Raw genomic sequence first — 138,352 nt, 5'->3', positions numbered from 1 at the left:
AGTATTATATCAATAGGCTCAACTTTGCTAAGTGTGTGCTGGTTAGACCAGTGTGGTTTGATTTAATCACTCATTCATCCATCTGTCCATCCATCCATTCCTTCTTATTTTCATGTCCTATTTCTGCCCTGCCTACCATTGGCACCCACTCTATCCTATATAATATATATATATATATATATTTGTTAGTGTGATTTTATTTTGCCAAGTATATACTCTGTGTGGACATTTTTTCTAACATTCCATTATGAAAATTTTCAAAGTTAAAAGAATTTTACTGTGGACACTATATACCTGCCATTGTTAACATTTAACTATACTTGCTTTAAATCATCTGTCCCTGTATCCATTGCTCTGTGCATCCATCAATCCATCTTATTTTTTGATGCATTTCAAAGTAGGTTGAACACATCAGCACACTTTCACCCAAAATGCTTCATAAAGCATTTTACCAATTAGAGCTCAATAATTATTTATTGTACTTTATTACTTTTCAGGTAAAATTCTATATAATAAAAGGCAAATATGCAAATTAACCGAACAGCAGAATGACCAGTTGCTATGACACACATTGACCAACAGGGTGCAGATGCTAATGGGAATGTCAGGAGCAGAGACCCCTGGTCTTGGTGTGCACTCCCACAGGGGGAGCACTGCTCAGCCAGAAGATGGGCTCATGGAGGATCACAGTGGCAGTAGCGGAGCCTCTCCCACCTCTGTGGCAGAGCTAAGGATGTCCTACTCATGGTTTAAACCCACTCCATCCTCCAAGGGCTCCCAGACTGAGAGGGGGCACAGGCCAGGCTGAGGCCCCCCGCCCCATATCCCCCCCTTCAGTGCAAGAATTTCATGTGCTGGGCCTCTAGTTTCCATATAATGAAATACACAAATTGTAAAGGTACCATTTGATGAGCTTTTTAAAAATATATATATTTTATTGATTTTTTTTACAGAGAGGAAGAGAGAGGGATAGAGAGTTAGAAACATTGATGAGAGAGAAACATCGATCTCCTACTGGGGATGTGCCCGCAACCAAGATACATGCCCTTGACCGGAACCAAACCTGGGACCCTTCAGTCCGCAGGCTGATACTCTATACACTGAGCCAAACTGGTTTCAGCAAGTCATGCATCTTTTTTATGTAAAACAGTAGTCTGTTCCTTTTTTACAGCTGAATAGTATTCCATTGTGTGGCTATACCACAGTTTGTTTATCCATTTCCCTAATAAAATACATTTGGGTTGTTTATATTTATTGGCATTGATAAATTAATCTTTCATACATATGTGCACAATTGTTTGCGTGAACATAAGTTTTGACTTGTGTAAATACCTTGAAGTAGAATTCCTAATAATACAATAAGTACATGTATATTTTTAATTTTTAAGAAACAGCTAACCTGCAATGTATGAGAATTCCAGTTGTTTCACATTCTCTGCAGCACTTGGTATTCTCTCTCTCTTTTTAAGCCATTTTAATAGATGTGGTATAATTGACATTTTGCTAATGAATAATTATGTTGTGTATCTCTTCATAGGCTAATTTGCTATCTCTAGATCTTATTTGGATAGTATGTTTACTAAAGAGAATTTTGTGGTAAATTTTTACTACTTCTATATAATATATCTTTTTTTTTTTTGTATGAGTGACTTCAAGATTTTCTTTTTATCTAGTTTTCCATTATTTTGAATATAATATGCCAAATGGCTTTTCCTTAATTATTTTTTTTACCTGTTTGCTTTGTTCTGTTTTGGTTTCGTCTGAGTAACTGAATTCTTAATTTGGTTCTGTTGTTATTTTTGGAAAATTTCCATTGTTCCTTCAAACATTTCTTCTTCCCATTTACTCTCTCTTCCATTGAATTCCAATTTCATATAAGAAAGACCATTAAATATTGTCCAAGAAGCTTTGGATCTATTCTCTCCCTCTTTTCTCTGTTTCAGTTTCCATAATTTCAATAGATTTTTTTTAATTCACTGACTCCTCTGTACAATCAAATGATAAGCCATTAAAGGCATTTTTTAACTCTGTTGCTATGTTTTCCAACCAATCTTTATCATTTTCTTCTCTCTGCTAGAATGATCTATATGATCTGATATTGTTCACCTTTTCTGTGAGAGCCTTTAACATATTAACCATAGTCATTTTAAATTCTCTGTTGTATAATTTTAATATATTTGCCATATTTGAGTCTAGTTTTGATAATTGACATGTCCTTTGAGAGTGTATTTTCAAATACTTTGTATTTATATTTTGTTAAAAGATGAAAAACTGTATGTGGAAACCTAAAAAATAAAATAAAATAAAATAAAATAAAATAAAATAAAACCAATTTTGAATTATAACTTTGCTGGGTAGTTATATCTTGGTTGTAGGTTTTTGCTGTTCATCACTTTGAATACTTCTTGCCACCCCCGTTTGGCCTTCATAGTTTCTGTTGAGAAATCAGCTGATAATTGTATGGGTGCTCCCTTGTAGGTAACTAACTGTTTTTCTCTGGCTGCTTGTAAGATTCTCTCTTTGTCTTTTGCTCTTGGCATTTTAATTATGATGTGTCTTGATGTGGTCCTCTTTGGATTCCTTTTGTTCGGGGTTCTCTACACTTCCTGGACTTGTAAGTCTATTTCTTTCACCAGGTGGGGTAAGTTATTTCTTCAAATAGGTTTTCAGTATCTTGCTCTCTCTCTTCTTCTGGCACCCCCATAGTTCAGATGTTGGTACACTTGAAGTTGTCCCAGAGGTTTCTTACACTATCTTCAAATTTTTGGATTCTTTTTTCTTTTCCGGTTGAGTGTTTGTTTGTTTGTCTTTTGCTTCTTTGTATTTCAAATCTTTGGCTTGATTTTTGCATTCCTCTAGTTTGCTGTTGGGTCTCTGTATAATATTTTTTATTTCAGTCAGTGTATGTTTAATTTCTAGTTGGTTTAATTCCTTTTTCATATCCTTGAGGGTCTCATTAAATTTATTGGCCTTTTCTAGGAAATTCTTGAAAAGCTTATAACTGTGGATTTGAACTCTATATACAGTCTTTTGTTCTTCTCCATTTCTTTTGTTTGAGATCTCCTTCCTTTTCTCGGCATTTTCGCTGCTTATGAAAAAGCAGCTGTGTGGAGCCTGGGCAGGTTTATAGAATGTACGGTGTGGGGCCTCAGGGGGAGCGGGGCCTCAGGAGAGGCCTCGGGGCAGGTTGGGGGGTCTCAGGATGTCACTAGGCTGGGGTGTGTCAAACAGTAATAGCTGTTGTCAGCCATCTCTGCCTTTCAGCATTTTCAAGTCCCCGCGCTCCAGTGCAGTAAACAATGATTGCTGCTCACACCTCTGCAAAAAAGTCACCCTCACTTTCAGACCCAATAGCCGACAGACCAGCCTCTCCCCATAGGCGTCTGGGTTCCCCATGTGACCCCAGAAACTGGATTTCAAAGTGATAGGGAGCTTGTTTCCCTTCAGGTTGAAAAAAAGCTGCATGCCCAGTTGCTGGCCACCAGCCCAATTTCTGTGCCTCTGTACCTAGGCTCCTCAGCTTTTCAGCACTTGTGTAGTAAATGCATCACATTATTCTAATGTCATGTATTGAGTGATTATGTGCTGGCACTATCCTATTCTTGTTATGTCCAGGTACATCTCACCTAGTAACCAATATTTTTATAATAAATCTTTATTGTTTAGATTATTACAGGTGTTCCTCTTTCTTCCCTCTTCCCCCATAGCTCCCCTCCACCTGATTCCCAACTCCACCCTTTCTTTCTGCCTCTCTGGTTGGGTGATTTTTTCTTTCTTATATTTCTTTCTTATTTTCTTTCTTATATTCTTTGGTGCTCACTGAGTCCATCTCCCTTACCCCTGACCCTATCTTCATCCAATCTCTTCCCTCATCCCTCAGACTCCCTTCCCCCTGAGAATTGTTAGTCCAATCCCTTTCTATGTCCCTGATTCTATTATGTTCACCAGACCATTTTGTTCTTCAAATTTTTTATTCACTTGATTTTTAGATTCACTTTTTGGTAGGTATGTATTTTATGTCTTTTTGTTGTTCGTAATTTTTACCTTTACTTTTTTCTTCTTCTTCCTCTCCTTAAAGAATACTCTTCAGCATTTCATGTAATCCTGGTTTGGTGTTGATGAACTCCTTTAACTTTTTCTTGTCTGTGAAGCTCTTTATCTGACCTTCAACTCTGAATGATAGCTTTGCTGGGAGAGTAATCTTGGTTGTAGGTTCTTGTTATTCATCATTTTGAATATTTCTTACCACTCCCTTCTGGCCTGCATAGTTTCTGTTGAGAAATCAGCTGACAGTCATATGGGCACTCCTTTGTAGGTAACTAGCTGTTTTTCTATTGCTGCTTGTAAGATTCTCTCTTTGTCTTTTGCCCTTGGCATTTTAATTATGATGTGTCTTGGTGTGTTCCTCCTTGGATTCCTCTTGTTTGGGGTTCTTTATGCATCCTGAACTTGTAAGTCTATTTCTTTTACCAGGTAGGGAAAGTTTTCTATCATTATTTGTTCCAATAGTCCTTCAATATCCTGCTCGCTCTCCTCTGGCACCCCAAAAATCCGGATGTTGGTATGTTTTAAGCAGTCCCAGAGGCTCCTTACACTATCCTCACACTTTTGGATTCTTCTTTCTTTCTGCCTCTCTGGTTGGGTGATTTTTTCTTTCTTATATTCCAGATCTTTGGTTTGATTCTTGGGGTACATTGATCTATAGTTGAGTTTCTGTATATTCTTTATTTCAGACATTGTATGCTTAATTTCTGAATGGTCCTTTTCCATTTTTTTGGTATTCTCTTCAAGAACCTTGAAGGTCTCACCAAGTTTCTCAAAGGTTTTTAGAAGATTCTTGAGTAATCTTATAAATGTGATTCTGAACTCTGTGTTGTCCATTAGTTTACTTTCCTCCATCTCTCCCATTTGTGACATGTTTCTGTGTCTCCTCCCTGTGTTCATGGAGTGGCTTTGTGTGGTAGGTGACCTATCAGCTTCCCCAATCACCTGGGGTGGTCGCTTTTGGTATATTTCTTTGTGGGCTGAGTGAAAAGTCTTGGTGTAATTAAGCCTTGTTTGCTGTTGGTACTCTGGGAGGAATTGATCTCCAGGCCAATTGTCTATAAAGGAAGAAGTGCTGTGCTGGAGACACGGTTTGTTTCAGTGGGGCTTTGGTGCTCACTGAGTCCATCTCCCAAATGTGTCACTTATGGCTGTGAAAGGTTGAAATTGACCACTAGGAACACTGGCTTCTGGATCTCCAATGGGATTCAGTTCAGTTACTGTCTGAAGCCACAATGCAGGAACTACAGCGAGAACTAGTTTTCTCCTGTTTGCATGGGACTTGGCGGTTTTGTTGGTGGAGCTGCAGTTTATATATGGTTAAGCTGCTTCAATACAGGCCATCCATATGTAAAAGTAGCTTTGTGGTGCCTAGGCAGGTCTGGAGAATCTGTGGGCGGGGCCTCAGGGCAGGGTCTCAGGGCGGGGCGGGGCCTTAGGGTGAGGCGGAGTTTCAGGACCTCACTAGGTTGGGGCATGGCTAACAGTGATGGCTGCCGTCAGCCATCAGCTGTCCCTGCCCTTCCGTGTTTCCAAGTCCCTGCTTCCCTGCGATCCAGCGCAGTAAACAATGATTGCTGCGTGCACCTCTGCAAGAGTCGCCCTCACTTTGGCCCGGATGGCCGACAGACCAGCTTCTCCCTGTAGGCATCTGGGTCCTCCACGTGACCCCAGCAATTGGATTTCAAAGTGATAGGGAGCTTTTTCCTTTTGGGTTGAAAAGAAAAGCTGCACCTCAGGCCCACTCACCCGCCACCAGCCCGATTTGCCACCAGCCTGATTTTCGTGCCTCCATACCTAGGCTCCTCAGCTTTTCAGCGCTTGTGCTTCTTTCTCTTTCAGCCAGCCTTTCCATGTTTTTGGATGATAGATGTCCTTTGTATTAGTTTTAATTTTTTAAATTGTTGTGCGAGTGGCAGACCAGTTGTTTACCTATGCCGCCATCTTGGTTTCCCTGGTAACTAATTTTTATCCACATAACTTAGTGAGGAAGCTACTATTATTATCTCCATTTTATAGAGGAGAAAACTGAGGCCCTGAGAGGTTATATGACATGCTCAAGGCCAAGCAGCAAAGGTAGAACCAGGATTCAAACTCAGATTCTGGGTTCTTAACCATTGAATTACACTTAAATAAATTATATATATGTGACATAGCAAATTTTAAGATTTCTAAAAATTCTAAACATATTTCCCTTCCTGGTGCGGGTGTGTGTGTGTGTGTGTGTGTGTGTGGATTTATGCCCTGGAAGAAAGTCCTGAGCTGCTCTTGCCTTCTCTACTGCCCTCTCCCAGGATCTCCAGGTCTCCTGCCTCAGCACTGAGCAAAACCAGCATCTCCGGGCCTCTCTGAGCCGCTTGCAGCGGGTAGTACAGGTAATGCCTTTTGCTGTGGCCTGGCTCTGCTGCACCCGCTGGGCACCCCTGGGCTCTAACCATAGGCTTTTTCACCCTCAGCATGCCCAGGCCCAACATGTGAGGCTCCTGGTGGATGCTGAGTACAACTCATTGAATCCTGCTCTCTCTCTGCTGGTGTCTGCTATGACCTTGCGTTGGAACAGATCCAGAGAGAGTGGGCCCTGGGTGTGGAACACTTACCAGGCCTATCTGAAGGTTTGTGATGGGTTCTGGAGAAATTTGGGCCTTGGTTCCAGCATCCTGATCTGAAGATGTCCTTCTGCTCTGCCAGGATACTTACGAGCGGCTGAGGTGGGATGCTGAGGCTGCAGAGAGGGCTGGCCTGGCCTTCGGGGTGAAGTTGGTACGAGGGGCATATCTGGACAAGGAGAGAGATGTGGCCCAGCTTCAAGGGACCAAAGATCCCACTCAGCCTGACTATGAGGCTACCAGTCAGAGGTAGGAATAACATCTAACCTTTAGTGCTCACTACCCATGATGCTGAGCATCCTGTATGTGTCTACACATTTCTCCCTCTTCTTGGTCTAGGATACCATCATTTCCCACTTTTATCCTCCCTTGGATCCCATTGCACTCAGTAAACCCCAGATCCTTGCAGAACCCCACAAGGCCCCACATGATCTGGTCATTGTCATCTCTCTAACTTTTCTTTCCATTCTTTCCCTCACTCACTGCACTCCTTGATGATCCCCAGGGCCTTTGTACTTCCTGTCCCACTGCCTAGAATGCTCTCCCTCCAGATAGCTGCATGGTACAATCCCTCACCTCCTTAGGTCTTTGTGTATTTGGTACCTTCTTCGGTGACCTTCCCTTGACCACTCTCTTCCTGGATTTATTTTTCTCTTTATCACTTACCAGTTTCATACTAAATTGCTCATTGTCTGACTCCCCCACTAGTGTGTGGGCCCGGGAGGGCAGGGTTTTCTGATTTGTTCACTTCTGAACCTTCAGTGCTTAAAATTGTGTCTGATATATGGTGGTGCTCACTCAGTAGAGATCTGCTGAGTGAATAAACAAACTCCAAGCAGTAAGTACTATTATTATCATCCCCATTGCACAGAGGATGAAACTGAGGCACTGAGAAGTGGTAGGCCCAAAACTTGAGCTCAGGCAGACTGGCTATAGAACCCATGTTCTTACCCATCACATATCAACTTGTATATGTGATGGAGCACGATGTGGGTGAGCTCATTGGACCTCCCCCCTCCCCATGGCTGGGAAGGAGGACTTTATTTCTTCAACACATACTTGATGACCACCTGATTTAGATCAGGCCCTGGTCTCAGTAGAAATCAAGGTGATCCTAGGTCCTGTCCTCAAGAAGCTTTCAAAGTCTGAATCCAGTTCACAGTGGATCAAGGAGAAGTTTCTATAACTGCAGGGAATTATGCAAGATTTCAGGGCAAGGGGACAATCCATCCTTGGAACCCAGGGCCAGTGAGTGTTTCTAGGCACGTACCATACAATTCACATATCATAAAACTCACCATTCAAAAGTATACAATTAATTCATTAGACTGTAGTGTATTCACATGCTTGTGCCACCATTGTCACTATCTAATTACAGAACATTTTTATTACATCAAAAAGAAATGCCATTTCCATTCATTAGCAGTCACTCCCCATTCCCTCTTCCCCTCAACCCTGGCAACCACTAGTCTTTTTAAAGTCTCTATGAATTTTCCTATTCTGAACATTTCATATAAATAGTATCATGCAATATGTGACCTTTGTATCTGGCTTATTTCACTCAGCATGTTTTCAGGGCTCAACCATGTTGTAGTATATATCTGTGCTTCATTCCTTTTTATGATTAAGTCATATTCCATTGTATGAATGGACTACATTTCATTTACCCATTCATCAGTTGATGGATGTTTTGTTTCCACCTTTTGACTGTTGTGAATAGTGCTGCTGTGAACATTCATGTACACATTTTTGTGTACACATACATTTTCAACTCTCCCAAAAGTTCAGTTATCTGGAAGCGGATTGCAGGATCACATGGTAACTCTATGTTTAAACCTTTGAGGAACTGCTAGGTGGTGTTCCATAGTCATGTACCATTTTATATTCATACCAGCACCTGTTTCAATTTCTGCACATCTTCGTTAGCATGTTTTAATATAAATTTTGAATAATTAATAAATTCACAAGATTCAAAAATCAAAATGATATGAAAATGAATACACTGACATATCTCATTTTGACACAAATCCACATCTAATCATGGAGTCTCCCTGGCCCCCACAGGTAACCCCTTTAGTTTCTTAGCTGTGTTTCCTAAATTCCTTTATACATATAGAGGCAAACACAAATGTTTTTGTACTGCAAAAAGCATCATGTTACATATTACTCCTGGCTTTTCCACTCAACTGCATGTTAAAGGTAAAATAGTCTAGATTTAAAATGGCAACAAGAGTAAGTGGAAGCTATATTGATGCTCCCCCGGGACCAAACTGGAAATACAACTAAAATACAGAAAAACCATCCTGAAAAATCAACTGAAGACTAGCTGGAGAAAACCCTAATAACCAAGTACAGAAAGTAGAGACCACATAGAGACTAGTAGGAAGTGTGGAGGCACAAAAGAGGTGGCTTGGCTCCCACAGACAGCAGCTGAAGTCCCAGAGGAATATGTCAGCTGTGGGGGGTTCCCACAGAGAACTCTGGGATCTAAACACCAAGCTGGGCTCCCCAGCCCAGAGCACCAGAACTGAGAAAGGTACCACATAACACCTGTCTATGAAAAACAGCAGGGTTGCTGTCTGCCATCAGAGATGGCTGGAAATGGAGGCACCATTTTAAAGGACCAATGACAAATTTTCATTTGCAGCCACTCACCTTGAGCTTCAGCAGAAGGAGGGCAGTGTGGACTGGAGCTGTGTGAGGAAAGTTCAGGGTTGGGGGCTCTGGAGTTGAAGCTCAGTTTCCTATGTTGAGTCATATGCTGAGTCATTATATCGTGCTGTGGAGGACATTTTCTCCAGCGAACCTTTGCTATGAAGGTGATTTTTGAGGGAAAGGCAGTCAACACACTCTGTTGGAAGAACACCTCCACCTGAGGTCAATAGCCTGATGCCAATAAAGGCTGATAACAATCTGACTGCAGTCAGAGGAGGATTTCTAGAGCCTTTGAGTCTTTGCCTGATCTCCTTCTGGGTCTGGGGTTAGGAAACACAGACCCTTGTGCACATTTTGGTCCTTTCTAAAGGCACCCAGCCCAAGCAGAGGGAGCTACAAGCTGGGGACTGCTGACAGCTCCAAACAAGTACTGAGGGACAGTCACAAACAGCGTTTGAGATTGTCTTACACTAGAGATTGGGAGTCTTAGCAGATCTACCTAATACACAGACAAAAACCCAAATAAGCAGCCAAAATGGAGAGACAAAAACAAGCCCCAAATGAAAGAATAAGATTTTCCAGAAGAAGATATAAATGAAATGGTGATTAGAAATTTATCTGAGATAGAGTTCAGAATAATGATGGCAAAGATGCTCAGTAGCATGAGAAAAGATACAGTAACTATGAAAAAAGACCAGTTGAAAATAAAGAATGACATAGCACTACTAAAGAGCACGTAGGAAAGAATACACAGCAGATTGAGGAAGCTGAGGATCGAATCAGTGAATTAGAAGACAGGGTAGAAAAAAAATCACTCAGAGAAACAAAAAGAAAAACCAATTAAAAAACAGAAGGACAATTTAATGGAGATATAGGACAACATAAAATGTAACAATATTCACATTTTGGAATGCCAGAATGCAAAGAAAGTGAGAAAAGGATAGAAAATGTGTTTGAAGAAATAATTGCAGAAAACTTCCCTAATCTGCTGAAAGAAAAAGTCACACAAGTTCAGGATGCACAGGGAGTCCCAAGTAAGAAGAACCCAAACTGGCCCACACTCAGATACTTCATAATTAGAATTAATTAAAGACAAAAATAAAAGACAAACAGAAATTCTTAAAGGCAGCAAAAGAAAAGCAAACTGTTACCTACGAAAGAGCTCTCATCAGAAATTCTACAGGTCAGAAGGAAATGGCATGAAGTACTCAAGATAATAAAAATCAAGAATTTGAACCAAGATTATTATGTCCACCAAGGCTATTATTCAAAATAGAGCTTCCCAGAAAGGGAAAAAAGAAAAAGAAAAGAAAAAAAAAAAGCTAATGGAGTTTATCACCACCAAACCAGCACTGCAAGAAATGCTAAAGGGACTGCTGTAATGAGAAGAATGAGAGAGAGAGAGAGAGAGAGAGAGAGAGAGAGAGAGAGAGAGAGAATATTTCATTCTTAATAGGCATAAAGAATGAAAATGGCAATAAATAAATACTTACCAAAAATAACCTTAAATGTAAATGGATTAAATGCTCCAATCAAAAGACATAGGGTAGCTATGGAATACAAAAACATGACTCAATTATATGCTGTCTACAAGAGACCCACCTCAGAACAAAAGACTCACACAAGATGAGAGTGAAGAGATGGAAATTTTTTTTCCATACAAATGGAAATGAAAAAAATAAAAAGCTGGGATAGCAATACTCATATCTAACAAATAAACTTCAAAATGAAGGCCATCACAAGAGACAACAAAGGTTACTACATATACTAAAGGGATTGATCCAATGAGAGAATATAACCTTATAAACATATATGCACCAATATAGGAGCACCCAAATATATATAAAACTTCTAGAGAAATTTTAAGGGAGAGGTCAATAGCAATACAGACATAGTCGGGAAGTTAAACAGCCCTCTGACTTCATTGGATAGATCTTCCAGAAAATAATTAACAAAGAAATAGTGACTCAAAATGACACACTGGATCAGATGGATTTAATTGACTTTATATAACATTTCACCCCAAAGCTGTAGAATATACAGTCTTCTCAAATGCACATGGGTCATTCTCAAAGGTAGTGTCTACAAGTTCAAGAATATTTAAATCATATCAAGCACCTTCTCAGACCACAATTAAATAAAATTAGAAATAAACTACTGTAAAAACACTCAAAAACATTCAGACACTTGGATGCTAAATATCATGTTATTAAACATGAATGGGTTACCAAAGAGATCAAGAAAGAAAAAAAGAAAACAAACAAACAAACAAAACCAACAAGGCTCCAGGGGACGCTGACACATACGAGGAGAAACTGGACTGTCTGGCATCAGGGTAGGAACTCAGGGATGGCTTTCTTTCAGACAGAGGTGCTTGCAGCTGTCATTGTTTTGTGCTGGGACCTCCCCAATGCAGGACTGACTGGTGGCCATTTCTATTTGCTCTGCCCTGGTGATTCCCTGAAAGCTTGCCTGACCCAATTTACAATCCCACCCAAACAAATTGTCTGCAGCGGCTTTTGCATATGAATGGCCTGTCCTTTCGCAGGCTAAAACCCTGTCAAACAAGCTGTTGCAGGATTAGGGAGCCTCAAACCTATCAATAAAAGGCCCAAGACTTGATACCAGCACCAGCCTGCCTTGCTTCACAGCTAAGCCTCACTTCCAAATCTGATACAAAGAGGAGGAATCTGCAAATCTCTATGTAGCTCCTGCTGGATGGCCCCAGGCAGTGGCTGACTTTGCACCTCCCTGGAGACCCAAGAGCCAGTATACCCAGTGGTCAGTGTGAGACCATACCAGATGACAACTCTTCACATCCATACACAACATACACAAGAGGCATAGCCAATTGGCTTGGAGATCAATGCTTCCCAGTGATACCAACAACAAGCAAGGCTTAACAACAAGACTGCACACACATCTCACAAAGGGCTACACCAAGACTGTCCACCTCAGGTAACTGGGAGGCTGACTCATTGAACCATATAGGACACCTTAGCACACAAATCCACCCTACCAACTCAGGGAAGCTGTGAAAATGCCAAGACAAGGAAATAGATCACAAACAAAAGAAAATGGAGGAAAAGAAGAGACTGGATATAGAGTTCAAAACCACGCTTATAAGGTTTTTCAAGAATTTCCTAGAAAAGGTTGATAAGACCTAGGAGGAGATGAAAAAGGATCAACAAGAACTAATAAGGGATCAACAAGAAATAAAGAATACATGTCTGAAATAAAAAATATTATACAGAGTCCTAAAAACAAAATGGAAGATCGCAAGAATCAAGTCAAAGATTTGGAACATAAAGAGCCAGAAGACACTCCTCGGCAGAAGCGCAAGAAGACAAGAGAATCCAGAAAGTTGAATACAGTGTATAATGTAAGAAACCTCTGGGACAACTTCAAGTGAACCAACATCAGAATTATGGGGGTCCCAGAAGATGAGAGAGAGCAAGATATCAAAAACATACTGAAAGAAATAGTGACAGAAAACTTCCCCCACCTGGTGAAAGAATTAGACTTACAAGTCCAGGAAGCGCACAGAATTCCAAACAAAAGGAATCCAAAGAAGACCACACCAAGACACATCATAATTAAAATGCCAAGAGCAAAAGACAAAGAGAGAATATTAAAAGCAGCAAGAGCAAAGCAGGTAGTTACCTATAAAGGAGCACCTATACGATTGTCAGCTGATTTCTCAACAGAAACCATGCAGGCCAGACGGGAATGGCAAAAAAATATTCAAGGTGATGAATAGCAAGAACCTACAGCCAAAAATAATCTACCCAGCAAAGCTATCACTCAGAATCAAAGGCCAAATAGAGAGCTTCACTAATAAAAAAAAAAGTTAAAGGAGTTCATCACCGCCAATCCAGAATTATATGAATTGCTGAAGGGGGTTCTTTAGGAAGAGAAAGAAAATAAAGATAAAAACTATGAACAACAAATATGTAACTATCAACAAGTGAATCTAAAAACCAAGGAAATTAAAAAAAAATCTGATGAACAATATTAACTGTTGAATATAATAGAATCAGATTTATGGAAGGGGAGTGGTCTGATGATTCTCGCGGAAAAGGGGAGAGGGGGGTGTAGGAAGAGACTGAACATAAACTGAGCACCTATGGATGAGGACAATGGGGGGTGGGGAAAGGGCAGAGGGTGGGGTGGGAACCTGGTGGAGGGGAGCAATGGAGGGGGGGATGAGGAATATTTGTAATAATATGAACAATAAAGATTTATAAATAAATAAATAAATAAATAAATAAATAAATAAATAAATAAATAAAACATACACAAGGGGCAGACTCAATGAGCACCAAAGCCCCACTGAAGCAGGTCCTGTTCCATAAGGGTGTCTCCTGCACAACATCTCTTCCATTTTAGACACAGCGGGTCCTCACTGCCAATTGGCCTGGAGGTCAGTTCCTCCTAGGGACTCCAACAGCAATCAAGGCTCAACTACAAGATTGTGTACACAGCCCACAGAAGGATGCACCTCAGGTGATTGGTGAGGCTGAGCCACTGGGACACCTTCTACACAAGGCCACTCTATCAACTCGAGACTTAGTAGCTACCCAATACATAGAAACAAACACAGGGAAGCAGCCAAAATGCAGAGGCAAAGAAACATGTCACAAATGAAAGGAATGGAAGAAAGCAAACTACTGGATATAGAGTTTAAAACCACAGTTATAAGGTTACTCAAGCATCGTCTGGAAACCTCCAAGAGACTTAGTGAAACTTTCAAGAATATTAGTGAGAATGTAAAAAAAGAAAATAGAAAAGGACAAGTTATAAATTAAGCATACACTGACTGAAATAAATAATATACAGGGATTCAATAGTAGACTAGAGGATCTCAAGAACCAAATTAATTATTTGAAATATAAGGAAGCAGAAAACACCCAACTAGAAAGCAAAAAGAATCCAAAAATATGAAGATTGTGTAAGGGGACTCTGGGACAACTTCAAGCTTACCAAAATCTGAACTATGGGGGTGCCAGAAGAAGAGAGAGAGCAAGATATTCAAACCTATTTAAAGAAATAATGCCAGAAAACGTCCCCCACCTGGTGAAAGAAATAGACTTACAAATCCAGGAAGTGCAGAGAACCCCAAACAAGAGGAACCCAAAGAGGACCACACCAAGACATATCATATTAAAATGCCAAGGGCAAAAGACAAAGAGGGAATCTTAAGAGCAGCAAGAGAAAAGCAGTTAGTTACTTATAAGGGAGTTACCATATGACTTTTAGCTAATTTCTCAACATAAACTATGCATGCTAGAGGGAGCAGCAAGAAATATTCGAAGTGATGAATCGCAAGAACCTACAACCAAGATTACCCAGCAAAGCTATCACTTAGAATTGAAGGTCAGATAAAGAGCTTCACAGACAAGAAAAAGCTAAAGGAGTTTATCAGCACCAAACCAGTACTATATGAAATGCTGAAGGGTATTCTTTAAGAAGAGGAAGAAGAAGAAAAAGGTAAAGATAAAATATGAAAAACCAAGTGGCAACAAATACGTATCTATAACAATTGAATCTAAAAATCAAATTAATAAAAAATCTGATGAACAGAATAAACTGGTGAATGAAATAGAATCATGGACATGGAAATGAAACAGACTGATGATTCTCAGAGGGAAGATGGTGTTGGGGTGCAGGAAGAGATTAGACAATATCTTATATGCATGTATGCATTACCTATGGACACAGACAATAGAGTGGTGAGGGCCTGGGGCAGGGTGAAAACCAGGTGGAGGGGAGCTATAGGGGGGAAAAAAGAGGGACATCTGTAATAATCTCAACAATATAGATTAATTAAAAATCAATAAATTAAATGTGAACAAAAAATTCCTGGAAACAAATGAAAATGAACACACAACTACTCAAAATCTCTGAGACAGATCAAAAGTAGTACTGAGAGGGAAGTTCAAAGCACTACAGGCCTACCTAAAAAATAAATAAATATAATAATAATAATAATAATAATAATAAATTATTGAACCCTATAACTTAAAGAATTAGAAAGAGAACAACAAGAAAAGCCAGAGAAAGCAGAAGGAATGAAATAATAAAGATTAGGACAGAAATAAATGACATAGACTGAAAAAAACAATACCAAAGATAAATGAAATCAAAAGCTGATTCTTTGAAAAGATAAACAAGACTGATGAACCATTAGCCAGATTCATCAAGAAACAAAGAGAGCTGAAACTGGTTTGGCTCAGTGGTAGAGCATCGGTCTGAGGAATGAAAGGTCCCAGGTTCGATTCCAGTCAGGGGCATGTACGTTGGTTGCGGGCACATCCCCGGTAGGGTGTGTGCAGGAGGCAGCTGGTCAGTGTTTCTCTCTCATCAACGTTTTAGCTCTCTATCTCTCTCCTTTCCTCTCTGTAAAAAAATCAATAAAAATATATTTTAAAAAAAGAAAGAAAGAAACAAAGAGAGAGGACCTAAATAAATAAAATCATAAACAAAAGCAGAGAAGTAACAACTGACACCAAAGAAAAACAAAGGATTGTAACAAAATAATATGAACAATTATATAACAACAAGTTTGACAATGTGGGTGAAATGGACAAATTCCTAAAAAAATATATAAAAAAATAATAAAAAAAATACAATCTCCCAAAACTGAATCAGGAGGAATCAGAAAACCTGAACAGGCCAATAACAATGAATAAATAGAAGCAGTAATAAAAAAAAAATTCTAGCAAACAAAAGCTGCGGTCCAGATGGCTTCACAAGAGAGTTTTACCAAACATTCAAAGGAGAACTAACACCTATTCTCCTTAAACTATTCCAAAAAATCCAAGAGGAAGGAACACTTTCAAAATCTTTTTATGAAGCCAGCATTATCCTAATTCCAAAACCAGATAAAGACACCACAAAGAAAGAAAATTACAGGCTAATATCCCTGATGAACATAGATGCTAAAATCCTCAACAAAATATTAGCAAATTGATCCAGCAATATATTAAAAACATCATACACTACAACCAAGTGGAATTTATTTTGGAGATGCAAGGCTGGTACAATATTCATAAATCAATAAATGTGATACATAACATAAATAAATTGAAAGAAAAAATCATATGATCATATCAATAGATGCAGAAAAAGCATCCAACAAAATGCAACAATCCATTTTTGATAAAAACTTTCAGCAAAGTGGGAAAGGATTATATTGCAACTTAATAAAGGCCATATATGACAAATTTACAGGCAACATAATACTCAATGAGCACAAACTAAAACCATTTTCCCTAAGAACAGGAACAAGAAAGAGATGTCTGCTTTCACCACTCTTATGCAACATAGTACTGAAAGTCCTAGCCACGGAGATCAGACAAGAAGAAGAAATAAAAGGCCTCCAAAGTGGAGAAGAGGAAGTAAAACTCTCATTTGCAGATGACATGATATTGTACATGGAAAACCTGAAGACTCCACCAAAAAACTACTAAAGTTAATAAAGGAATTTGGCAATGTAGCAGGACACAAAATTAACACCCAAAAATCTATGGCATTTTAGTATACCAATAATGAATACTTAGAAAGAGTAAATAAATAAATAATCCCGTTTACCGTTGCAATAAAAATATTAAGATACTAGGAATAAACTTAACCAAGGAAGTAAATGATTTATACTTAGAAAACTACAGGACATTGGAAAAAGAGATAGAGGAAGATATAAACAAGTGGAAGAATATACCAGGTTCATGGATTGGTAGAATTAATATTAAAGTGTCCATACTACCCAAACCAATCTACAGATTCAATGCAATCTCTATCAAAATACCAAATGGTATATTTCACAGATCTAGGACAATATTCCAAAAATTTATATGGAACTAAAAAAGACCTCGAATAGCTGCAGCAATCTTGAGGAAAAAGAATAAAGTTGGAGGGATCACAATACTAGATATTAAGTTATACTACAAAGCCACTGTAATCAAAACAGTGTGGTACTGCATAAGAATAGGTATATAGACCAATGGAATAGAACAGAGACTCCAGAAATGGACCCAAGCCATTATACTCAATATTTGACAAAGGAGCCAAGAATATACAGTGGAAACAAGACAGACTCAGTATATAATTTTGGGACAATTAAACAGATATATGCAAAAAGAAATGAAACTCGATCACCAACTTACACCATACACAAGAATAAACTCAAAATGGATAAAAGAAAAATGTAAATCATGAAAACATAAAAATCCTAGAAGAAACCATAAGCAGCAAAATCTCAGACATCTCTTGTAGCAATGTATTTGTGGATACATCTCCTAGGGACCTAGGGCAAAGGAAACTAAGGAAAAAATAAACAAATGGGACTACATCAAAATGAAAAGCTTCTACACAGCAAAGAAACCATCACCAAAATGAAAAGGGAGCCCACTGTATGGGAGAACATATTGTCAAAGATACATTTGATAAAGTTAATATCCAAAATTATAAGGAACTCAACTTAATAACAGGAAGACAAACAATCCAGTTTAAGAAAATAGCATGCCCTAGCCGGTTTGACTTAATTGATAGAGTGTCAGCCTGAGGTCCTGAGTTCACTTTCGGTCAAGGGGACATGCCCAGGCTGTGAGCTCAGTCCCTAGAAGGGAGCATGCAGGAGGCCAATCAGTGATTCCCTCTCATCATTGATGTTTCTATCTCTCTCTCTCCCCTCTTCTCTGAAATCAATCCTATATAATAAAAGGCTAGTATGCAAATCGACCAAAAAGTAGAACGACCAGTCACTATGACACACAATGACCACCAGGGGGCAGATACTTAATGCAGGAGCTTCTCCTGGTGATCAGTGCACTCCCACAGAGGGAGCTCCACTCAGCCAGAGCTCACCACTAGTGAGCACAGCAATGGTGGCAAGAGCCTCCCTCACCTCCACAGGCAGAGCTAAGAATATCTGATTGTCGGACATCCTCTGAGGGCTCCTCAACTGCGAGAGGGCACAGGCCAGGCTGAGGGACACTCCCTCCGCCCCTAAGCACACAAACTTTGTGCACCAGGCCTCTAGTTAAATATATATATATATTATATATTTTATATATATATATATATATATATATATATATATATATATATATATATATATATATTTTTTTTTTTTTTTTTTTTTTTTTTGGCTCAGTGGATAGAGCGTCGGCCTGCGGACTGAAAGGTCCCAGGTTCGATTCTGGTCAAGGGCATGTACCTTGGTTGTGGACACATTCCCAGTAGGGGATATGCAAAAGGCAGCTGATCGATGTTCCTCTCTCATCGATGTTTCTAACTCTAACCCTCTCTCTTCCTCTCTATAAAGAATCAATAAAATAAAAAAATAAAAAATAGGCAAAGGACCTAAATAGACACTTCTCCAAAGCAGACACACAGATGGCCAAGAGACATATAAAAAAAATGCTCAAGTCAATAAAAAAATATTTATTTAAAATGACAATGAGATATTACCTCACACCTGTCAGAATGGCTACTACCAACAAATGACAAGTGCTAGCAAGGATGTGGAGAATAGGGAATGTAGACTGGTGCAGCCATTATGAAAAACAATATGGAATTTCCTCAAATAATTAAATATGTCCTGGCAGCGTGGTTCAGTGGTTGAATGTCGACCTGTGAACCAAGAAGTCATGGTTTGATTCCTGATCAGGGCACATGCCCAGATTGTGGGCTTGATTCCCAGTGTGGGACGTGCAGGAGGCAACTGATTAATTATTCTCTCTCATCACTGATGTTTCTATCTCCCTCTCCCTCTCCCTTCCTTTCTGAAATCAATTAAAAATATATTTTAAAATTAAATATGGGTCCTAGCCAGTTTGGCTCAGTGGATAGAGCATCAGCCTGTGGACCAAAGGGTCCTGTGTTCTATTCCAGTCAAGGGCACATGCCTGGGTTATGGGCTCATCCCAGTAGGGGGAGTACAGGAGACAGTCAATCAATGATTCTTTCTCATTATTTATGTTTTTATCACTCTCTCTTCCTCTTCCTTCCTCTCTGAAATAAATAAAAATATTTTTTAAAAATTAAATATGGAACTGCCATTTGACCCAGTGATCACACTTCTAGGAATATATCCCAAGATACCCAAAACACCAGTCAGAAAGAATGTATGCACCCCTATGTTTATAACACCAATTTACAATAGCTAAGTGCCCATCAGAAGATCTTTGGATAAAAAAGCTGTGGCACATTTACACCATGGAATATTATGCAGGTATAAAAAAAAGAAGGCTCTCTTACCATTTGAGACAGGATGGAGGGACCTGGAGAGTATTATATTAAGTGAAATAAGACAGAGAAAGATAAGTATCACATGAGCTCATTCATATGTGGAATCTAATAAGCAAAATAAACTGATGAACAAAATAGATCCAGAGACTTAGAAGTATGGAATAGTCTGCGGAATCTCAGAGGGAAGGCAGAGAGAGTGGGTGGGTGGGAAGAGATAAACCAAAGATCATGTATGCATAACCCTAGGCACAGACAATAAGGTGGTGAAGACCTGGGGTGGGGGTAGGGCGGGCTAGAAGGGTCAATGGGAGAATAAAGGGAACATATGTAATACTTGCAACAATAAAATTTTAATTTTTTTAAAGGCAAAATAGTCCAGTAATAATGAGCCCAAGACTTAGAGCATCAGACAGCCTGGGTTCCATACTGATTGGGGAGGCTGAGCCACTGGGTCCTACGACACCTACTTGGCCATTTCTAACTGTGTGACCTAGGGACAAGAGACTTAATCTCTTTCCCATTCCATCTCTCTCTCTGTAAAATGGGGGTAATCAGAACATCTGCCTCACAGAGTTGATTTGAGAGTGAGATGAATGAATATGTGTCAGGCAATGAGACTTAGTGAAGAACCTAAACTAATGGAGTGCGGGCAAGGTTGGCAGAACCCACAGGGAATGTTGAAGCACCTAGGAACCCACAAAAGCGAGAAGCCATTATGGCCCCTGTGCTATAGGTGGGGAAGGACAGCCATACTGGAGGAGATGTGGCGAACATAGGACAGTTAGGGTAGAGCAAGGAGGGGGCTAAGGGACAAAACACCTGAGTTCTCTTTCGTCTCACCTTCGATCTTCTGCCCATGACTCCATGGGTGATGCAGGACACAAAGTCAGCCTCCAAAGGGGCAGAGAAAATGAACAGATTTGGAAGGCAATGGAAAATGGCCCACGAAGGCTACAAGGTGGCATCTGGCGTACAGCAGCTCAGAAAGCATTTTCCAGTCCTTTTACCCTTCTGTACCCAGATGCCCCTGTCCTTTCTACAGCTACATGGCCATCCTCTATGCCATCATTCATCCAGCCAGTCCCCTACTTACAGACATTTGGGTTGGTGCTAGTCTCATTCTACAGACAATGCTGCAGTGAATGACCTTAAGGAAACATCATCTTCTGCATGTGATGTGGCCCTTTGTTGCGAGACTGCCATTATGACAAAGACTTTTTGTACACTGTCCTCTCACTCCATCCTCACAGCATCACTGTTAGGTGAACTCACATTGTTACAAGAGAGGAAAATGCTCTGGGAAGGAATGTTCCTTGCAGCCAGTCCAGGTGGAAGTGGGGTATTTTGTGACTCCAGAGTCCTTGCTGTTAGGCACCCCAAGAACAGAAATGCTCAGCCCCTGAGGCCTGACCCTTACCAGGTACCGTAGCTGAAACAACTCTCTTCAGTTACAGACGCTGTCTGGAGCTGATGCTGACTCATGTGTCCCAACGTGGCCCCATGTGCCACCTCATGGTGGCTTCCCACAATGAGGAATCTGTTCACCAGGCAACCAAAAGGTATGAGGTGGGCCCCTCCTTTCCTCTCCCTCACTCAAATGCCAGGGATAGGTAGAGGCCCCTGTGCTATAGGTGAGGAAGGAGAGCCAACGGGAGGAGCAGTGTAGGGACAGTAGGTTCAGAGGAATTCTGGGGAGGGTATTAAAAACATTTAACCCCTGCTATGCCTGTAGGTCTTGTAGGCCCCAGCTGAACAAGGCATCATCTCTTATTTGCTGGGGCATAGGGAGGTCTGAGGGTGTCAGAAAACTCACTAAGAAACTTTCAGGGACTTCAGAGCACTAGTTATTTATCATTAAGTTTAGAAGTATTTTAATATTTAAATAACTGGAATAGCCCTGTGGGTACCTAATGGCTGACTTTCAGCTCAGATTCAGCCACTGTCTGAATTGGTGATGTGACCTTTTCTGTAGCATGTGGGAGCTGGGCATTCCTCCGGATGGGCCAGTCTGCTTTGGACAACTTCTGGGGATGTGTGACCACGTCTCCCTGGCATTGGGTATGTGAACGGCCCATTCCTCGCCACCACCATGCCTCATCCAGCCCCAGGCCTCACTCCTCGGCCAGGTCCCTTCTCACATTTCCAGCCAATGCCTGGTCATCCTCCTCTCTAGAACCTTCAGATGACCCTGTCTCCAGACCCTCCCAGAGAGATCTGTTACTCCATTGTCTAAGGCCTTGCAGGCCTTTGTCTCTGTGCCTGCTGTCTGTTGTTTAGCTGGTTCTTGATCATGCTGTCTTGTTTCCTATGTGCTTTGTTACCTTTACCACTTTGCTCCCCAGTGACTGAGACCAAAAGAATTATGTTTTCCTCTGCCATTGTACCCTAAACTCATAGCTTCAGGTCTCTTGAGGTATCCCAGGTATGCAATTTAGGCTGCATATGTGTAAGGGAACTTATCCATGGCCACAACCTCTCAGAGGTGGATTTCTCTGTTTTCTTCCCTGCTCTTATGGTCAAGGCCACTCCCTGGGAGTGGAGGGAACTCTTACACTGAGGGTGTACATTTTTGTGATCCAGCTGAATGTGGGGGAGTTCTCTACCTCCTGGTCAGACTTCGGCCTCCTTTTCTCTATCCCTTGGGCTCTGTGACATCATCAAGTAGCAGCTCAATTTTGCCTTCAGGACAGAAATGCTTCCTGTGCACCCTTTCCCTCTCTGGTTCTCATTTTCTCTTAATTCTTGGATTAGTAAATTCCTTATTCTCTTGACTTTAAGATTTTTTTTTAATTTTTATTTTTTTAAATATATTTTATTGATTTTCCACAGAGAAGAAGGAAGAGGGATAGAGAGCTAGAAACGTTGATGAGAGAGAAACATTGACCAGCTGCCTCTTACACACCCCCTGCTGGGGATGTGCCCGCAACCAATGTACATGCCCTTCACCGGAATCGAACCTGGGACCTTTCAGTCCGCAGACCGACGCTCTATCCACTGAGACAAACCGGTTTCGGTGACTTTAAGATTTTTTAATGTTAACTCCAGAATTGTTGGTTTTCCAGTAGGAAATGTTGTCTTACTCATTTAGTCTGCCATGTTCTCAGAACTGGAAATCTGTTTCAGATGGGGCCTAGGGGAGCCTTTCTCCAAACATGAGCCCACATCCTGCTTATCCTCTCCCTGCAGGGCAGGCTGGCTATGCCGTGTATAAGTCCATCCCCTATGGCTCCCTGGAGGAGGTGATGCCCTACCTGATCCGGAGGGCCCAGGAGAACCAGAGTGTGCTGCGGGGCGCCCGCAGGGAATGGGAGCTACTCAGTCAAGAACTTCGGCGGAGGCTGCTGGGGCGGGGCCTGAGGGTACCTTCTTAGTTCCCCCAGGGGTTATGTGGTCAATAAAGGTCCTGAGCTACTGCCCAGGCTGCTGCCCTGCACTGAAGCTGCCTCCTTGGAGAGGGGATGATCTTGACGCCAGCCAGCCCAAGAGGGTGTTCTGCAGCTCAAGAGAGAACTTTAGATAACCCTAGAGCATACAAGGGCATTGATCAAAGACTAAAGAAACCTCCCCCGACCCTGAAGCAGTCTATCCTAAGATGGGCCTAGGGTCAGGCTCTCTTCAACCGGTCAGTGACTGAAGCAGGAACTTTCTTCACTCCAGTAGATGCCCAGATGAAGAGGAGACACTGAGGCACTGAAGTCGAGAGTCTGGGCTAGAGCCACACGTGCAAGGAGAGACAGAGAGGAGAGGCAAACTACTCTCATTTAGTAACATTTTCTGAGGTCCCTTCTGACCTAGACTCGGGATGAATAATGCTGGGAACACAACAGTGTCAAAGACAACCCCAAGCCCAGCCTCACAGGGTTCTTAGTCCAGTAGAGGTAGACAGACCCATCTTCAGACAGATAGTCCAGAATGGTCAGGCTGTGATGGGGAAAGCCCATGCAGATATCAGGCCAGAGGAGACACCTCTGTGATCAAGAGAGCTTCCCAAAGTATTCATAAGAATAACCAAGTGAACATGGAGAAGAGCATTCAAAGGCAAGGGCATGTGCATAAACAGAATTGTAAAACAGACTGGGGATGTGGAGACAAGGTTGGAGGATGGGCAGAGCCAGATGATGCAGTTTTAGATACCAGGCTACAGACCGTGGGCCTGGTCCCTAGGGCACTGGGGAGTCAGGAGCGTTTCAAGCCAGGGAGGGACAGTCAGGTTTAGCTTTAGAAGATCCTCTGGCTGCCATGTGGTGGGTGAATTGGAGTGGGGAGACAGGCTGGGAGTGCTGGGGAATCTGGAGTAGGAAATCCCCCAGGGCTAGGCTGTGGGGGAGGGGAGAGAGGTATATCAGGAGACTGTGAGTGGGATGTGGGATTAATAGGCTGGATGGAAGGAGCCTAAGCCTCTGGCTTGAAGTGGGGATAGTGGGGCCAATCCTGAGATAGGGATCAGGAAGGAAATGCAGTTTTGAGGCCAGTGTAGGACTTAGTTGGTATGAAGGCCCCAAGAGATGTCTAGGACATTGTGGGGCCCCAGGTCTGGGGAAAAGAGGAGAAGATAAGGCAGAACAGAGAGATGAAACAGCTCCTGGTAGTGGGTGGGAAGTATGGGACGAAGACCACCAAGCACAGGGATAGGCTGGCCAGCTGCCTCAAACAAGTCCTGAAGTCCCAGGCTGGGGTGGGGCGAGGAAGGAAGGGTGCTATAGGGTGCAGCTGACAGCTCCCGAGCAGACATCAGTGTCTGTTCTCTCTGGTCACCTCAGAGCCCTAGGGGGAGGGTGCCTCTCACTGAAGGGAGCCTATTGTGCAAACTCAAACATGGCAGGAAGCCACTGGTGTACCTGCGCTTAGGATTCCCACCCAAATTGCCAGAGCTAGTGCTCCAGGATCACCTGGCAGACATGGTGATCACTGTTGAAGCCCAAAGCTAGGTGCTAAGCCCCATGAACCCTGGTCTGGGTCCCAGAACCTTCTCAGAGCTTACTGGGCCCTCAGCTTTCCACCAGACCCTGTTCCTCAGGCTGCCCCCTTCCTTTCCACCCCTTCTACAGCCCCAGACCCCACTCCTTTATCATCACCTGGCTCCATTTCACAGACCCTTGCCAAGCATGTCAAAATCGCCACTGGTAGGCCACGAGTTTGACATGCTAGCAACCCCTTTCTGCCATCAGTCTTTCCCCTAATCTGTAGACCCCATTCCAGCACACTGATACTTTCCTAAGCCTCAGCCTGCTCCCTAATGAGATCCTCTCATAGCCCTCAGACCTTGAGCCTTCTCTTCTCCCTCAAGCCCCAGCCACTGCACGCAGGCCAGGGCCCTTTCCCCAGCTCACAGAACCTACCTTCAGACCGTCTTCTTCCCTTGGATCTACTCTCACAGCCATAGACCCCACCGCCTCTTAAGCTCCTCTTCCTCCAGTCCATGGGTAATCTTCAGACCCTCTTGCCAAGCCCCCAGTCTCCTTTCCCAGGTCCAGATCCTATGCCTGTAGGTATGCACCCTCTCAGATTTTATTAGATCCCCTTCAGCTCTCAGACTCCCTTAGATCCCTGATCTTTATGATCTTACAGATATGTAGCTCTCACAAAACCTACCCCTTTTCTCATTCAGACGCCTCCCTCCAAATCAGACCCCTGATCTTCTTCCTTTTCAGACTGCCCAACCCCACCCGCTGCTGCCTCCCCAAGGACTCCCAGCCAGCTGTCTATATATATATATATATATATATATATATATATATATATATATATATATATACTTTTAAAAAAATATATTTTTATTGATTTCTGAGAGGAAGGGAAACATCAATGATGAGAGAATCATTGATCTGCTGCCTCCTGCATACCCCCTACCAGGGATCAAGCCCACAATCCAGACATGAGCCCCACCAGGAATCAAACGAACTATGATCTCCTGGTTCATAAGTTGACACACTACCACTGAGCCATGCTGGCTGGCCCAGCTTTGTCTTTATTGCCCCCTAAGGTCCCATTCATCTCTTCATCCCATCTGCGTGAGACCCCCCAGTTGATCCCTGCCTAGGAGCTGACTGAGTCCAGAGCCCACAGATGCCCTCCCTGAGTGAGCTCTCACTTCCCCATGGAGCTGAGCTCCATCTGGGATCCAGAAACCCTGGTGGGCCATCTGCATCACCTGGCTGTTGCTGGCGGTCCAGGCTGGGGCCTCTTCCCGCTCCTGAGGAGAGGTGAAGGTTTGGCTGCTAGAACCACCTGTGGGGGCAAAATCCAGGGGCAATATGAAGATTCGACTTAAGTTGGTGAGTCAACAGTTTTGTTCCAGACACCTACTACCGTGTTTCCCCGAAAATAAGACATCCTCCAAAAATAAGACCTACTTACAGGTTTCCTTCTGAGTGAAATATAAGGCATCCCCCCCGAAAATAAGCCCCCCTCCTAGGCTAAACATGAGAGATTTGGTCCACTGATTCTGAAAGAAATGGAGTCACAAGAAATTCACCAGGAAATTCAGGAATTGGATTGTTATGATGATGTTCCAGAAGATGATGACATGATTGCCATTGAATAAATGAGTAAATTCTTGATACTGTAGGATTCACAGTTTGTCTGATTTGTGTTGACAACTACCGTACTACCGTACCATATACAGGTAATAAATTTCCTTTATTTTTATTTAACAATAAATGTGTACTGTATTTTTCTTCATGGAAAAATAAGACATCCCCTGAAAATAAGACCTAGCGCATCTTTGGGAGCAAAAATTCATATAAGACACTGTCTTATTTTCGGGGAAACAGGGTATGTACCCAGCTCTATTGTCTGTGATGGAGATTTAGGGGTAAACATGATCTTTTGGGTCGTTGTGAGTGAAATCTATTATGGGAACTTAAGGGAATGATGAGGTTAAGGAAAGGATGGGCTTTTGGGTGCGGTGGTACTTGAGTCTCACAGTATAAGAGCCAATTATACAAAAAGCTGGAGGAAATGCATTTCAGAAAGGTGGAATAACCATTGCAAAGGGCCTGAAGTCAAAACAAACTGGGTATGTGTAAGTAGTGGCAGGGAGCAAGGGCACTCCAGGAGAGGACTGCAGCTGAAGAGGTGGCTGGAACAGACAGGAAGGGCCTCAAAAGGAATATATGGATTTTGTTCTGTGTGTGATGGGACATTATTGGAGTCATGGTAGGAAATTAATATTACCCGGATTGCAATTTCTGTTTTTCATTGATTTTTGTAATTTGATTGTGTATCTGGCCACTTTGTGAACTTGCTTAATAGTTATAATTATTGATTCTGTTACTTTTTCTTATCTGCAGATGGTGTGGTTTGGTCTCAGCCCAGCAGTCTTTTTTTTTTTTTCAGGGAGGAATAGAGAGGGAGATAGAGATATCAATGATGAGAGAATCACTGATTGGCTGCCTTTTGCATGCCCATATTGCAATCAGGCACATGACCTCCTGATTTATAGGCTGACATTCAAACCCTGAGCCACACCAGCTGGGCATCAGCCCTTCAATCTTTAAACTCTAATTTATTTATTTATTTTGTCATAAGGTGTTGGTCAGAACTCCCTACCCTGTTGCCAACAGGCAATTCTTTCTTTGTTCTTGATATTTAAGGGAATAAGTCTATGTTTCTGCATTAAGTACCATGCTTGCTCTTGTTTTTAGTTTATAATTTTTTTATTAACTAAGGAAGTTTTTATTTATTCTTAGTTTTCTGAGGTGTTTTACTTTTTTTTAAGATCATTTTTTATTTATTTTTAATAAACCTTTATTGCTCATATTATTACAAAAGTTTCTCATTTTTCCCCTCCACCAGGTTCCTACCCCACCCTTTTCCCTTTCCCCACCCCCCATTGTCCTCATCCATAGGTGCACAGTTTGTGTTCAGTCTCTTCCCCCCCTCCCCCAACTCCTCTTTTCCCTGAGAATCATCAATCCACTCCCCTTCCATATCTCTGATTCTATTATATTCACTAGTTAATATTGTTCATCAGGTTTTTTAATTCCCTTAAAAAAAAAGAAAAGAAAAACGCTTTGTGTTTTAATATGCCCCTGCAGGGATCAGTCAAGACAAATGCAGAAAATCAGTTAGGATGCCATTGCAAATGATGGTGGGCTACTGAGAAAAATAAGATGCAGTAAGTTTAACGTTCAGAAGTTCCTGAAGGATCTCATTTGGAGAGATTTTGTGGCAGAGACTAAGCTGGGTTTGATCGAGTTCATGGTTTATTAGCCATGTCTGCCAAGGACATAGGAGTTCAAGGACAAGTACCTATGCCGTGTGTGCTGTTCCTGAAATACGGGATAGGGCCTTGAAAAGAGGAACTCGGAGATAATGGGTGCATAGAAATAGGGTTGGGGCTTGATGGATGCAGAGATGAGGGCTTGGGAGGGTGAACTGAGCAGGATGATAGGGGAGGAAATTAGCGAGGGCATAGAGGCAGAGGTGCTAAGGGGGCTGCTTCCTGGATTCTGCCTTACATGTAATGTTCAAAGTAAACTTGAGAGATTTCCTGATAAAACCCAGAGTTTGCTTTCCTTAAAGAATTGGCAGGACCTGCACATGCACTGAATTAGAGCTAGGTGAAGGCTGTGTCCCTGCCCAGCGCATGAGGCTCATGTCCCCACAAAGTCCACTGTCTCCCTGGCCCCTGAGGACCTTTGTGTGATGTTGACACCTCTGTGACGGGGCATAGATGTCTGCATGGGAGGTAAACGTCATCCCTGTTCCAACACTCTGGACTGAATGGTGAGCACTGGGTTGAGACGGATCCTGAGGCTGAAGGGTAGGGGTTCCAGGACATAGGAATGGTACCTGGGATCAAGGTAACCCCGGCAGGGACAGAGAATTGGCAAAAGTGTTGCCTGGAGTGAGGGGCAGGGGCAGTCCTAAGCTTCGCTGCCCCTCAGTTATCTAGGTAGATGGTGAGAACTCTGCTTGGCAAACAGTGCTCTTCCTCTCAGTGCTGTTGGGCCACAGCCCTACCATGCAGCTCCTGCTGGCCCTTGGTGCCAACCCAAACCAATAAGTGGGCAGGTGGTGATGCCCCCATACTCCCAGGGCCGTGAGTCTGAACCCCAGCGCCAGGGACCTCTTTCCCAGAGGCCTCTCACTCCTTGATGACCCTCCCGTCCCCACTGACCCCTCTTGACCTCTCAATTAACCCCTTCTTGTCCTCCAGTGATTATTCCCATTCTCCTGGTGCCTCCCATGCTCATAGTGATCCTCTCATCCTTTCAAAGACCCCACTGTGTCCCCAAGCTATCACTCCTGTCCTGATATCAGCCTTCTATGTTCACAGTGACTCTTCGTCCCTCAGTGCTCCCATTCTGCCACTTGTCTGTTTAGTCCCTTTTCTAATCCATTCATGTTGTTCAGCTGCTGCCTCAATTGCAGCACACTTGTGCACACAGATGTCTTCTTGGGCTACAGCCTGGCGGTATGGCCTGTGCTGCAGGTGGGGGGTGACCTGCAGCTGCATGAATTCCATTCCTTGGGACTGGGCAGAGAAGTTAGGTGCCAAGCAGAGCCAGCAGGTAGGCAGTGGCCCAAGTGGAGTGGGAGCATCAGGGCAGCTCCTTCACCCTATCTTACCTCATGTGCCCCTCACCCAGGAGCTTGAGATATTACAGCCCTGTCATTCCCACGTATTAGCACCAGCGCAGGGCAGTGAGTTGGCATGCACTGTATCACTGGGCCAATTGCAGACTGGCTCTAGACATAGCCTGTGTGGCTCCCTGTCCTTGCTGTGGCTGGTGCAGACAGGTAACTGTCCACACTGTTTAGTCACCACTCCAAACTACCCAGATTTATCCTCAGACTGCCCTTTACCCCAGGGTATTAAGGCCAAAGCAAATCAGGAGACCCCCCCCAAATCCAGCTTTGGGGTTCAGTCAGAAGAGGTTGGGGGAGCAGGGAGCACCACTCTCCTCTTCATGCCGCATAGTCCCGAACCTTTCCTCAGCTGAGCAGCCTGTGGCCACTGGGGCTAATAAGTATACCCCTCATGGGCCCCAAAGGGCAGCTGCCAGCTTAGGCGAGCCCTGCTGCACCAGCTCTCACACACAAATCGTAAAGTGAGAAAGAGCTCTTCCCACACCCCTGTCTAGCAGTTAAGAAGAGCGCTCCGAAGAGTCCAGACCTCCTGGTCGCCTCACAAGGAAAGCCCTTTCGTCTCAGATGTACACTCTGCCCTCCCCATCTCCAGCCTCCTGTGGAGGGGCCATCCAGTCAGAGCGTGGCAACTGAAGCCTCTGGAACCCAGGCTGATGTACTGTTGGCTGACCTTCAGCACTACAGGTATGGCACCCTACCCTTCCCCACAGGCCAACCTAGTCTCCTGCTTGCCTAACTCATGTGTTTATAAACAGACCAGGGAGTATGGCAATGGCCGTGGTTACAGTCTTCACTTCTGGACCAGTACCTGGCATGGAGTCCTCCTACTGGAGTGACCCTTCTCCCATTGAAGAGTGGGTACCCAGTTCTGTGTTGTCTCAGGCTGCAGAGAGGAGGTGTGTCACAAACGGTATAAAGTGGGTGCTTGCTGGCAGCCAGGCTGTTTCTCTTCTGTCCAGTGGCTGGTATAGATCAGCAGCCCCTGCTCATGGTGATCTGTGTCCAGGGGTAGCCTCCACCCCATTCAGATTGGGGCCTCTCTGGCCCACCTAGCACCCTGCACCACCGGACCGGACCTGCTGCTGCTGATGGCGCTGATCCCTACAGCAGGCCTGGTGGGGCTGCACTTTCTCTTCAAGCCCATGTGGCTGAGCTCCCTGCACACGCAGGGACCAGCTAGGGGCAGTCTCATACTAAGCCAGGCCTGCTGCCCGGCCACTGCTACTGCAGGCCAGAGGCTGTGTTGTTTCTGCAGGCCCATTGGCATGCCCATGGCAGCCTCAGTTCGCCTGTGCAGCTGGTGAAGCCAGGCCTGGCCAAAGTGGGCAGCCTGGAGCATGGGCACCCATACACCTGTGCTGATTGCAGCCCAGGTGAGTACATGTCTCACCTGCCTGCCCAGTGTCCAGTAGCTTAGCAGGCCCTTCATTCTCCACAGGCCTACCTCTGGGGAGGCCCAGGCCCAAGGCTACACCACCTCCTTAACTACCCAGGGCTGCCACTTGAACTCATGTGCGGTGATACGCCTGTGGCCACCTCAGACCTCTACAGCTTCTGCACCCAGGCCCAGGAGGCCTTCACTGTTAAGGGAACCGGTTTGGATCCTCCAATCATGCTTCCTCATAAGGGAGGTGGACGGGAAAAGGGCTTGAGGTAAAGGCTAATCTGAAGGCATTCTAGAGCCTGGCCTTGGAACCCCTGGGCCAACCTCCTACCAGGCCTTGGTTCGGGCTGGGCCGGACCGAGCCTGCTGACTGGTGGGCAGTTGCAGAATACCTGATACCTGCTGTAGGAGGCCTCGGCCCAGGTACAGGACAGGTTGGCAGGGGTGGGTAGTGGCCGGGGAACCTTCACAGGGCTCATGTTCCCACACCCAGCAGGATTTGGCTCCTGGGGTGAGCTCTCTGATGGATTGGACCACACTGTGCCCTGCACTCCAGGGTTCCACACCAGTTTAGAGAGCAAAGAGGGGTGGTGGCAGGTGCCATGCACAGCTCGGCTGTACCCCCTAATTCCAACCAACTGGTTTGACCCCCAGTGACACTGTACTATGAGCTGGCTCCCGGAGGTAAGACTACGCTCAGGCCTGTGACATCCCGAGGCCCCTCCCTATTCCAGGCAGGAGCCAGGGCAGGGATGTGGAGAATCAAAGGGAGCTGTGGGGCACCTAAGCCACCAATTCTAGCTCTCTGATGGCCTTGGAGACTCCTGAGGTCACTGGCCACAGACGAGTCCAGAGGAGCCCAGCCTAAGAATCTGGCAGCAGCGCCAGTCCCAGCTCTGACCTTTGCCTAGGCCACAGCCGCACCACCAGGGTGAGCCTGCACCACTGCCTGGAGCCCAGCTCCAGTATGGATATCCCTAAAGATCTATGTGACCATTCAATCCCTAACTTGTGACCCATCTCCCCAGTAGTCATGTTTCTTTGGCTGCCTCTCCTCTGAGCAGGAACCACTTCCTGAGACTCCCAACTGTCCCCTCACTGGCCTGTGAGCCCTGACAAACCCTGCTCCCCCAGGGCTCTGCCCTGCACCCAAGCCTTCAGGACCCAACTTCCCTGCCAGGCAGCCAGGGCTCTGGTGCAGCTCTCAGCCAAAATCCCAGTGCTGTAGGGGTTGTGGCAGCACAGAGCTGCCTTGCTGGACCCCAGCCCTCAGAGCCTGCTGACCTACAGAGGCTTCCATACCCTGGAGGTTGCTGACAGAGGCCACCAGGGCAGGTGAAGCAGAAGACCCTGAGATCATGCCCTGGACCAGACTCCTCACCTCCCCTCCCCGCCAAACACCGCCAGGTCTATCCTGAGCCTCATGTCTACTGGTGGCAGCTACTGCCTTTTCCGCGACAGCCAGCCCTGAGCAGAGAGGAGGTCCCTTCTTCAGCATGTACCAGTGAGAAATGGGCCCTGGTAGGAGGGCCCAGGGGCCCCTTCCTCATACTTAAGGTAACCCTTAGTCCATCCCTTCCCCACTCCTCCCCAGGATGGATCTGCTAGAGATTATGGCAGAGCTGCAAGGTAGATGCTAACTCAGAGACAGGCCCAGCCTGAACCCCACTCCTAACACAGATTCTTAAGATATCCACAGCCCCTCTGCAGTTACCAATCCCTAAGAGTATCTCAGGAGGGACTCCCCACTCAGCACCTGCTAAAGTGATAAAATGATAAAGCAGCCCAGCCAGTTTGGCTCAGAGGTTGAGCGCTGATCCATGAACCAAGAGATTACCAGTTCCATTCCCAGTCAGGGTATATGCCCAGGTTGCAGGTTTGATTCCCAGAAGGGTGTATTCAGGAGGCAACCAACTGATAATGTTTCTATCTCATCGATGTTTCTATCTCTCTAAAATCAATAAATACATATTTAAATAAAAATGATAAAGCAGCCCTGACTGGTTTGGCTCTGTGGATAAAGCGATGGCCTGCATACTGAAGGGTCCCAGGTTCGATTCCGGTCAAGGACATGTACCTTGGTTGCAGGCACATCCCCAGTAGGGGGTGTGCAGGAGGCAGCTGATCAATGTTTCTCTTTCATCAGTGTTTCTAACTATCCTTCTCCTCTGTAAAAAATCAGTAAAATATATTTTTAAAAATGATAAAGCAACCTATTGCCTCTTTGTTCACTGAGCCTAGTCCCAGCATGACACTAACAGCCACATTTTCACCATTTTTATTCATTAATTTTGTCAGATGGTTTAGTGGGGCATGTGGGTGACGGGCAGGAGCTGCCCCCAACCCCTGTGTGAAGGTCAAGACATGCTGGGGCTCCTGGAGGCAGAGGAAGGACAGTGTGTCAGCCTAGCCCTCAGATTTGTGTGAGAGCCCCATGATAGAGGTTGGTGGGGGGTAGGGTGCCTTTAGTCCAGGGTAGGGAAGCCATACAGGTTAGGGATCCACATCAGAAGCAAGTTACAAAGTTAGAAACCTGGAATAGGGGTCAGGAGCTCAAGAAAATACAAAACAAGGAATTGGGTTGGGCCAAGATCAGTGAGAAGGAAAGGGAGGAAGGTCTCTGCTCTGATTCAGCAGTAACTTCGGGTCTGGCCCTCAGAGTGAAGGGACCAGCTGGGAGTGGGGTAAGGGGGTGGGGGACCAGCCCCCTCCCTTCCTTGGCCTCCATTCCTGTACAAGGACCCTCGGTGGTGCTTGCCCTGCCCCCCATAGGCTGGTGGAGCTGCCCTGCAGTACAGGAGAGGCTCAGGAGAGCCCCAGGCCCCAGGCACCCTGTGAGGGGTGTGGGGTTCCCAGGGAGCCCTCTCTTTCTGAGGAAGGTGGGGGGCTGTGGAGCCTGAATCTGAATGGCTATGGGGATGAGGAGCTGGAGGGGAAGAGGAGCTGGAAGAGGTGGATGAGGGACCCCTGGGCCCTAGAGCTAGGTTGACATAGAGGGGCTCAGGCCGAGTGGGGCACCGGGCAGGGTGCTGAAGGGCTGAATAGCCCAGGTGGTTATGGGGAAAGCAGGAGGGGGGTGGCGGGTAGCTGAGTAGGAAGTCAGGGGACCTATGAAATGGTGGTGATTGGTCAAGCATGCCATATGAGGCATTAAGCCTATCTGGTGGCATGGAGCGAAAGGGACTCCAGGACTGGGTGGTGCCAGAGTAGGGGGACCCCTCACCTGCCTCAATCTCATAGTACAGGTTCTCTCCCCTGTCAAGTGGTGTAGGGGGACCTAAAGGGCTCCTCCAGACTGGGGTTGGGGAACTTGGCTGGAAGGAGGTGGAGGTCAGGGGGTACAAGCCTGGTTTTGGGACCCCAAGAAAAGGTGGCAGGCACTCCTGGGGAGCTGAGGAGAAGCAGCCAGGGGTTCTCACAGAAGAAAGAACCTGTGAGGAGACACAACATAGGAAATGGCCCAATGTCCCTGGCATAGCCCTGAAGCCCCCACCCTTCCTGAGCTGGGCACTGACCTGGGCAGAGTTTCTGTGTCCCCTCCTTGAGATCCCCATGGGCCGCTGGCTCCTCACCAGGCTCCCAACACTTCGTTGTCGTGGTAGGGAGGGTGGGGGTCCTGGAGCCCAGGCATCAGGGTGGGGTAGGGAGGGGGCGGGTGGCCCACTCCCTGAGGTCCCAAGGGGCTCACCGCCCACCTCCAGGGACAGTGAGCAGTAGAAAGGGGAGCGAGAAGCAGATGGGGTACTCCCATGCTCCTGTTGGCTCTGTCTCTGGGCCACCTGCTGAGCCTGCTCAGCCAGGGCCAGGGCCATGAGACGTGCTGGGTTCTTGGGGGGCGGAGGTGGGGCCCCCCCAGGGCGCAGGAGGGATAGGGGTGGGAGCAGCAGTGGTGAATCCATGACAGGCCCTATACAGAGAAGAATGGGAAGGGGCATCAGCCAGGTCTTGGATGCAGCCTCAGGGTCTGTGAGGGTGTTGGATGGGTTGAGGACTCACCATGCTGTCGTTGGGCTTCCCCGGGACCGGGTAGTGCTAGGTTGCTGCAGATCTCCTGTGGACAGGTGTCACTCAGCTGGGTTTCAGCTCCGTGTGGTAGCAGGGGGATGGCATGGGGGCACAGGCCTAGGCTGGGGCTGAGTGCTGGTTTTGGGGCGAGTGAGGCAGGTGTTCCCCCAGCCCCTAGCAGCTCCAAAACAGCAGGTGGCACTGATACAGCCAGGGGCTCTGAGATGTCCAGGGCAGTGGGTGAAGCAGAGCTGGTGGGCCCATGGGGCAAAAGGGCCTGGGGAGTTGCCCTGGGTTGGAAGGCAGAAGCAGGGGCTGGGGGGGCCGGGCTGGCAGGAGGTGCAGGGTCCCCTGGGGTAGGGCTACTGCAGCGAAAGGTAAGGGGATCAAAGTCGAGCCCCCGGAGCCCCTCCAGGCAGTGAGGTGGGCTGAAGTCCAGATCATCACCATCATCTAGCCAGGCTGAAGTTCGGTGAGAGGGGGAGCCGGAAAGTGCCCCAAGCCCAGCTGCTGAGGAGGACGCAGAGGAGGAGGAGGACGCAGAGGAGGAGGAAGACAGGCTTTCACAGGAGCCCGCGGGTGCTGGGCCCACGGGAAAAGCATCACTGCTCGAGTGGGGTCGCCGTAGCCTGCTCAGCCTCTGGAGGCCTGGGGGGGAGGGGGCAGTTAGGGTCAGGGCTCAAAAGTTTACATACCCACACATTAGTGAGAACAGAGCACACAACCCAGGAGGCTGGGAAAATAGCATGCAGAGGCACTTCCGTGGGTAGGGTCACATGGCTGTGAATCCAGGGAGAGCTGTTCAGACTCACAGTGACAAAGGAAATGAATGGCAAGGCCCTCGGGAAAACCATTCCAGACCCAAGGGCCAGAATAGTCTGGCAACCCCATGGCTGTGAGCATGAGACCAACAGGATCCCAACCAAGGCTACTGGGAGTACAGACTGGGGCGACCACGTTTAGAAAACAATTGGACATTTTCTTGTTCAGTTGAACATGAGTATACCCTAGGTAGAGCTCTCTCAGGAGTGTGGGCATGGCAGGGAGCACCCATAGAGCCCCAAATCCATCAGGAGTGGGATGGACAAGCAACTCCCAATGAAATATCCACATGGAACACTAAAGATCAGCAGGCAGGAGTGAGTCTGAGCTACACCTGGCAATACGATGGTATCTGTAATGCAGTGGTGAATGAAGTCAAGTTTCACATACAGCACTACCCTTTCTTATACCTTTAATTGACATTTTAAAATGACTAGAACGGCTCAATATGTTTATGTATATATCTACACATGATAAAACCTTAAATCCAAGGATGACAGCCCTGACCAGTGTTGCTAAGTGGTTAGAGCTAAGCCCACTCACTAGAGTCCTGGGTTCAATTTCCAGTCAAGGGCATGTACCTTGGTTGCAGGTTTGATCCCTGGCCCTAGTCAGGACACATGCATGCAGGAGGCAACCAATCGATGTGTCTCTCACATAGCTGTTCCTCTATCTCCTTTTTCTCACCCACTCTCCTCCCTCTCTTCTACTTGCTCTTAAAAGAAAAAAAAGGTCGAAACTGGTTTGGCTCGGTGGATAAAGCATTGACCTGGGGACTGAAAGGTCCAAGGTTCGATTCTGGTCAAGAGCATGTACATTGGTTGCGGGCACATCCCCAGTGGGGGGTGTGCAGGAGGCAGCTGATCAATGTTTCTCTCTCATCAATGTTTCTGGCTCTCTATCCCTCTCTCTTCCTCTCTGTAAAAAATCAATAAAATATATTTTTTAAAAAGAAGGAAAAAAAGGAAACAATGGAAAAAATATCCTCCAGTGAGGATTAACAAACAAATTAAAAAAATCAATGAAGATGATGACATTTAATCAAGAGGATGCCTCTGGTGGATAGGCAGCAGGTATGAGAGGGGAGGAGCTTGAAGATAAGATAGTGGGGGTTCTTTTAGCTCTGGCCAATGGGTGCATGGGTATTCATTATATTATTTACATTTTTTTTCAAAAGGAATGAATAAGACTGTTTGAAAGGACCCTGTATGAACCATTTATCATAGTGTGTCATGAACTAAGGGTGATGCTTTATCCAATTCATTATACCCAATGTCCAAATTAAAAACTGAAAAACCACCCAAACCCCCAAATTTGAAGTACAGCATTTGAAGGCTCCACCCCGCCACAGGCCAGGCCACCCCGAGCTCACCAGCCCCGCTGGCCTGAGATGACAGAGACTCCTCACTCTTGGCAGATCTCAGTGTGACTGTGTCAGGTCGGCTGCCTGCAAGGAGACTAGAAGGGTCACAGAGGCACTCCAGAGTGCCTCCCCCCACCACGCTGACTGCCCGACCTCTGACCTGAGGGCTGTGGTGGGGCACGCATCCCCCCCAGCCAGGGAAGAGGCTTCTTCCGGGGAATGCTGGGGCCGCGGCCCAGTGCAAAGAAAGTCTTCCAGCTGCTACCGCCTGGCTTCCGCTGTTTCTGGCCTCTCTCCCCCTTCCTCCTGGGGTTTGGGTGAGACACAGGAGGCAGTCTGAGGAGCTGGGACCTCAAGGCTAGTTCCACCTCTCCCCTGTATCCTATTTACCTTTCCACAGGAGAGTCTGAAGCCTTGGGAGCTGTGGATTCATTGGGTGTCCCCAGTCGGCCCTGGGTGCGAGCCTGGGCTTCCTCCAGTGTCAACAGGCGAGTGGAGGGGCAACTGCCCACAAGGGACTTGGGCCTGGGAAGGAGGCAGCGGCCTGGGGAGTTGGGAAAGTGGGCAGCTGTCAGCCCAGGGAACATTCAAGGCAACAACAGGTAAAGCTAAGCGCTACTGCCCAAGCTCCGGCCCCAAAGCATAACCCCCACCCTGGCTGGCAAGGCAGGGAACCAGAGAGGATCAGGTGGGAATGAGTGGGCAGCAGGCAGGTGAGCAGGAATGAGGCAGAACCAGCTGATGAGGCAGCTCCCAGCAGCCAGCAAAGGCAGTGGCTCTGGCTTCAGTTACCTCGGGCCAGAGGGCCCTCCGATGTGCTGAATCCTGATTGGGCTGGGGTCCGGGGCAGGGTGGGGAGTCTGGGTGGGGCCTGGGCAGGGTCAAGTCTGGGGACCTCCCACCTCCTCCCAGGAGGACCTCTGGCCCCAAGCACCCCCAGGAGCTACAAGGGGTGGAGGAAGAACGATGTCCAGGCCAAGAAGTAGGGATCCTGAGCGTAGGAGCTGAAATGAGAAGGGTGGGGAGGGGAGGGAGAGGCCGGGGCGGGGTCCTCAAGGAGCCAGGAAGGAGGTATAGCTTCAGTGGGTAGGGACAGGGCTGGGAGCCCCCTGCCCTCCCACTGCAGTCCTGACAATGAGGAGGCAGTAGCCAGGACATCAGGAGACTGGACGAGCATACCTGCAGGGTCGAGGCCAGCAGAGGTGAAGGTGTCACTGAACAGGACATCCACATGGGTGAGCAGGAATTCCACCACCACTGACTGCACCCGCACCTCACGGAAGGCTGCTGCCCCACCCAGCCCCACTGACTCCAGCTCCATGGACCTGAATGGGAGAGGGAGAGAGAGGTCAGGTGCCTTGAGCCACAGCTGGAGGAGGGGGAGGGTTGTGACTAGGTTAGGTAGGGAGCTAATAGAAGCAAAGACTGTCAACAGCAGCTCTGATTTTATCAAATTGAGAACCAAACAACTTGGTTCTCAACTTTTCCCCAACTTGCTCCCTCACCACCTTCCCCATCTCAGTCAATGCAGTCCTTTAGTGGTTCAGGCAAGACACCTTGGTATTGTCCTTTACTTCTCTTTCCCTCACACCCACATCCAATCTGCCTAAAAACCTTGTGGGCTCCTCCCACAAAATCTGTCCAGAATCTAAACTGTTCTCCCCCTCTACTGCCCTACCCTCCATCCTCTCCCTTCTGGCTACCACAGCCACCTCCTCTCTGGTCTTCTGGTCCCATCCCCCCCTCCCCCACCCCCAGTCTGCTGCTCATGCAGAGGTGGAGGAAGCTGGGAACACCTCCTGGGGAAAGCAGTCCTCACATGACTCACAACGTATAAGTCATTCCTCCTCTATCCCGGTCCCCATCACCTACCTGACCTCATCATCTCCTCCCTGTCAGCCCCTTACTCACTCACTCACTCACTCAGTTCCAGCCACAATGGCCTCCCCACTGTTCCTCCTGACCCAGCCTCAGGACCATTGCAACTCATTGTTCCTTCGGTCTGGTTTACTCCTCCCCAGATCTCACTTGCTACAGTTCTTAACTCAAATGTTAATCTCAGTGGAGTCTTCCCCATCTACCTTATTTAAAATTGTAAACTTTCTGATTCCAGGTCTATCTTTGTCTCCCCACCCTCCACCCCCCTGTAATAGTTCTTATACCCACCACATATTTTATTTAGGACAGAGAGCTTGCCTGGCTTTCTGTGCTGCTGGCTATCAAAAACTTTTTACTGAAGCCTTCCCTACCACCTACACATCCCAAAATGCCATAACCCTGTGCATGCCCCTTCCCTGCTTTGTAATCTTTATGCTTGCCACTCACTACTATCAGACCATTCTCTGTGTTTCCTTATTACTAGTTTATTGTCCACCTTCCTGTGAGAATATGAGCCCAGGAGTCCAGGATCTTGCTCACTACTCCATCCCCAATGCTGAAGTACATGGTGAATGAAATGAACAAGAGAAACAAAAGTTGGGCGAGTCCCTAGGGTATCTGTAGAAGTAGGGGGAGACTGGGGCTCAGCCCATGGGAGGGAACTGCAGGTGACAGGCTGGCCAGCTTACCGTAGCAGGTTGGGTGCCCAGACAATGGCCAGATTGCGGGCATGCATGCTGGTATTGGCACTGTGTCTTGCCATGCGGGCCAAGTGCCTCAGCAGGTACTCCAGGGTCCTGGGATGAGAGTGGAAGGGGACACCTGAGCCTCAACTCCCTTGTGAGCCCACCACAGCCCTTCCCTACCCCTCCTGGTTTACCTATAGTGTGGCGGGGGCAGCTGTTGGATGACATCATGGACACGCACCAGGCGTTCATCCTCCCCAGGCACTGACATGGCCTCCTGAGATTGTGCACAGGCATGATGGGGACTGGCCTGATGCATCCCAGCACCCTCCAACCTCACTATCTCCTTTACTCACACTGAACTTCCCGTAGAGCTGATATGTGAGCAGGGGGTTGGGCAGCTCTCGGAAGTAGAGCTTGCAGAGAGAAGACACACTGTGAATGTCCTGTAGGAAGGTGGGGCCAGACAGTTCAGGGATCCTCTCACTGTCAAACTCATGCCTGAGGCCACCAGGTCGAAGAGAAGAAAGACTCGTGTCAGAGCTGGTCCGCCTAGCTGTGCACCCCATACCCACTGTCCACAGATGGATGCGACCCTCTTCCTGCACTGTGCTCCTCAAAAGACAGGCTTACTTCCTCTGCAATAACCCTGTCTGCCAAAGGCAGGGGCGCTCTTTCATAGAGGAAGACACTGAAGCTCAGGTGGGAGGTGTCCCTCCTACAGCTGCCCAAGGCTACCTGATTCCAGAGCACAGCCCTGCTACTTCCAGCACATAATGCCATTCTACTGACTTCAAGAAGTCACTGGAAAACTGGCTGAAATCCCAGTAGTCCCTCCTCACAATTGTCTGGTTGTGTCTCACTGCTCGAGGGGAAATGCTCAATGCACATGAACTCATGCTACATCTCTCACACCTCTGGGCTCTCTACTCTCACTTCAGGACCTCCTGTCAGTCTCAACACTTGTGCCCCACTCCTTCCCACCTCTTAGACTGGCATGTCTCAGAACCCTCCAGTGTAAAAGCCAAAATCCAAACAGTTGTTAAAAAGGCTTTGCACAGCCCTAGCTGGTCTGGCTCAGTGGATAAGAGCGTTGGCCTACAGGCTGAAGGGTCCCAGGTTCGATTCCAGCCAAGGGCACATACTCAGGTTGTGGACACGACCCCCAGTAGGGGGCGTGCAGGAGGCAGCCAATCAATGATTCTCATCATTGATGCTTCTATCTCTCTATCCCTCTCCCTTCCTCTTTAAAATCAATAAAAATATATTTTTTTAAAAAAAGGTCTTGCACACACTGCCCCTAATTACTTCTTAGACATCATGTCCTGCTACTTTGCCTTTTGGACTGCCATGAATGCTTTTCCCAGAATATCCACATGGCTCGCTCACTCCCTCCCCTCCTCCAAAAGGAGCTCCCCTCCAAGAGGCCTTCACTGCCCACCCTATTTAACGCTGCACTATCCCTCCCAGATTTACTATTATGATTCTCCTTACCGCCCATCTCTTTTTCTCCATAGCCCTTGTCATCTTCTAGTAAACTCTCTCATTTCCTTATTTGTCTCTACCTCTAGCATGTGAGGGTGGGAATCTCTGGTCCCCAGTGCCCAGTGTTTGGCAGGTAGCAAGTACTCAGTGAAGGTTATCTCTCTACTTGCAACACTCATTCTGCTCTCACCTTTCAGGCCTCAGCTGGAGTCCCTGCCTCAAAGAAGCCCTCCCTGTCCACAGCCCTGATCCAACCCTGTTAGATGCCCTCCCAACTCCCAAGAACCCTTGTCACCAGCACATGGCATGGGGCCTAGACTAGAAATGATGTTCAATAAATGTTTGTGGAGGGAAGAGGTTGGTGGAGGGCCCTCACCGGAGCCTCTGGATATTGGATGACACGCCTGAGAGTCGGTAGATTCCATCCACTACCCCATGGGCCTCAATAAACTCAGAGCAACAGCGAAGCACCTGGGGCACTGGGAGAGAGCAGTGGGGTCAGGAATGGGCGGGTCAAATCCTGGGTGGGAGGGTGGGCTAGGCAGGTGGGCTCGGACCTCACCGTCCTGGCCTGAGTTACTGAGGTGCTCTCCAAGGTCGCAGCCAAACACCCTCTGCCGCAGGATACCCCGTTGTCGCAGCCGCTGCCGAGAAGGGCGGGAGCGCATGAAGGTACGAAGGAGGCCAGCCAGCTTCCCACGTGACCGGGGCACAGCTGTGAGAGTAAAAGCAGGTCACACAGGGTCAGTGCAGTTATCAGTCCGCTAGGGAGGAGGCAGGGACATAGCCTCTTATTTCCATTACCTGAGGTCAAAGAGGAGACACCCTGGGGAGCCGGAACACCACACAGGAGACCATCGGCATCTGTGGGGTGAACTATGGGTGGAAAGGATGGACAGCAGGCAAAGGATGCAGGAAGGATTCCCCACTTTGCTGCTGGCACTTACCCCCCTTGAGTCCCGGACTGGGCCGCTCTGTGAATAGCTCCACACACTCGCTGGGGAAGAAACCAACCTGCAGAGGGGTCAGGGTCAGTGCCTGGGCCACCCTAGCTAGCACAGCGCCCTAGCCCCACCAACCCAGGCTCACCTGGAAGCCTCGCTTGCCTCGCCACCAGCTCCGATCCTCTGTGGGCGGCATGTCGATCACGGAGACAATGTCTCCCACCTAGGAGTGGGCAGATGAGATGACGGAGGGTCAGAAGTGGCCGGAAGAGGGGAGTCCAGATGGAGTGTGCCCCGCCCCCCACAGCCTCACCTCGAAGGACAGCTCGTCTGGTGCCTGAGCTGTGTACCGTTTCACCACATGGGCAGCAGCCACTGCAGGGATATTGAGGGAGGCCTCCTCACTGAGGAGCAGTCGCCTGCCATGGTTGTCCAACTGAGGTGGAGGGTGAATGTGGCAGGGAGAGGCAGAAGGTAATACATAATTAAGGCAGAGAAGGCTCTTCCAGGCCCAGTGCAGGCCACTACTTGCTCCACATCTAAGAGCCCCAACCACTCAGAGCTATTGATCAAACATCTAAATTCATGCCCCTTCCAAAACAAGGCCCCTTCCTTCCTCTTACATGCCTCAGGATTCCTCTACCCTGAAGTCCTCCTGATACACCCCTGCACCCTCACCATCCATAGCAGACACTGCACATCTGCTATCTAAAAACTGCTGGTTTAAGTCACTCTTAGCCAGGCATTCTTCTGTGAGTTACAGCCAAAACCATTTGGTATACCTTGAAATTCTCCCCATAGCCCAACACCTGCTAACACACACACACACACACACACACACACACTCATTCTAACAGACATACACCTAAACAGACACTGAAATACCAGTGACTCCTCCTGTCCGGCTCATTTCCTTCCTGTGCCCACACACACTCCCAGGCTGGTTCTCACTCTTCCAACATCCCTCCCTCCCTCCCAACTTCGAGCCCCGTTGCCCAGGCCCACCTCCATCCAGGTGAGCACGGGCCCACAGTTGAGGTTACTGTCCACCAGTCCTGACAGGGTCTCCAGGTACTGCAGCAGCAGCGGCATCAACATCTGTGGTTAGATTGTCAGGGGGGGCCCTTGTGAGGAGACCCCTGAGAGAGCCCATTGCCCTTCTATACTGCCTTAGCCTGTCTCCAAGCAGGACAGAAATTCAACCCTCAATGCATGTGTGCCACTCTACTGTTAAGTACTAAATATTGTCATAGTAGTTGGTAACAGACTACATCAAGCTCCTGTGTGCTTCCATTGGTCTGGCCATATTGATCCTCCCATGGAACTCCCTGGAAGTCTTTATGATCCTAAAGCTAAAGAGGGGCTCCAGAACCTTGCTGCAGTCCTATGGTCTCTCCACTCTGATAGGTTGGGAGTCAGGCCATACTCCTGATTAAATATTTATCAATCCCTCCTGCCTTGATGGTTTCACACATCGAAGATGAGGACACATCATGGCTGAGGCAGGGATGAGATAACCAGCAGTTTACCTGGGCAGCCTTGGCGCCCTCTGGAGGTGGGGGAAGCTCTGGGAGGCAGGAAAATCTCCGGTCAAATATGCACCGGTGGAGGTGGGTATCCAGGGAACGGAAGTCATCGTAACTGCGAAGAACTGGCCAAGAACGGCCCTGTGGGAGGGTGAGGGACAAAAAGGGGCAGTGGTCCTATTTCACTGAGCTGAGGACCATGGCAACCAGTCCGACAGGCCAGATGAGAGGCAGAGTGGCCTTACCTGACAGGTCACCTGCACCCCAAACACCAGCTCATTCTCCCCAGAGAAGCTAGAGCCATCACGCTCTGGAGACAGCAGGAGCTGTAGAAGGAAAGAAAAGCCCAGGGGAGGGTCTCACTTTTGTTCCTGTCCTAACCTCTCCAAGTTGGCACTATCTAGGGATGGGGCTGTGCTCTCCAAGGGCAGGGCCTAGTGATGCCACAGAGCACACACCTAACAAAAAGTTGTTGCAAAATGAATAAAGGAACAAATGATGAATGATGAACAGCTCTTCCTTCCCGCCCTGCAACTCCTGCCACCGACTTCTCAGACGGGTAGAGCAGCCAGTCCCAGGGACAGATCTCAGGGGTAGGGTGGGATCCCATCTTCCCACCTGGGTGAAAACCCTCATACCTGAATGTGGCCAAAGTCAACATTCTCATAATGGAAATGGGCACAGTCAGCCAGCCGGGGAAAGGGACCTCGAGGAGCCGAGAGCCTGGAAGACAGGGGACACATCACTGGTGGCTCCTATGCTTGGCCCCCTCCTAAGCTGGGCCTCTCCCTCACCTCTCACCTCTTCCCAGGCTTCTCCTTCACACTGGGACCCCCAGTGGGGGGCAGGGGCTGCACTGAGCCCTCTCCTGGGCCATCCAGGCTGTCAGTGCTACGGGCCTGTAGAGCAAAAAGAAGAATCAGAGGCCCCCAGGGATGGGAGCAGAGACAGCAGGAGCATTGTTATCTGCCACCTTGAGCCTAGAGGCCTGAATCACTCCATACACTGCCCTGAGCATGGAGGAGCAGAGGCTAGGGGGAGGTGAAGACCAGATGAGGACAGCTCTTCATCTTCCTGTGTGGTCTGGGGTGAGGGGCTAGAAGAGGAGGGGCCAAGGGTGAGGCAGGAAGAAAGAAGGCTGGTACCATCTCTCTGGATTATACTCCTCCTGTAGCCCCTGCAGAATATAGTCATCTTCCAGTTGCGCCTCTCCACGCCTCTCATCACTGTCTGGACAACCACAGCTCCCAGTTTATCAGTCTTCCTGCTTCCAACCTCTCCCCTCCTACCAGCATCTCGACAGCAAGCACTAGTATAATTTTCACACAACACAAATCTGCCTGTCTCATGGACCTTCAATGGCTCCCTGTTGTCTTCAAGATAATTCTCTGGTCTCTGTTTCTCTCTCCACCCTTATCTCTTCCCATTGCCTCCACTCTCAGAGCTCTCAAATTTTTAAGAGCCCAACAAAAGCACATCTTCTCATTTCCTTCTAGGCCTTTGCAGAGGCTGTCCCCTTTGCATGGAACACCCTTCCCCATTCTTTCACTAGATGCTCTCTTCCGCATCTCCCCCATCTCAACCCTTCGCGTTTCCTCCTCTCAGTTCTCCCTGACACTTCAGGCTGTATCAGTCACCTCTTCTGGACTCTCCCATCCCCTCAAGTTCCTCCATTCTAGCTTGATGACTCTGCTTGGGTTTTTCCCATAGCCCTGAGCACTCTGAGACGTCACCATCTGGCATCAAGTCCATCTCCCACATTGGACTGTGACCTCCCAGCATCACAGCCTGGAGCTAAGCCCCCAGCTCCCCAGCATTGCCCACCCAGCACAGGGGGAGTGGGGGGACACAGAATTGGTGCTCCTCCCAGGTAGGGTTGTGCCTGATTCCTCGATGGGTCTCATGCCCAACTTCAGCAGCCCAGTTGCCAGCAGGGACCGGATAAAATCTGAGGAATTAACCAGCTGCCAGATGGGGATTTCCCGGACTGGCTCTAGCTTCTCCCTCCTTCATATCCCTGCAACCCCAAGTTCATTCTTGGGTCTCCCCCTCGGATCTGTCCCTTTCCAACCCATGAAACTCCCCAAAGCAGGATGGGTTCTAACTTTCTCTGTGTCTAGAGCATGGGCTTGCATAAGTCTCAGTGAATATCTGTTAAGGGAGGGAATGAGGGAATGGATGAATGAGCAGGAGCAGCATGGTGGAAGAGGGAGCCGGTAGGGGAGGGAGGATGAGGACAAGATGGAGAGGACCCAAGGATCAGTGCTGGGGTTGGAGTGGAGTACGTAGGAGGGGAGCAGCTGGAAAGCATGAGGTAAAGGTTCAGGCTGATGGGAGTAGGGGAGGTTTGGTTGAGTGGGCCTGGGCTGGGTGAAAATGATGAGAAAGAGAAGAAAAGGGTTAGGCTGAGGATGGAGCTGAGTGGGGTGAGGCTCGAGAATGAAAAAGTGTCTGGTGGGAGGAGGCGGAGGGGGCTAGGCCCGGAAGGGTGGAGGTTGAGGACAATGAAGATGGCTCGCGTATGGGGCAGTGAGGAGTCAGGGGAGCTTCCGCAGGCCCCTGTGGGGGTGGGGAGATGCCGGATCCTTCCCGAGACCTGCCCCTCCTCCTCCAAGTCCAAGCCTTCGGCCACGAACACCCCGCGGGGCGGTGGAAGGAGACGCACGCTGAGAGGGCGGGGCCGGGGTGAGGGCTCGGACCCGGCCGGGCTGCGGGACCAGAGGACCCGGACGAGGGGTGAGGGGAGGCGCAGGCCCCGGGCTCGGGCGGGGCCGGGGGCGGGGCGCGCGGGGCCGGGCCTTGCACGGACAGACTGCCACGCGGATGGTCTGACGGCCGCGTAGGCCCCTCACCACCATGGTCGCGAGGCCTCCTCAGGCGCTGGCCGCGCTAGACCCCTCCATCGTCGTCCTCATCGCCGAAGCCGCCGCCATGGCGACACAAAGGGGAGGGCGCGAGCCGCGCGCGGGCAACTGTAGTCTCCGCCTCCGGCCGCTCCGCCGCTCACCTCGGGGCGGGGACAGCGGGCGCGGCGCCGCTCCTCATTGGCCCCGCCCTCGGCCTAGGACGCCCCGCCCACCCGGCGGCTTTCCATTGGCTTCGGCTTGAACGCGTTCCCGGCTGGGTCTCTTCGGTCCCGCCCCAAGAGTTTGACAGCGCCGCGCCCAGGACCTTTCATCGGCCGTCTTTCTTCTCCTGAGACCCGCCCCCCCCCGCCCCCCAGGTTCTTTAAGCTTTGCTTTTTCTAACACCAAGCAATGGCCCTCCCCTTAGTCCATTCTTAGGTACCACTCCTCCGACACTCCTACCGGGATTCTCCCGTGGGCTCAGGGCTTTTGTCCATCCCCAAGCAGCTTTTCAGTTTCAGTCCTTTTTTAAAAATATTTACATGAAGATAGTTTTTTTAAATATATTTTTTATTGATTTTTTACAGAGAGGAAGAGAGAGGGATAGAAAGCTAGAAACATCGATGAGAGAGAAACATAGATCAGCTGCCTCCTGCACACCTCCTACTGGGGATGTGCCCACAACCAAGGTACATGCCCTTGACTGGAATCGAACCCAGGACCTTTCAGTCCGCAAACCGACGCTCTATCCCAGTGTTTCCCAACCTTCTCTCATGATGAGAATCACCTGGTGGAGTTGTTAAAACACAGATTCCTGAATCCCAACTAAGAAGTGCTAAACTAGAATTTTTAGGAACATATAGGTAAAATTGTATACTTAACTAGTGCTCTAACACAGATGTTATATACAGAGCACTAAGTTAGGTATGCAATTTTACCTATATGTTCTCAAAAATTCTAGTTTAGCACTTCTTAGTTGGGATTCAGGAATCTGTGTTTTAACAACTCCACCAGGTGATTCTCATCATGAGAGAAGGTTGGGAAACACTGCTCTATCCACTGAGCCAAACTGGTTTTGTCTAAGCCATACCTTGAATGTCAGAATACTGAGCACATTGGCCAATGGACATTTTCCACTGACTCAAATGCCCTGCCTGGAACATAATTCTAGGCACTCTGTGTCTTGGCTCTACCCACTGGATACTTTATTTGCTTTCTCTACTGCTTATTACAGGTCAGCCTCCAGCCTTGAATCCTTTTTCCTAGGAATAAGTTTAGCTCAAAATGCCAGAACATGACCATGCCTCCCAAAAAGCCAATCTCAATCTTTTCTGCTGCTGACTGAGCCAGATTCAGAAAACACTAACAATACCCTTTCCAAGAGAACTCTCATTGCTCATGCCTTCAACAAGGCTTTCACCTCAGAAGGCTCACCCTTGACCCACCTACTCATTCATTAAAAAAAACTCTTACTGCCAATACCAGTTTGGCTCAGTGGATAGAGTGTCGGCCTGCGGACTGAAAGGTCCTGAGTTCGATTCTGGTCAAGGGCATTTACCTTGGTTGTGGGCACATCCCCAGTGGGGTGTGTGCAAGAGGCAGCTGATCAATGATTCTCTCTCATCGATGTTGCTAACTCTCTATCCCTCTCTGTAAAAAAAAAATCAATAAAATATATTTTAAAAAAAAACACACCACTTACTTAATTTGTGGACACATCAGTAAACAAAACAGGAAAATGTACCCTGCCCTAAAAAACTAAAATGGAACTAAAAAACTAGTGGGAGAAAACAGTGAACAAAACAAATATTTAAAAATATAGAATATTATAAGGTGATAAATTAGGGCCCAACTAGTGTGTTTAATTCCTGGCCAGGGCACATGCCTGGGTTGTGATTCCCAGTATAGGGCATACAGGAGGCAATCGATCAATGATTCACTCTCATTATTGATGTTTCTATATCTCTCTCCCTCTCTCTTACTCTATGAAATCAATAAAAAAAAAAACCCACATTTTTTAAATTAAGCATGGATGGGGGGGAGTACTGGAGGGGCCAATTTACAGTTACTCACTTCAACTTAATAAATTTGCAGACCTCACTCCCATTGCAGATACCTTCCGTGTGATGTTCCCTCTACCTGTAGTCCTCTTTTCCCACTCAACCTCTATGGTGGTTGCAAATCCTTTGACACTTCCCTCATGAAAAGGTAGAAAGTACATCCCTTCCCTTTGAATCTGGAAAGATTTGTGACAACTTCAACTAATAGAGAATGTGACTTCCACTCTGGCCAGCAATGTTAAGTGGTTAAGCATCAGCCCACTTACCAGAAGGTTACCAGTTCAATTCCTAGTCAAGGGCACATACCTGAATTGCAGGTCCCATCCATGCCCCTAGTCCATGGATGTTTCTCTCTCTCCCCCTCTACGCCCTCCCTTCACTCTCTAAAATTAATGGGGGGAAATCCTCACTCCTGGGGTAATGATTTAAAAAAAAATAGAAAGATAATGTGACTTCCAAGGTTAGGTATTAAGAGGCAATGCAGCTTCCTCCTTGTCTATTGGAATGACTAGCTCTAGATGTGTTGAGGCATGTGAGAAACATGGTTATGCTGAGGTAGTCGTGTTTTGAGGAAGCCCAAGCCACATGGAAATCATGTGTAGTTACTATAGTCTATAGTTCCAATTCATCATGTGAGCCCTGGTGCATGACTGTTTTATGCCACTAAGTTTTGGGGGTGATTTGTAACCCAGCAATAGTAATTAAAATAGCCCTCTGTCAACTAGTTAATTTCTACCTGTCACAGCTTAAATCTAACTTCTCAGGAATCCTTCTAGGCTTTACTCACCCTCCAACTAGATCAGGTTCTTCTACTAAAAACATCTTTTATTTTTTTTATTTTTTATTTTATTTTTTTTTTAAATATATTTTATTGATTTTATACAGAGAGGAAGGGAGAGAGATAGAGAGTTAGAAACATCAATGAGAGAGAGTCATCGATCAGCTGCCTCTTGCACACCCCCTACTGGGGATATGCCTGCAACCAAGGTACATACCCTTGACCGGAATCGAACTCGGGACCCTTTAGTCCCCAAGCCGACGCTCTATCCATTGAGCCAAACCGGTTTTGGGGGTGATTTGTAACCCAGCAATAGTAATTAAAATAGCCCTCTGTCAACTAGTTAATTTCTACCTGTCACAGCTTAAATCTAACTTCTCAGGAATCCTTCTAGGCTTTACTCACCCTCCAACTAGATCAGGTTCTTCTACTAAAAACATCTTTTATTTTTTTTATATCTAAACATATATTTCCTTCTTGTTGGTTTAATTTAAATGTGTGGATTGTTTAAAAAAGCTGAAAACAAATATATACCATGTCTGTGATATACAGAAACTACTTCTTTACAAAAATCTATTTCATCCTCCTTTTTCAAAATAGTTATCAAATAATCCTGATCATATATTCTTCAATGTTTTATTATGAAGTTTCTAACATACAGCACAGTTGAACAATCTACAATATATCCACCACTTAGATCTTATAATTAACATTTTACTGTTTGCTTTATTCACATCCACCTATTACTCTATTCATCCATTAATCTAATTTTTAATATATTTCAAAATAGACATTGGTATGCTGTCCCCTAAATAATTCAGCATACATATCTTTAATTACAGTTCAACATTTCTTTTTTTTGAGGTAAACTTTATATACAATGAAATTCAAAAATTTCACGGTATGTTGACAAGTGCACACACCTGTGTAACAAACACCCCTTCCCAACATGGTAACTGGACTTTTTATATAGTAGCCCAGGGCTTGAGAGAGCAAGAAAGAGAGAGCGAAAGGAGCCACATGGAAATTGTATTATCTTTTCTAATCCAGTTTAAAATTTTAAAACAGTATCACTTCCTCTGCATTCCGTTTATGGAGGCGGTCACAAAGTTCTATCCAGTTTTAAGGAGAAGAAACTTAGATTTTTTTATAAGAAATGTTTCAACGAACTTGCTGATAAAACAAACAGGTTTTTAATATTCCAAACAGATAATGATAGCTTAGACTAAGGTGTGGGCCATAGAAAGGAAGAAGGGGTTAAATTCTGGATAGATTTTAAAGGTAGACCTGACAGGACTTACTGGTCAACTGACTGTGGGTATGAGGAAAAAGAGAGGAATCAAGGACGAGTATGAGGCTTTTGGACTGAGCAGGAAGGACAAAGCTGAGGAAAGTTTGGGAGGAGCAGGTTTGGGGGAGGTTGGGAGCTCAGTTTAAGACCTGTGCAGTTTGGGACATCTCTTAGACCTTTGAGTGAGGATGATGAGCAGGTAGCAGGACATAGAAGCTTGAGGTATAGTGGGCAATCTAGACTGAAGATAGGAATTTAGGGACTATCAGAACAGAGATAGGATGTAGAGCCAGGAAGCTACAACAGCACATGGGAATGAGTTTAGATAGAGAAGTCAAGGCCCAACCCTGGAACACACCAAAGTGACATGTTAGTGATGCTAGAAGCAGGGGAAGGAAATGCTTCAAGGAGGATGGGATCAATGAACCAAATACTGTGCTGGTTCAAGCAGGATGTGGGTTGAGGTCTAACCATTGTCCAACACTGTGATAGCTTCATACCAAGAGGAAGTTCCTTCTGTCTCATCTGAGACAGGAGCACCCACTCCTGAGTTAAGATGAGTCCCAGTCCTGCCTGAAGCTTTGCCTGGAACCCCTCCCCTGTCTTGCCCTCAAAGAGGATGAAACCAGAAGAGATTCTGTACCACAGTCAGTAATTAGGGTAGGGGTGGGCAGGACAGGGGAGACGGGGGGGGGGGGGGGGGTGTGTATTTCCCTAAATTAGCATGGTTTTTGGCCTTTTCAGAACTCTTTTCTCAGAGACAACCTGTAACCCAAAAAGAGCATTTCATTGGGAAAAATAGAATTTGTACAATTCAAAATCTTCTGGCCTCAAGTGAGGCTATTTCCTCCTCAGCCACATCCTTGGGGACCTGGGGGTCGACCTGGCAGGAGGAACCAAGACCCTGAGTCTTCAGTGTGACCCAGTAGGAGGGATAATTGGGCGTCCACTTTCCTGGAAAAAAGCCAGGTTGTAGAGGCTGAGGTATGTGCTCAGGAGGATCTGGAGCTCTGGATAGTTCTGGGAAAGGGGTTCAAGAGAGGGGGACACTTGACGGGAATCTCAGAAGATTAAGGGAGATAGTCACCTTTTCTGCCGCCGCAGCTCAGCCCTCTGAACCCTTAGCACCTGCAGCACAGGGTCCTCCTGGAACTCGCTGCTGTCGGAATCTGGAGGAAAAAGAGCGAGCTCCAGGGGGGTGGACTCACCGCATGCTCCACAGCCATCCAGATCCCAGCAGCCACACGCATCAGTTACCTTCAGCAGCCTGCAGAAGCCTGGCGGCCTGGGAGAGCAGGTCCTCTGGGGGAGCGTGGTCAGCAGCGGGCGAGGAGGTGACCGCAGCCTCTAGAGACCCCGCCTCGAACAAAGCGGGCGGGGCTCCAGCCCCGGTGGAAGCCTCTTCGGCTGGAAGGGGCGGGGCCTTGGGCTGAGGATTCCTGAGTTCACTGCAAAGCACCCACCCCTCCTCGGGGGGCGTGGCTTTGGCATTTCGAGACTCAGCCTTAGGCCGACCAGGTGGGGTCCCCTGAGGAAACCGTGAATCAGATAGAGGGGAGGTAACTTCTGAGCACGGGGGCATAACCTTAGTTTTGGGTTGTGCGTTCTTGATTTTCCGAGATTCAGCCAGAGGTGGAGGCAGGCTCTTGAGGAGAGGAGGCGTGTCCTCCAAGCTGTCGGGGAAGAGCCGAGCTGTCACTACCTGGCCCAGAGGGCCACGAAGCTGTGGGCTAGGCTCCTGGTCAGCCACCATGACTCGCCCAGCAGGTTCCGGGCACCAGGCTCTACCCTTCCGAGGTTTGGGGTCCTGCCTCTCCAGCTGGGCAGAGGTACATGGCGCAGGGGTGGGTGGGCCCTGGGTGGTGATAGGGGGCCCAGGAGTAGAGGCACAGGGCATGGGGGGGACGCCCCCAAAAGATACCCAGGAACCGGGCTGTGGGGTCCAGAAAAACCCATGGGGGTAAGGGCCCCGAAAGATGTGTGGAGAGAACTCTGGGGGAATAGGACGCCTCTCGACATAGGCTTCCTGGGGAGCAGGCCTGGCCACACTGCCCCAGAGTGGGATGCAGTTAGGCTGTGTTCCCAGGGAACTAAGGGTCTCCTCAGGGGCAGGCGAGGTATGCAGACAGATGGGGACAGGGACCTGAGGAGAGAGAAAGAATAGGGTGTCCTCAGTTCCACTCAGGCCTCCCTCCCTCCAACCACCCTTAGAATCCCCCTTCAGTGCCTCCCTCCCCCATCTCACCGGAGTAGTGAGGGCAGAGGTCCCTGGCAGCACCCAGGTTCCATCACCCTGACCCCCTTGAGCTTGTTCAAGCTTCCGCCGCTGTCGCCACTGGTACAGAATGTCATCCTCTGGCCGCAGGGGTGCCTGGGAGGAGACCAGGGCTGGAGCAGGGCTGGGGGCTGGTGCCGGAGTTGCTATGGGGTAAGTAGAGGGAAGAAGGATAAGACACGAGGTTGGGGGGATGAGCAACCTGATGACAGCCAGTGCACACAACCTTCGACTGTACCAATATTCAGACAGGCTCTCCCAACTCCTCTCCAGAGTGGCAAGTAGAGAAGGGGCAGAGTCAGAGGAGAGAGAACTCATGGATTTCCCAACTTGCCATCATTTAATCCTTCCTTCACTAACAAATGTTTATTTAGCTCTTACTATTGAGCCAGGCACTGTTCTGGCTCAGTACAACAGTCTGTCCTCAGTCCAGTAGGGCAAAAGAACGTTTTCCCATCACCCAGAGCATCATTTCAACAGCAATGCTCAGTAGGGCTATCATTGTCTCTCAGAAGCCTGACCATCTGATGCTGCAGAAAGGGGGGACATCATCTCAGACCTGTCTCCTCCCCTACCCTCTATACCCCCAAAAAAAGATGTGTGGAGAGAATCCTGTGATTCTACTTCCAAACCTGGCCACTGCCCTCTACTCTGCTCCTCAGGCTCTGGCCCTGCATCTCGGCACCAGCATCTCTCACTGGGTACCGAGAGCAGCCAGGGGGAGTGTGTTAACACTCAAGGAAAATCATGTACCCTCCCAGCTCAGAACCCTCTCATGGCTGCCCGGTACTAAGATAATGACCAAATGCCTCCCCAAGCCTACCTGGCCCAATGTAATCTGACCTCTGCCAATCTGTCCTTATCACCTAGCACTCTCACCATTGGCTCTTGCCTTTTCTAGTTCATTGTCTGCACCATGGTTCCTCCCACTTCAGGTCCTCTGAACCCGTTAGAAGGCGCTTGTCCCCACCTTCATCATTCAGGTCTCCACCTAGATAGCATCTCTTCTAGGAAGGCCTTCTCTGACTTCTCAGCCTCACAGTCCTCTCTTCAATAGCCCTCGTTTCTGCTTACATTTCACATTTGTTTGTGGGGTTATGTAGCTACTCTATTCTACACTCACTGTGCTGTGAGAACCCTGAAGATAAAAGTATTCATGATTAGTTCACTGTGGAATATCTAATCCTGCTCTCAGGGCCTCATACACAGCAGAAATTTAATTTTTGTTAGATGAATGAATGAAAAAACATGAAATAGGTACTAGGTTTATTCCTATTTTAAAAAGAGAAAATTGAGGCTCAGAAAAGAAAGAAAGAATCAGACAGGTGAGTTTGAGCAGGATCACACACAACCAGGAAAACCTCTGGTTGTCTGTGCTTGCCTGTCCCCACTCGTGGGAGCCCCGTGAGATTGCAGAGCACCTGTCCTGTGCTCCACTGTATCCCAGGACATGGGCAGACTAAAAGTAACCACAACGATGGCAGCAACACTAACCCAGGTCCCTAATCTCATTTCTGAAATCTTGCATGTTTTAGCGAAGTCGTATGGCATATACAGTGTAGCCAGGGGTCTGATGCAGTACACCAGACTCAAACACATTGGTGTTTGGTTGAACAATATGCAATTGGCAATATTTAACCATTTTTTACTTACAAAGGCAAAAATTTCATGTTTCGATGTAATAAATTCATAGCAAAAAGTATAAAGTTGTCCTAAATGAGAGATAATAAATATCCTTCTTATTGTTGAGATCAGATTTTGCTGTCAAATCAAGTGTAGCGTCAAATTTGCAAAAAGCCTTCTGATTTTGGAGCTCTGTGTTTAGAGGCAGATAGGATACAGAGAGAGAACCGGTCCGACTAATGATAGCTACTATTAACAGACTGGTGCTAAGTACTCCATATTCACCAACTAATTTAATCTTCACCACACCAACAGAAGAGTACAATTATTATCCCCGTTTTGAGGAAACAAGGAAGGCACAGAGAGGCCCAAGGTCACATAGCTGATTACTGGCAAATGTGGGGTTCACACCAATCCTTGCTCTCCAGAACTCACCATGTGCCTTGGGGTCAGAGCCCTTGCTGGAGTCAGGGGTGAAGGCCACAGAGGAAGGAGATAGACCATCAGAGCTGACAGGGAGTACGGAATTGGTGGGGCTGCAGGAGGAGATGGAGGCCTTGCTGTGGGAAAAATACAGAAGTGAGGCATTAAGAGTCCCACAGGCAATGGGTGGGCCTTAAGTTGTAGGAGTGAAGAGGATGATGGGGGCAGGGAAAGCACCTGTGTTTCAGCAGCCTGGCAGCTCTGCTTTGCAGGCTCAGCATCTCCAGGTCCAGCAGGGATGAGTTCCATGTGTTGAGGTTCTGTGAGGTGAGATGGTCAGAGGCCAGCCCAGAGTCCAAAGGCTGCTCAGACAAAGGATACTCCACCTGGTACCCTCACACGCTGGCTTAGCATATGTTCTTCCTCTTCAGGGAAGAGTGACCCAGATTTCTTGTGTGGATCCACACCCTCAGTGAAATTATTGTTGTAGAAGTGTTGACCCTGCCTTCCTGGCCAGGCCTGGCTAATCACAACATTCTGTCCTCTGGTTCACAGTGATTGTGAGCTGATGAGAGTAACAAGGGCTTTGGATGGAGCTACTGGAAAAGGCTCCTCTTTCCTGTGGATAAATACGTTAAAAGGCTAGAACTACTGAGGCCATCCTAGCTATGTTGAGAGGAAAGCCTGCCTGAGACTGAGCCCAACAAAGATGACAGAAAGCCAAACCAGTCAAGTTCTTCCCAATAGTGTTCAAACACCTGGATCCAGCCATGCCTGAAAGAAGTTACTTTTGGACTTTTTAATTAAATTAGCAAACAAATCTTTTGTTTGTTTATGCTTCCTTGAATGGACTGACTCTAATTCTATCCCAGGGCTGGTACTATCAGTTCAGGGAACATAGGGGGAGGAATAAATGGGGATGTCACCTGCTTTATTTCCTGAAGGGGGGCCATAGCCTTAGCCTGCGATGCACTGGCAACCTTGGCAAGAGTTGGGATTTCTGTGGTGAGTCTTCCTTCTGGTTTATTGGCTCCTGCTGAGAAACCCCAATTGATTTAGGAAGGCCAGGAGGAGTGGCTGCTGAGAGCACTGGACAAGAAAGATTTTGGAACAGCATGGAGGGACGTGGAGAGTATTATGCTAAGCAAAATAAACCAATCAGAGAAAGACAAGTACCACATGATCTCACTTACATGTGGAATCTATGAACAAAATAAACTGATGAACAAAAATGATAGAGACATTGAAGCATGCAACACACTAATGTATTTCAGAGGGAAGAAGGAGGGGGTGAGAGATTAAATAATGAGCTTATTTGCACATATGCATAGCCCATTGATAAGCAATAGTGAGGGAAAGGCCTGGTGAAGGGACAGGAGTTGAGTGGAGGGGTCGATGGAGGGAAGACATCTGTAATACTTTCAACAATAAAGATAAGTTAAAAAAAAAAAAGGTTTTGGGCCAGGAGTGGATGGGACTGAAACAAGTACCTGCTGCAAGTTGACGACTAGGGTCTGGAGATTCAGGCCGCAACCACCAAAAGTCAGCTGGGGTTGGGCCTGCAGGCTGGCGTTCCTCTCGGCTTGTGGGCTGAGCCTGCCGGAACCGGTTTATGAACCTTTGGGCATCAGAGAATGGGAGGAGGTTAGGGTAAGGAGAGCCAAATAATAATAGTAATAATCACAATAGTCAATTTTTATTGAACATTATGAAAGCACCTGGTAGTTGTGCCTCAATATCCATTTTTTTTCTTATATAGTAATACAATATTATGTAAGACTAGTACTGGACACATACCCATTCTTCTATACATACATTTACCAGGTGCCCTTGTAACTTAATGGCCATGTAACTGGGTTCTTGACTAACAGGGTGTGAAGAGATGTGATTCTGAGTAATGGATGTTGTTGGGAGCCATTTTGGTCCATGAAGGAAAGTGCAACAGTCTAGAGGAGGAGTAAGGGGAAGGGGAACGAGATAGAAGGAAACTGTGTCTCTGACACCTCAACTAGGGTGTCATATTGACCCTGGTTGCTTCTGCCTGTACTGTTAGGTGAGGGAGAAATAAACTATTTTGTTTAAGCCACAATTAATCTGGGGCTCTTCGTTGTAACAGTGAACTTGTGTCCTATAAATCCAAAAGCTCACTATGTGACAAGCATTGTTATAGAAGCTTTACAGACAGTAAGTAACTCATTGAAAGCTTTAACAGCCCTAGGGGATTTGTTATTCATATCCCCAACTTATAGAAAAAACTTAGAAGATCATACAAAGAGTAAGTGACAGAGCAGGGATTTGAACCCAGGCAGCCTAACTCCAGAGCTCTTAACACACATGAAGTGTAGTCCTGAAAGTGCTACCTAAACAGCACTGGCTGTGGTAATAACAGGATGCCTTCCCCCCGCCCCCCCAATCTTTCTTGCCTTCAGGGCTGATGGTACTTACTTGGCCACCACGGAGTCACCACTGTCAATCAGAGTGGGTGGTGAAGAGGTACCCATCTGTTCCTCAGTGGTGCTGGGTGGGGAAGGGGTCCTTGACCTGGATGGCCAGGACTTCTCAAACAGCTCAGGGGAGTTGGGATCTATGGCCAGAGCCTTGGGAGTTTCTGGGATCCTGGATCTCTGGGACCTGGATGGGCTCAGAGTCTAAGATAGAGGAGGTGGGGAGAAGAAAAAGTGATATCCCTGAAGAAACAAAGACACATGTAAAGTCTTAGTCCAGAGGGGAGGAAACACATCTCACGGTGGTAACAACTCAGAGAAAACTCGGCTGTGATGGTGGAGAGGACTAGATAAAGGAAGGGCCATGGGGAGGGGAGGAGGGACTGTGTTTAATCTCTCACCGGCATCTCTTCACAGGTCTTCACTCCCTTGCTACTAGGCTGTCACACAGCACTCTCTGTGGGTGAGGTGTTCTCACCTTGGGGTGCCAGGTCTAGTTTTGACCCAGGGGAAAATCCCCAAAGGGGCTGTCTTGAGTGTTGAAAACTGGCAGGCTGCAAAGAGAGGGTAAAGTTGGTAGGCAGAGCATGGTCACTGCAGCGCAAAAGGAATGGGAGTGGGGAGTGTAGAGGGCAGGAGGATGGGAAGAGAAGTACAGAAAGACTACAATTCCCATGGATTCCTGTAAAAGATGGAGTATAATTCCCACGATGCACCACTGCACATTCAAGATGATACTGGAGGCGCCAGCCCTTGGAGCAGTCTCAAAAGAGAAAGAACCCAGGAACTGCTAATGGTGGTTCTCAACACTGGGTGCAGCCTAGGGGTTGTCTTTAAAACAACAACAGACGTGTGGTCCTCACCCCAGACTTAAAAGAATAAGAATTATCTGGAAGCAAGTGTTAGGCATCTGTATCTTTTTCCTAGGGACTTTTTCAAAAGTCCCGGAATTCTGAAGTGGACCTCCGGTTAAAAACCATGGCTAGGAGAATCCAAGATGGCTGCTCAGGTAGACACCTAGCCGCAGCCGCACACAACAATTTCAATAAAATACAACTAAAATATAAAATGGACATTACCCAGAACTACAGGAAAGTCGACTGACTGGAAATTCTACAACGAGAAGCAAGGAGAAAACCAGAAGGAAGCGCGGAGGAGCTGTAAAAGCCTGAGGTACGGAGACACACGGCGCGCGCGGAGAGGACGGAGCTGGAGAGGAGGGCGGCTGAGTGCCTGGCTGGCGTTCCCTAGCGGGAAGGAGATAAACGCTCTGACTGTGCTCGGCCCCAGTTCTGACTGCTCTGAACCCCAGTTCTAGGCCACACCCCGGGGACCCAGGCTCATCCACAGGGAGCTGGGCTGTAAGGCAGAACGGCAAAAGGAGGTCCCGAAGGCGCGCACATTGCGCGCAGAGAGGGGACGGTTGGCTGTGCCGCAGGACTGCCCTGGCAGGAAGGAGACAAGGGCTCCAGACTGCTCTGAGCGCCACCTCCAATCCCACTTCCAACTGAATTGAACCCAATACCGGGCTCATTGGGGGAGAGCATCCAGGGGTCCTCAAACTTTTTAAAGTGGGGGCCAGATCACGGTCCCTCAGAGAGCTGGAGGACCGGACTATATGAACTACTAATTCCTACTGTAACACCTCGGCTGCGCTCACTGCCCAAAAAACCTGGCGGGCCGGATCAGACTCCTCTGCGGGCCGCAAGTGGCCCGCCGGCCGTAGTTTGAAGACCCCTGAAAAATCGAGGGCACCTATCTCTCAGAGGCGCTTGCAACAAGTACTGAAGGACCCTGAGACGCAGGACCCGCATAGGGCGGGGCTGACGGAAGCCAAAGGTGTAGGCTCCACCCTGAAACCCCGCCCCATCTGTAGCTGCGAAATGCGACAATGAAATAGATCACAAACGAAAGAAATGGAGGACAAAAAGCGACTGGATATAGAGTTCAAATCTATGTTTATAAAGTTTTTCAAGAATTTCCTAGAAAAGATCAATAAGACCTATGAGGATATGAAAAGAGATCAACTAGAATTAATAAGGAATCAACAAGAAATGATAAGGTATCAACAAGAAATGATAAGGGATCAACAAGAAATAAAGAATACATTGTCTGAAATAAAAAATATACAGAGTCCTAAAAACAGAATGGAAGATAGCAAGAATCAAGTCAAAGATTTGGAACATAAAGAGCCAGAAGACACTCCTCCACAGAAACTAGAAGGCAAGAGAATCCAGAAAATTGAAGATAATGTAAGAAACCTCTGGGACAACTTCAAGTGAACCAACATCAGAATTATGGGGGTCCCAGAAGATGAGAGAGAGCAAGATATCAAAAACATACTGAAAGAAATAGTGACAGAAAACTTCCCCCACCTGGTGAAAGAATTAGACTTACAAGTCCAGGAAGCGCACAGAACTCCAAACAAAAGGAATCCAAAGAGGACCACACCAAGACAAATCATAATTAAAATTCCAGGAGCAAAAGACGAAGAGAGAATATTAAAAGCAGCAAGAGCAAAGAAGATAGTTACCTATAAAGGAGCACCTATACGATTGTCAGCTGATTTCTCAACAGAAACCATGCAGGCCAGACGGGAATGGCAAGAAATATTCAAGGTGATGAATAGTAAGAACCTACAGCCAAAGATAATCTATCCAGCAAAGCTATCACTCAGAATCGAAGGTCAGATAAAGAGCTTCACTAATAAAAAAAAAGCTAAAGGAGTTCATCACCACCAAACCAGAATTATATGAATTGCTGAAGGGGGTTCTTTCAGAAGAGAAAGTAAACAAAGATAAAAATTATGAACAACAAATACATAACTATCAACAAGTGAATCTAAAAACCAAGGAAATTTAAAAAAAAATCTGATGAACAATATTAACTGTTGAATATAATAGAATCAGAGGTATGGAAGGGGAGTGAACTGATGATTCCTGGGGAAAAGGGGAGAGGGGGATGTGGGAAGAGACTGAACATAAACTGTGCACCTATGGATGAGGACAATGGGGGGTGGGGAAAGGGCAGAGGGTGGGGTGGGAACCTGGTGGAGGAGAGCAATGATGGGGGGGGGGAGAGGAACATTTGTAATAATATGAACAATAAAAATGTATTAAAAAAAAAAAAGAAAAAGAAAGAACCATGGCTAAACGCTATGGCAGTACATTTCCCACAGATCTTGGGAAGTCTAAGGAAAAAGGGGCAGATGGACTACAATCCCCATCAGTCAATGGGCTCTTCCTAAGCAAGAAAGATAAACAAACAAAAAACAACACCTGTGGGAGTCTGGGGGCAATTTCAAAATTAAGAAACTTAATTCCCAAGATTCCTCTGGAAACTTAATTCCCAAGATTCCTCTGGACACTCTTAGAAGAAGGGAAAAAAAGATCTTGGGATCACTAACAGCGGAACGCAAGACACTATGGGACCCCCGGGGATGGTGAAGTCCAAGACTGGAGCAGCAAAGCCGTGGAACAACTTGGGAGTTTTAGTTCCCTACGACTGAAGGAGACTCCGGACCCCAGCCATCAGGACCCCAGGTGGTGATTCTCTCACCCTGTTCTTCAGGCATCCTGTGGTCCCCGGAAGAGGGAAGGCCTCACCTACGGTTCATCCGGTGGCTACTTCCGCCTGCAACTCCCGAGCACCGATTGACCCAGCGCGCCTCTCGGTCGCTTAGCAATGCCCTGTCCGCCCCGCCCCTCTCCCGGGGTGCCCTCGCGGGATCACAGCGCCTCCAAGGCGACCAATGATGAAAAGTAATTGCAAAGTGGCCGCAGGCAGGTGTCTCACAACTGGCTGTGGAGTCAGCCTGACTGAGAGAGCGTGTGTGACTGGAGAACCATAACGTGCAGCAGTGACTGGCAAGTCTGTGGACCAATGGAAAGAATGTGAAACTGCTCAAGGTTAGGAGGGGTTCTAAAGTACGCGCGCTTCCCTGCAGCCTTGTTTTACAACCTGCTTGTTGCGGGAATCTCGTCCAGAATCTATTCCAACAGACGTTTTCCCGTTGTAGGGCAATCGGGGAGACTGTCCCCTTTCTAACGGACATCCCTCCGTCAGTCGGACCTGCAGGACCGTCCCGCCCGGTCACCTGCTTCTGTCTTGCTGCAGGAGCAGCTGGTTGCGCCAAGTGCCAGGCCTGGGCTCCTGGCCAGGTGGCGGGATCAAAACAAGCTATTTCGGGCCAGGCGCGCGCTCCCCCGGGGGCCAACCTGGACTCTTGCCCACAATCCCTGGCCGCTGTTCACCTGGCAGACCCCGCTACTCTGTGCAGCCGAGACTGAGTCAGAGGCACAGAATTAGGCCCGGCTTGCCCGGACTGGGCTGATGGAAATGGTCTGTCCTGTGTCCTTCTGACAGTTTGGCTGGTCCACCGCATTCTCTGTACCCACGATTCTGCTCTTAAGACTGCCATCTGCGTCATCCCCAGAGCTGCCTGCGGGGCGGGGGTGGAATAAAGGGACTGGGAGCTCTGCAGAGGGCTTCTCAAGCCCTGGGCCCCAAATTCCGGCAAGGCTCCGCCTCCTCGGCCTTAGTTTCCCTTCGGGAAACTGGAGAATCTTGATACCTCTCTGGCATCCAGCAGGAGCTTAATAAATGGCCAAGTCATTGTTGGCTTTCTAAATAAGGCTCTGTTAGTGGCTGGGTTTGGCCGCAGTCCGGGTGTCCCCGGGCGGCCCGCCGAGGGGCGGACGCAGGGCGGACTATAAAGCAGCGGGGACGCCCCGGGGACACCGCAGCGCAGCAGGAGCAGGATGGAGATCCCCGTGCCCGTGCAGCCGTCGTGGCTGCGCCGCGCCTCCGCCCCGTTGCCTGGGCTTTCGGCTCCTGGGCGCCTCTTCGACCAGCGCTTCGGCGAGGGGCTGCTGGAGGCTGAGCTCGCTGCGCTCTGCCCCACCACGCTGGCGCCCTACTACCTGCGCGCACCCAGCGTGGCGCTGCCTGCCGCCCAGGTGCCAGGCCTGGGGAGGGTGCTGGTCATCCTGAGGGGGATGAGGGAATGACCCCTGACTTTGAGAGGGACGAAGAATCCGGCCACTCAGAGGGGCTTCCGGAGTTCCCCAAGTATGGCATTTTAGAGGTCAGGTTAATGGAGGGGGTCGGAGGTCCCCGTCGATCTGAGGAGAATCTCAGTTCTAAGGGGACTGAGAGCGTGAGGTGGTCACTCTGAGGGGGGATCCCGATGACTTTGACGGAGGCTAATAACCCAGGGGATCTGAGGGTGGGGGATGGGAGGTCAGTCATGCTGAAGGGCATAGGGGTTCCAGTGACTCTTGCAGGGAGGGAATGTTTGTTATTCCTGGGAAAGAGTTTGTAGATTATATGAAGTGACCCTGTGTATCCCAGAGAGGCAGAGAGGAGGGTCTTGTGACTTGAGAATGGGGAGGGGGCTGGCTCCTGAGGATGCAAGTGGTCCCTTGGGGGAGGGAGATGGCAGTAAGGGCCCCAGGACTCAGAGGAAAGGCCTGGGGAGGCAGTGTCCAGGAGGACACATTGACTATGGGGTCATTGGCTGGTCCACCGTATACTCTGTACCCACGATTCTGCTCTTAAGACTGCCATCTGCGCCATCCCCAGAGCTGGGGGGGGGGGGGGGGGGTGAAGGGTTCTCACTCTGTGAGGCCTGAGGTCTCTGACCTGGCAAGGAAAGGGGGCTTCCCTCCCGGTGAGAGGAGGAGATTAGTTCTTCAGGATGAGGAGGCCATCCATGGTTACGAGCAGGAAAAGGGATGCCTTTTTCGGAAGCAAAAGGCATCCCCCCTCTAGTCACTTGCACTAGAACCTACGAGGGAGGCCTGGCTTGGGTCCTGGGAGCCCTGCCTCGCCAAATGACCACGGGACTGTGCACAGGTGCCCACCGATCCCGGGCATTTCTCGGTGCTGCTGGATGTGAAGCACTTCTCTCCAGAGGAAATCACCGTCAAGGTGGTTGGTGAACATGTGGAGGTGCACGCTCGCCATGAGGAGCGCCCGGTGAGCCGCTGGTGGGGCAGCCCCGTGAGCCCGCTGGGGGCTGGCCTACGGGAACGGGCAGCGTCAGGGAAGGGCGGGGCCTCTCAAGCCTCTCCGTTTCCAGGATGAGCATGGATACGTGGCTCGAGAGTTCCACCGCCGCTATCGTTTGCCACCCGGTGTGGACCCTGCCGCCGTGACATCAGCATTGTCCCCTGAGGGCGTTTTGTCCATCCAGGCCGTGCCTGTGCTGGCCCAGGCCCCACTGCGGCAACCACAGGCTGCTGCCAACTTGGGGTCTGGGCACACCTGAAGCCTGGGAACCGCCTCAGGCCACCTCTTAAAGCCGACCTGACTCCGCCCAGCCAGATGTACCGAGCTCGCCATGCCACCACCCCTACACCGATCTGGGATCCAGCCCAGACCCTTCCAACCTAGACTCAGCCCTGATCTCACCCTCACACACCCTCGTTTCCAAACCCGAACACCTTCCTGGCTTCCAGACCCTACAAGCCCATCCCCACTAGCCCATTTCTTGGCCTGCAAACCCACTCAAAACCTATTTCCTTCTCAATATAAAAGAATCACTGACACCAGATTATGATATAGACAGCCCCGTTCCCATAGGCCAATCAAGCATAAACCCTCATCCCCTCTCCACAAAGTCCCAGACTCTGCAGACTTCCCACACTAGATCACCCAAGCCTGGTCTTCCCCTCATTCTCCCCTATTCTCATCTTCTGACTTGAAATTCTCAACCAGTCACCTTCAGACTCTTAAATCCCTTTTCTGACCCCCCGCCCTTGGAAAACTTATTCTAGGCCAACCAGGACCCTCAAAATATAGCTATCTTGCTCATTTCCCCAGGCTCTGCATAATATCCTAACCCTCATCTCCAAGGGCACCCTTGTCACTTTGTCTTGACCCCTAAGTCTCTAACCACAGGCAATCCACTTTCCAGACTCCACCCTTATTCTCCAAGACCCAGCCTGCAGCCACCTTCTTTGATTTCGGTGCTGCTGGATGTGAAGCACTTCTCTCCAGAATTTTTCTCCCTCCCTGAATTCCCTGCTGCCCTATCCCCTCACTCCTCAATAAATGTGCTAGAGCTGTGCTATCTGCTTTATGTCTGGGCTGGGAAGGACAGGCTGGAGCAATCAGAGGCAGTGTACAGAGGGGAAATGTTTATTGGGGTCAGGGGAACATCACTGTCGTTCATACATCTCCCGTAGGATCTTCATGCTTTCTGAGTAACGAAGCTGGTTCCGATGAGATGCCTCCTTCCACCTGCAGTGGGAGAGAGAAAGCAGAGGGAGGGCTCAGCAGTTGGGGCAGAAGCCATAGAGGAGCAAGCAGGTTGGGGATGCTTACCTCTGGCGGATGCGTTTCCAGCGCTGCATGTTGCGATAGATGAGTGTGGAAGGTGAGGGTGAGGGTTCAGAGGGCTGTGTGGATAGAGAAGCCAGGCTGGATGGCCATGTCCACGCTCCACAATATATGTCCCATAGCCCCAGGCAAGTTTTGCAGACCCACCTCATCCTCAGGGGTACCCTGTGTCTCAGGCTGCAGTGGGGATGGAATTCGGGATCTGCAGGCATCTCCAGATGGCCCAGGGGCTGTGGGAGGAGGCAACTTGTACACATCCCGACTCTTGCTGATGGTGACCTCTGAACCCTGGAGACACAGAAGCCCCATAAAAGGTCCAAGAGTCAGAAATGAGGGCCAGGGGTACACATTTTACCCCTTCTTCCTTACACAGTGACAACAAACATGAGGGTCTCCTCTGGGACCTGTACTTGGGAGTCATGTCTGAAGGATGGGGACCTTACCCAGCCAGTCGAGAGATTCCCATCGATGCCTGTGCACCCTCGGGCATCCCCATCTGCTCCTTTAGTTCAGGTGGCTATGCCTATTTACATTAAGGACCCCTTTCCAGCCCCCCAGCTCTTGGGGATCCCAATCTTAGAGGTCACATATATTTGCCCAGGTGAACCCTGTTCCCTCGTTCTCCCAGAATAGGTAGCCATGTGTGTCTGCTCTGGAGAGCTACATCCATACTCCCAATCTAAGGGTTCATATCTGTGTGCCTCAATGGATCCAGGAGACATTTAAGGTACACAGAAAACTGCCTGTCTATCCCAACAGCTTGTGAGGAGGGTACCGTGTAACCATCTACCCACTCCCTCCCTGGCTGTTGGGCAGGACCTTCCACCCATCCCACCTCCTCATCCTCAGGCAGTGGGGGCAACGGTGAGCTGGGTGAGCGTTCGTGCTCACGCACTGAGGGGCTGTTGCGCATCCAGGCACGGCAGATTGGATATAGCGGTGTGCTCTCACTGAACTGAGCCAAGTCCACACTCCGGTCAAACAGCTTAATCACATACGCATCTAGGGAAGTGGGAGCGGGAGGTATGTGAACATGCTTACATAGCCCCTATCACTGACTGCCCTCTAGGGCTACCACCTACTCACTAGATCGCTGTGGCCCTCCTTCGGCTAGCCCATCATCCATCTCCCTTCTCTTCTTCCTCCGCTGGTGGGGGAAGCGGGCAGATGGCCTGTGTGAGTTGAGAGAACATCAGGACCAGCGCTGGGGACTTCTTTTCACCTGGCTGAAACCCCTGCCACCTTACCGTTTGCCAGTGGCCACAATGGAGCAATCCCTGTGGGAAGAGACAGGGCATGAGCAGGCTCACTCTTGAACAAATGCCTGCTCAAAATCTCCCAAAAGACACCTATGGATACTGAGATCAAGCCTGAGATGCCCACATGTTCCCCACTAGCCCTGTAGGCTTTGTGTCCCACCCAAGCCCCTGGGCTCTAGTGCCAAGTACAAGGGGACCTAAGCTTCTGCTGCCCCAGGGTCTTTGTACACACAGAGTGGTTAAAATTGTGGTGGAGGAAGCAGGGGACAGAGTGGTCAGGGCTTGGGTGAGAAAAGTCATTCACCACAAACCCTCAGTTGCAGATCCCACCAGGAAAACTTACTTGTTGTGGGTGTCTGAGGGGGTCTTCCTGGCTTCCTCATCCAGACGCTCCCTGGTAGCAGAAGATAACTGTGGACTCAGGGTTCCAAGGGCCCACAGTGGTAAGGCAATGAGTGGCCTCTCCATTGGGCCCCTGCCTCCCTGAGTCAGGTTCTGGGGGGCCATCTAAATCCACCCAGGACTAGAGGGCCCAACCCCCTCTGACCTCAGGCTGGCCCAGCTCCCAACCTGTCCATGTGACTCTTCTCCAGCAGACACTGTAGAACAGCATCCAATTGGTTCCGGGCCTTGGCCATCTCCAACTCTGGGGAAGAGGGTACCAAGAAAGAGTCAGCTTCCAGGCTCAAGGCAGGTGGGAAGTCAACTGGCTGGGGAAGGACATGCGTAGTCAAACTATCAGGCCCAGGTGTGCTGGGAGGGTGTAGAGGGCAGACTACTTAAGTGATGAGTAAGAGCTCTGGGTTCCTGGGCTGTCCCACCTAAGACAAATCATCTTACCTCACTGAGTCTTGTTTCCTCTTGAAAATAGGTCTCCAAATGATACTTATTTGTTATGACTGTTCTGAGACTTAAATAGGCCTATGTTGTATATGAATCTCTTAGCAGAATGCAATAATAAGTAATATATACAGAGTGCTTATCATGTGCCAAGCATTATTCCAAGCATATCATAAATATTAACCCATTGAATTCTCACAATAACCGTGGTAGGTACATATGATTTTTACCCACTTTACAGATCATGAAACTGAGGCACACAGATGTTTGATAGTTGCCCAAAATCACACAGCTAGGGGCTAAGGATTTGCATGTAGGCCATCTGGCTCCAAAGCTAAAATTATATGGCAGGGACTCAAATGGGACGTGGTATCTAGTCCCCAGATAAACTTTGTTTGGATAAGGCAGTGGAGTTATATTAAATCTGAACTGAATCTGAATGAGCTCACATTTAATTGGGAGATTTCACCCAAAAGACCCCCCACCCCACCCCATTGCCATACACATAATGGAAATGAGATCTGGGCCCACCTTCCTGCATTATCACAGGCCTTGCCTGGCTCTGCAGCCTGTTTTTGCCTCTGTTCATCACAGAACTTAAGGAGGTAATGATGTTATAAATATTCTCTTCTCACCCTGTGAGGTGTTTGCTCTCCTCTTCCAGCTAGTAGGTGCTTTGGCACAGTGCTCAGAGCCTGGAAGGACACTTGGGGATATGCTCTGGCCAGCCCTGGGACTTCCTGAGGAGACCAGAAGATGCACGAATTCCTGACATCACGCAGAGACAGGATAGGGTGTGGATTGGGGCAGCTGAGATTCTAGTGAAAAGCCTTGTTCAGGAGACAAGGTATGGATTATGCCCACATCCCTAGCCCCCACTTCTCTCCTGAACCTCAGATTTTGGGATCTCATGGACTCCAGGACACCTTCTCCTGGTTCTTCTACATATTGGCTCCCACATTATCATTGGCCTCAATGTTTCTCTAAACTTATCCTCTTTCCTGGGCCCCCATCTCAAGGATAGCCCTGCTGTCCCCTAATACCTCCTTGGGCCTCAACAGGGACACCTCTCTCTCTCCTCCATCCCAAATCACCAACTCCTGTCCACTTGGCCTCCTTTTCTACCACTTATCCCAACCCTTCCCTGCTCAACCTGGTCCTTTTCGTTCCTTCCATTGGGTTCCCAACCTCAATCTCCCCTTCTGATCCACCCTCCACAAGGTGGCCAGGGAAGTCTTCCTAGAATCAATCCTGACCCCGATACTCCCCTTAGAACCCTCCACCACTCTGCAGTGCCTCAGGGCAGAGCCTGAGCTCCTAAGCCTGGTGGTCACAGGCCTCCATGATCCTACCTACCCACATCATCATTCCTTCCACAATTTTTTCTGGCATTTGAAAGGCATCTTTATTAACTTATTCAATTCAAAACCCTCCATTGGTTCCCCATTTCCCTCACAGCAAAACCTAAGTCCTAACCTGGGTCCACAAGATTGGTTCCTCTCCCCTCCCTCTTTGGCCTCCATCACCTCACACTCTCTACCTCACTCACTCTGTTCCAACCACCTGGCCTCCCGGCTGGTCCTTGAACAGGCCAGACAAGGCCTTTTCAAAGCTATTTCCTTTGTCTTATTTGATGTTCACTCACATATCCTCATGGCTCTCTCCCTCACCTTGCCTCACTTTTGATCTCACATTTTTTCTGTTTCATTTTATTTCATGTATACCATTTAACATCCTACATCATTTTACTATTATATTTTATTTGGATTCTGTGCCTTTCCCACCGGCCAGTCCTGGGTTCCCATAAGCTTGGTCCCAACCCAAAATGAATTCTTCTCTCTCAGCTTGTTTTCCCATCTACTGCATTTCCGACTTCTGGAATTATTGGGATACAGTGACTTCAAGGGTTAAAAATCTCCTTGTACTCCAGGCACTCAGTACAATGTTTGATTCATAACTATTGCTAGAAATGGAAAAACTGAGACACAGCCAAGTAGTCTTTCTCAGGGTCACGGGGCTGGGAATCCCATGTCTTGCGGCACCACACTGCCCGAGCCAGCACCACTCAATCGCAAAGCAATCTCGAGCAGAGACTGGTAAGCTATGAAGGCGGCAGGAATCGCTCAAAGCCTGACATAGCGATGGGCAGAAGGGCTGCAGGGAGAAGTCTCAGTCTACCTTATCGCGATGACCCTGTCTATCCGGACTCGCATACCCTGGTCAGTCCCGTGCTCTTCTACAGGCCCCCGATCTCAAAACCTCACCTGATTTCTCCACTTTCACCTTCACCGGGAACATGGTTTGGGTCTGGTGTCTGGCTAGTTGGGTCAGAGGAGCCCAAAAGGGCCTAGTGTCACAAGTCAAGGGCAGAGGCAGTCGGAGATCGTCAAAGATAAGCTTCGTGTGCGAGAGGTCTTCCGCCCAGAGCAGCGTCGGTCTACGACAGCCGCCGCCGCCAGCACCTCCAGCTCCCCTCTGGTGTGGCCCCACCGGCAGTCGCTTGTTCCCATTAGTCACTACAACCGTCGATCTCGTACCCTGACCAATTGGCAGCTCTCAGCTCTAAGTCCCACCTTACTGGGGACTCACTTCCGGAAACAAACTAACGACATTCCGGCACGCTTTCTGGGAGGTGTAGTTCTGGCTCAGCCGTAGTAACAGCGCCTGCGCCGCGCGATGCACGGTGGGAGATAAAGGACCAGAGCTACGCGAGTTTTTTGGAACTTATAGTGCTAATAGCTTTTAATAAAAGCCATTATCCGTGCCCTTCTTGCCTCTAATTGGAAGACAAATCTGGCGTTAGGCTTTGTTCCCTTTAACTGAGCACTCATTAGTGCCAACTACCTATTAATCTCTTTTCAGGTACAACCGTATTCACTTAGCAAATATTATTACTGTGGGAGTCAGTCTTCTAGGCACAAGCAGAGTACAAAGCAAACAAAAATATCTGTCCTAATAGACCTTATATTTTGAGGATGGGGATACACAATAAACAAGTAAAACACTGAAATTTGAAATAGTTTGGTTAAGGAAGCTTTCTCTAATAAAGCAGACATCTTCAGAAAATGGGGAACTTCATTTTACCACATATGCCTTGACCCAGATAAATTCCAAAAGGTAGTATTGTGGTCCACACTTTAGATGAGAATACTAAGGCCAAATGGAAAAGCAATGTTTTCAAACTCACATAATACCAGTAACAGAACAGCCCCTAGTAATAGAATCATATTCCTTTCTTGGTTCTGCATCTGTAAAATAGGTTTCTGGAGCAGGACAGTTCCTATTTCAGAAGGGTTATGAATAGTATTCAGTGAAAAGATGCACATAATGCATAAAACATTAACCCTGGAACAAAGTAAGCATTTAATGAATGTTTCTGAATAGTAATAATAATTTTGTTTCAATGTTCAAAAGATCCCAGGAAGTCAACATAGAGAATTAAGGTCATTTATTGGTGTATGTCAACAGAGGACACAGAGATGGGAATAGTATTAGGGGTACTTGAAAGTGGGCTCAAAGTACAGGAGCCCATCCTGGGAGAATGATCAGGTCCCAGGCCTGTGCTGAAGAATTTGTCAGGGGGTACCCAGAGGTATGGTGAAGGAGAGGTAGTCCCCAAGGGCGCCCCAACGGGGCCGGTAGATCTGGAAGATGGTGATCCAGGTGGTGAGTATAATCACCCAAAAAAGGAAGCCCACAGCAGAGCGCCAGACATCTGTAAAAGGTAACAGGAGTGGGTAAGGTTGGCTTCCGCCTGCTCTGTGGTCACTTCCAGACCAGTTCTCTCTTTTCTTCCACAGAGCCCTAGAATTCTGGAACTCCTTTCATCCCATCCCACCAGAGCTCCTCCACCCCTCCACCTCCCAATGGCCTTCTTTCAACTGTACCCTGGACTCACAGCCTTTGATTTGGCTCTGCTCTGTGTATGGGGGGACAAGGAAGGCCTCTCGGAAGAACCAGAAGATGTTGACCAACCAGAGAAAAGGCAGGAAAGCAAACCCACCTAAAGAGAAAAAAGCCAAAATTGGACATAAGACAATTAGTATCTTCCCCAACGCCCACTTAGATGACTTATTTGGAAAGTTCTCCCACACCCAAGTTCAAGTCAAGATCTCTGCAATTAAGGACTCTGATATCAAGGTTCCTCCCTGGGATCCAGGAATCTGGATTCCTCAGCCATCTCTTTGTCAGAACCCAGGAGTCCAGCCCCCAATTCCCCTCTTGGGACCAAGAAGCTCTTGAGGCCCAGCTTCTCCCTCCTCAGGACCCAGTTCCTTCCCTCAGAGCTCGCGCTCCCAACCCAGCGGCTTCATCCCTTAGATCCAAAAATCCAGCCCTACAGACCTCATTCCGTCCCATCTCTTCTCCTGAGACTCTAGGATACTGGTCCTTACCCAGGTAGTACTTGCGGCACAAGTTCAACTTCTCTTCGTTGGACACCCGCTCCAAGTTCATAGTTGCGCTACGGCCACGTCGTTCCGAGGGTCTGAGGGGCAAGACACTGAGATGCAAGAATCGCGAAAATCCACGCCCCTTGTGTGACAAAACAGAGAGAAATTGAAGGAAGGGTTTGCTGAAAGTAGGGCACCCCCGCGCCCACCAGTAAGTGATAGGGTTGAGACGCTCTTGATGTTTACTGGGGTGCGCGAAAAGACCCCCATCTCACCAGTGGAGTTTACTTCCTCCGGGTAGATGCCTTTGCCACTTTCAACTTACGGACGTTTGCGTGTGATGCCGCAAGGATCTCTGGAGTTTGTAGTCTTTTTTTTTTTTTTTTTTTTTTTTTTATAGGCAGCGCTGCACGCATGCGCTCTCAGGGAATTTCTGTCGGATTGTGTGAAGGGCGCAGGCTTCCTACACGTAAGCGCATTAGGGAGTTTGTGAGCGCGTGCTAAGCAAGACGAGGCAGCGAAGAACTACACTTCCCAATGTTCTGAAGCAACGGAAGTGACTTTGAGCCGATCGAGTTGGAGAGTTCTGGTAAAAATGCCTGAATTTTTCAATATTCGGGACTGAGGACAAGTGGAAACGGGCGCAGGCAATAGCCTGTCGGGGTTGCTGGGCGGCGTGGGGTACTTCTGGGGTCTTCAGCCTTCGGTTTACCTCTGTCGTTACACCTCTTCCAGGGTTAACTGCTCCTTTTACTTTAGGATCGGGGCCTGCCGAAATGGGGATCAGTGCTCCTGGCTTCACGACAAACTTTCATGCTGGTGAGACGGCACGCAGCCTGGAGGGTTAACGCCTCCCGGCTATCGCCTTCCTGCTGTCCATCATCCGAGGTCCCGCCTTTTCCGGATTTCTTAGGCCCACCCTACCGCCCTGCTTTTTTCTAGTCGGACCTCTGCCAGTTCCTTCCTTAACCTACACACCTCGGTTGTCTCTCACTTCTTGGTCCTCCCTCTGCTGGTTTCCTTAGGGACATGCATCGCTGATGCACTCAAGATGCTTAGGCTTCTTCCCAACACCTTTGCACATAACCCTGCTTTCTCTGCTCAGGCCCTCCCTTCTTAAATCTATTCAGACAATGGTGCTGCTCAACCTGTACGGGAATCCACAGAACACCGCCCGAACCGCAGACGGATCACACTGGAGGGACCATTTCTTGGGGGCAGGATGGACTGTCCTCTGCAGGCCACCTCCTGATTCCAAGTCACGTGTGCGATGTAGAGGTGCAAGAACATTATGATAACTTATTTGAGGTGAGGATTGCCAGAAATGGGGTGAATTGTGGGCCAAGAGTTCAGCTGAACACCTACTAGTCTCCGCAGGAGTGATCATGGAACTGCAGGAGAAGTACAGGGAGACTGAAGAGATGAATGTGTGTGACAACTTGGGGGACCACCTTATGGGCAATGTCTGTGTCAATGTGCCTGCTTTCCCCCCATTAGAGACCAGAGTTGGAGACATTTGAGTGCCTAAAGGTCACCATTTAAGCCTCCTAGTTTGAGGTCCATCAATAAATGCAGTCCAGCCCCAGAGCTGCTTACAAATCCCCTGGAGGTTTCTGAGTTTGACTACCAAACCTGACCTACTTCCGGCATGAAGAGGATGCTGAGTGGGCAGTAGCTGAACTCAGTAACCGCTGGTTCAGTGGGCAGACTCTGCATGCTGATGTCTCCTGTCACCGACTTCCTGGAGTCATGCTGTCAGCAGTATGAGATGGGGTATGGCAGTAAGAGGGTGGGATGGGCACCTGGAGTTCCAGACTCCTGTGTGTGTGTGTTGGTAGGGCTGTCAATGACAGCGTCCTTTTCCATCCATCCATCCATCCATCCATCCTCAACCCAGAGGTAGCTTTTGCAACTTCATGCATCTGTGACCTGCCCCCTGGAACTTCTGGCAGCAGCTCTATTGGTGGGACCCAGGCTCAGGTATCTCAGGACCAGCTTGCCAAGACTTCTCATACTCTAAAGCTCCTATAACCTGAGATGAACCTGATCCTATGTCTTGATAACAATATCTCAAGTCTTTGGTATCCTAGGACTAGTACTGAGCCCATTCTAAGATCAGCACCTAAGTCCCAACCCCAAACCATCCTGAATCCCAAACCCAAGACCAGCTTGGATCTCTAATCCTGAGGTCAGCTCCTGAGCACCTATCCTAGACCACTCTTAGGAACACTAGTTACTTCATCACCTGCTCTGCCCCATGCTTCTAAAACCCCCCCCCACCCCACCCCTCCTGTCCCCAGGTCACCCCAAGGTCCCAAAGAAAGACATTCCCCAGACCACCAGCAGGGCCACTTCTGAGATCCTGACCCTCTTGCCTTTCACCTCTAACAGGTAGAGATGCTCCTGGCCAGGACCCCTCAAAGCTCCCTTAACTCCCCAGAGCCATCTTTCCCAGCCTCTAGGGTCTGCCACTCCTCCCTGAATAAAGTTCTGTATTTTGAGCTTGAGTCAAGTCTAGCTGCGGGCTGGAGTTTCCTTCCACCCCCACATCCGATGAAAAGGGGAAGTAGGTTGGGCTCTAGCCACAACTGCAGCTGAAGAACTTCAAACAAGTGGAAATTGGACTCAGAGCTCAACACCCTAGAAACCCCCAAGTGGGACTGGTGGAGCGCCTTCGAGCTGGAAACCACCACATCCATCTGAGGCTTTTCAGAGGGAAGACGCCTAGTTGTGGCAGATTGGAGGATTCCCAACTCAGAGGAGATTGGGGTTGGGATCTAAGGTAAGGTCACTTGGAATTGAGTGGGAGTCTTCAGTAGATGAGGACTGGGTCCTCCATCCTTGATTCCCTGAAATGGGAGTCAGTAATGCCTAATATTTAAGCTTACCATCTACCAGGTGCTACCCTAAGAGCTTTATTTCTAATAAGGGTGTTGTTTCTTTTTTTAAAATCACTTGTTATTTTTCAATTATAGTTTAATCTAGTAAGTTTTAATTCTCCACAATACTCCTATGAGACAGATGGAACATGGCAGACGTGGGATATGAATCCACAAGGTCTGGCTTCAGAGCCCTTGCTCTAGCAATCCTGAGGCCTTGTGGCTTCTAATAATGGGTCAGGAGCTGGACTGAGGACTGGGAGCTGGGTGTATATAGATTCTCATCCTATGCCTCCACATCCACTGTTTTCTTCTTCTCCATGGTTTCCTGGGAAATTGGCAAAGGCGCTGTGGCCGGAAGTCCTGCACTCTGCAAGCGCCGCTGGGATGAGGCCCCAGCACCTCTTCTTGTCTGCTGCGCTATTCCTGGCCCAGGCAGTGCCGCATGAAGCCTCTCAACACTGTAGCCGCCTTGAGTACTGGAACCCCGACAACCAGTGCTGTGGCAGCTGCCTACAGCGCTTTGGGCCTCCCCCGTGCCCCGGTGAGGAGCAGAGACGGTGTATACCTACATACACCTATGCAAATATGTTCAGGCTGACTGAGGGGGTGATGGAAATCCTGTGAAGGAATAAGGTTTGGGGGCTTGCTTCTAGGTAGGGGCAGTGCGCCTTAATCAGATAAGGCAGTTATGGGAGTTAAGCCTGTGAGAAAGGTTAGAAGCAGGATCCAGGCAGTGAGAAAGGGGTGAGCTCTACAGATCAATCCCAGCATGGGCAGAGCTTGATGTGGAAGCAGGAGGGGCATGAAGAGTAAGGAGCCTTTTGAGTCTAGCAGGGCTAGTTTGGGGAAGGGAGAATGGAAGGGGTGAGCATGTCTGCTGATGGGCAGATAAAGTCCAACGGGCGAGGCCTGCTAGGATAGGACAAAAAGGAAAGGATCTTTTAGAGGTGGGGCTTGGAAGCCACTTACGAGATCCTGTCTCCCACTAGACTATGAGTTTTCAGAAAACTGCGGGCTCAATGACTTTGGTGATCACGTAATGCATCCCTTCAAAAAGTGTCCTTCTGGGCAGTGCAATCTGGACTTCGCAGAGCTATGTGGCTTCTGTGGCAGCAGAACCAGGGCCTCCACTCCCGAGAGAAGCCGGCAGCGCTGTGAAGAGGTGCTGGTCTGGCTCAGACTGCATGGGCAAAGGTGTAGCCTGCCAGAAGTGGGGTGGGATGTAGAGGGCGTGGTTTGGGATTGGGTGGGTGGGGTCTGGATCAAAGGTGGTGGTGTACCTAGCCCCACTGAAGAGGATAGGGGTGGGGACATTGTATCTGGGGGTGACCAGCTACAGTTAAAGTACAGGGGGTCTGGGTCAGGTGGGGATGTGGCTTACAAGGATGAAAGATTTGGGCTGAGGGGACAGGAGCAGGGTTTACCTCCAGCTCTACTCCTATTCTCAGAAGCCTGCCCCTCCCAAGGAGCCCTGTCCCCTGAAGTTTGAAACACCCAGCGTCCCAAGCTCCCAGGAGACCAGCTCACCGGCCATTTCCAGCCCCTCTCGAACATCTGAATACACCGTCCCTCAGCAGGCCCTGCTGACTTTTGCCCTGCCCCTGGTGCTGGTTCTGCTTGTGACCTCAGCAGCCATCCTCCTGTTTACCCTGCAAAGGCACAGTCCCTATTACCTCTGTCCTGGCTCCAACACCTCTCAAGGCTCTCTGGTGGCATCGGAGGCAGGTGATCATGGGTTTCTGTGCTCCCATTCCTGGTGCGGGGGTTAGTCCCAGACATGTCGAGGGGAATATGGGCTGCAAGCCCAACCTTCCTCCCCCTTATCCCTCCCTCTGTTTCCCAGAGTTGCCAAATCTGGCATCACAGCCCCTATCTCGCCTTCTGGATGAGTTGGAGGTGCTGGAGGAGCTGATTGTGCTGCTGGACCCTGAGCCTGGGCCTGGTGGGGCTTTGGCCTGTGGTACCACTCGACACCTGGCTGCAAAATATGGACTGCCTGCCTCCTGGTCCACCTTTGCCTACTCACTGCGACCTAGTCACTCGCCTCTGCGTGCCCTGATTGAGATGGTGGTGGCAAGGGAGCCCTCCGCTTCTCTGGACCAGCTTGGCACATATCTGGCCCAGCTAGGGCGGGCAGATGCTCTGCAGGTGCTGTCCAAACTTGCCTGATCTGGGGCTCACCCAGCCTAGTACTCAATAAAGTTTCCCTTGAAATTAAGTGCCTGCTGTCTCCTGGACTCATTAGGAGTCCTCTTGAAATAGTCTTAATTGGGCCAAGACCCAGCAGACATTCTCATCTCGCACCCAGAAAAGGGCCCATCCTATCACAAGACCAGATGTGGGAGAGCTGGCCTCGGTGCTTTTGGGCAACCAGGGATCCCTCTTGAGGAGAACTGCTACCCAAGAAAGATCCACAGGCATCCAGCTGGGTTCTAACTTACAATATGTAAGACATTTGTTGCTCTGAAGCCCTGACAGACCCAATTTACTACCGTTTCCCCGAAAATAAAATATATTAACCCTTTGCACTCCGCTGTCCCCTCTCAGGGGACATCGGAATTCTAGCATATCACTCCGATGTCCCCTCTCGGGGGACATTGCAGTTTATTAGTGATTACGGGGAATTGAGTTATTTCAACGCATGTTTCCGCCGCAAAGTAGCGTCGAGTAGCTGGTAGCCAATGTCCAGAATGGTTCGGAGTGCAAAGGGTTAATTTTTGCTCCCAAAGATGCGCTATGTCTTATTTTCAGGGGATGTCTTATTTTTCCAGGCGCTAGGTCTTATTTTCGGGGAAACACGGTACTAATTCTGAACCATTGCCTGTTGAGGCTGATGCGCTTCCTTGGTTCAGAATAGGCGTGGGGCACAGTGAAAAGGGAGCTTCTACATGCCTCCAGCACTATACAAACTAAGACCACCTCTCCAAACATTGACAGACTTTATTGGGGAGGTTCCCACCTGGGATCCCACCTCTTAAATAAAAAAGTGCATAGAAAAGAAGGGATTTAGAAACCTTTGTACAATATCTACATTCTGGGCCCCCAGGGCAAGAAGGGGGCAATTGCTGAGTGGGCTGGAGGGGTCGGGGCAGGGCCCTTGCCACCTGCATGCCCACATTCACCTTGGACATGAGGGTGGGGGTGAGATGCTCTGGGGGGACTAGGGAGCCCCCAGACCAGGGGGAAGATGGCAGCGGGAGGTGTGGGCAACCACAGCTTCAGTTAAGGAACCGACGGCAGCGCTTGGCGCCACAGTTGCAGGGCAGCTTGTTGCTGGCATCCTCAATGGGGAACTTGTAGTCATAGGTGAGTTCCTCACCACGCAGGATGCGGCGCAGGGCAAAGATGACGATGTGCTTCTGGCCCTCCACGTGGATGACTCGAGAGAAGCAGTTGGGCTCACAGGAGTGGTTGATGAAGCGGGCGGCATTGCCATGCATTGTGGCATCCACCACGTCAAAGTCATCCATGCGGAACATGTAGCACCCAATACCCTACAGGGACAAGGTAGGGGCAGTTAGATGCTCTGTTCCCATGGAAGACCCTGCTTCTCCCACCTCATTCCCATGACCTGGCAGAGCCCACCTTCCCATCGTAGAACTTCTCCCGCTTGTCAGTCAGCACAGAGCGAATGACAATACCAGAGTACTCAATGACCATCTCGCCAGCATCGATGTTGCGCTTACAGAACAGGCCCCGCCCATGGATGGCAGATCTGCAGGGTAGGATGGGCAAGGGGAGCTCAGGGGGCAGGGGGATAAAATCAGGGCAGCCCCACACCAGGGCACCTGTCATCCACCCAAGGGGCATCCTCCCCCCAACCCCACTAACCTGTAGACACCTACAGCCTCTTTGGATGTCTTTTTGAGGTGGCGAAAGCGCATGGCCATGGGCAGCTCCAGGCTGGTGGCACGTCTAGTGGGGGACAATAGTATCACCCAGAAATGATATGTTTTGCCCCTGGTCATCCTCTGTAGGACCCTTCCAGACCACCCCAGCATCCTGGCCTGCCCTCCATACCTGGTTGACCTGAGCTGTACCTCATCCTCTTCCTCATCACAAGTGGCTCCCTCAGGGAGCACTCTGTGCTGGGAAGCCAGGAAGTTGAACATGTCAAAGGTGCATTTCCTATAGGTAGAAGAGAAAAATGGAGGGAGGTACAGAGCCATTCCTTCTAGATGCTACCCTCCAATTCCTGGCCTGTACCGCTGCTGGCAGAGTAAGAGTAATACAACTATTATTGAAGACAAAGCAAAAGGGGAATGAATGAGTTCATTCTAATACGACCCCTAGAAATAATTCCTGGAATTATTGCCTAGTGTCTTCTGCCAGGCCTCAGTTTCCAATGTGAACAGACTTAATTCCCACCCTCAAGACTGCCCATAGGGTTCCCCCAACCCACACATCACACCCCAGACCTCTCACCGGAGATAGACCTCGGCACGGGCTGCCCCATGGGGATTCAGGGGTGGCTCCTCCTGGCCTTCTCCCTGCTGGTGGTAGCGGAACTTATAGTGCTGGCAGTGCTGGGCCCCAGGCAGCTGCTCTGCCAGGAAGATGACAGCATCATGATGGATACCAAGGAGCCTTGCTCCACTCATTCCTGAGGGAAGTCAAAGGTGAGGATGCACAAGTCATGTCAGTGAACCATCTTGCTCTCAGGACGTGATCCCAGCCCTCAGAGTCCCTGTGGATCCCCACTTACCACTAAAGGAGAGATGTCTTAGCCGGGCATGCCCTCGGGCCTCTTGCACCTTCTCAATCAGAGTTCTCCACGCCCCTGAGAGGGCAGGGCCACAGCAGAGTCAGGATGGTATTCTATGGCACATTCTCCCTCCCTGTCACCATTCATTCTAACTCACCCTCCAAGCTCTCTGCCTCCACGCTGAACCCATCCTCACTGCTGATCTCGAAGCGTAGATGTGGACCAGTCCGTTTTGGGGCCTGGTTTTCTTTATCCTCTGGAAATGGAGGCTCTTCCTCAGAGCTTGAAGCCTCACCTGGTCCCAAATAGCAGAGTAAGTAAGGATCACCCCTTCTGGAGTCAAAACCTTCCCACTGCTCTCCCTCCCTCCCTGGGCACAAGCACAGACTCTGGATTTAAATGCCTGGTGAACCCTATAGACCAAACATTTTTTCTAAAGGGTCTGCGGTTCCTTTTCTGCAGGACTTGTTGGCTACAGGAGCAGTTCCAAGGAAGCTTATGGAGTGTTTTGGCTCTGCAGGTTATACTGTGGCTTACTCAAACCCAATCTATCATAAACACCCACCCCTCATTCTTTTGTCTCACATAAAATTAAAAATACTGGAGAATTATATTTTGCACAAGTATATTTTTATATACAGTATATTGATACGAATATTACACATTATTTCACCGGACCATTCAGAATCAAATACATGTATTTTATGAGTTATTTAATGGATTTCTCATGGGCTAAAGGTTTTAAAGGTAGTGCAGACAGGACTTACTGACGTAGGAGATGTAGATGTAAGAGAAAGAGGTGTGTGTGTGTGTGTGTGTTGGGGGGAGAGGGGGTGTCAAGGAAAACTCTGAGGTTTGGAGCCTGAGTAACTGGAAGGACAGTGATAGTGAGGCTGGAAGAGAAACAAATTTTGGGTAAAGGTTGAGAACTCAGTTTGGAATATGTTGAGTCTGACATTTCTCTTAGAAAAACTTTCCTGGCAACTTTCTGGTAGAGATGGCAAGTAGGTACAAGGAGTGACTAGCAACTTGGGGACTATCAGAATTAGAAATGGGATTTAGGACCATGAAATTAGATGAGAGCACCCTGGACATGCCAAAGTTAACAGGCTGGGGCAATGATGAGGCACAACCGGAGAGGAGGGGAGGGGAGGGGAGAGAAGGGGAGAGGTGGGGAAGGGAGGGAAGGGGATCAGCACTCTGAAGGTTCCTGGTTGAAGCCAGATGCGGAATGAGGACTGACCACTGTATTTGGTTGGAGTGGGGGTAACGAGTTTGAGTGAGCACACCCAAGAGAGGCAGAACCCACATGGTTGCTCTTTTCTCCATATCACTTCTCTGGGCCAACATGATGACTTCACAGCCCCACACAAGACTCTAAACCTTGTTGTTGTGTGACTCACATCATCTCTAGGCCTCAGTGCCCCTGGGCCCACCTCTGACAACTCTACCATTTCTTAGCCCTCTCCCATCCTCACTCCACTCTGTTCTTTGAAAACAACTCTCTCATTGCCTTCTTTCTCAGTGCTCATTCTAAGCTGCAGTGCACTAATAATGTACACGTCTGCTTCCTCTACCAAAATGTGATATGCTCCTAAAGGCAGTCGGGACTGTCTCATCATGGTCACTGCCATATCCTCGTGCCCTCTCTGACCCCATAAGCAGTCTTTCAGTTAAGCAGTTTCACTCTACCTCACTCCACTTCCATGCTCAGCAGCTGTGTTCTAAACAATGACAAAATCCACATATCAGAACAGGACTGGGGCCACTAGAAATTCCACACCCCGGGCTGCTAATTACTACTTTCATGGTTCCCACAGCTCTATCTGCCCTCCCTGACTAACAGAGTACTTCTCCTCTGGCTTCACTGAGATTATCAGCCAAATGATTCCAAGTGCCCTCATCCTGTATACCAATGTCTCTGCAGATACACCTAACCTCACCTTTCTCCCATCTCAGGGTCTCCTATTCTATTGTACCTGACCACCATGCCTCCTCTCTCACCTCCTTTGCCTTCCTCCATGGCTTTGCTGTCTCAGCCCTCACACCAAACCCCTATAAGCTGTTGGCCAGACTCTTAGCTGAGCTTTTTGGCAAAGCATCTGGGTGTTGTTTTGACTTCCTCATTAACCACCATCTTTGATTCTGTACTCTGGCTAACATGATACGTATCAATCCTTGACATCGCAACCCTAGGGTCCTCTGTAGCAGTTGGGACTGCTGACTACTCTCTTCCCTGGTCTCTGGGACTCCACTCTCCTCTGATCTTCTTCCTACTGGTCCTGCCCCCATCTCTGGGTTCTAGGTGGGATCCATCTTCTCTGGATAATCCACAGAACTTCATCTTTGGTTTCACCAGGTAACTCTGACTCTGGCAGACTAGGCGCTGAAGCCTTCCCTGGGGCTCCTGGGCATATGGGCAAGGCCCTTTCAGAGACCCTTTCACATCAAGCAGACACTTCATGTCTGTTTGTCACAGGCCATAAGCTCCTCCAGGGCATCTCTACATAACGCCCTGCCTCAGGCCTATTCCCAGGTACGTGTACAACGTGTTCCCACATGTTTTTTTTGAAAGGTACCAATTCTCCACTGTCAGTCATTCATCTGAGCAAGTACAGGGAAGAAGGCAGCGAGAAGAAAAGGTTGATCCTACCTGAGTAGTGGTGCCACTGGGATTCAAGGTCAAAGAGACCATCGGGAGCCTGGGCAAGACCACCTTCTGCAAGTGGCAGCAGAGAGGACTGGTCCTGGAGGGGCCTGTGAGGAGAGACCTGTCAGAAGAGGGAAGGGAGAGATCCTAGAGCTTCCAGGGAAAAGGGACTGGCCACTCACCTCAGACTTTCCTCCTCAGGATCATCCAGGTTGAGAATTCCACGCACAGTAGGCGTTTTCATCCTCACTCGGCTAAACCTGGTAGGGAGTGGCGGGACCACAAGAAGCCTGAGCTGCCTTCTCTTGCCCAGCTCCCTTGCCCACCTCCACAGCCTCAGTATGCTGACTCACCCGCTGCCACTAAGCCCTGGGCCCTGTGGGGAGTCCTCCAGGGCCTCTCCATCTTCCTCCATCCGGGGAGTCTTGCTCGGGGGAGGTGCTGGTGGGGAACGGCCAGAGAAGGTGGACACCCTTTTGACACGGATGGCCTGACGGGGTGGGCTGGAGGGCCCACTGCTCAACACTAATGTCAGTGGAGGGGGGGGTGGAGGAGGGGTAGGGCGGACCACTCCCACCACTGGCAACACACCCAGCAGAGATCCCGAGGGCAGAGTCCAGGAAGTGGGGGCTGTGGGGGGAATGGGAGGGGGAAGAGGCAGCTGCTTCACTGCAGGGGAGACAGGTTCACCCTCCCCAGCCATCTTCACAAACACTTGCCCCAACTTGTTGACAAGGATGATTTTGGATGTGGCAGGTTTGGGGGGCTCTGGGGCAGGGCCCAGGCTCAATACTCGAACCCCTGGAGCTCCGGGGAGCCAGGCAAACGTCCGAGTGGTGTCAGCGGGACTAGGGGGCAGGCCCTGGGGAGGTTGGCTACCATTGGCCAGTGGAGGTGCTCGAGGGAGTGGCTCCTCTCTGGGCCCAGCAACCCCCTCCCCAGGTCCCCCTAAGTTCTTCAAAACGAAATCCACAATTTCTGACGGTAAGTCTTCAGGAGGTCGGACCCTGTCCCCTGCAGCCCCAGTGACCCCAGCCCGGCCTGCTCCTGGCCCTGAAGGAGTCTCATGGCCCCGAGGCTGCTGGACTGCCTCAGCCTCGCTGTCTGTGCCATCATCCACTCCGTCCAGCTGTTCGATGCGAGGGGCTCCGGAGAGAGTGCCAGGGGGCAGGGGCGGGCCTGACACCACAGTCACGGGGAAGTGGGTGTAGTGGGGGACAGGGCCGGCCTCCTCCTCGGAACTGTCTCCGGGGCCCCCGTGGCCGCTCCCCGTCGCCCCCGCGGCCACAACCTCCTCCTGGAAGGGCTCGGCACCCAGCAGGCTGGCCGCAAAGTCCAGGTCGGCAGCACTCAGTCCCGACACCACCTCCATGTCCTCTAGGTCGGGGCCCAGGTCTTCAGGGGGAAGTGGGGATGAGGCCGGGCCGGGGGGAGCCAGCTCCCCTGAGGTAGGTGTACAGGCTCTAAGGGATGAGGTAGGAGGGGGCACCCTGAGCTGAGGAGAGGTTCTGAGAGGTGGGGAGGCCCGGCGTGACAGTGGTAGCCTGGGGGCCAGGGGGCTGGGACGACGGGAGCGTCTGGGGGGAGCTGGAAAGTCCAAGTCTCCCACTGTAGGGATGTGGTGGGCCAGAGAAGATGGACTTCCTGTGGGGGGAAGGGTCATTGTCAGCCAGGTGCTCCTGCCTCACCTGCCCCTTCCCTCCCCTGAATACTCCCAAGTACTCACCAGGGGAGGGCAGGGGTCCAAAGGAGACACCCCCCAAGGGCCTCCGGGATGGTGAGTAGTTGGGCACTTTGATTCGAGCCCCCGAAAAAGAGCGGGGAGCTGGAGGAGGGGCGCTGCTTGGATCTGGCTGCAGAGTGGGGTCCAGGTTCTGAATAGGTGAGTGGTGCTCAGGAGCTCCAGGGATAAGGACATCTGTATTTGGTGGCGAGTTGACATGATCTGGGGGCTCTAGAGGCAATAAAATGACATCAGGGGTGGCAGGAGCTCTTTATCAAAGCCCTTTTTCACATACCATGTCTTTTAAGCCAAATGCATCCTCTCCACCCTTACCCCAGACCCAGACACAATGGGCACTGGTCCTAGTCATCAGCCCCTGCATGGCTTCTGCAAAACCTCCACACACACCTGGGGTCACTTTGTGAACTTCCTCAGCCATCCTTTGCCACCTCCCCACTTCCTGGCTACCTACTGCTTTGATTTAGGCCCTATATGCCCTAAGGAACACTGCCCTCTCCAGCCAGGCCAGTCCTACCACTTTCTTACCTGCTCTGTGCATCCCTGCCACATCAAACACATCCGCCCCATCCTGGCGCTTTTGGCTCCCCATTACTTGCTCCACCCAACCTGTGCCAGCTAATCTCTGCCAGCTCCTCCCGACATTTCCTAATTCCACCCAAGGCAGCTGCACCCCCCGCCCCTCGCCATTTCACGTCAGACTCTAACCTGAAACAGATTCCTTACCTGCAAACACAATCCCAATCTTTCTCCTCCCATTCAGCCCCCAATGGCCTCTCCCTTTACCAATCTCCAAGCCCATTCTTTGCTCTGTGCCATCCAGTCCTCATCTACATCCCTCAGTGCCAATGTGGCTGTGAAGGTGCCAGATTGGGAACTAAGCAGATCAGGTTAGAATCCTGGCTCCACCACTATGTTATATGGAGAATGACTACCATTTCGAGTGATGGTACAATGGAGCTGTGCCTTCCTCAGAGCTGTGGGGAGCATTACAGAAGCATGGAGCCCTGAGTCAGGTGGCCCTAAAGGCTCCTACATTTGTACAGTTGTTACCACCTCCCCCCACCCTAAAGCAGGTAGCATGGTGCTGTCCCCTCACTTTCTGTGAAATGTTTAAAATAGCATAGTCATTAAGTTATGTTACTGCCATCACAATGAGGGAAAGAATGCAAGCACCCTGTAGTTTCTTTAGGGAAGAGGAAAGTAAGAATTGAGAGGGTGGCATTCAGGGAAGAAAATGAAGTAGTTCTAAGGCCATACCAATGGAAGGGGTGGGGCTGTGCACAATGGTCTGGTTCTCCTCCGCTGCCTCCAGATGAACTGGCTCTTCCCTCGGCCCCCATGGCCGATACTCAAGAATTCGGCACCGATACCAGCAGCGCCGCCGAGCATCCACTGTGCTCCAGTACAGACGGGAGCATCTGTTGGGTGGGCATGTGGGACATATAGTCAGGACAATTTGGGAAATGAGATCTAGTCCTGGAGTCCCGAACCCCACCAATTCCCCGGGGCTGCTCACTGGTAGCCAATGGGGAAGAGCCGTCCCTCGCAGTCCGAGAGATCAGACAGAGTACCCAAGGAGTCAATTCGAATGGAGCCTGAGGGCAGAGGAGAGTTCAGGAGGGTGGGTCCAGGTAGGGTCAGGAAGAACACGGTAGAGAGCAAGCAGCTTACCAATGAGCACATTGATGGCATCAGGCTCGAGCCCTGTCAAGAACTTTCGCTTGAAGTTGATGCCCTCAAAGTCTACATACACTCGGCGAAGAACATCAAACCCATCGGGGGTTACGATCTCCTGGGAAGTGGGTGGCAAATGGATTGCTGGATTGGTAGGGTGTGAGGGAATGGAAGGAGAGGCTCTGAAGGTAGTGACTTGTGGGCAGGGCTTGGCTTAAGGGCTCAAGGAGAACAAGGACACACTGAGGCAGCAGGGCCAAGCCTGAGCGGCTATGGGGATCCCTAAGTGGAAGGGGGAAAGAGCAGTGGGGAGCTACCTCCCCCATAGTAATGGCCCACCTTGCCATCTAGCAGATCTGTGTGTTTCTGACAGAAAACTTTCTTGTCGTCCTGGAAGATGCAGTAGCTGGCCCGGGCACACATGAAGTGGAAGTTGCTGAGGCAGGAGGAAAGGCAGCAGCCCACCGTTGCTCCAGGCTTTAGGCAGAGCTCACAGCGCTGCAGGTGGAAGGGGCTGCTGAGGGGAGAAGCCAGTGACCTGGGCCAGGGCCAGGGCCTGACACTCAGCATCACTGTCCTTGAGATTCTGCTTGTGCTCTGTCTAGCCTAGCACTTCACAAAGGGCACTCGCCAAACATAACCTCTCACCTAGTGCCATCCAGGGTCAAGTTCAGTGTTACAGGGGAAAGAAAAATAACAACAGCTAATATTTGATAGTGCTGGCACTTACCATCTTTCTCACATGATTCTAATGTAGAACCTGTACTATTTCACTTAATCCTCAACCTGCCCCCTGTAGTGGGCACCTCTATTATCCCATTTTCTGACAGTGAGCTTGAGCATTCTACAGGTCCCACACTAGTGAGGGAGATTCTAATCCAGGCCAACACAGGCATGTAGTAAGAGGTAAGTGCCAAACTATATGGAAAGCATCCAGGACAGGATCAAACCTAGGTCTCCCAGGTCAGAGAGCTCAAAAAGGGGAAAAAAGCCACTATGTCTTCTGCACCAGAGTCCTGAGACAACCAAAAAAGTTACGTAGGACCAGCAGTGAAAGGACACACTGTGGTAGACTGTGGAACAAGAGCTGTCTCCACTGAAGGAGGCGCCCCCAAGACCCCAAAGGCTGCCCACCCTCTCCAGGCCCGTGCCCTCACCATCTGCCTCCCTCGAGCCACAGCAGCGTGCACATTCTTGAGGGAACCATCATTTTCCTCAAATACTTCAGCTGACCAAATGGCACAGTTAACGTGTGTCCACTCATTCTGCCCGATGTACAGGAGCCGCCCCGCCTCCTGAGGGTAGAGGAGTGATGTGAGGAGAGGCCCCAGGGACCGGACACCACAACTTGGGGCTTCACGCAGCAGCCCTCACCTTAGAATCCGCATCACCATACTTGAGGCAGAGTGCACACTGACGAGGGTCCTCCAGGTGCGAAAAGGCAACTGGATCCTTGCCCTGAAAACCTGGAAGGAGTGTGGGAAGGGAGGTCTAAGATACAGGACCCAGATCACCAATTCAGGGGCTCTAGTTTCCAGCTCCCACTTCCCAGTACCTGCTGAGGGGTCCCCTGGAGGCTGCCCTGATTCTGGCATCTCTGGTTCCTGCTGCCTCCACTGAGCGTAGACATGGTCCAAGGATGGGGGCAACACAGCATTGGGAAGGACTCCACTGTGGATAGGCTGGGTCAGCATCTGACATGTCTAACAAGGATGGCTGGACTAGACCCACCCAAAATCTCAGCCTAAACATGCCATGACACCCTTTTTGTCCTCTCTCCATGTAGCATTTCTCTCATTCTCCCAAACAAGCTAGGCCCTCTCATGCCACCTTTAGCACATGAAATGCTTGTTGTTTCTCATGCCTGGAATATTCTTCCTTCACATCTCACTTCATCACACGTCATCACTTCTAGGAAGTCTTAGGCCCTAGGCTCCGGTAGGCACCTCCCTTGGGCTTCCTCATCAGGATCCTGGACTGTCCAACCCCCAAAACACAGCTCACCCACTGCTGTCCCCAATAATTCCTTGCACAAGGTAGAAACTGAGAGCCAACTCCACTGTCTGAATCTTTGCTAGTCTACAACCACTAGGGACTGTCATTCTAGTCCTACTATTCTCCAGACCCGAACTCTGCTCCTTATCCCCTAAGGTGCCCTTGGCCTTTGCACTCACTCTGATTCCCCTCCTGCCACCCAGCCTTGCTCACTTTGGCAGCCGGGTACTCCGTCGCCAGTACTTGGGGTCGTGGGCGTCGAACCAGCCGAACGTAGACTCTAGCAGCTGAGGAGTGGGTAATAGGATGAGAAGAACTGGCTTCCCCAGGAGAATTGGCACGTAAAGGATCTGTGAAGGACCCACTTTCTCCCCACTGCCACTGAAGCCACCCTATAAACATCTCCCAAGAGCTCACCTTCAATAGGAGCCCCTTCATCTGGCCTCCAGCCCGATGCTCTGAGGGTTCTCCTTCTTCCGAGTGCCCCATCAGGATGCTCACCACATCCTCCATGAAGCTGTGCTGTAAGGGGGCTTGTCAGAATCCAAGACCCTGCCCAACCCCAGCCCTCTCTCCTCCTGGCATCCACTTGGTTCCTCTGTGTCCCACTCACCACAGACTTGTAGTAGCCTTCCTCAAAGCGCTGACTCACAGCTTGCAGATTGCAGGGCCCAGGGTGCAGCTGCTTTCCATCTTGCCCACACTGCAAAGAGGGGAAGTCAGCAGAGCTGGTGCTAGGCCTGGCCCCACCCAGTCCTACCACCTGAGCCCTCCAGACCTGGGTGCACAGCAGCAGTGGGACTGCCACTTTGGAGCTCAATAGACCCTGGAGCACCTGTCGCAAGCCACTCTGCAAGGCTCCACTCAGGGCCTCTCGCCAGCGAGGGTGCGTGGCCCCAGCACATGGTCCACAGGTGTACAACACTGAGTCTGGCAGCCCTGAAAGGATCTCATAGTCTTCATCTAGAACAGCCAGGGTGAGAAAGGAGAAAATGTTTTGGGGCTCTCAGCAGCACCTAGTTCACTAAAGACATTTAGCCCACCTCTCCACCGAGGGCCTGTAGTGGGAGACAGGACAGGGATCCCCACAGGGTTGAGGTCACACCCCTGGTACACCCCCAACTCACCTGAGAGCCCCTCACACTTGGCATGCACCCAGTGGTCACACTGTGCACACTGCATCATCTTGCTCTCGTAGTCGTTGTCTTCATAGCAGCGTGTACAGATTGGGCAGTAGTTTCCTAAAGGAAGAGGGAAGAGGGCAAGTCAGAGTTTCTGCCCCGGGGGTGGGAGCATCATCCCTAGACTACTACGTGGGCTGCCTCCATTATGCTACATCTTGGGTCCCTAACTCTCCCAAAAATCTGGCTGAGGATAAAACCTCTCTTCTAACCCTGTAGCCCCAATGCTTCACGAGGAATAGGGCCTGCTAAACATGGTGCCTGAATAAATGAGATGTGTGCAGTGCTCAGTAAAAACTTGAGGTTCTGGGCCGAAACCGGTTTGGCTCAGTGATAGAGCATTGGTCTGCGGACTGAAAAGTCCCAGGTTCAATTCCAGTCAGGGGCATGTACATTGGTTGCAGGCACATCCCCAGTAGGGGGCATGCAGGAGGCAGCTGGTCGATGTTTCTCTCTCATTGACGTTTCTAGCTCTCTATCTCTCTCCCTTCCTCTCTGTAAAAAATCAATAAAATATATTTAAAAAAAAAACAAAACAAAAAAAACTTGAGGTTCTGGGAAGCATCTCAGGGCCACCATGAGGGTGGGTTCCCAGGCCCTCCACTTGCATTGACCTCAGAGAGACTATGTCTCTGTTTTATGTACTGGAAGAGCCTCTGTTGAAGAGTACCCTGAAGCCGAAACCGGTTTGGCCCAGTGGTAGAGCTTTGGTCTGCGGACTGAAAGATCCCAGGTTCAATTCCGGTCAAGGGCATGTACCTTGGTTGCGGGCACATCCCCGGTAGGGGGTGTGCAAGAGGCAACTGGTTGATGTTTCTCTCTCATCGATGTTTCTATCTCTCTCTCTCTCTCTCTCTCTCTCTCTCTCTCTCTCTCTCTCTCTCTCTCTGCCTCTCTGTAAAATATCAATAAAATATATTTTTAAAAAAGAAAAAAGAAAAAAAAGAGTACGCTGAACAGAAGGAGAGAGTCCATGGCGAAAGAGGGTGAAAAGCAACTAGAAAGGAGCATCTGTTCTAACTGCCTGTGCAGGAGCCTGGCCCACTCCCCAGTGGACCCCCAGGACCCAGGGCCCCTGCCAAATCCCCACCTTTCTCATAGAGCTGGGTGCACCTGGGGCAGAGGCTGTAATCTCCAGACCACTCGACGTCCCAGTTCTTGCCTGGAGTTGCCCCACAGCTTTTACAGCGCACACAGGCTGAGCAGATCTGGAGAAGCAGGGCAATATTAGGGGCAGAGCCAGATACCTGGCTAGAGCAGTGCAAGGGGAGGATGAGCAAAGAGACGTGGATGGTAGGCAGTAGATAGGTAAGGAAGGAAGTGTAAGAGGAGAACAGGAGAGAAATGAAGCAGGGAGACTAGTGAGGGACAAACTGGAAGGAGTGGAGGTTAGGCTAGAGTGGGAGATTGAGCCTGGGATTGCGGAATCCATGAACCCCTGAAAAATAGTACATCTAATTTCTTGTCTATGTGAAATTCCCGAAGAAATGTTGTTTATCAAACTCTCAAAAGAACCTCCAACCTTCCCCTCAAGAGTCCTGGCCTGCAGTGGCGGGGGGGGGAGGGGAGGGAAGCATTAACGAGAACTCCAAAGCAAGGGGTGTGGGCCTCGTCTCTCACCCAGTGGTGTCTTTTGCGTGTGGCCCGGGTTGGGTAGCTGGGCCCCAGGCAGGCTGGGTGGTAAGCATGGCGGCAGCGCTCACACTCCAGGAGGTGCTGTTGGATGTTGGAGAAAGACAACAATGGCAGGACCTATTGGCATAGGGATACCCCTCTCCTCCATTCCTCCATCCCCCCATGGCTCCAGTGCCTAAACCTTGGATGCCCGGCCTTTGCGCCCACAAACGTGGCAGAACTTGCAGCGGCGGCAGCACCAGGTGTCATGATGTTGGGGCAGGGGCCGTTCAGCTTCCTCCAGGCAGAATGGGTGGAAAGGGTCACAGCAGACTTGGCAGAACACCAACTGGGGGTGGGAGAGTGAACAGTGAATGATGAGCACAGTGAGGCCAGGGCATGCGACCCTGTTGAGAGAGCCCAAGAAATCAGACAATAAGGGCTAATGGAGACTTGAGGGGTTGTGAAAAAAGGCGAGGAACCAACCTCATGCAGGCCTTTGCTGGCACACAGCAAGCACACCATAGGTGGCCCTCCTGGCACGGAGGTAAGCACACTCAGTCCTCCCATCAGCCACACATTCTCCAGGTCACAATCCTCCTGAGGGAAGAGAGGACAGGATCAGAGAGCAGTCAGGAACATAAGTCAGATCTTAAAGCACAGGCTTCTCAGACACAATAACTTTCTTCCAATCACAGTTCTTGCCATCCTCCCCTCAAAGCCATACCTTAAAATCCACACGGACCCGATGCACACCGTCAGGGGACTTCTGTTTTCCAGTCCAGCCATTGGGAAAAGAAGGAAAGGCACCAGGGGCCAAAGCATCCTAGGGAGGGATGGTGATGGTCAGAAGGCGACCACCCCATCTTTAGATGCTTCTTTCCTTGCTGCCCTCTCGCCCAGCCTTCCAGACCCGGTCTTTTGCCCAGATCCTCTGCTTTCCAGGACAGGCTGTCTCATCCACCAGGGCCGGTTTTCTGGTGTGGACACACCACAGAAACTCCTGGAAGGAAGGAGCCATGCCTTCCACGGGGCTCAGGGTTCTTGGGGTGGGGCCGTGCTAACCTTGTCTAGCCGCCTTCGGGCCTTGAGCTGCAACACAGGCTGCAGGGTGGGTTTGCGGGGCCGGCTCTGCTCCTCAGGTTCTGGCACTGGTAGCTCTAGGCAGGACACATGAGCAGTGAGATTCCCTCTCCTACTTGCCGCACTGTCCCTCTTTTACAACCCCAAAATGTCACCTGGATCCCCAGAGACTTCTTCATACAAACAAGGTCTGTTAGGATGATCCTTAAGCCTTGCTCAATAAGCTACTAAACACCTAACATGCTAGTTCCCCATCCACCTAAGACTACCTCCTTCTCTACACTCAGCTCCCCTATCACACAGATAGAACCCTGGGGTCAGAGCCCCATCACTTCCACACAAAAAAACATAGGACTGACCGACAGAGGAAGAAACAAACAATTCGCACCATTCTCTCGGGGAGTCCGACGCCGGGGAGCAGGGGGACTCCCGGGCTCTGAGTCATCCGAGTCCTCGAAGATATCATAGGAGGGTCGCTGTTTGACGCAGCGCCTGGCTGACTTGCGCTGCAGTAGGAGGGAGTCCTGCTCCTCGGGCCCCGGCGGGGCCACCACCTCCTCCCGGGGCCCCCCAGCTCCCGCCCCCCGGCGTGGGCCTGGAGGACCAGGGGAGGCCTCAGGAGATTCATCGGAATCCCAGGGCAACAGCGTCTTCACTATCGTCCGGCCTGTGGGAACAGGGGACTTAGTAGGATCTGACTTCAGCCAGGGACATGGGACATTTGGATGAGAAAAGCCAGAAACAAGTGGGGCAGAAGAGGACAAGTGCAGGAGAGATACAAAAGCACATGATGGAAAAAAAGACAAAGGTGGTGGACTGCAAAGGGGACAAGAGCAAATAAAACATGGTTTTCTCTATACAACAATCTAAATAAGGTTGTGTAAAGAAATGCTCCTCAAAACTCGTTACCTTTTTTAGCCAGCCGCTCCATCTTCCGAGCCTCTATCTTGTCGCACTTCCGGTATCTGGGGAGGGGAGCAGCACGTCACCAGGGTAGGGGACTGGTGGTCTGGGGGGAAGAGAGGAAGCTCTCCACAAGGATGCCAATCCCACTGCTCTGGTGGGGCAGAGGCCTTGGTGATAAGACAACCATGGGTGGGAATGGAGGCTGAATCCCAGCTACTCACACACAGCACTGCTTCTTGGTGTTAGGGCCACCAAACTTGGGCTTGTCCAGGCAGTTGACACAGGAGCCACAGTCCTGCACACGCAGGCAGCCCCGACAGTGTCCACACCGTGCCATCCGCATCTTCTTGCCATGATGGGAGGGCAGTGAGCGCTGGGGTGTATGGGCTAAGGGTCCTCCTGACCCTGCAGGCTCTGAGTCTCCCCCTGGCCCTGCTGAATCCACCTTTCCCTGTTGTGACCGTGATGGGACACTCTCAGTCTCAGATGCTGATGATGTATCTAGAAAAGTGGAGAAGGGGATGGAGCTACAAAGCCACCAGGCCTTCTACTTCATCTCCCTTAAACCTCTTTCAACTGGCCCTCAGGGTATTTCTGCAGTGCTCAGGTCCCTCGTCCCCAAACCCGCTTTGTCTAAGACCTAGCATGTGCGCCAACCCCCTTGCCACCTAGCCTTAAGCACCCAACTCAATTCCTCTCTCCCAGGCTCTTGGTGCATTCGCTCATTCCGACTTAAGGCCGTCAAATTTCCCCACAAGACACCCATCCCTACCCTCTGTGGCAAGGTCCTGCCGATCGCGGAGAGGGAGAGCACTGAGGCGGGGGACGTCTTCAGGCACCATGGCCCGAGCCTGACCGAGGGCCACAGCAGCATGACGGCAGACGTGTTTGATTCGGGGGCCTTGCACAGGGGACTCAGGGCCCTGGGAGAGGAGACAGCAGGAATACATGTAGACAGTTGTTACTTGCACTCCTGTAACCACCCTCCTTCACAGGGCCCTCTACCCACTCCATACCGATGGTCTCTCTCTCTTAGACTCCATCGATTCATCTTCAGACCTGACAGGACCTCTATCTGAGATTTGCTTGACAGTCCCCACGACCTCCTCCATCTGCCCTCCTGGACTTGGCTGATAGGGAAATAATAAGCAGGGTTAGAGGCTGGAAAGTGAGCGAAAAAAAGGAATATAGGGAATTGTGGGACAGGCTCAAAAGGTTCCCTGCAATGTTTGAGACTGGATGCTAAGGGACTGCAGGGAATTAAAGCTGGATGACTGGGGGCAAGGGCCTGGCCAAAGCACCATGCTTACCGGCATCAAAGATGCCACCTTTTGCTGCTGCTGCTGCTGTTGGTCAATCTTGAATAGCTGCACCTTGGCTCTCTTGAGAAGGCTGAACATTTTCTCTTCTACACCAGACAGTGGCAAGGAACCAAGGCCTGCAATCCGGGCCTTTTCCAGTGCTGGTGGCTGCAGTTGTAACTGTGGCTGCAGTGGTGGTAGTGCCTGGGGCAGCAGCTGAGTTTGCAAGGCCTGTAGAGACTGCTGTGCCTGAGCCTGAGGCTGCCGCCCATTGCTCAGAGGTGGACTCCCAGATGGGGGCACCTCAACCTTAACAGGGGTGGTGACCACAGGGGCAAATCGAGGCAGGCTGAGATGGTTGGTGCGGCCCACTGCCCGTGGCTCAGGCTCAGCTGGAGATTCATCAACAGGAGGTGGCTCTGGCTCAGGGGCTTCAGAGGCCCCAAGTGGAGCAGTAGTAAGCACCGATTCATAGATCTTCAAGTGGGCTTCACTTGGGGTAAACTGAGGGGCCCGAAGGAGCAGGGGCCTCCGGGATGGATTCACAGGTGCAGGAGGTGGGGGTGGGGCTGGCGGAGGAGCAGGGGGAGGAGGGGGTAGTTCCCGGGTCAGTGAGGTCCAGCGAAATGTGGGTTCCCTTAGGATGGACCGTCTCTTTTCAGGGAGTGGGACTGGGATAGACAGGGGAGTTGGGGCACATGGTGGAGAGGGGGCTGGTGCTGGTTCCTGGGGGGCGAGTGGGGAGATGGCAACAGGAGGCCGCAGAGTTGAGACTTCCACCTTTGGGGGCTTGGGGGAATCTTCATCCATAAATCGCCGGGGTGTCTTGATGACACGGGAGGACCGGGCACTCACCACAGGCATAATAAACTGCCGGATATTCTTCAGGAAGGTGGTGCTTTTGGGGGCCACAGTGGGGCTGTCTTCCAGAGGGCTTCCTATGATGGTGCTAGGGGTTGGAGTGGTAGGAGAGGTGCCCTCCGGCCCCGCCCGAGCAGCTTCCCGCTCTGCCCGTTGGCTAGGAGTCAGGGGAGGCCGGCCCCTCTTCCTGGAGCATGTGGCTAGGGCTACAGGAGGGGATTCTTCCTGCTCCTCTGGGGCAGGTGGTGGTGGAGGGGATGGTGGGGTTACAGAGGGTGGTGAAGGGCAAAGTGGGGATGGAGGAAATGTTGAGGGAGATGGAAGAGGTGGGGGAGGAGGAGGGACTGGAGGAGTCAGGGGTGGTGAGGGCAGCTTTGCCTCTTCCTTTTCCACAGCTAACATCATCTCTTCCTCAGTTAAAGCTCTCTCTTCCTTTTCTTCCCCTTCTTCCTTATCTTTCTCCTCCTCTCCATCCTCCTCCAACTTCTGCTCCTTGCTCCAGCAAGGGCCCTCTCCCTGTCCAGATTCAGCTCTTCCTGGGGGAGCATCCTGCCAGCTTTCCTCATGTTGATCATGACCCTGACCTGATTCAAGTCCCAAGGACAATCGTCCCATCTTCACTCTTTTGGCCTTTGAAACAAACTTGATCACGAGGGGGAGTCCACCTCGGCCCCGGCCCCTGCCTCCACGGCCTCCTCGCCCAGACTGCCCTCCATACTTGGGGGTCCCAGGTCCTGGGCCAGGTCCCTCCTTGCACTTCCAGCTGCCAGTGCGATGTTTTACTGGAACCATGGGAGGTGGGGGCTCAGATTTCGGGATTGTCACAGCTGCTTCTGCCACCATTACTGCTTGTTGCTTCTTCCTGCACGGGCCTGCTGGCCGTCCTGGAGGCCGCCCTCGAGACCGACGGGGGGTGGAGGGCTCACATGCCCGGCTCCGGGGGGCTGGGGGTGCCTGGGCCCGCCGGAGAAGTTCAGTCAGTGCTTGCACCATCCGTTCTGTACCCTCCTCACCCCGTTTCCGGGCAGGAGTCTTTGGGGGAGTAGGAGTCACATCTGCTAGGCGAGGAGGCAGAAGGGGGATCGTCTTATGCTTGTAGCCGCGACCTCGAGGGGCTCGACCTAAAAGGAGAATAGGGGTGGGGAGATGGGTCAAGCTAGCCCTTTGGACTAAGGCAGGAAGGCCAGAACTAGTCTTATTTGTCTGTTTCCCCCCCATTGGGCTTTGAACACAGAACACATTTGGTAACTGATGGAGACTCTAGTTGAACAGGGAAAAGCTGATACAAAGAGTGAGGAGTAACATTTCTTTAAAACTATAGAAGTACAGTTTCCCCATCACTCACCTCGTTGTGACCGGAGCGCAGAGCGCAGGGAACTGGGGGCCACATCGTCATCTGAATGAAAACCCTGAAATTCCTGATTTAGGGGACCAGAGGTGGAGGGAGAAACAGCAGTCAGTGCCAAAGCCCTGGTTCCACCTGAGACTCATGTATTGAGGAATATGCCCAGCTTCCCCCTTAACAAACCCCTGACTACTTGCAAAAGAACTAAAAAGACTAGAATGTGAGGGCAGTAGAAAACAGGGTCTCTCCTTGGGCAGGAAGACACAGGGTATTATGAACCTCCACCTCCTATGCCAGACCATACCAGCTCAGAAGAAAACAAAACAGGGTCCTCTCAGGCCAGGCAGCAGGCACTACCCTGATTCCCTTAGACTCCAACAAAGAAAAAAGCGGGGCCTCTGTGTACACCCCACTAGATTCTTTCCGAACGAAGATGGGAACAGGACCACCCAAGCGTGGTGTGTGTGTATGTACATCAAATGGTTTATCACATTTGGATCCCCACACCTTCCTGCCTTTTCTGAGAGGCTGAGGGTACATCGTGAGCTGAACTCAGACCTGCTAGAGTGCCCAGTCTCGGCTTTCATTCCATTTCTCTTCAACCTGTGCCCCTAAGGGGAAGCCCTCCTCCCTTCGAGCCTCTCCCCACTTTGGGTCAGAAGAGAAAATGGGGCACTAGTGAAACCAGGGCTGTGTCAGAGGTTAGGGGCTGGGCGGGGCAGCTGCAGGTGAGCGCCCAGAGAGCCCCAGCCCGGGTCCACCAAAGCCTAGCTGCTGCTGTCAACCACCCCTGGGCGGGCCTGCGCTCGCCGCGGTCCCCTCGCCCAGACCTCGGCTGCCCCAGCTTTGCCGACTGCCAAGAAGGACCAGGGCACTTCAGGGAGACCCGCCAGGGGCCGGAGCCCAGCTGCAGCTCGGCTTCTCTATGCATTTGGAAAGGCCCCTTTCGCCTTCAGCTCCGTGCAGCCCACCTTCTCCCGTGCCCGTTTCCAGGGCCCTTTCTCCCCGCAGGGCCCCGAGGACCCCGCTGCCCGGACCTCTAGAAGCCCCGGCCTCCGCCCCGCCCGGCGCTGGGACGCCTCCGACCGCCTCACCTCATCGTCGGATTCCCCGTCACTGCTCTCCTCCTCCGGCATGCAGTCCCGGCTCGGACCCCAGCCCCGGCCCCGGCCCCGGCCCCGCTGAACGCGCGGGCCGGCCCACAGGCGGCGGAGCCGGCGCAGGCCCCGGCGGAGCCCCAGCAAACGGAGCAGGGCCGTGTCCTCCCCGGGCTCGGCTGCGCCCGGCCCCGCCGCGCCGCCGCCGCGCCGCAGAGCTACCCGCACTCTCTCCGCCCCGCTGCCCCGTCCGCCGCGGCCCCCTCCCCCGCCGGAGCCCCGCGGCCGACCCGGGAAGCGGCCCCGCGCGGAGGCAGGCCCCGGGCAACTGCCGCCGCCCGCCGCCGCCGCCATCTTGGCACCGTGAGAGGGGCCGGGGAGGCGGGGGAGGGGCGGCCGAGCGCAGGCGGGGGGAGGGGAGGGCGGGGCGGCGCGGCCGCGGCTCACGACAACTACCGGCGCCGCCGCGGGGCTGGCGGGAGCCGGGGGCTGGGCCGGCCGCGCGCGGGGCACCACGGGAGCGGGAGTCCGCGGCCGGCGGGCCGGCACCTCAGGCCGCGGCCGGGAGCGGAGGCCCCGCGTCGCGGCCGGAGCGGGGTGAGGCGCGGAGGCCTCAGGGAAATGTAGTCCAGGCGTCGCGCTCCTTCCGCCGAGAGCTAGGGCCGCGAGAGCTGGGTCTGCAGGGGTCCCGACCCGACCCAGAGGGAAAGCGAGCCCCCGAGCCGCCGGGAGGCGTGGCTTCCGCCCAGACTCCGCCCATCGTCCTGCTGCAGGCCGGCGGCCGGCGCGAACTACCACTCCCAGGGTGCGGCGGCTTCCTCGCTGGGAGCCCGAAGACTCCGGGAAACGAAGTTCGCGTCTGCAGGAGCTAGGGCTGGGGAAGGGGCGGCGGCCAAGGGTCGTCTCAGTTCCAGGGACGACCCGGCCAGCGTGGAGGAAAGATGCCGCAGAAGCCGGGGCCCTGTCCTCCAGGCTAGGAGGCGGGTGGTTGAAAGCAGAGTGGAGTACGCGGCTCCTCGAGCCCGGGCCAGGGACCACCCAGACTCCGACTCCGTGCGCCTTTGCTTGCCGTGGAAAGGGCAGGAACTTGGGTTCTTACAGCTTCCCCCCCGCCCCCGCAGGGCTTGCTGCTAAGTCAGCCCGAACATCGGGCCCTCCGACCCCCTGCCTCCGGGCGGACGGGGGACCGAGGAGGTGCCGCCGCGCCGAACAGCGGACGTGCGGCCACGAGGGGCCGCCACAGGACCAGGGGCCGGGCTGCGCGCGCCCCAACCCGCGCAGACTAAATTCTGGACTCGGCTTTCTTGTCCGGAGAGTAAGGCACAGAAAACGCTTTATTTTAGTAATGAAATCAACAGTCCCCACACAGTTAAGATTCACTTGTGCATATTTCACTGCCCTCGCCCCACACGGGATCGCTAGTTCAGGCTTGTGCTGTCCTTGGTCATCTGGGAGAGGGCTCTCGGCGCCCTTCCTGCGATGCTTCTTGGAGCCGAATTTGCTAGACTGACAAAGCCAGGTGCCAGATCAGAAGCTTAGCCAGCCCGCTGGCCTGTCTTTATATCTTTCATTCTTTAGCTGCAGCCAAAGACGCTATTGGCATCCCGTCAGGTGGAGGAGACAGGGGACCTACTTGGAGGTGGAGTCCCAGGACGGCCTCGAGGAGGGAGAGGCGGAGGAGGAGTAGAGGAAGGTGGAGCGAATGGTCCATCCCGGCGGGAGCTGGCTGGGCGAGTGGCCCCGCATGTGTGCCTGCATGGAGGCCAGGCTGGGGCAGCCAGCTCCGCACAGAGAGCAGCGGTAGGGTGCAGCCCCGTGTGTCCGCAGGTGCTTGGTCATGGCCGAGAAGTCCCGGGAGCGCTGGGGACAGAGGCCACAGGAAAAGGGCTTCTCTCCTAGGGCGGGTAGAGGGGAGGGGCGATGAAGATAAGAAAGGGGCGAAGCACTAGCCTGTTTGACTCAATGGATAGAGCGTGGGCCTGCGGACTCAAGGGTCACAGGTTGGCGGCCTAAGGGTAGATCAGGGGCAACTGGACAAGGGAGTTGTGTGGGAGCTAGGCAGCAGAGAGGGACTTAGGGGCAGGCAAATCAATGCTTGGGCAGGGTGCCCATACCTGTGTGAACTCGGTAGTGTGTCTCCATCTGATGCTTGAGTGAAAACCTCTTTCCACAGACAGAACAAGAATAGGGCCTGGACCGAGCAGGAGGAGGCCTGAAAGGCTGTTGGCGAGATGGACAGTCTGCTTTGCCCCCATGTCCCATACAGGTTGGAAGTTCACCTGTGGGAACAAAGGAAGGCAGAGTTGGGAATCCCAGAGCGGGATCACTGGAACACCCAGGCAAGATGTCAGGGGCTACAATGAGACAGAAGCAAAAGCATCCTCACTCTACTCACCTGAGTGCCTCTGATCAGGCTCTTCCATCTCCCCAGGGCTGAGCTTTGTGGGGCCCTGGGGGAGGGAACCTGGAGAGAACAGAGGGAAGTAGGGGCCCTACTCAAGCTGGACTCCTGCAGCCACCACCCCAGCAGAGAGACCATATTACAGGGTTCATGCAGACAGTGAAGGGCTTACCTGAGGTAGAGCTAGAGGAGGCCAACTGATTCTGGCTCCAGAGCCCTTTGTGGAGGTTCAGGGACAGTGGGATCCTTGGGGTGGGGTGGGAAAGAGTAACAGAGTTGGCAAAACCTGGGATCCTGACTAACCCCATCATGGAGAGGACGGTGATGTACATTCTCAGGTGCTGGGCTTTGGTTTCCCCTGTGGTGGGAGCTTTTTGTCTTATCTCCAGCTCAGGAATGTACAATAGAGATAAAAGATGTGATGCCCTTTCACCAATCACCACTGCCTTGCCTGAGCCACTCCCTCCCAGATAGGCTTCCATTGGACCCCTTCACTCACCTCTGATCCTGAGGCCAGACCTCTTGCCAGGCTGCGGTGATGGAAGTACTATGGGAGAAAGGAGTGCCATATCTGGGCGCAAATAGCAGGAGGCTCCACAGGGCAGGCTGGCTCTCCCTCAACCAAGGGGCCTCAGCCCACCAGGGCCTAGAGGTGATGCTGGTTTGGAGGAAACCTGGTGGGGGTGGGGGGCCAGGCAACTCCCCTAAATTTTCCTCAGCGCCCCCTGGACTCTCCTTCACCCACGTGATCACTTCTTGTTTCCCACCGTGGTCAAAAAGGGATTGGTCGAGTTTCTCCTCTGATCTCATAAGCTCTCTCTGATCCTCCTGCATTGTCTCTGCTACCTCAGAGCTCTCTCTCAGTGGCCTGTGCTCCTGCACCGTCTCCTGTTCTCTCCCACCAGCTCTAATAAACTTCTCTGGTCTCTGCTCTCCAAGGTCCCCCACTCCACTCTCAGAATCCCTTGTGGGTTTCTCTGGCTTCTGATGTTCCTTCAGCCCTTGACTAAACTCTACTCTAGCCCTGTCTCTTCGAGCCTTTCTGCATGCCTCTTCCAGGGATTGCACCCCCAAGGCCCTGGCAGCCTCCTCAAGGGGCCCTAGTTCCCCAGGTTGCAGCTCAACACTCTCTCCATAAACAAAGTACAGAAGCTGTGCAAAAGTGGAAGGGCTGATTCCTTTCACCAGAGTCCAGTGGCCCCTGCGGCCTAGCTGCTGGCTCACACCTGCCAGCACCAAGCTGTGTGCAGGGAATTCCTGGCTCCCCACGGTGATAATGGTATCACATAGTGCTGGCCTGAGCCTGGCTGCTAGCCGTACCAGCCGATCAGAGCCATAGGGGCTAGGCAGTCTTGTTGAGGACAGGGGCATTTTTTCCTTGCCTGGGTACCAATCTCAGAGGTTCTGAGACAAAGGCCACAGTTCGAGGTCCATGGTGGAAAGGGGAGGAAGGAACAGCATATTCTCAAGCCTGTGGAGATGAAGGAAGGAAGAATGAGTTGTTTGTTCTGGATCAGAGCAGTCTGTCCTGAATGGAGCAAATAAACTAACCCAAGAGAAGACTTGAGCTTATCCAAATCCATAACAGGCCAGGGGCCTAGAGTTAAGTGGCAAGAGAACAGAAATTAGATCAATGTCAGGACTTAAAAGCAAGGATCAGGTAGTTAACACTATATTAAGCAGTGGGTTTAAGACTGTGTAAATGGATTCTGCCAGTTAGCAATCTCTGATTTAAATGCTGCTTCTCTGAGCCCCTCTGAGCAGGCCAGGCTTCCTTCATTCGATCTCCTCCAGACCCAGTCATCCCTGGCAGTTAGGGATGGGGCAAGACACAGCTTCATGGGAGAGTTTAGAGAGCTAGAAAGTAGAGGCTGGTCTGAATATTTTGGGGTCCTGGGGCCAAAGGAAGAAACAGGAGTTTAGAGACATAATATTTGAGTCTAGGAGAGGACCCAGAACCCTCAGCTCCCTTCACAAGTCTATCACGTGGAGCTGAGGGTTCTGAGAAGCAGAAAATGAGCAATAGATAGGGTCATAGTTGCAGGAGGGCAGGCTCCAAGGCATCAATCGTCTTGAGGCTGAAGCATCTAGAATACATCCTTAGAGAAGGAACTGGAAGAGACTGAAGAAGCCTGTCTAGTGAGTTAAGAGCAGATATAGAAGTCACTGGAAAGAAGGCTCTTGATCCGAGGATAGAGAGAGGTTTGGAAGAAGACCTAGACCCGTGAGGACGTGAGAGAAAGGGAAATGAGAACTATAGAGGAGAGGCTATTTCCTTTCAAGTTAAGAAGATGGTTTAATTTTGTTTTTCATAAGCCAAAGGTGAAGAATATAAAGAACCCAACAGGACAGGAATTTCTCACACATCAAAATCATCACTTTTGCTTTTAAGAAGAGAACTGGAAACACAGATACAAAGAGATAGACCCAAGTGACTCAATACCCAGCAGGCATATTCCTAGATGTGGTGAGGACTCTTGTGGGAGGCAGGATTATTACTTGGTCACCTCAGGGAGAGGGCTATAGGTTTGCAGGAAGTGGACAGAAAGGGATATAATGGGAAGAAAGTCTCAGCTGGGGAGAAGAAACCACTCACCAGTTGTAGCTTCCTCCTGAACACCGCATGTTCTGAACTTCTGTTGGGCTCCTGCCCACCCCCTACCCCAATAACTCCGCCCCTGACCTCACAATCTTCCATTGGATGTCCCAAGTATCAGCCTGCCACAGTTCCCCCACAGGGTGTGGTTTTATACTCCTCGCTCTGCTTCATCGCTCCAGAAGAGACCACCCCTTTTATTCTAGAATCCGGGCATTCTGTCTCCTAACCTGTCTCCTTATTTCATTTGTGAACTTCTAGAGTCAAAGAAGTGTATCGGAGGCAAATAAAAAACTCTGAACTAATCAGATCCGCATTTGAGTCTCGTCTCTGCCATTTACTAGTTGAGTCACCTTGGGCAAATCATCTCTCAGAGCCTCTCTTACCTCATCCATGAAATAGGGTAAACCTCTGCTTATCTCATTTGGAGATGGGGGTGAAGATGAAATGATGAGTGTGAAAAAGGTTTGTCAGTACATAGTATCACTCAAATAGTATTAATTCTGTTTCTTAGAGGTGTCGGCAGAGCTCCAGTAGATGAAAGCGGTTTCTGCTATCTCAGAGGCAAAAAGGACTGAAATGTCTGGATTCCAAAGAGAGAGTGAAGGAGAACCAAAAGCATGCCTGACTTGATACTAGGAAGCTTTGACTGCTTTGTGGAAATGACCTCTGTCATTTGAGCCATCACTGAGGACTGGATGTGTGAGTGACTCAGATCCTCCCATCAAACTCTGACGGGGGTAACCCCGAAAGGGTCTGTAGTGGTCTTCGAAGAGAAAAACTCCTTTTCTTGGGTTGATGACAAATTACATTTCTCTGAAATCAGAACTCTGGGGTTTCTTTCACTTCCTGCCCAAAAAGTCAAGGTCCTTGGAGATTTCCTCTCTTTTCACTTTAGCACTTGTTAACTTGGGGAAAGGATGAGGTCTGAGAAACTCAAATTTCTTTTTCATATTATTCCATGATCTCTCACCCTATGACAAATTTTCATTGATTTGACAAATGATAAATCAGTTATATGAGCCTGGCATATCATATATGCCCAATAAATAACAAAGATAAACAAGTCAGGCATTGGAAGGCTTCTCTGGTTTTCCCCCACTCTCCAGCCTTCTCCCTTAGATTCTGGGTCCTCTCCTGGACTCAAATATTATGTCTCTAAACTCCTGTTTCTCCCTTTGGCCCCAAGACCCCAAAATATTCAGACCAGCCTCTACTTTCTCCCTCTAGACCTAATAGTCTTCCCTCTACCTCTCGTTCTAGCTTGGGTGCAGGCAGATGTTAACCCTTCCTACATCAGACAGGGTGTGCCATTGGGTGGGGCTGGTAGATGGGCAATAATAGGGTGGGGAGAGGGGAAGATGAGTCAGAGTGAAAGGGAAAATGCAAATGGGCAAGCTGTATTCATTTGCTACTCTGAACATTAAATGTTTTTCATGTCTGAGTTTTCTAACTCCTCACACCACCACACCCAGGGACTCATTAAACATCCATATAAAAGACACTTGGGCCCTAACCAGTTTGGCTCAGTGGATAGAGCGTTTGCCTGTGGACTCAAGGGTCCCAGGTTTGATTCCGGTCAAGGGCATGTACCTTGGATGCAGGTACATCCCCAGTAGGGAGTGTGCAGGAGGCAGCTGATCGATGATTCTCTCTCATCGATGTTTCTAGCTCTCTATCCCTCTCCCTTCCTCTCTGTAAAAAATCAATAAAATATATATTTAAAAAGAGACACTTGGCCTAGACACATTAAAGCTCTGATGCCTGACATTTCTACAGATTGTGAATACAGAGGAACACACAATCCCTGAAGATATGGAATACGTGGGGAAAGCCATGAGGGAGAAGCCCTAAGTGTATAAGGAAAGGTAGAGTGGTCTGAAAGACCCAGTGGTATGTGGTCCCCCTTACCTCCCAGCCCCTTATCATGTGTCTGTGAGTCAATATCTCCACTGGTATGGTTTTCCCGTTGATGATCAAGAGATTGGAGACAGCTCAAAAGGCAGTGTCCTCTGTAAGCCACCAAATGTAGTTGGCAGGCAGTAGTCACAGGCTTTTTAGAAAGTCTAAAAGGGAGCAGAAAAGGCAAGGGATCTCCCATTCAGCGAATAAAACCCCCCCAAGAATGGGAAACTTAAAAAAAACATACATTTTATTGATTTTCTACAGAGAAGAAGGGAGAGGGATAGAGAATTAGAAACATCGATCAGCTGCCTCCTGCACTTCCCCCACTAGGGGTATGCCTGTGATCAAAGTACCATATTTTTCGGACCATAAGACGCACTTTTTTCCCCCCAGAAGTGGGGGGAAAAAGTCCCTGCGTCTTATGGTCCAAATATAGCCTATACATATACTGTAAAAAAAAAAAGTTTTTTTACTTGCCCGGCTCTGTGTGGTCTCTGTGTGCTTGCCCGGCTCTAAAATGGTTCTAAATGCTGCTGTTTACTTTACAGGGTTGATTACATGTGTTTATGACTGTGATGTTGAGTTTTAATGCACATAAAATATTTTAGGACACTATTTGTTTCAGAATCTTTTTTTCTTCATTTCCCTTCTCTAAAAACTGGTGCGTCTTATGGTCCGGTGCGTCTTATGGTCCGAAAAATACGGTACATGCCCTTGACCAGAATCAAACCTGGAACCCTTCAGTCTGCAGGAGGACACTCTATCCACTGAGCCAAACTGGTTAGGGCAAGAATGGGAAACATTATCTTGCCTCCCACTTGGTGTCTACTTCATCTAAGGATATCCCTTTTAAGACTTCCTCCCTCCTTAGGGGTATCTCTAGAGCTCTCTACACCTCAGCCCTTAGGCTGGTAACACTCTAGGCCAGGGGTGGAGAAACTTTTTTTGGTCAAGGGCCATTTGAATATTTATATTTGTTAGGCATACAAAATTGTTAACTTAAAAATTAGCCTACTATATTTGGTCAAAACATTTAATTAACGCAGCCCCAATGCTTCAAAATTATTTCATGGGTTTTAAATGGCCTGAGGGGGTCAGACGTTCCCCACCTCTGCTCTAGGCCTCTCTCTCTCTCCATATACAATACATATGATTTCTAAATTGATTTTGAGAGAAGAGGAAGGGAGAGAGAGAAACATTGATTGATTGCCTCCTGCATACCCCTGCCAGGGATTGAGCCCACAACCTGGACATATCCGTGACTGGGAATCAAACCAGCAATCTTTTCTGTGCACATGCCCAACCAACTGAGCCACATCGGCCAAGGCTCCCTTTTTACATTTTTACTGCACAGCCCAAGCCATCTTGCATAGAGTGAGAAGTGACACCAGAGCAATGAAAGGTCAGAGACACTGCCTTTTTTATTTTTGAAAGGTCTCTTCTCCCCAGTCTTAGAAAGCTTGCTCACCTTCCACTTTCCAAGCTGACTCAGTAGGAATCACCTGCAGTTTTCTCCCTGAGAACCACAGGTTATGAGGACACAAGCCTGGACCCTGGAAGAGGGTACAGTGGGTAGAAGAGATTAGGTAGGACATAATTGAAAGATAAGTATATGGGAAAAGAAGGTATGATGTTGGCTTTTAGCCTTTTATAAGACTCATATTACTAAGGAAAGTTTGAAATCTGGCATTTTTTATTCTCACTGATAAGCTTAACCAAGAACCTCTTCAGGCACAATCCATCTTGATATAAATATAGGGTGTTTCCCCCACCCCCCCAAAAATGTATACACTACTAGAAGTTGATAGCTCAATTTGTTTCATTCTTTTACTCAAAGTGTGTATACATTTTTGGGACATCTGATATTATAATTAATATTAATCAGAATAGAGGGATGGTTATTTTATGAAAAACATTCTTCCTTTATCTCAGGTATTTTAAATGTTGAGTAATTCCAAAGCTATGGTAAGTTTTAACAAAATTCTATTCAGAAAAATTCTATGAACTTTCAACTCTTCCCAGGAACACATTTCTTTACCCAAATTAAGTAACTCCTCCCCATATGCACAGAGATTTTTAAAAAGATATATTTTATTGATTTTTTACAGAGAGTAGGAGAGAGTGATAGAGAGCTAGAAATGTCGATGAGAGAGAAACATCTACCAGCTGCCTCTTGCACACCCCCTACCGGGGATGTGCCCGCAACCAAGGTACATGCCCTTGACCAGAATCGAACCTAGGACCTTTCAGTCCGCAGACCAACGCTTTACCACTGAGCCAAACCGGTTTCGGCTGCACACAGCTTTTTTATTGCTAATTCTCACCCAAGGATATTTTTTCCCTTGATTTTTTTTTTTCAGAGAGAGAGGGAGATATAGAAGTGTGAGAGAGACACATGGATTGGTTATCTTCTGCTTGCACCCTGCCCAGGGCCAGGGATCATGCCTGCAACTCAGATATGTGCCCTTGACCAGAATCAAACCGAAACCCTTCAGTCCTCTGGCCGATGCTCTATCTACTGAGTCAAACCGGCTTGGGCACACACAGTATTTTTTTTTTTTTTTATAGATTAAGGCCAATTATCCAAATCTTACATAAACTTTTAAATGTTCAATCATTCTGGTTAAATACATCCAACACATACCAGAGAAGAGACACCACAGAGCAAATTCCTTTTTCTTCCCTTAAATCTATAGTCTACATAACTCAAAAGCCAGATATAGGCATAGCCAGGTTAGCTAAATCCAGGTCATAGAGAACTGATCATAGGACATCTTAGTTATTTTTTATTTTTATTTTTGTTAATTCTCACTGGAGGATATCTTTCCATTGATTTTTAAAGAGAGTGGATGAAAGGGCAAGAGACAGAGAGAAACATCAATATGAGAGACACACATCAACTGGTTGACTCCTGCACCAAGGCCAAGGATCCTGCCTGTAACCAAGGTATGTGCCCTTGGCCAGAATTGAACCTAGGACCCTTCAGTCCAAAGGCCAATACTCTATCCACTGTGCAAAACTGGCTACGACTCATAGCACACCTTTTGAGAATTAAGTGGAAAAAGAACTAGACTAGATGTAAAACAAAATACAAAAACTTAGGTTTCACAGCATCCTCACATCCTTTTTCTTCAGCCCTAATATGGGCCTAAGTCTTCCAAAACCCTCAACTTCCTCACAGGGCCTGTTTTCAAGAACAGTACTAAATACCAGTATTACCTAAAGCCAGGGAGAAGGCCCTACTCTGACATCTGGCTGTGTCCCTCCCATGGGCTGAGAAGCCCAAGGGAATCCAGAAGTGCCCATCTAGAACCTGTGACCATCCCTCAATTCTAGACATGCTCTGGGAACTCAGAACTCTGGACCTCCTAGCCTAAATGGCCCAATTCCAGGGCCTACATGTACCTCATCCCCAGATCTATACTCATGAAAGTAGACTTCAGAACTGATGTAACCTTAGACTCTGACTGTGTGAGAGAGAGGCAGGTAGACTGAGCTTGGACATGCAGGCTAGTATGTGAGATACCTTAACATGTATGCCAACAGCAGGTCTGGGAAGAAAAAGGGGAATCTTCATTTCTAGTCATGTCTAGGCCCTATAAATAATATGGAAGCCTGTTTTAATCCAATAATCCTTAACCTCTTAGGTCAGTTATCATTCCTTTGAGAATATAAACTATGGAGTCAACTCTTTACATCAGAAAACTGTAGTCTCATATCATTTTGCATATAATTGATAAGGAATTCACAATCTGCTCTAAAGTCCATTCTGGAACAGTTCACCTACTCCTCACTTATCCCTGTGACCACTTTTGCTCCCTCTCTACCAAAAATCCAACCTGCATAGTTTTCTTATGGTTTCCAAGAGTTCACAGACTCTTGAAATCCACTCATAGACTACCACTCCCTTGTATCCCCCACCCTTGGTTTAAGAACTCTGGGTGTGCCCGGCCGGTGTGGCTCAGTGGCTGAGCATCAACCTAGGAACCAAGAGGTCACCAGTTCAATTCCTGGTCAGGGCACATGCCTGGGTTGCGGGCTCAATCCCCAGAAGGGGGTGTGCAGGGGGCAGCCGATCAATGATGTTTCTTCCTTGTTAATGTTTCTATCTAAAAACATATTTAAAAAGAAAAAAAGAGAACCATGGGTGTACATGAAAGCACCCTGAAAGCTTTAATACTAAGTAATGCTGGAAAAGCTGAGTGAAAGTAGATATCAACACTGTCCCATAAATATAAAAAATCCACATAAAGACACTTGGGTGATTTCCTAAAGAGCAGGATCTTTCACAGACCGCTTCCTGTGCCCCAGTACATCCCATCTTTCCCATGCACCTGCCCCATGATTACAGCCTGATATCTTCTGGGAGTGACCACAAAGGATTTGGGGAAGAGATAGGGACAGGTACTAAAATGCCCCAGACATTGCCGAGACCAGTTTGGCTCAGTGGATAGAGTGTCAGCCTGCGGACTGAAAGGTCCCAGGTTCGATTCTGGTCAAAGGCATGTACCTTGGTTGCAGGCACATCCCCAGTGGGGGTGGTGCAGGAGGCAGCTGATCAATGATTCTCTCTTCGATGTTTCCAACTCTCTATCCCTCTCTCTTCCTCTCTGTAAAAAATCAATAAAATATATTAAAATAAATAAATAAATAAATAAATAAATAAATAAATAAATAAAATGCCCCAGACATGACCCAATCTGGGCTTTATCTCAAGTCACCACAAGTCAATGATACTTCATATGGACAACTTGGCTGGGGTTTGGAGACACCTCTTCATTCCCCAGAACCCTCATAAGACTATGGGCCTAATCTCCTAGCCACACTGTCCAACCTGGACACAATACTGTAAGATCTGCCAAGAGCACCTCAACCCCGAATCCAGAGACCTCTAAAAGCCTGCATAGCCTGGATGCAGTGACTCTTGGCAACTTCCCATGGGGCTTTTGACTGCAACAATGCTCACTCTTCAACCCAGGCTGGATCCAAAGACCCAAGAAACCTCTCAACTGCACACTAGTTTCATCTCTCAGCCAGTGAATACCAATAACCTATGGACAGTCACAAGCCTCTTCCACTAGTCACCAGGTCCAGACTCAGTCCAGAGACCCCAGAAAACCTCTCACAGTTCAAAGGCCATACCTCATGGCCAATGATGCCACACACGGCTCCAAGGGCCTCCAACTGCCCCACAACATACTTCCAAATCAGGCTGGCATCAGGAGCCATAGACCAAATCACAGGGCAAACCAGCCTGGCCTCTACCCAGCCAGGGCCCTAAGGTGCCCAAGAGGCCCCATTTCCAGCCTCTCCAAGGAGTTCCAATGGCCTAAAGTCTTCAGCCCTCACTTCCTGAACCTCATGGTAACCATTCAATCACCCATATTCCAGTTGTGCCTGGGCCAGGCCCAACCTTAAGCTCAAAGAAGAGTAAGAAAAACATGCCACTTACCAGCTCAAAGCCTGTTCCACTCGGACTCACATGCACTTTGGGCGGCGCAAGCCTGGGTGACCGTTAGAAAGTGGGGATCGTTGCTAGGCCAGGAATGGAAGACTGGGGCGCGAGCTTTTTGCACCTGGATCCCAAGGCGAATGCTGATTGGTTGCAGCGCTGGCTGCAACCTCTTTCCCGGCCCCCACCTAAGGAGCGTGCCTAGCAGCTGGGAGGCACCGAGGACAGCTCCAGGATCTCGAGCCGCCTAACACCCGCCACAGATGGGCTGTGAGGCTCGAGCTCGCTAAGGCTCTGAGGAAGGTCTGCGGACTGATGCTTCAGGCTCTTGGGCTAAGATCTAAACCTCCAGCCTGTGCCCAATTTTGATTGACTGCGGTATTTGCTCTCTCCCACACTTTTATATAAACAGACTGAGACCTGAACCTCCTTCACCTTGGAGGCTGCCTTCGCAAGAGTTCAGGGAAACCACCGCTTTCTTGCTTCTGTCTTGACAAGCTGAGTAGCTCTAGTTGCAAACCCTTTCACCGTTTTCTCAACTCCTTGCAATCTATGGAGAAGTGTGTGTGTGATTGGCTGGGAGGCCTCAAGAGCCAGACAGACTTCAGGTGACTGTGGGCAGCTCCCCTTTCCTGCCTCCTGCCGGTCCCATCACGGACTGGCTTGCAGAGCGCACCCTGCCTCAACAGGAAGTATGCGGGGACAAAGAAGACAAGAGGTGCAGCCTCAACCCGTAAATGGCCTGGGCCTAGATACTCAATCTTCAAATGCTCAGGGACAGCTCGACTGTCAGCTGACGCAGGATTACCTGCGTACTGTGTGTACCAGACCCCACCGCACTGTAGAGAAAATGTGCCATTGCACTGCCGTGCCATTAGTTCGCCTGGTCTTAGGGCCCGGCCAGCGGACTTTCTGCCTAAGCAGGGTCTTGGTGCTGACGGACTGCAAGCTCGCGACAGGACAGTGCAAGGGCCAACTGCCTCCTTTCTCCCACCAGCATTTCTGCGGTTGCTTCGCTGATTGGCTGGCTCTGATCTCTTCTAAGAGACTTAGCCTGGATTCTGACTCATCCAATGAAATACAAGGGCGCTCTGAGGAGGCGAGCATTGCTCAACTGCTTCCAATTCTGATTGGTCCCAAGGCTTGCTCCTTTGCCTTTAATCAGTGAGAGGGCCCTGAGGCAGAGCCCAGCCCAGTGGTTTCAGGCGGTTAAGGTTCTGTTCCAGTTCCTCGGCTCAGCTCCAGGGCTCCATGGGAGCAAACCCCTTAAAAAATAGGGGGAAAGACAGTCTTTGTGAATAAAAAACCAAAATACCCTAATTTATAGATGTGATAAACCAGGATCAACTGTGATCACATCAGACCCCATCCCACATTACAAAATCAATTCTACTTAATCGTTAAAGTTTTAAGAGGCCTTGACTGCTGGCCTCTCAACAGAACAAGGTCGAAGGCTCAGCAATGCCCATACTTGCTGTGGGTCAAGTGACTGCTTCTGACAGAAAGGTTAACTGGCATAGCAATCGGGTTATTTAGGAGTCAATGAGATGCCACAGAAAGCATGGTACAAATCAAGGGCTCAGTAAGCAGAAGCTGCTATCACTATGATTTGGGCTTGAATCTGGTCCTGTAGCCCCCAGCACTTGGCATATATTTGCAACTCCTCAAACAGTTGGACAAATGCATTTGAATTCTAGAAAGGAAACTTTAAAAATCAACCTCATATCTTTGCCACTTACACTGTACCAGGCCAGTTTTAAATGCTTTATGAGCATCACTTGATTGAATCCTTTTAACAAGTTCTATCAGATATTCACTGTTATATTTCTCACTTCACAGATAAGCAAATTGAGGCTGAGAAGAAAAAAATTATTTTCCCTAAGTTTTCAACAGAAATAATTGCCAGAGCTGGAATTTGAATTAGGTCTGTTGCACTCTGACTCAGAGCCTAAGCTCCTAATCATTGTTATACATTGCTCACCATCCTAACAGCTACAGTGCCCACAGTGTGGGCATACATGGTCCCGGGCAATCCTCAGTCAGCCTAGGAAGAGGAATGATGACAAAACCCATTGAAACAGACAACTAAGGTACAAGGAGGTGAAGACACTCGGCTTATATAGCTGGTCCTTGGCAGAGCAAGGAATAGAATGATACATAACCATCTGAATTCAAACCCACATTATTTTTTAATGTATTTTATTGATTTTTTTACAGAGAGGAAGGGAGAGGCATAGAGAGTTAGAAACGTTGGTGAGAGAGAAACATCAATCAGCTGTCTCCTGCACACTTCCTACTGGGGATGTGCCTGCAATCAAGGTACATGCCCTTGACCGGAATCGAACCTGGGACCTTTCAGTCTGCAGGTCGACACTTTATCCATTGAGCCAAACCGGTCAGGGCCAAACCCACATTCTTAATAACTCCTTGCACTGCTCCTTTCCCACTTGACAGATGAAGATAATGAGGCTCTCAGGAAAAATCAAAACTGAAATTCAGACTTACATCTATCAGACCCAAGAGATCGTGCCCTGAATCACACTGCCTCCAGGAAGTACTTGTCTGGTAGATAGATCCTGGGTTGGATAAGGTGAGAGGTCTTTTCAATCCAGCCAATCTTGTCTGCAAACAATGGGTTCATCTGGTCCCAACTTTGACCCAGATGGTTGGGAGTGTATTTTACAACCTTAGGACCCTTGGAGGCTTCTCATTGTGAAGCCCTACTCATAATTGCTACCATTTACCAAACTTCTTATGGGCCAGACAAAGTAGAAAGCATTTGCACTTTACAAGTGAGGAAACTGTGACCCAGGGAGGGATATAACATTTCTTTGTTTATAGTACTAGTGAATGGTAGAAACTATGGATGAGAACCTAGAGAGCCTTACTCTAGAACTCTGAAATCCAGCTACCCAGTATGCATATGCATGAGAAGATGAAGTGAGGGATCCTGGACTCTGGCAAGGTGGAGTGGGAAGGGCTGTTGACTTCATTCTGAGGGTTGGACTGTAAGTAAGATAAGGAGAGTCAAATGTTTGAGATAAGCATAGAAATAACTATTGCTTACTGTGTAACTACCTTGTGCCAGACCCTATGTTAAATAAGTTTAAAAATTAAAAAAAATTTTTTTTATTGATTTCAGGGAAGAAGGGAGAGGGAGAGAGAGATGGAAACATCATGATGAGAGAGAATCATTGATCGACTGCCTCCTGCACGCCCCCTACTGAGGACTGACCCTGCAACCCGGGCATGTGCCCTTGACTGGAATCGAACCAGGGACCCCCAGTCTGCAGGCCAGTGCTCTATCCATGGAGCCAAACCAGCTAGGGATAAATAAGTTTTAATATACATCGAGAAGCAAAAAGCCTTGTAGTTAAGAAGCTGTACACTAGATGCCTGGATTCATATCCTATTCCTGGTACTTAATAGTTGTGAGACCTGCCCTTCTAGTGTTGCTCAGTGGTTGAGCATAGACCTAGGAACAAGGAGATCAGGATACATGCCTGAGTTGTGGGCTTAATCCCCAGTGGGGGACATACAAGAGGCAGCCAATCAATGATTCTCATTATTGATGTCTCTCTCTCTCTCTCTCTCTCTCTCTCTCTTTCTCTATCACTAAAAATATTTTTAAAAATATAGTTGTGAGACCTTTGGCAAGTTACTTAACTTCTCTTGGCCTCAATTTTTTTCTGTAAAATGGGGATAATGATAGTAAATACCTACCAAGGCTATTGAGAAGTTTATGAACCAATAGAAGTGTTGCATCTCTGCCCTGAAACTGAGTTGCTTCCTCACAGTCACCATCACCTGATTTGACTCTGGTGAAGACACTGAAAATTAAGGCCATGTATTTGCCATAGAAAAGTCTGGAGGAAGTGTGCTCCTAGAAGAGGTAGCAAGTTCAAAGGCCCTGAGACAGGTGTGAACTAAGTATGTTTGAAGTACAGCAAGAAGTCTGACTGGAGCCAGGCTCAGGAGTTCAGCTCAACTGCACAAGTATTCCTAACAGACATAAAAATAACCCTTTACTTTTTGAAATATAAGGAAAGCTTTGATTTCCTGATAAACCCGCGGTCATAATTACTTTTGAGGCTCATGAAGCTTAGAACTCAAGTCTTCTTACTCCCTACCCAGCAGCGCTCATGTGTAAGGGTCAGCAGACTTGCATTCACTCAAATATTAAACTCTGTCAGCATTTGCCATCTATGCTGAGCCCTGGAGAAGACTAGCCCAGTGGTTGGCAAACTGCAGCTTGCGGGCCAAGCCGTGGTTTGCCTCTCTGTTGACTAATGAGTTTGCAGGCCACTGATAGGGACTTAATCACAAGGAACAACAGCCTGTAATTATTGGAATTAGAGTCTAGGTCAGTGGTCAGCAAACTCATTAGTCAACAGAGCCGCAATTTGCTGACCACTGGATTTGAAATCTTTAAATTCAAAGATATAACCTTTTAAAAAATATATGTTTTTACTGACGAGAGAGAGAGAGAGAGAGAGAGAGAGAGAGAGAGAGAGAGAGAGAGAGAGAGAGGGAGAGAGAGAGATTGAGGAAAGGAAGGGAAGGGAGAGATAGAAATATCAATGAGAGAAAAACATGGTTGGCTTGGTTGGCTGCCTCCTGCATGCCTGCAACCTGGGCATATGCTCTAGCTGGGAATTGAACTGGTGACCTCCTGATTCATGAGTCAATGCTCAACCACTAAATCACACCAGCTGGGCTACCTAAACTTTTAAAAAATTCTTATTGATTTTAGAGAGAGAGGAAGGGAGAGAGGGAGAGAGTGAAAAAAATCAATTTGTTGTTCCACTTATTTATGCATTCATTGGCTGACTACTGTAATACCCTGACTAGGGATCGAACCTGCAACCTTGGCATATAGGAATGATGCTCTAACCAAATGAGGTACCTGGCCAGCGCCAAAGATTACCTTTTAAAGAGAAATTATCCTTCCAGAACCAAATGAAAAATATAGCACCTGAAACCCAGAAGGGGCACTTAAGCCAGGGAAGGAGTGGGAGAAGGGTGAGGGAAGACTTTTCAGAAAAAGTGGTGACACAGAAGTATATATTTTTGGAGTACTTACTATATGTTAGACATGGTACTTAGTACAAAATATATAATGGCAAGCAAAAAGAGGCAATGTATTAGTCTGCTATGGCTGACCTAACAAAAATACCACAGACTGTGTGGCTTAAACAATAGAAATTAATTAACAACAGTTCTGGAAGCTGGAAGTCCAAGATCAAGGTGCTGGCAGGGTTGTTTTCTCTTGAGGCTTCTTTCCTTGGCTTGCAGATGGCTGCCTTCTCATTTTGTCCTCACATGGCCTTTCCTCTGTGCATGCACACTCCTGATATCTCTTCCTCTTCCTATAAGATGCTAGCCCCCCGCCCCGCCGCCCCCCAATTATATGTTAAAATCCTCATGCCCAATGTGCTGGTATTAGGAAATGGAACCTTTGGGAGGTGATTAGATCACAAGGGTGGAGTATTCATGAATGGATTAGTACCCTGATAAAAGAAGACAGCCTTATGCCATGTGTTACAGTGAGAAGACAGCTTTCTATGAACCAGAAAGCAGATCCTCATCAGATCCCAAATCTGCTAGAGATTTTATCATGGACTTCTCCATTTCCAGAACTGTGTGCAATAAAATTCTGTTGTTTATAAGTATCCAGCATGTGGTGTTCTATATAGCACCCCAAAAGGGCTAAGACGTAAGGACACCAATTCTATTGGATTAGGGTCCTACCCTTACAACTTCACTTCAACCTTAATTTTCTTCTTAAAGGCTCTATCTCCAAATGCATTCACAGTGAAGGTTAGAACTTCAACATCTGATTTGATGGTGGAGGGGGTCACAATTCAGTTCATAACAGTAAATATCTGCCATTGAGGGGATCATATCTTGGTAGGGGAAATTCATATTATTACTTCAGAGGTAGGGAGAAGAGCAAGAATGGTTAAGATGTCAGCTTTAATAGGGTTTGGGTCCGACCTGTACCACTTACCAGCTGTGTAACCTTGAGCAACGTTATTTTCTGTGCCTTGAGAAAATCAAATGAGTAGGCACCCATGAAGTACTTAGAACAGCTCCAGCACAGAGTACGTGCTAATTAAATGTTGGCTATTTTTATTAATTGCAAGTAATTCTGCACTAAGTGCTGCTTGGAAATAAACCACAAGATAGATCTGGTCAGGGATTTTAAGGATGACTTCCTGGAGGAAGCAATGCTGGCATTGAGATCTGAAAGATGAATATTCACTAATTAGATGAGTGATTAGAGTCTTCCAGGCAGTAGAAAAGTAGGTTCTAGAGCTCTGGGGCAGAAGGAAGCATGGCCTGGAAGTTTAATGTTGAGTAAAGCAAGGGGAAGCAGGGGAGAGTGAGGCTGAGGTAGTTGGCAGGATGTGGCCTAGTAGGCCATGCTCAGGATTGTTGGTATTCTTCTAAGAGCCATGCAAAGTCACTGAAGGTGTTTATTTATTCAGAGGATGGTTAAATGAATCCCTGGGTAACTATCGCACAGTTGCTACAGTTACCAACATTTTTTCTTTTTTTATTTCATCAATAGTCCCTCAATTTTAGAAAAAAATTATTTTTCTCCTTGAACATATTCTAGTAATGAAAGCTATTAGGATGAAATTTTCTTGAGAAGAATAAATAATAAATATACATGACTTCATTATTAGGCAGTGATATGATCAATAGATACAACACTTGAACTTGTCATTTGATCTGTTGTATATTAACCTTCTATCCAACCTTGCTATTATTGCTTATTAGTTTCAAAAGGTTTTTTAAAATGATTTTTTGGATTTTCTAAATAAACAATCATGTTACCTATGAGAAAAGAGAGTTTTATTTATTCCTTTTATATCTGTATACCTTTTTTATTTTCTTCTCTTATTGCATAGCTAAGACTTCCAGCATGGTATTGAAAATGAGTGGTGAGATGGAACATCCTTGGCAATTTGATCTTAAGTATTCTTTTTGTACAGCAAGAAGCACTTGAACATTAAGGACCTTCCTTTATCTATGTGTCCAACAATACTAAAGTAGAACTCCAAAGAGACCATTTTATTAATCATTAATCTTTTCTATTTTATTTCTTTCCATTCCACTGCCCATGGCATTTGAGAAGGCATCTAAGAGACATATCAGGGATTCTTCACATCTTTAATGTCTCTTACTTGGGTTTTGAAATATGAATTTAGTGAAAGCACTGTCTCCTTAATTTTCTGTGATTATGAAATTTGGAAAAAGGCACCTATTCATAGGACAACTTTTTAGTTACTGGAGGAATGGCCCAAGGTCTAGAACGCTGTTAGCATTAATTATCTCCAATCTGGCTTCATGCTGGAAACAAAGGCCATTTGAGAAGATCACAACTGTAGAACACTCTCAAATAGAGGCATTTTACTACTTCTCTTAGGGACTGCTGGCATCTTTGTATTATCCTGGATCCCATGTTTGGTAGATTGCTTGTTAAAATGGCCTCCATAGGAGAAGTACCAGCCAAGCCCAGGTTGGAGGAAACACCTGACCATGTGGAATCCCAGTGCCGGGCAGCCAGGGCCAAATCTATATCCCTCTAATGTTGGGTACTCTGGAGGTTCCAATCCTGCCCATACACCGCCTGTCAATCCTGCCTTTCCTCCAGCCCCCTTTCCTCCTCCCCCAGGAGCTCCCCAGGGGAATCCAGTTTACCCCTCCCCCCCAGTTGGGCCTCCTTATCCTGTGCCACCACCAGGGTATCCAGGATACCGACCACCAGGCCCCTATCCCCCTCCATATTCACCACCGGACCCTGGCATGCCTCCTATTAATCCCTTGGCTTCTGGCATGGTAGCACCAGGAATGGTGAGTGAGAAGAAGATGCAGAAAAAAATGAAGAAAGTTCAAAAAAAATCTCAGGCGCACCATAAGCCTGGCAAGCACTCCTCCTCCTCCTCTTCCAGCAGTGACTCTGATTGAATACAGGGTCTGGACCCTAACATCAAGTCTCTCCAGTTCTGCTCTCCCATCAAGTTTCAATGCAATCTTGCACTGGGAAAAATTAGCCATTGTGTCCCTCTACCCCTGTACCCAAATCTGAGCCTCACTCTTGCTGGTTAGCCTCACTCTAGCTGCTTAGGGGAAATGGGAAAAGAATTGCCATGAGCTGAAACTGGTTTGGCTCAGTGGATAGAGCGTCAGCCTGTGGTCAAGGGCATGTACCTTGGTTGTGGACACATCCCCAGTATGCAGGAGGCAACTGATCGATGTTTCTCTCTCATCGATGTTTCTAACTCTCTATCCCTCTCCCTTTCTCTCTGTAAAAAAAAAAAAAAAAAAAAAAAAAAAAAAAAATCAATAAAATATATATTTTTTAAATTAAAAGCTTTAAAAAAAAAAAAAAAAAGAATTGCCATGGGTTATGTTAGCAAAGGCCGTCTTCAGTGCTTGGATAGAGCTTTTAGCTGATGAGTTTTAAGGAGAACCATTTTTTGAAGTCAGTGAAACATTTGAGCTAAATGCTGACGATAAGTCTAAGATCTAGAAAATGTGGTTTTTAACTTTCTTTTGTAATAATTGTAGTTGGGGAGGTGTTGTGGAAACTTAATTGTGGGAGAAGAACAAACTACTTTTTTTTTTTTTTTTTTTTTTTTTTTAATTATGGCATGCTTGGCCAATTTAATGGCAAATACATTTCCCTGAAGACCTTTAATTGATTGCACTAACTGCAAGACTGCTGGGAAGTGGAGTCCATTTGTTGATGAGTCCTGACGGCCATTTTTGAATCTAATCTTTATTCTTCAGTATGCTATTTCAGATCCTCCCCACATTCTCCAACTCTCAGTCCAAATAAAGCTGCTTGTCCTGGTTTAAAAAAAAAAAAAAAAAAGCCTCCATAATCCTCCTCTTGTTTGCTCACCTTACACATTAGTCCTAGCCATTGACTTGTTTTGACAAATTGGACAATAGCAAGTGTGATTAAAAGCAGAGACCTAAAATTGTTTGTTCATTTTGATACTTGTCCTCTCTCATGGGTCTTGAGAACTCCAAGCACCACCATGTGAATAAGCTTGGGCTGGCCTGCTGTCAACACGTGGTCCAATCAAAACCATCATCCCAGCCATCTATACCAATTGCCATCCATCCATAAATGTGAGGATGGCCATCCTAGACCAACCATCCCCCAGGCACCCCACTATGTGACTGCACTTGCATCCTTCATGGGAGTGAGTCCAGATGAGACTAAGAGAAGAACTGCCCAGCTCACCTCAGCCCAAATGATCCCACAGAATCAGGAGCTTAAAAGAATCAGTATTTTGCCGAAACCGGTTTGGCTCAATGGATAGAGCGTCGGCTTGGGGACTGAAGGGTCCCGGGTTCGATTCCGGTCAAGGGCATGTACTTTGGTTGCGGGCATATCCCCAGTAGGGGGTATGCAAGAGGCAGCTGATCGATGACTCTCTCTCATCGATGTTTCTAACTCTCTATCTCTCTCCCTTCTTCTCTGTACAAAATCAATAAAATATATTAAAAAAAAAAAAAGAAAAAAGAATCAGTATTTTAATGCCCTGGTCAGTGTGGCTCAGTTGGTTGGGTATAGTTTGGTGCACCAAAAGATTGCTGGTTCATGAACAGACAGATGAATTTCAGAGGGAAGGTGGAGGTGAGAGGGGTGTGGGAAAAGATAAATCAGTGAATTTATATGCATACTAGAGGCCTGGTATGATGAATTCATGCACTAGTGGGGTCCCTCAGCCTGGTCTGTGGGATCGGGCCAAAATCAGCTCTCTGACACCCCCTAAGATGTCTCAGATTGCGAGAGGGCGCAGGTCAGACTGAGAGACCCCACCAGTGCATGATTGATTGGGGCTGGGGAGAGACAGGGGAAGTTGGCCATCGAGGAGGAACAGTGGGAGGGTTCCAAGGCATGTCCAGCCCATCTTGCTCAGTCCTGCTCAGCCAGACCCCAGCAGCAAGCTAACCTGCCTGTCAGAGGGCCTGTCCCCTGGTGGTCAGTGCACATGATAGCGAACCTTTGAGTGGCCTTAGCATATCATTAGCGTATTATGCTTTGATTGGTTGAATGGCTGACCAGACAATTGTACACTTAGCATATTAGGCTTCTATTATATAGGATATACATAGCCCGTGGACACAGACAATAGTGTGGCAAAGGCTTGGGAGGGGCAAGAGAGGGAAGGAGGGGGTAAATGGGGAAAATAACATACACAAAAACCCACAAAGGGGACAAGAAACAAAATGGCAGTGTAGGTAAATGTCTGTGCTTGCTGTCTCCCACAAACACATCAAACTTACAACTAAAATTCAGAACAACCATCACTCAGAACTGCCTGAACGCTGGATGAATGGAAGTGCTACACTTAGAGAAGTAAAAAAGAAAGCACACTGAGACTGGTAGGAGGGGTGGAGGTGCAGAATGGTCTGGTCTGACACCCATGTGTGCCATTTTCTTTAATCAGGAGAGAGATGTCTCTTTGAAGGTCACCCATGTGGAGCAAAGGTACCCAGTTCCACACCAGATATCTAGCCTAGGGTTCCAGAGCTGAAAAGAGAAGTCTCCTCAACTAAGGGTTGTAAAAACCAGTGGAAATTGTGGCTGGGCGACACGAGGATGTTGGGGACCCAGATGTTTTATTCAAAGGGCTCATGCATTATGTGATACCTTAATCAATAAAGAAATTAAAAAAAAAATAAAGGGCTCTTGCTAAAATAAAATAAATAAATAAATAAATAAATAAATAAATAAATAAATAAATAAATAAAATAAAGGGCTCATGCATGAACTTGCTCAGACTTCCAAGCACTGGGCTTTGGGGGACCCAGACACATATGGGGAGGAACTGTCTGGCATTGGGGCAGGAACTTGGGAGCAGCTTTCTCTAAGAGAAAGGTGCTGGCAGGGGTCATTGTTCCTATGCTGGGACCTTCCCTATTGCAGGGATGACTGGAAGCCATATATGAGTCTCCATCAACCTGAAGCACACTATTCTCTCTGCACTGGGACTCCATCCCATCCAATTTACAACCCCACCCACGTTATTGGCAGCAGTTTTTCATATGAATGGCCTGTCCTGGCTTAAGCTTCAGACTTTGGTAAATCTCTCAAATAAGCTGCAGTTGGTGACAATGTGTCACAAACCTATCAATAAAAGGCCTAAGACCTGACAATAGCACCAGCCTGCCTTGCTTCACAGGTGGGCCTCACTTGGGCACCTCTAAGCCCAATACAAATAGCAAATAGCTGTCTGCAGTTCCCTCTGTAGCTCCTGCCAGTTGGCCCCAGGCAGTGGCTGACTTTGCACCTCCCAGGAGGTCCTAAAGCCAGTGCACCCAATGAATAGCTTCAAGCCATACCAGATTACAACTCTACACATCCATTAGTGACACACTCAAGAGGCACTCATGAACACCAAAGCCCCACTAAAACAAGTCCTGCTCCATAGGGTGCTTCCTGCTCAGCAGCTCTTCCACTGTAGTTGTAGCTGGTCCTCACTGTCAATTGTCCTGGAGGTCAACTCCTCCTAGTGATTCCAATAGCAATCAAGGCTCAACTATCAGATTGTATACATAGCCACACAGGGGCACACCTAGAATGCCTAGCTCAGGTGACCGGGGAGGCTGAGCCACTGAACCCTATAGGACACCTACTACATTGGGCCACTCTACCAATTCCAAAAGACATAGCAGCTCTATCTAATACATAGAAACAAACACAGGGAAGCAGCCAAAATATGAAGATAAAGAAACATGTCACAAATTAAAGAAATGGAAGCAAGCAAACTACTGGATACAGAGTTCAAACCATGGTTATAAGATTACTCAAAGATCTTGATGAAACTTTCAAGGATCTTAGTGAGAATGTCAAAGACCTGAAAAAGGACCAGTCAGAAATTAAGCATATACTAACAACTGAAATAAAGAATAATTTACAGGGATTCAACAGTAGAGTAGAAGATTCTGAGAATCAAGTCAACAATTTGACTTTTTACAGAGAGGAAGGGAGAGGAATAAAGAGTTAGAAACATCGATGAGAGAGAAACATCGATCAGCCACCTCCTGCACAACCCCTACTGGGGATGTGCCCACAACCAAGGTACATGCCCTTGACCAGAATCGAACCCGGGACCCTTCAGTCTGCAGGCTGATGCTCTATCCACCGAGCCAAACAGGTCAAGGCTCAAGTCAACAATTTGAAATATCCTCATAGTATAAGGAGCCTCTGGGACAACTTCAAGCATACCAATATTTGCATTATAGGGGTGCCTGAAGGAGATGAGAGAGAGAGCAAGATATTGAAAACCTATTTGAAGAAATAATGACAAAAAACTTCCCCTACCTGATGAAAGAAATAGATATACAAATCCAGGAAGCACAGAGAATCCCAAATAAGAGGAACTCAAAGAGGCCCACACAAAGACATATCATGATTAAAATGCCAAGACAAAGAAAATCTTAAAAGCAGCAAGAGAAAAGCAGTTAACTGCCTATAAGGGAGTGCCCATAATACTGTCAGCTGATTTCTCAACAGAAACTTTGCAGGCCAGAGGGAGTAGCAAGAAATATTCAAAGCGATGAATAGCAAGAACTTACAACCAAGATTACTCTACCCAGCAAAGCTATCATTTAGAATTGAAGGTCAAAAGAAAGTTTGACAAATGAGAAAAAACAAAAGGAGTTAATCACCATTGAACCAGAATTACATGGAAGGTTGAACGTTATTCTTTAAGAAGAGGAAGAGGAAGAGGAAGAACAAGAAGAAAAGAAGAAAAAGAGAAGAATATGAACATTAAAAAGGCAATAAATACATACCTATCAACAATTGAATCTATAAATCAAAATAAATGAATAAGAAATCTAATGAATAAACTAAACTGGTGAATAAAATAGAATTAGACAAATGGAAGCATAGAACAGACTGACCAATCTCAGAGGGAAGCAGGGGAGGGGAAGGTGGGAAGAGATTAACCAAAGATCTTACCTACAGACACAGACAGTAGGGTGATGAAGGAATGGGGCAGGGTAGGAACCATATGGAGACAGGCAATGAGGGGAAAAGGGGGAAATATGTAATACTCCAACAATAAAGATTTAAAAAATAATAAATAATAAAAGGATTTGTTCTCAGGGAAAGAATTACAACAGAAACAAAGGGGACATCTGTAATACTTTCAACAGTAAAGATTAAAAAAGAAAAAGAAAAAAGAATGCTGGTTTGATTCCGGTCAGGGCACATTCTGGGTTGTGGGCTTGATTCCAGGCCAGGGGCATGCAGGAAGCAGCCTATCAATGTCTGGCTCTCTTATAGATGTTTCTCTTTCTCCCTCTTCCTTTCTCATTCTCTAAAAATCAATAAAAAAAATACATTAAAAAAATCAGTATTTTTAGCCATTGTGTTTTGGGAATGGTTAGCAAAAGCTAACTAAGATGCCCCAGAACAGAGTAGTTTCTAGGCAACAAATATCACTTGCCTTGACTCTGAGTATAGATCTTTTTTAAAAAAATATATATATTATCAATTTTTTACAGAGAGGAAGGGAGAGGGATAGAAACATCGATGAGAGAGAATCATCAATCAGCTTCCTCCTGCACATCCCCTACTGGGGATGTGCCCGCAACCAAGGTACATGCCTTTGACCAGAATCGAACCTGAGACCCTTCAGTTCGTAGGCTGATGCTCTACCACGGAGCCAAACCAGTTAGGACTGAGTATAGATCTTGAAAGTTAAAAAATTCCTTCAATTTCTAGATTTGTTTCCTTAATTTTCTTGATGAATTTTTATGAGATGAGCTTTAATACCTTGGATCTTTTTTTTTCTTTAAAATTTTTCCCAGCAGGGCTGAAAATGACTATTTGAAAAGATCCTTGTCTTTGTTTTGCATCTTTCTATTTCCATTTGCAGAACATCCGAAAAGACGGTCAGTTCAGTGAGAAATCATGATTCTATTCCATGTTTTCAATATATGTCTTACTTGGGTTAAGTGCTGTGTCCCTAGCTGAGCTAAAAAGGTGATGAGCTACAATGTGGAGGAGAATAGCAGCCACCTACTGGTCACAGCTGAGGAACAAGAACAAAGCATTGGAATATGGAGAGAAGCCCCTAACTTCCGCAATGTCCTTCTAGCGCCCTCTACTGACAAGGCCTAACCTGTGTCATCTGATGAATTTTTGGAATTATGAGGCAATAAATTGGTAACTGGCACAGGTGAGAGATGGGGCCCCTTGATATTAACAAAAAATGACAGTAGTGCCCTGACCAGTTTGGCTCAGTTTTTGCTTTCTCCCTTGCCCCTCCTAACCTCCATTTTGCTCTTAGTAACCAACTCCTCTCTGCTTCCTGCTGGACCATTGGATGAGGCTGATTCCATCCCAAGGCAGGCATACGCTCCAGGAGTGGCCCATCAGAGCTCCCTGCCACATGACAACAGGACTGCACAGCATCCAACTAGAACAATGGGAAACAATCCAGAGGGGGGTGCATGCCACTGGCTGGAGGCTCACACATCCAGTTGGGATGAGAATGTGGTGATGAAAATCCCTGCCTTCCTTCCCCACTGGTTTTAAAAATTCTTTTATTTTTACATTTTATTTTTCTCTTTAGCACTTACTACTCTAACATGTCCATTTCCCTTACTGGTTTTCTCTATCTCCCACTCCAGAAGGTAAGCTTTATATAAGGAGAGCGGGAGCTTTTGATTTGTTTCCTGCAGGATCCCCAGAACCTAGAACAATGCCTAAGGCACATGATAGGCTACTAATATTAGAATGCATAAATGAGTGATGGTATTCACAATTTTACTGGAAAGATAGTCACAATTTTACCACCTGGGACAGGGGCAGAAGCAACCTATCTCAACAAGACTTCCTGGGCCTCCTGGAACATGGGTATCCTGCATAAGGAACTGGAAAGTTGGTTCTTGTAATACTACAGCCTTTGAATCCCCAGTACTTACATCACCATTCGGAAAACCTTACATAACAATGGAAGCGTTTCCATATAAGGTAGGTTAACCCACCCTGCACCCCTGGTTTTCACCCATAACTCAGGGTCAGCCATGCCACATTGGGAGCCAGCAAAGTCAGTGGCCAGATTTCCTGAAGACTATTTCTGTCTTCAGGTTCTCACCCTTCTGAGAAGTCCATTTCCTACTGTCTGCTCTGCCTTTGACCCAGGACACTTTTAGCTCCCTTGCTCTGAGGGGACCTAAGTAAAGAAAATTCCATTTTTCTACAATCTGTTAACCATTTTGGTTAACACTGTTAAAGGCATTTTTGTTCAATTCAGTGAGTTGGGCATTTGGAGATATGAACATTTTGTGAGTTGGTTTCTAGTGAATTACCCTGTATCTTTACTTTCACTTCATTCCTCAGCCATGTGTAATTTCTAACTGCGATCCAAAACTAAGACATTGGATTAAAAATAATCCCATCAGATTAAAAATTTCAAAGAATGACATTGGCACTCTGAAAAAATCATGATGCAAGTGTGTGTGTGTGAATATTCATCTATTATCAAACTGGATAATCATTCCAGAATTAAGAAAAATTAATCATCATAAGAAAGGATGTATTCTGTGAATACACAAACTTATTATTTTTTCCTCCTCTTTAGAGATCTACAAATATAGAAACAGTCAATTTTTTTTCCAAATGAACTTTTATGTTGCAAGAATTTTAGATTTACAAAATAGATGCAAAGATAGTACTTGTATACCCTTCTCCCAGTTCCCCCTATTACATACCCATTGTAATGTCTTGGTCAAAACCAAGAAATTAACATTGTTACATTACCATTAATTAAACTCCAGATTTTTTTTTTCAGATTGTACTAGTTTTTCCACTAATGTCTGTGGGGGTTTTTTGTTTGTTTGTTTGTTTGTTTTGTTTTTTTGATAATCCTCACCTGAGAATTTTTTTATTTTTTATTGAATTTTTAGAGAGAGAGGGAGGGAGGGAGAGGGGGAAGGAGGGAAGGAGAGAAAGAACAAGAGAAACAGACAGAAAGAAATATTGATGCGAGAGATACATCGATTAATTGCCTCCCATTTGTGCTCAGACTGGGGCCAGGGATCAAACTTGCAACTCAGGTATGTGCCCTCCACTGGGAATCAAACCCAAGACTCTTTGGTGCACAAGCTGACACTCTAACCACAGAGCAATACTGGTCAGAGCACTCTAATGTCTTTTTTATTCTCTTCCAGGATCCAATCTAAGGTTGCATTTAGCATAGATTTAGTTGTTTGTTTGTTTTTAATATTTTATTGATTTCAGAGAGAGGAAGGGAGAGGGAGAGAGAGATAGAAATATCAGTGATGAGATCATTGATTGGCTGCCTCCCTCATGCCGCCCCACACTAGAGATCAAGCCTGCAACCCGGCATGTGCCCTGACTAGGAATGCCCTTTAAACTTAACTGCATGGTAGTCCATTATGTGAACAAATGAATTATATAACTAGTTTGCTTTTGACATGATTTAGGATGTTTCTTAGTTATTACTTTTCAGTTACTTCTGTACAGAGGTCTTTGTACAAACTTGTACGTGTATATGTAGGATAGAGTCTCAGTGGTGGAATCAGTTGAATCAAAGGAATGTGAGTTTCACATTTTAGTGAGTAAGCCAACTTACCCTTATAGAAGGTACAGTGGTTATAGCTTGATTGCTATATAACATCGTGGTTTATTTTTTCCATTCTATGATCTCAGATGGTGAGAGGAAGATTGGGTCAGTGAGGCAGGAGAAAGAGATCAGACGTGCCATAAGGGACCTTCAGGGCCTGACTGAGGAGTCAGACTCTGTGTTGAGGGCACTGGGAGCCATGGAGGGCTAGAGGCTTGACTGGGTCATGGACAGATGTGACCATGTAGCAACAGTCATTAAATGACTGCTTTTCTCCTAGGTGTCCTGACACTCAAGTATTTGCTCCCCTCTCACCCACAGGAGTGGGCCCCTGAGTTGTCAGACCAGAGCAGGCTAACCTGTCCTACCAGCTGAGGCCCGCCTTGGACAGGTCACACTGCTGCCACACTGTGACAGTATGGAGCCAGAAAGGTCGTGGCAGACATGTGACAGAGGTGGAATGGTCTGCCTAATTGCTGCACAGAGGTTAATTTGATCCTAAGGCCTGACCTGTCTTGACTGCTCAGTTAAAGTTGGGAAATATTTAGTGGGTAACTTTTCTTAATGTGCATCTCATGTTCAGCAGTGACATTTTTATAAACATTTATTTCTTGATTTTGTTGGAGGACAAATATTCCAAATAATATTTGGAAAACACCAAATGCTCAAGGAATGAAATAAAAATCCCCTGCAAGTATCCCCTCTTTCTTAAGGATTAATATTAACCTTTGGGAGACTTTGTTAACAATTTTAATGCAAATGTGCACATATATGTTAATTCTCACCCTCCCCCCTCATTGATTTTTAGAGAGAGTGGAAGGGAGGTGGAGACACACAGAGAAACATCATGTCAGAAAGACATCGACTGGTTGCCTTCTGCATGCACCCTGAGTGTGGGGGGTGGGAGGTGGGTAGGGATCCAGCCTGCAACCAGATAGGTGCCCTTGACTGGAATCAAACCTGAAACTCCTCAGCCTGAGGGCCAACACTCTAACCACTAGGCAAAAACAGCCAGGGCCACATATCTATATTTTTTATCAGAAAAGCAATCATGCCTAGCATGCTATTTTGTAATCTTTTCCCCCCTCATAATTTTATAAGTATTTTCCTATGAAAGTTTAAATATTTCCTCAATAGACAGTTTAAATATTATTTTGCAGTGTGGGTTTTTAAGGTAAAAACTGATTTTATGCATATTAATCTCCATTAATTCCACATTCTTCAAAGACCCTCAGGCAAAGAAAGAAAAACAAAACATATTAACTTGAACATATGCTGTGCCCTTCCCTCAGAGAAATCACCAGCCATTTTCAAGTATGACTTCACTTTTATAAGTACAAATATCTGAGTCACTTCAAAGAAACAGCTTCTATATGAACATAGGAGAGCCTCAAACATTTGAAATTGGGGTTTACCAGAGATAGGCGTAGCCTCAGCAGTCAGGTTATTTCTGTGGGCTGGATTATACAGGGTCGAGAAAATTCCTGTTTCATAACAAAAAGGTCTACTGGTTCCTGAGCTTTGAGAATGATTGGGCTGTTGCTATGAGGTAGGGACTGTTGGAAGACCCATTTCACAAAAGGGCACATTGAGGCCCAGAGTGTGGTGGGGCTGGTGAGGACACAGTGGTGCCTCTTTTCCTCTCTCAGAATCCGGTCACAGGCTTGGACACTGTAAATGTTCATGAGGACATACCTGAATTTAAAGGTAAATACATTAGGCCGGAACTGACACATTTACAAGGCAGCCAAATATGTACCCAAGATGGAGGAGAAGTCTTATTCCAGGCCCTGAAGAAAAGCCAGTTAGGCAGGTTAACCTGGAGGGGCTCTTGTGTGTTAAAATAGATGCATATCACATCTAAGTGGTATTTTAAATTCTGGCTTCATAAGTAAAGTGTATATTGTTTAGTATTTTAGAAACCCTCTTACTAGTCTTTTGTTTTTGAAAAGTAACAAATAATCTTTACAAAAGTATTTTTAAACATAAAAATATATATGATGTGAAAATTCTTCCTCTTTAACCTACTCTCCTTCTCAAAGGAGTCTTTCATGGGAAATATGTACACATAATTTAAAAATATATATATTTTATTGATTTTTAGAGAGGAAGGGAGAGAGAGAGAGAAACATCAATGATGAGAGAGAATCATTGATTGGCTGTCTCCTGCACACCCCTGTATCAAGCCCACAACCCAGGCATGTGCCCTTGACTGGAATTGAACCTGGGACCCCTCAGTTCATAGGCTGATGCTCTATCCATTGAGCAAAACCAGCTAGAGCTGTACACATAATTTTTATATAAATGAAATAATTTATGCATATTATACTTCTCCTTGTATTAGTTGCTTAACAATAGATCATGATGGCATAGGTAAACACCTGAAATTGCTGCCTTGCACAACCATTTCAAAATTACAACTAAAAGACAAAACGGACATCATCCAGAACCACAGGAAGGCTGTCTGAGTGGAAATTCTACAACTAGAAGGAAAGAAAAAAGCACACTGAGACTCAGAGGAGGTGTGGAAGTAAAGTGCAGAGGTACAGAGGCGCCCACAGAAGGGGCTGGCAACTGAGTACGCAGTTGTCTTTTTTAATTAGGAGGGAGACACAAGCTTCTGACTGCTCTGAACTCCAGTTCCAGGCGAGACTCTGGGGACTCAGACTCACTGGCAGAAACTGGACTGTCTGGCTTCGGGTGGAACTTGACAGTGGCTTTCTCTTAGAGGTGCTTGCAGTGATTACCGAGGGACATTGAGACCCAGGGGCCTCTTAGGGGAGGGCTGAGGATCAGCCATAGCTGTTTGCTCTACCTTGTTGATTCCCTGAAACCCCGCTCCACCCAAGCAGTGCACAGAGGCTTTTGCATATGAATGGCCTGGCCCTTTGCAGTCTAAAATCACCTAACAACAACAACAACAATAATAATTACCTAACAAACTGCAGCTGGGTCAGAGAATCCCAGAACTTCCAAAAGAAGGCCCAAGGCCCCAAGCAGCTTGCATTGCTTCACAGCTAGGCCTCATTTGGGCACCTCCAAACCTTGAATAAAGAAGAGAAATCTGCATATCTCCCTGTAGCTCCTGCTGGATGTCCTCAGGCAGAGGCTAAATTTGCACCTCCTTGGAGATCCAAGAGCCAGTGTACCCAGCGGTCAGAGTGGGGCCATCTAGATTACAACTCAGATCCATAAGGTACACACTCAGGGGGCAGACTCAGTGAGCACCAAAGCCCCATTGAAGCAAGTCTTGCCCATAAGGGTGTCTCCAGCACAGAAGTTCTCCCATCGTAGACATAGCTGATCCTCACAGCCAATTGGCCTGGAGGTCAATTCCTCACGGTGATACCAACAACAATCAAGGCTTAACTACAACAAGACTGTACACACAGCCCACAAAGAGGTACACCAAGAGTGTCCACCGCAGGTAACTGGGAGGCTGAGCCACTGGGCCCTATAGGATACCTAGCACACAAAGCCACTCTATCAACAAAGGGAAGCAGCCAAAATGCAGAGACAAAGAAACAGGTCACAAATGACAGAAATGAAGGAAAGCATACTACTGGATATAGAGTTCAAAATCACGGTTATAAGGTTTTTCAAGAATTTTCTAGAAACCGCCTGGACTGGTTTGGCTCAGTGGATAGAGCGTCGGGTTGCGGACTGAAGGGTCCAGGGTTCGATTCCGGGCAAGGGCATGTACCTTGGTTGCGGGCACATCCCCAGTGGGAGGTGTGCAAGAGGCAGCTGATCGATGATTCTCTCTCATCGATGTTTCTAGCTCTCTATCCCTGTCTCTTCCTCTCTGTGAAAAATCAATAAAATATATTTTTTTTTGAAAAAAAAAAGAATTTTCTAGAAACCACTGATAAATTTAGTGACACCTTCGAGGATATGAAAAAGGACCAACTAGAAATTAAGTATACACTGACTGAAATAAAAATAATAAACAGAGATCCAACAGCAGACTAGGGGATCGCAAGAATTAAGTCAAAGATTTAAAATACAAAGAAGCAAAAAACACCCAACCAGAAAAGCAAAAAGCAAAAAGAATCCAAAAATATGAAGATAGTGTAAGGAGCCTCTGGGACAACTTCAAGCGTACCAACATCAGAATTATGGGGATGCCAGAAGAAGAGGGAGAGCAAGATATTGAAAACCTATTTGAAGAAATAATGACAGAAAATGTCCCCTACCTGGTGAAAGAAATAGACTTACAAGCCCAGGAAGCACAGAGAACCCTGAACAAAAGGAATCCAAAGAGGCCCACACCAAGACACAGCATAATTAAAATGCCAAGGGCAAAAGACAAAGAGAGAATATTAAAAGCAGCAAGAGAAAAACAGTTACCTACAAGGGAGTACCTATACGAATGTCAGCTAATTTCTCAACAGAAATTATATAGGCCAGAAGGGAGTGGCCAGAAATATTCAAAGTAATGAATAGCAAGAACCTACAACCAAGATTACTCTACCTCAGAAATGGAGGTCAGATAAAGAGCTTCACAGATAAGAAAAAGCTAAAGGAGTTCATCACTGCCAAATCAGCATTATATGAGATGCTGAAAGGTATTCTTTAAGAATAGGAAGAAGAAGAAAAGGGTAAAGATAAAAATTATGAACAACAAATACTTATCTATCAATAAGCAAATCTAAAAATCAAGTGAATAAAAAATCTGATGAACAGAATAAACTGGTGAATATAATAGAATCAGGGGCATAGAAAGGGAGTGGACTGACAGGTCTCTGGGGGGAAAGGGTGTGGGGTGTATGGGAAGATCCTGGACAAAAATCGTACACTTATGGACAAGAACAGTGGAGAGGGGGGTATGGGCGTGGGGTGGGGTGGGAATCGGGTGGAAGGGAGCTATAAGGGGATGGGAGGAGGAACAACTGTAATAATCTGAACAATAAAGTTTCATTTTAAAAAATAGATCATGACGATCTATAACACATATATACTCAGAAATACATTCAATCATAAGAAAAAAAGAGGCGAACTCATATATACTGACAAGAAAAGATGGCTATAATATATATAGGTAAGTGAAGAAACCAAGTTGCAAAGCAATATTTAAAGCATGTTCTATTAAACATATGTGTGTACTTTTATAAGTAAATATAGATCTGTCTAAATAAACTTTTGAAAAGTTGAAAAGGAATTTTACTAAGTGTTAATAGCAATTATCTAGGTAGGAAGTTGAACCAGATTTGGATGGGGGAAATTTACTATGGAGTGAAACATGGGATGTTCTAAAGCAGGATAGTAAAAAGCTAGGAAAATTCCTGGGCAAGTGGAATGGGGAAGCAGACAAAATAATTAAACAAGACCAAACAATTTGAACAACTTACAGCCAGCCAGAGAATCACAGAACCTTCCCTTCCCTAACCAAGAACACTTGAGAGCAAATGGTTTATACCTTCCTCCCTAACCAGAGAATAAACAGCTTAAGTCACCTTTGTTCGAGAGATAGGTAACAGAGACACAATTAGTACCATTTGTGCCAGCAAAACCCAAGGACAGATGAAGTTCGGGGAACAACAAACAAAAAACCTGATTAGCCCTAGTTGATTTGGCTCAGAGGATAGAGCATCGACCTGTGGACTGAGGAATCCCAAGTTTAATTCCAGTCAAGGGCACATGCCCGGGTTGTGGGCTCGATCGCCAGTGGGGGGCATGCAGGAGGCATCATTGATGTTTCCATCTCTCTATTCCTTTCCCTTCCTCTCTGAAATCAATAAAGATACACACCGGTATATATATCCTGATTAGCAACAGACAAACCCAAGATGAAAGTAAAACAGTGAAGCTGACCAGAGAATAATCCCATACTCCCCTATACGCTCACTTTGTTGAATCAGCATATTTTAAATGTACCTGGAAAGCTAATGAATATTCTACTGAAATCCTCACCTAAGATTCTTGTCCACAGAAGGAAGATAAAAACCCCCAAGATTAAGACCTGGTGCAGGCTCGTTCTAGAGCGTGTCCATGCCCCTTCTTAGGGATGAACTTTTTTCTTCCTCCTAAACTCTAAGGGTCCCCACAAGACTTGCAACTAAGGGAGCAGTAGCCAGCGGCAATTTATCCCAGGATCACCCCCTGATCCTGTCTCTAAGGCCCTCTTTGACTTCCCAGTGAGCTGAAAGCAGCCCTGCCCTGGTTTGCTTCTTTCCTGGAACATTCTAGGGAGCAAAAGCAGAGCACTGACTAGGCTTTCTCCTGTGGCTTCTTCCATCCTCAGTCCTTCTTTTGTGGCACTGTCCCAGCTTAATAAATGAGCTCTCAAAACCACCTGAGCTTGTGTTGTGAAATCTTTCCTGCATGAAATGAAGAACCCACACACTATAGGCTGTCCCGAGGCAGACCTGCTCTGGACCCGAGGCCCCGTCGGTAACACTTCCATTTCTAAATTTTTATATACTTTTAAGTGAAAGGGTTAGACATGATTTTACTTTTTTTTAAAATATATTTTTATTGATTTCAGAGAGAGAGAGAGAGAGAAATATCAATCATTGACCGGCTTCCTCTTGCATGCCCCACATTGGGGATCAGGCCTGCAACCTGGGCATGTGTCCTGAGCAGAAATCGAACAGTGACCTCCTGGTTCATAAGTTGGTGCTTAACCATTGAGCCATGCTGGCCGGGCTGATTTACTTTTTAAAAAGTATTTTCCTCGCCGAAACCGGTTTGGCTCAATGGATAGAGGGTCGGCTTGGGGACTAAAAGGTCCCGGGTTCGATTCCGGTCAAGGGCATGTACCTTGGTTGTGGGCATATCCTCGGTAGGGGGTGTGCAGGAGGCAGCTGATCGGTGATTCTCATCGATGTTTCTAACTCTATCTCTCTCCCTTCCTCTCTGTACAAAATCAATAAAATATATTTTTTTAAAAAAAGTATTTTCCTGCCCTACCTGGTTTGGCTCAATGGACAGAGCATCAGCCTGGTGGATGAAGGGTCGCGGGTTCCATTCCAGTCAAGGGCACATGCCCGGGTCGTGGGCTTGATCCCCATAGGGGGTATGCAGGAGGCAGCTGATCAATGATGTTTCTCTCTCCCCTCTTCCTTTTTCTCTAAAATCAGTCAAAATATGTTTTGTTTTTTTAAAAAAAGGATTTCCCTATTATTTTAAACTTAAAAAAAAAATATCTTGACCATTTTTTAAAAATCCAACCCTAATCTACAGAAATAAAAGTACTGTATGCAGTCAGCAAGTTTTTCAACTTTGCATTTCTTAGAAGTTTTCCATGTTAAAACATTATTTTTTTAGTACTCTGTGGTGTTGTAAAGATATACCCTGTTTCCCTGAAAATAAGACAGTGTCTTATATTAATTTTTGCTCCCAAAGATACGCTAGGTCTTATTTTCAGGGGATGTCTTATTTTTCCATGAAGAAGAATACAGTACACATTTATTGTTAAATGAAAATAAAGGAAATTTATTACCTGTATACGGTACAGTAGTATGGTAGTTGTCAACACAAACCAGACAAACTGAATCCTACAGTATCAAGAATTTACTCATTTATTCAATGACAATCATGTCATCATCTTCTGGAACATCATCATAACAATCCAATTCCTGAATTTCCTGGTGAATTTCTTGTGACTCCATTTCTTTCAGAATCAGTGGACCAAATCTCTCATGTTTAGCCTGGGGGGGCCTTATTTTCGGGGGATGCTTTATATTTCATTCAGAAGGAAACCTGTAGGTAGGTCTTATTTTCGGAGGATGTCTTATTTTCGGGGAAACACGGTAATTCCCTAGCCAGTGTGGCTTAGTGGATAGAGTGTTCGGCCTGTGGATCAAAGGGTCCCAGGTTTGGTTCTGATCCAGGGTACATACCTTGTTTGGAAGCTCCTACCTGGCCCGGGCTCTGGTCAGAGTACTAATTAGAACTAATCTAAGGATGTTCATTTAGGTTACAAAAATGAACATCCTTATACAGCAGGTCCTCGGGTTACATCAGAGATCTGTTCCTACAGTGCTGGCGTTATGTAACGCGATTTTTGCTATAAGCACCTACGTCACTCACGTGGAGCACATACACAGCAGTAATGAAGTGGAACAGTAAAAAAAAATTAAAAGAAAGGTAACAATTTCTGACTTTTACTTGTGGTAAATCCTCTCTAATAAAAGAGAAACATGCTGCCCTAACCGGTTTGACTCAGTGGTTAGAGCAATTGGCCTGCAGACTGAAGGGTCCCAGGTTTGATTCCAGTCAGGAGCATGTACCTTGGTTGCGGGCACATCCCCAGTAGGAGGTGTGCAGGAGGCAGCTGATTCATGTTTCTCTCCCATCAATGTTTTTAACTCTCTATTCCTCTCCCTTCCTCTCTGTGAAAAATCAATAAAATATATTTAAAAAGAGCCCAGTGATACCAACAACAAGCAAGGCTTAACAACAAGACTGCACACACAGCCCATAAAGGGCTACACCAAGTCTGTCCACCTCAGGTAACTGGGAGGCTGAACCATATAGGACACCTTAGCACACAAAGCCACCCTACCAACTCAGGGGAGCTGTGAAAATGCCAAAACAAGGAAACAGTTCACAAACAAAAGAAATGGAGGAAAAGAAGTGACTGGATATAAAGTTCAAAACCACACTTATAAGGTTCTTCAAGAATTTCCTAGAAAAGGTCAATAAGACCTATGAGGATATGAAAAGGGATCAACTAGAAATAATAAGAGATCAACAAGAAATAATAAGGGATCAACAAGAAATAATGAGGGATCAACAAGAAATAAAGAATACATTGTCTGAAATAAAAAAGATTATACAGAGTCCTAAAAACAGAATGGAAGATCGCAAGAATCAAGTCAAAGATTTGGAACATAAAGAGCCAGACGACACTCCTCCGCAGAAGCAAGAAGACAAGAGAATCCAGAAAGTTGAAGATAATGTAAGAAACCTCTGAGACAACTTCAAACAAACCAACATCAGAATTATTGGGCTGTCGGAAGAAGAGAGAGAGCAAGATATCGAAAATATACTGAAAGAAATAGTGACAGAAAACTTCCCCCACCTGGTGAAAGAATTAGACTTACAAGTCCAGGAAGCACACAGAACTCCAAATAAACGGAATCCAAAGAAGACCACACCAAGACACATCATAATTAAAATTCCAAGAGCAAAAGATAGAGAGAATATTAAAAGCAGCAAGAGCAAAGCAGGTAGTTATCTATAAAGGAGCTCCCATACGATTGTCAGCTGATTTCTCAACAGAAACTATGCAGGCCAGACTGGAATGGCAAAAAATATTCAAGATGATGAATAGCAAGAACCTACAGCCAAAAATAATCTACCCAGCAAAGCTATCACTCAGAATTGAAGGCCAGATAAAGAGCTTCACAAATAAAAAAAAAGCTAAAGGAGTTCATCACCGCCAAACCAGAATTATATGAATTGCTGAAGGGGGTTCTTTAGGAAGAGAAAGTAAATAAAGATAAAAACTATGAACAACAAATACATAACTATCAACAAGTGAATCTAAAAACCAAGGGAATTTAAAAAAATCTGATGAACAATATTAACTGGTGAATATAATAGAATCAGAGGTATGGAAGGGGAGTGAACTGACGATTCTCGGGGAAAAGGGGAGAGGGAGGTGTGGCAAGAGACTGAACATAAACTGTGCACCTATGGATGAGGACAATGGGAGGTGGGGAAAGGGCAGAGGGTGGGGTGGGAACCTGGTGGAGGGGAGTAATGGAGAGGGGGGGGGAATGAGGAACATTTGTAATAATATGAACAATAAAGATTTATTAAAAAAAAGACATTTGCCTTTGAAATAAAATATAAATATTATATATATATATATATATATATATATATATATATATTTTTTTTTTTTAAGAAAAAAAGAGAGAAACATGCAAATTGTCTGTACCTTCACTACACCTACAAGCCACACCCACCAGCCAATCAGAGCAAGCATGCAAATTAACCCAACAAAGATGGTGGTTAATTTGCATATCCAGGCCAGAGTGAAGACTGAAGATAGCATAGAAAGAAGCCAAGCCCTCCTTAAGGGAGCAAAGCTGTGGTGCAGCAAGCAAATGGGACAGCAGAGAAGGCAGGGAAGCAGGCGGGGCTGGGAGAAGGGAGAGAAGCAGGTGGGGCAGCGGAGACTGCAGCAGGAAGCCCTATTGCAGGAATCTTCTTGCGAGGGGCAACTAGTAAATTATTAAAAAGCATAAAGCACATATGTACATACATAGAAATGATGGTACTTTTTTTTTATATAAATAAATGAAAGATGGCAACATAACCACAAAACAACATACATCAAGTCTGATGTAACCGGAATACTGCCTGTAAATGCTTTCTGGTTATTTATATCATTGTGACACCTTTTGATATAAGCTCACATAGATCTATCTTATTTTTAAAAAACCCATACAGATTTTTATTCATTTTAGAGATGGGAGCGAGAGGGAAACATCGACTTGCTGTTCCACTTATCCATGCATTCAATGTATGTGCCCTGACCCAGAATCAAACCCGCAACCCTCGCATGTAGGGACAGTGCTCCATCCAACTGAGCTACCCAGCCAAGGCAGGCCTATCTTCTTTTTAACAGCCACTGAGAATTCCAGTCCAAGGATATAATATGTGTTGTGCAACCTATCCCTTGCTGATGGATATGAGGTTGTTTCCAATTTTTCATCTTAGTGGACTTGTTTGACCATTACAGATTTTTTAAAGCTAATATCTGAATTTAGCACCTGCAGACCATCAGTAGACCAATGGACCCCAAGAAACTCCATTTGATGGGCTTTTTTGGCAGGGCCTAATTGCTGTAAAATGGCCAGAGGATGAGCTTGCTTCAGAGAGGACTAAAAAGCAGTGAGGAGAGTCTTAAAGTTTGCTGTCTGTCACATTAAAATATTGTTTTTATTACTTAGAGAACTTGCTGGAAGCTCTAGTTCCTAATAGGAGGGTGTCTATCACCTCTACTGGTGCCTCAGCCCTGGGCTCTGGTTTTCCTTTGATAACCCCTTCTCAACACCATCCCTGGATGCATTCTTAGCAGGGTCATTAGTTCCATGTTTTCCTTTCCCTAACCAAAAGGTGGGCCTAGAACCTAAACCAAGATAGTGAGATTTAATCCTTGACCTTGGGATAGAGGCCCTTCCTCAGTGCTGTGTTGCTTAGCTATCCAGATGTGCATCTAGTGTTGCAGAGAAATTCTGTCTCAGAGAGAAGCCGGTTTTCTAGAAACCTAGTCTGAACTCCTGGATCCAGCCCTATTGAGTCGATTATATGAGCCAGTAAATTTCATTTTATATTTCAGTCAGTGCCAGTTGGGTTTCTGCCATTTCCATCGGAAGAGCCCTTGTTCATTCACCTTTGTCTCAGAAGAAAACAAATTAACTCATGCAAACAGTGTTTATTGAATATCTATGCTCAACCCAGTGCTGGGCGATGCTGGGGATAATAAATGGCCATGACAGAACATGTCCCTCCCCTCAGAGCAATCCTATTCTACCAGAGCTTCAATAGTCTATCACAACCCACTCAGTAATAAAGGCCATATTCCCCATGAAGGGGTGGTGAGATCTAAGGATAGGAAATTAAGTTGCCACTGATAGATGGCCAGGAATCAACCAAATTAAATGAGGTTAAGGACTTAGGGCCCATGCATGCATGCCCAGGGGTGTTCAGAATCCTAGCAGAACTCAGAAACCTGGTAAAAGAAATTGGGAGGAGAAGGGAAAGGTGAAGAGGTGGAAAGGGAAGGGTGAGGCATCCAGCCAAGCTTCAGCTGAAGGAAGCAGGAGCAGGTGGAGGAGGCGGCCAAGGTGTGCACATGGCCATCCCTTCTCGTTCCTCACAATGTGGTGTAGAAATACATGGCTATCAGCATCACAGGGAGCTGGAGGAGAAGGCAGTCGAGTTAGGGGTGCTCCAGCCCCACACCCACATCCCACCCAACCAATAGGCTCCCTGCCTCTCACCGTCCACATCAGGATGGCAAACCCAAACCACGAGATTCCCCACGTGTAGCTGTCGATGGCATGGCCAATGTGTTCGAAGCAGCCCTGGGCAGAGGGAAAATGAGGGTTTGAGTAAATTCCCTCAGGAGGTTGGCTGCTGAAAACAAGGGTCACTGTATGCCCTCAGGAAAGTCACTTCCTTCCTTGAGCCTTGGTTTTTTACTTGTGCAATGGGGATTATGGCAGTGTCTACCTCCCAGTGTGGATTCAGGGCGCAGGAATGTGACCTTGAGTCCAGGACCTGTAAAAGTAGGTGCTAAAATTATGGCATCTGAGGGCGATGTTCTTTAGAGCAGGCTTTCCCTGCTGCCCACAGGTGCCAAGGGTTGGAAATGTGCCTTTAGGATCAGCCCACTTCTGACATCTCCTCATGGGGATGCATGTAAGCACTCTGCCCAGAGTCTGGGCTGGAAGCATGGCTGTCTGATTCTGCGAGTGGTGATGGTTTGCACATCTGCTCTAAGATATGCTGCTGAAGGGCCCCAGGCAGCCAAGAGCAACCAGAGGAACACTGGGTCCAGTTCTCCTAGTCTAACCTCTTCTGGTTTCTTTTTCTGACTCTGCACTCCCCTCACAATAGTTAAAGCATCTGGTTGGGGCCTAACTGCCTGAAATCAAACCCCAGCTCCATCCCTCACTAGCAAGTGACCTCTCAGTTTCATCATCTGTAAAGTGAGATAATTATAATTTTAACCTCAGGCTGTGGTGAGAAATAAGATAAAAACTTAGAAGGATGCCTCATACAAAGTATAAGCTCAATAAATGTGGGTTGTTATTGGTGTTGTGCTCCTGCTATTATTATTGTTGCTCATATTCCCAGCAACCTGATAAAAATTGCAGGTGCCAGGTCTAAACCAGATAGATCTTGTGTGCATCCCGATAACTTTCAGAGAGAGAGAGAGAGAGAGAGAGAGAGAGAGAGAGAGAGAGATGGAGGGAGAGGTGAGAGAAGAGAGAGATAGAGAAAGCCAGAGAGGGGAGAAGGAAATAATAGACAGTAAAAAGGGGGAAGAAATAGAAGAATCAGAGAAGGCCAGAGAGACCACAGACAGGTGCAGCAGGAGGGAGGGGACATACCTTGGTGAACAGGTAGTCCATGTGGCCCAGGCGGCAGCCTTCTTCATTGAGGGGAATGAAGTTACCAGTCCGCCGACAGCACAGTGGGGGCCAGGGAAACACCACCTCTGGGGTGGCCTCCCGGAAGGTTGATGTAAAATTCACCCAGTCCATGGGACCAGATGTGCCACAGCACTCTTGCTGGAGAGAAAAGCAAGGAGTCAGGCTCCAGCTCAGAGCAGACCACTGCTTGCCTGAGATCAGACAGTGAGAAAGGGCAAGGTTGTTCTGTGCCCCTGCTGGGCCCAACTTACCCATGTCCTGGGCCTCGAGGAGGAGGACAGTGTCTGTGTATGTGAGCGATAACCAGAAGATATTTGTTCCAGAACCAAGAGGCTGATGGGGGATTTGGATCAAGCCCACAGTCATGATTTATTTAAAAACTAGA

The 138,352-nt window shown here is 48.0% G+C and overlaps 11 protein-coding genes across 29 annotated transcripts in view; 4 read left to right on the top strand and 7 right to left on the bottom strand.

Annotated features, from left to right (window-relative positions):
• Positions 1-22,989, top strand: part of PRODH2 (proline dehydrogenase 2) — a 24,267-nt gene extending 1,278 nt beyond the window's left edge. For both annotated transcript variants that reach the window (XM_084905186.1, XM_084905185.1), the window contains exons 5-10: positions 6,339-6,419; positions 6,501-6,656; positions 6,733-6,899; positions 21,005-21,115; positions 21,529-21,614; positions 22,743-22,989. In XM_084905186.1, the coding sequence (XP_084761312.1) occupies positions 6,339-6,419; positions 6,501-6,656; positions 6,733-6,899; positions 21,005-21,115; positions 21,529-21,614; positions 22,743-22,927 (786 nt within the window). In that variant the 3' untranslated portion in view covers positions 22,928-22,989. The remainder of the gene's footprint in view (positions 1-6,338; positions 6,420-6,500; positions 6,657-6,732; positions 6,900-21,004; positions 21,116-21,528; positions 21,615-22,742) is intronic.
• Positions 22,990-32,799: 9,810 nt separating this feature from the next.
• ARHGAP33 (Rho GTPase activating protein 33) lies at positions 32,800-46,268 on the bottom strand. Its single transcript, XM_084906818.1, is given in 23 exon segments — positions 32,800-33,971; positions 33,973-34,026; positions 34,029-34,444; positions 34,534-35,190; positions 36,737-36,811; positions 36,888-37,033; positions 37,118-37,271; positions 37,907-38,052; positions 39,295-39,402; positions 39,486-39,568; positions 39,648-39,792; positions 41,153-41,255; positions 41,339-41,491; positions 41,581-41,640; positions 41,724-41,790; positions 41,866-41,943; positions 42,034-42,156; positions 42,726-42,818; positions 43,250-43,387; positions 43,492-43,572; positions 43,885-43,969; positions 44,048-44,145; positions 46,099-46,268. Coding segments are annotated over 23 exon segments (3,873 nt in total). The 5' UTR covers positions 46,105-46,268; the 3' UTR covers positions 32,800-33,167.
• Positions 46,269-49,779: 3,511 nt separating this feature from the next.
• On the bottom strand, positions 49,780-60,666 carry PROSER3 (proline and serine rich 3). Its single transcript, XM_084905386.1, is given in 13 exon segments — positions 49,780-51,064; positions 51,067-51,117; positions 51,120-51,175; positions 51,309-51,390; positions 51,479-52,364; positions 52,467-52,642; positions 54,555-54,679; positions 54,780-54,862; positions 55,469-55,575; positions 56,033-56,160; positions 56,988-57,190; positions 57,388-57,540; positions 60,545-60,666. Coding segments are annotated over 12 exon segments (1,932 nt in total). The 5' UTR covers positions 57,394-57,540; positions 60,545-60,666; the 3' UTR covers positions 49,780-51,035.
• Positions 60,667-60,748: 82 nt separating this feature from the next.
• Positions 60,749-64,059, top strand: HSPB6 (heat shock protein family B (small) member 6). The gene is made up of 4 exons (XM_084905406.1): positions 60,749-60,894; positions 61,005-61,944; positions 62,843-62,965; positions 63,069-64,059. The coding sequence occupies exons 2-4, from the start codon at positions 61,747-61,749 to the stop codon at positions 63,255-63,257; spliced, it is 510 nt and encodes a 169-aa protein (XP_084761532.1). The 5' UTR covers positions 60,749-60,894; positions 61,005-61,746; the 3' UTR covers positions 63,258-64,059.
• A 49-nt stretch (positions 64,060-64,108) lies between these two features.
• LIN37 (lin-37 DREAM MuvB core complex component) lies at positions 64,109-69,098 on the bottom strand. 8 transcript variants are annotated; one of them, XM_084905401.1, is made up of 10 exons: positions 68,694-69,090; positions 67,065-67,169; positions 66,160-66,235; positions 65,933-65,983; positions 65,578-65,607; positions 65,417-65,502; positions 65,166-65,332; positions 64,478-64,560; positions 64,316-64,389; positions 64,109-64,231 (listed from the first exon to the last, which is right to left on the bottom strand). In XM_084905401.1, the coding sequence occupies exons 1-10, from the start codon at positions 68,725-68,727 to the stop codon at positions 64,182-64,184; spliced, it is 756 nt and encodes a 251-aa protein (XP_084761527.1). In that variant the 5' UTR covers positions 68,728-69,090; the 3' UTR covers positions 64,109-64,181. The 8 variants fall into 8 exon arrangements, with proteins under 8 accessions (XP_084761527.1, XP_084761524.1, XP_084761529.1 ...); XM_084905398.1 differs by having other exon boundaries at positions 64,478-64,618; positions 68,694-69,021; XM_084905403.1 differs by having other exon boundaries at positions 64,478-64,618; positions 67,065-67,259; positions 68,694-69,012.
• Positions 69,099-69,862: 764 nt separating this feature from the next.
• PSENEN (presenilin enhancer, gamma-secretase subunit) lies at positions 69,863-71,183 on the bottom strand. Of its 2 annotated transcripts, none has more exons than XM_084905408.1 (4): positions 71,096-71,183; positions 70,824-70,962; positions 70,328-70,432; positions 69,863-70,144 (listed from the first exon to the last, which is right to left on the bottom strand). In XM_084905408.1, the coding sequence occupies exons 2-4, from the start codon at positions 70,882-70,884 to the stop codon at positions 70,005-70,007; spliced, it is 306 nt and encodes a 101-aa protein (XP_084761534.1). In that variant the 5' UTR covers positions 70,885-70,962; positions 71,096-71,183; the 3' UTR covers positions 69,863-70,004. The 2 variants fall into 2 exon arrangements, with proteins under 2 accessions (XP_084761534.1, XP_084761533.1); XM_084905407.1 differs by lacking the exon at positions 71,096-71,183 and adding an exon at positions 71,067-71,094.
• Positions 71,184-71,278: 95 nt separating this feature from the next.
• Positions 71,279-76,238, top strand: IGFLR1 (IGF like family receptor 1). 9 transcript variants are annotated; one of them, XM_084905396.1, is made up of 8 exons: positions 71,279-71,409; positions 71,580-71,639; positions 71,951-72,128; positions 73,212-73,602; positions 74,045-74,243; positions 74,692-74,864; positions 75,151-75,427; positions 75,546-76,237. In XM_084905396.1, exons 5-8 carry the CDS (start codon positions 74,087-74,089, stop codon positions 75,869-75,871), a joined length of 933 nt encoding a protein of 310 aa, XP_084761522.1. In that variant the 5' UTR covers positions 71,279-71,409; positions 71,580-71,639; positions 71,951-72,128; positions 73,212-73,602; positions 74,045-74,086; the 3' UTR covers positions 75,872-76,237. The 9 variants fall into 9 exon arrangements, with proteins under 9 accessions (XP_084761522.1, XP_084761521.1, XP_084761519.1 ...); XM_084905395.1 differs by lacking the exons at positions 71,951-72,128; positions 73,212-73,602 and having other exon boundaries at positions 75,546-76,238; XM_084905393.1 differs by lacking the exon at positions 71,951-72,128 and having other exon boundaries at positions 73,212-74,243.
• Positions 76,239-76,624: 386 nt separating this feature from the next.
• On the bottom strand, positions 76,625-96,355 carry KMT2B (lysine methyltransferase 2B). Its single transcript, XM_084905385.1, has 37 exons — positions 95,856-96,355; positions 94,762-94,834; positions 92,565-94,537; positions 92,271-92,384; positions 92,027-92,177; positions 91,476-91,755; positions 91,258-91,313; positions 90,737-91,015; positions 90,331-90,425; positions 89,993-90,091; positions 89,752-89,865; positions 89,468-89,614; positions 89,272-89,367; positions 88,742-88,859; positions 87,598-87,711; positions 87,249-87,433; positions 87,084-87,173; positions 86,888-86,992; positions 86,684-86,757; positions 86,031-86,146; positions 85,850-85,941; positions 85,633-85,770; positions 84,815-84,973; positions 84,473-84,593; positions 84,318-84,396; positions 84,059-84,219; positions 82,784-83,011; positions 81,411-82,701; positions 81,240-81,317; positions 81,061-81,164; positions 78,565-78,702; positions 78,408-78,482; positions 78,128-78,305; positions 77,723-77,830; positions 77,534-77,617; positions 77,288-77,417; positions 76,625-77,196 (listed from the first exon to the last, which is right to left on the bottom strand). The coding sequence occupies exons 1-37, from the start codon at positions 96,210-96,212 to the stop codon at positions 76,921-76,923; spliced, it is 8,076 nt and encodes a 2,691-aa protein (XP_084761511.1). The 5' UTR covers positions 96,213-96,355; the 3' UTR covers positions 76,625-76,920.
• A 176-nt stretch (positions 96,356-96,531) lies between these two features.
• Positions 96,532-101,084, bottom strand: ZBTB32 (zinc finger and BTB domain containing 32). 2 transcript variants are annotated; one of them, XM_084905388.1, is made up of 6 exons: positions 100,856-101,084; positions 98,759-99,730; positions 98,432-98,505; positions 98,254-98,322; positions 97,973-98,137; positions 96,532-97,753 (listed from the first exon to the last, which is right to left on the bottom strand). In XM_084905388.1, the coding sequence occupies exons 2-6, from the start codon at positions 99,628-99,630 to the stop codon at positions 97,488-97,490; spliced, it is 1,446 nt and encodes a 481-aa protein (XP_084761514.1). In that variant the 5' UTR covers positions 99,631-99,730; positions 100,856-101,084; the 3' UTR covers positions 96,532-97,487. The 2 variants fall into 2 exon arrangements, with proteins under 2 accessions (XP_084761514.1, XP_084761513.1); XM_084905387.1 differs by having other exon boundaries at positions 98,759-101,084.
• A 14,568-nt stretch (positions 101,085-115,652) lies between these two features.
• Positions 115,653-116,405, top strand: LOC311610003 (uncharacterized protein). The gene has a single exon (XM_084860812.1). It carries the CDS (start codon positions 115,761-115,763, stop codon positions 116,187-116,189), a length of 429 nt encoding a protein of 142 aa, XP_084716938.1. The 5' UTR covers positions 115,653-115,760; the 3' UTR covers positions 116,190-116,405.
• A 19,822-nt stretch (positions 116,406-136,227) lies between these two features.
• UPK1A (uroplakin 1A) overlaps positions 136,228-138,352 on the bottom strand; it is an 8,565-nt gene continuing 6,440 nt past the window's right edge. Inside the window, exons 6-8 of the mRNA XM_084905183.1 lie at positions 137,926-138,105; positions 136,810-136,893; positions 136,228-136,727 (exon numbers count right to left, since the gene is read on the bottom strand). Coding sequence (XP_084761309.1) covers positions 136,683-136,727; positions 136,810-136,893; positions 137,926-138,105 — 309 coding nt within the window. The 3' untranslated portion in view covers positions 136,228-136,682. The remainder of the gene's footprint in view (positions 136,728-136,809; positions 136,894-137,925; positions 138,106-138,352) is intronic.

The sequence above is a fragment of the Pipistrellus hanaki genome (assembly GCF_964339955.1).
Source record: "Pipistrellus hanaki genome assembly, chromosome: 15".
NCBI lineage: Eukaryota > Metazoa > Chordata > Mammalia > Chiroptera > Vespertilionidae > Pipistrellus > Pipistrellus hanaki.
Note: the sequence above shows the minus strand (reverse complement) of the source record. Positions and strands in the feature narration are given on the sequence as shown.

Bases quoted from the DNA above. Each gene is read 5' to 3' on its own strand.
- HSPB6 (XM_084905406.1), top strand. From the start codon at position 61,747: ATGGAGATCCCCGTGCCCGTGCAGCCGTCGTGGCTGCGCCGCGCCTCC. The intron at 61,945-62,842 runs GTGCCAGGCCTG...GACTGTGCACAG, and splicing joins TGGCGCTGCCTGCCGCCCAG to GTGCCCACCGATCCCGGGCA. The intron at 62,966-63,068 runs GTGAGCCGCTGG...CTCCGTTTCCAG, and splicing joins CTCGCCATGAGGAGCGCCCG to GATGAGCATGGATACGTGGC.
- LIN37 (XM_084905398.1), bottom strand. From the start codon at position 68,727: ATGTTCCCGGTGAAGGTGAAAGTGGAGAAATCAG. The intron at 67,170-68,693 runs GTGAGGTTTTGA...TGGTCTCCTCAG, and splicing joins GGTGAAAGTGGAGAAATCAG to GAAGTCCCAGGGCTGGCCAG. The intron at 64,619-65,165 runs GTGGGATGGGTG...CTGTGTCTCCAG, and splicing joins CACTGCCTGAGGATGAGGAG to GGTTCAGAGGTCACCATCAG.
- PSENEN (XM_084905407.1), bottom strand. From the start codon at position 71,090: ATGGGGGTCTTTTCGCGCACCCCA. The intron at 70,963-71,066 runs GTAAACATCAAG...TTGTCACACAAG, and splicing joins GGGTCTTTTCGCGCACCCCA to GGGCGTGGATTTTCGCGATT. The intron at 70,145-70,327 runs GTGAGTCCAGGG...TACCTTTTACAG, and splicing joins GCAGAGCCAAATCAAAGGCT to ATGTCTGGCGCTCTGCTGTG.
- IGFLR1 (XM_084905393.1), top strand. From the start codon at position 73,988: ATGCCTCCACATCCACTGTTTTCTTCTTCTCCATGGTTTCCTGGGAAA. The intron at 74,244-74,691 runs GTGAGGAGCAGA...GTCTCCCACTAG, and splicing joins TGGGCCTCCCCCGTGCCCCG to ACTATGAGTTTTCAGAAAAC. The intron at 75,428-75,545 runs GTGATCATGGGT...TCTGTTTCCCAG, and splicing joins TCTGGTGGCATCGGAGGCAG to AGTTGCCAAATCTGGCATCA.
- KMT2B (XM_084905385.1), bottom strand. From the start codon at position 96,212: ATGGCGGCGGCGGCGGGCGGCGGCAGTTGCCCGGGGCCTGCCTCCGCG. The intron at 90,426-90,736 runs GTGCGAATTGTT...TGTCCTGCCTAG, and splicing joins TCGGACTCCCCGAGAGAATG to AGCTACCAGTGCCAGAACCT. The intron at 78,306-78,407 runs GTAAGTGGGGAT...GACTTCCCTCAG, and splicing joins AAGACATCTCTCCTTTAGTG to GAATGAGTGGAGCAAGGCTC.
- ZBTB32 (XM_084905387.1), bottom strand. From the start codon at position 99,630: ATGCCCCTGTCCTCAACAAGACTGCCTAGCCCCTATGGCTCTGATCGG. The intron at 98,506-98,758 runs GTGAGTGAAGGG...CCCCACCCCAAG, and splicing joins GTCTGGCCTCAGGATCAGAG to GATCCCACTGTCCCTGAACC. The intron at 98,138-98,253 runs GTGAGTAGAGTG...TTGTTCCCACAG, and splicing joins GCCTGATCAGAGGCACTCAG to GTGAACTTCCAACCTGTATG.
- LOC311610003 (XM_084860812.1), top strand. From the start codon at position 115,761: ATGTGGAATCCCAGTGCCGGGCAGCCAGGGCCAAATCTATATCCCTCT.